This window comes from Oryzias latipes, chromosome 16, assembly GCF_053564925.1.
Source record: "Oryzias latipes strain Hd-rR chromosome 16, Olatipes_Hd-rR_3.1".
Lineage (NCBI taxonomy): Eukaryota > Metazoa > Chordata > Actinopteri > Beloniformes > Adrianichthyidae > Oryzias > Oryzias latipes.
In genome coordinates this window covers 1,043,656-1,187,834 of record NC_136252.1, presented here as the reverse complement: position 1 = coordinate 1,187,834, position 144,179 = coordinate 1,043,656, and the positions used below count along the sequence as shown (strand labels likewise).

The 144,179-nt window shown below is 42.4% G+C and overlaps 4 protein-coding genes across 7 annotated transcripts; 2 read left to right on the top strand and 2 right to left on the bottom strand.

Moving 5' to 3' along the window:
• Window positions 1–28,309: 28,309 nt before the first annotated feature.
• paqr7b (progestin and adipoQ receptor family member VII, b) lies at window positions 28,310–39,927 on the bottom strand. The gene is given in 2 exon segments (NM_001177476.1): window positions 28,310–31,144; window positions 39,806–39,927. A coding segment is annotated over 1 exon segment (1,059 nt). The 5' UTR covers window positions 31,132–31,144; window positions 39,806–39,927; the 3' UTR covers window positions 28,310–30,072.
• Window positions 39,928–47,060: 7,133 nt separating this feature from the next.
• Window positions 47,061–49,252, bottom strand: LOC101174071 (stathmin). Its single transcript, XM_004084233.4, has 5 exons — window positions 49,095–49,252; window positions 48,364–48,408; window positions 47,910–48,082; window positions 47,618–47,809; window positions 47,061–47,518 (listed from the first exon to the last, which is right to left on the bottom strand). Exons 2-5 carry the CDS (start codon window positions 48,377–48,379, stop codon window positions 47,459–47,461), a joined length of 441 nt encoding a protein of 146 aa, XP_004084281.1. The 5' UTR covers window positions 48,380–48,408; window positions 49,095–49,252; the 3' UTR covers window positions 47,061–47,458.
• A 668-nt stretch (window positions 49,253–49,920) lies between these two features.
• Window positions 49,921–57,879, top strand: serinc2l (serine incorporator 2, like). The gene is made up of 10 exons (XM_004084232.5): window positions 49,921–50,077; window positions 51,357–51,518; window positions 51,690–51,880; window positions 51,971–52,050; window positions 52,436–52,573; window positions 52,952–53,121; window positions 54,457–54,547; window positions 54,976–55,126; window positions 55,205–55,414; window positions 55,898–57,879. Exons 1-10 carry the CDS (start codon window positions 50,039–50,041, stop codon window positions 56,034–56,036), a joined length of 1,371 nt encoding a protein of 456 aa, XP_004084280.1. The 5' UTR covers window positions 49,921–50,038; the 3' UTR covers window positions 56,037–57,879.
• A 4,293-nt stretch (window positions 57,880–62,172) lies between these two features.
• On the top strand, window positions 62,173–131,858 carry hivep3b (HIVEP zinc finger 3b). 4 transcript variants are annotated; one of them, XM_078932868.1, is made up of 11 exons: window positions 62,704–62,987; window positions 108,858–108,967; window positions 109,546–109,653; window positions 113,793–116,138; window positions 116,271–116,560; window positions 117,116–119,104; window positions 119,374–119,522; window positions 128,181–128,356; window positions 128,472–128,573; window positions 129,267–129,904; window positions 130,009–131,858. In XM_078932868.1, the coding sequence occupies exons 4-11, from the start codon at window positions 114,152–114,154 to the stop codon at window positions 130,651–130,653; spliced, it is 5,976 nt and encodes a 1,991-aa protein (XP_078788994.1). In that variant the 5' UTR covers window positions 62,704–62,987; window positions 108,858–108,967; window positions 109,546–109,653; window positions 113,793–114,151; the 3' UTR covers window positions 130,654–131,858. The 4 variants fall into 4 exon arrangements, with proteins under 4 accessions (XP_020555305.1, XP_020555303.1, XP_078788994.1 ...); XM_020699645.3 differs by lacking the exon at window positions 109,546–109,653; XM_020699646.3 differs by lacking the exons at window positions 108,858–108,967; window positions 109,546–109,653 and having other exon boundaries at window positions 62,173–62,987; window positions 129,270–129,904.
• Window positions 131,859–144,179: the final 12,321 nt, after the last annotated feature.

Here is a 144,179-nt window from a genome sequence, read left to right as displayed (position 1 = left end):
GGGAGTATTGAATGCCGTCTTCCATTCATCACCCTCCTTGATCCGAATGAGGTGGTATGCGTTGCGAAGGTCAAGTTTTGTGAAAATGGACGCACCCTGAAGTAACTCAAAAGCTGTGTTCATCAGAGGGAGTGGGTAGCGGTTCTTTACGGTTATTTGGTTTAACCCCCTATAATCAATGCATGGCCTTAAGCCCCCATCCTTTTTTTTTACAAAGAAAAAGCCAGCACCAGCAGGTGAGGAGGAGGGACGAATGAGACCAGACTTAAGAGAGGAATCAATGTACTCCTGCATAGATTGTCGCTCAGGACCAGACAGAGAATAGAGATGACCCCTGGGGGGGATAGTACCGGGAAGGAGTTCAATAGAACAGTCAAAAGGACGGTGGGGAGGCAATGAACATGCTTTAACTTTATTGAAGACCTCTTTTAGTTCCAAGTAGTCAGAGGGTACTTTGGATAAATCTGGATACACCTCCTCTACAGCCATGACAGAAGCTTCACGACGCTTCATGGAACCAAGACAGGTTTCAGGACAACCAGCTCCCCAGGTCAAAATCCTGCCAGAAGACCAGTCGATATTAGGATTGTGTTTTCTCAGCCAGGGGAGACCAAAAATGACAGAGGGAGCAGGAAGAGAAATAACATGGAAGCACATGTCCTCGAAGTGATTTTCTATCTGGATAGTCACAGGTTCAGTGATACGGGAACTACGATTAATCAAATGGTTATCAATGGCATGCACACTAAGGGGTTCATTTAAGGGCTGAAAATTGATTTTCAGTGTAGAAGCCAGACTGTGGTCTATGAAGTTGCAGTCAGAACCAGAATCAATTAAAGCAGTTACTTCGACGGGTCCTGATTTAACATGAAAGACAGCAGCAGTAGACGCACCTGACTCTGAGGAGGTTATTTTGTTACGGCTCAAACATGTCCTCCTCACTGATGTTGAGCCCTCTCTTTTACCGGACAGCGCGCCACTGGATGTCCTGGTGCTCCACAGTAAAAACACAAGTTCATCCGGGCTCTGCGCTCTCGCTCCTCTGGTGTGATCCTCGTACGGCCCAGCTGCATGGGTTCAGACGCCCCCAGGTCCTCTCCTCCTCTAACGGCTGAGTTTGCGTCTGCAGTGAAGAAAGGCTGAGGAACGTGAGATGCAGGTGGCCGTCTCATACCTCTCTCTCTGCGCCTCTCCCTCATCCAGCGGTCGATGCGGGCAGCCAGCTCCATCAGGCCATTGAGGGACATAGGTAGGTCTCGAGCTGCCAGCTCATCCTTGATGGAGTCGTTGAGTCCTTGATAAAATACATCATATAGCGACCTCTCGTTCCACTCACAATCAGCAGAGAGCGTATGAAAGTCTATAGCATAATCATCGACTGATCTGTTGCCCTGGAGCAGGCGAGGCAACCGCCGACCAGCCTCATGAGATGGAGTGAGTGGATCAAACACCCGTCTGAGGGCAGCCGCAAATCGAGGGAAGGAGGAACAGACGTGAGATTGTCGCTCCCATTCCGCAGTACCCCATTGTCCAGCTCTCCCAGAGAGCAGCGATACAGCGAAAGCCACCTTGGAAAGCTCAGAACTAAACATGGACGGTTGTAAAGCAAAAAAAATCTCGCACTGGGCAATAAATGTCCGACAGTGTCCAGGGTCACCTGAAAAACGTTGGGGGGGAGGCATGCGGGGTTCTGGTGCGCCCTCCTGGGCTAGCCTGTTAGCTCCGGAAGGCCTGATAGCTTCTGAGGAGATATCATTCAGACGTTGGAGTATATCATTCATACCTGCAGATAGTCCCACAAACCGGTTCTCATAACCGGATAAGACCTCCTCTATGCCTGCTCTCCAATCCTGGGTGCCCTTGGGGTCCATGGGGGCCAGTTCGATCTGTTGTGAGTCAATGAGGACCCAAGTTAAGGCACGCACAGGGTGTAAATAAAGTTTATTTGGAGAGTCCCTTAATCCAACAGAAAAATGTCCAAAGTCCAAAGGAAGGAAACTGCTAGGTCCTGTGGAGCTTGAGACGCAGTGTGACGTCACCGCCGAGGAGGAATTCCGTGCGGGCGAAGACAGCAAGGTCCGTGTAGACAGCAGGCTCCGAGGGAGGAGAGAAGCAGACAGTCTTAAAGAGCGTAGGGAGTTGGGAGGGGCGGCTCCTTACGTGACAGTAGCGGCAGGCTCCGTGTGAGTGTCGAGAAGACCAGATTCACAGCGTGCGGTGCCGAAGGGAAGCGGAGCGTGATGCGTGATCCGTGAAGCGTGATCCGTGATCCGTGAAGCGTGATCCGTGATCCGTGGCCTGAGGTTCATCAGGGTGAAGAATCTCGAACTGGCAATGAGTGAGCAGACACACCCACCTCATATACCCCGCGTCACAGCTGGAGCCATTCAGAAATCAGGAGCCGGTGAGAGGAGAACGGCAGAAATGGCGAGACAGGACCGAAATCCTGACACTTTTAGTTGTTCCTAAGGTGAGGACCAAAACCTATTAGTTTTAGTATAGGCTATTTTATGTATTTAATTTAATTTTATGCATCTTATTCTCAAATTTCTGTTTTTATATACATATTATGTCTTTAATTTTAGTATCTTATCATGATTTTAGACCCAATATTTCTTGTGGGGATCTTTTCCTCCAGGGCTTGCCGGCTTGGTCGGTGGTTGTTGCCCTTGCTGGGGCAGCTGGAGTCTAACTTTGCAGCTTCACGGCTGTGAAGTGGACCCCAGTGTTGTCCCAGTCTGGGTGGGCGCGGTGGCGATGCTCCCATGGCCAGGCTGGCTCCTGGTATGAAGAGATTCCCAAATACTGTTTCCTCACAGCAGAGCTCACTTGTTTGTTTGTTTCTTTCTTTTTTTTATTTATTTCCAGTTATATAGTCATTATTCTTTGTACTTGGGGGTCATGGGTCATATGTTTCAACAGAGGGGAGTGGGAAGGATGAAGGGTGGGTTGGGTTTTTACTGTAATATTGTGTTTTCTGTTTTGAATGGTAAAGCGCTTCGAGCTGCACAAATGCATGAGAAGCGCTTTTTTAAATAAAGTTTGATTTGATCTGATTTGATTCTTTAATCAGTCAACAAGGGATTTCAAGTTAATGTGGGTTAATTTTAAGCCTGCATGTATGAAGTTTATTTTTATTTCTTTCCATTATGTTAGGTTCTATAATTAGTCAATGGAATTTTAATAAGTCTGTAGGTAGTTTTGAAGATGAATATTTAACATTTACTACAACAATGGAATCAAAACCTTATTTAACCAGTCATAACTAAATTGAAAACAGCAACCATGAGCTGATTATTTCTTCTCTGAAGTAGAGATCAATATATTTTATAATATACAGTGTTAGACATCCATTGTATCAAGTTGACACGGACAAACAAAATTCAGTTGTGACTCTAATGGGGGCGGCTGGGGAGAGTCTCGCCTGGGGAGTAATTCAGTGTAGAACCGCCACTTGTGTGAGCATTAATTCTGCTTGTAACACAGAAAATACAGCAGGAGTTAAATTTTCTACATGTGAAGTCTCTTCTAATTAACTGTTTGATTTTGCACTATCCCACTCTGAATAATTACGCTCCTCATGGATGTAAGATTTCTCAAAGCTTTATTTTTTCTTTAAACTTGTCCTGTCCAACAGCTGAGCAAACAGATGAGAGCTGAAGGCCTCTTGTGTTGGACATATTTTATTGTTACAACAGGGGGTTATGAATCTTCTGACACACCATATGTAGATTTGAATAAACCCTTTTTGTAATTTAGACTAAACTAAACTAATTTAGACTAAACTAGGCCGCCGGGGGCCAAATGCGGCCCTCCATGTCTTTTCATGTGGCCCGCGAGAGCATAAAAGCTTTTAAGCAATAACAAAAATTGGTGTTTATTTATTTATATCTAAGGGTAATCAGACTTGAAATATGGGAAAGATACATTGGAACTTAAACACTATCCATATAACCTAACCTGACAGAATCACATGGAAAAGGATTTATGCTAGAGTAACAAGCAAACGTATGTTTTCTATGCAACTGTAATTGTCACTTTAAAAAGTTATAATAAATAGATAAATGAGCAATTTAACATTAAGGAGTAGTTACATTTATTTTCATTACATTTAGTTACATGTATAAGTTATATCCGGCCCTTTGAGGACAGACACTATGTTGATGTGGCCCTCGGTGAAAATGAGTTTGACACCCCTGCTGTAAGGTTTAGATGTAGAACAAATCTAGAAGGGGCGGGGCCTGTCCACATACACACTCTAATGTTACAAACATACCTGTTGGCTCTAATAATGTTCACATACAAACAAGTAAACATGGACATAATACAACTTAAGTTCACACATGCATACTTGTGCATTCAGACTTCCACCTGTGAAGCATTTCATTCCATCACGCAAACTGTGCAACATCGCAGAGCCAACCCAAGTGGACCTCAGTGGCGTCTCCAGAAACTTTTTATTGGGGTGGCCGGTAGGGGGCCACTTTAAATCTTGGGGTGGCACACAAAAAGCATGAGCTATATTTTAAAATTCATTCTACTAAACGTAGTAAAACAGCCTTTAGAAAACTAACAGAAAGTTAAATGCCTACTGATATATTTTGATTTATTGTGTTCATATTTAATGCCTATTTGTGTCTGCTTGGGGTGTTCGGCTCCTCACTGGGAGATATCTATATTGAACAAAAAGTCAAATCAGTTGTTTTGAAAAAATAATAATTATAATACCCTTCCGTGGTAATTATCAATTATATCTGTAGACATTTCCATTCAGGCTAATAAACATGAAACAGTTTCATTATTAGGGCAACATAATTCTAACTTCACCTGTTGGTCCAGGAGAAGGTGGAGCCCCTTTAGCTGAGTTCTGCCTTGTTTCTCTGAGCAATGATGCTGACTGTCCCTCGTCTGATGCCGTCTCATCTTTGTCTTCCTCATTCTCTTCTGTCATTCATGCTGGCTGTGGATCATGCTGCTCTGTCTCATCTTCCTCCTCCTCACTACTCCTCTGTCTCTTCCCTACCATCTCTTTCGCTCCTGCTGTACTTTTTCTTCTTAAAATAAGAATATATGTTGAATGTCTTTTCTTTCTCTGAAAATTGACATACACAAGCATCAACTAATGACTTTGGGTAACTCTGTCCAAACAGGTCAAACACATATCAAAATATTGCAGGAACACGACAACCAGTCCTCAAATAGTGCCATGAAATGCGAGGCCCGTGTGACAGGGACATCTTTTTTCCAGCACTAATAAAATGTCATTGCACATCCAGCACTGCTGGTGATGGAGTGGTGCAATTGTATTTGCGCACAATTCAAATCATGTGTTCTAAATTACAGTAAACAGATTGTTAAAAGACAACACAGAAAATATTTAACAGATTTGAAAAGAAATGTAGGGTTTTGGGATGTGTGTATGCTGAAACCGGTGCTCGCGCTCCATCACGCGATGCAGGAAGGGGGGGGGGGGGGGGGGGGCTGTGAAGGTGTGGAGCGCATAAACGCGCGGTCAGTCGCCGTTTAGGAGTTGAGGAAAAAGTAATAAAGAAAGTTCCTCTTGAAGAGCTGAGACTGGTTCTTTGGTTTAACCCGCTCTGGAGGCTCAAAGGGTTCGTATGCGGAGGTGAACCCCTAAGGAAGATCATTCTTACCGTCTTATTCTGTTCTGCATCCTGCAGGCTCGTCTTGAACTATGGATGTCTGCGCACGCAATGGCAGCAGGGAGGGTAGGGGGTTGTGGGCCGGTTTGGATAATCAGAGCGACTTGCCACCTGCTCGCTGTACATTCGGGATGAAATGCATAACTGATGCTGCCACAGTTTATAGTGGCTAGTGGGGTGGCCAGGTGTTCACGTGATTGAACGGTTTCTAAGGACTGAGCTGCATTTCTGTTTTGAAAAGCTAACACACACACCCAAAGCATGGTTCTGGCACCTCGTAAACCCAGAACAGCGGAACGGAAGCCTCCCCCTCGGAACGCACACGTACCAAAGCACCACCCCCCCTGCCCGCAAACACAAAGCTATCACTCCGGCTGCTCTGCTCAGAGTCACGGTTCACTCGCGCGGAGCAGCCGGTCGATCCTGTTTGAGCTCCAAAGCTTTCTCTGGAGGAAAACACTGTCTATCCATGATGTTAAACCAGAGCAGTAGTGACACACGATCTGAATGAACCATTTACATGCAACGCGATCGGATCAGCAATCAGCATAACCCACCTATCCCGATCGGAAAGAAATTTTGATCCGAACGAGTCTGATCGGGGCAGACTGTTCCGAACTACGTGTTTACATTTTTGTTCCGATCAGGAATTCTTTCCAATTACTTTTGTCCATGTAAACGTGGCTACTGGCGCTCCAACCCCCAGCTGAGGACAAAGGACTTTTAACAAAACCATGTAGGCTAAGTGGACAATACCATCCAGTTTCAGGTCTGACTTCTCCTCCCCAATGAGCGCATATATATCAGCTCTTTTACCAGCTAATTCAGAATTGCCAAAGTCTCTTGGATAAGAGGTGAAACGTCTTCTAACTAGCAGGACCGCCACAGGGACCACCAATGACAGAGCGCAGGGAGGCATAGGGGGACAGATAGTGCAGCTACTGCCCAACAGGGGAGTAGGTCCCTCACCACGCCCGGAGGGCCCAATGCGGGACCCCTCCCCATGAGACCACCCTGAGCCCCAGAGAAGCCCACCACCTCCCAGGAGTTCTGAGCATCCCCCCACCCCAACCCCAGGCACGAATCCAGGGCTGCCCAAGGGAGACCTGCCCGATGCTCCAGGCAGCCACTCACCCAGTCCACGGTTGGTCCAGGAGAGAGACAGGCAGGGGCCGCCCACTCCTGCTCAGAATGAGGACGCCCAAGAGAACACAAGGAGTGTTGTAAATATGGCCCGACCAGACTCACCCACTGTTGGTGTTTTGGAGAAGGCCTGTACTCAAGGGCAAGGACCAGAACCCACACCACAGGGACACGGACACCCCCAGGCTAAGATGTGATCCCTGGTTCTTGGTCTTATCAGAGAACTCAGGGATCCCTCTCCCTGCGTAGAGAGAGGGCCGCCGGGCCCAGGAGGCCAGCACCCAAGGGACACGGACGTTGTTGCTGAGGGCCTGGTTCCCCCTGCCAGGTATGGGGTAGGGGAAAGAAGGTCAGAGGTCCCTCCTACCTTGTGTAATGTATGTGTGTTTGTGAGCATGTTCTCAAAGCTTTTCCTATATGAGAGTGTAGCAAAAAGAACAAGTATTGGAGCCAAAAAAGAAGTCTGTCATGATATCATTAGACTTGGCAGACCCAGATGCTGGAACCCAGAGGAAAACCCAGGAGAGCGTAAGGTAAGTAGGATGATTAAATTTACAGAAAGTAAGTTCAGTGGCAAACTTGAAGGCAGAGTTCATATGGTAAAGGGTAAGATGTGGATCAGGAATCTTTGCTTGGAGGAGAGGCGTGGCTGTAGGGTACGGCAGTGGTGCATCTGGAGGGCTTGACTAGAACTGGATTCGAGGCGAAGACGAGGAGCATGAAATGATGACTGTAACCAGGTGAGCACTCGTGAGGTATCTTTTCCTGTAGATGAGGCGTAAGGAGAAGATTAGCGAGAGGAGACAAAGCATGAACAAGATGCATGAGGCGACCAGACTAGCCACCATAGAGCGACAACGAACTGGCGGTGAATACTGGAACTGGAACTCCTTAAGAGGGCTGCAGGCTGATGAGGTGAGTGGTTACAGCTGGTCACGTCAGAAACAGAGCAGAGAGGGGAGGAGAGCTGCCAGAGGCACCATGACAAAGGCTACGTTCACACTGCAGGGCTTAATGCTCAATTCGGATTTTTTGAAAAAATCCGAATTTTTTGCAAGACCGTTCACATTTCCAAGTAAATCCGAACTTTTGTGGTCCCCAGTGTGACTGTGAGACGACCCAAAACTGACCCGCATGCGCAGAAGAGTACTCAACGGTGAACGACGTCACTCGTTGTTTGCGGAGCCAACGTGAACAATGGATGTCAACAACAGTGTCGTCAACAGTGGAGCTCTTTTGCAAATTGTCTGTACCCACTGTAGTAGAATGAGGATGTGTTCGGGCCACGCGGGCCATACAGAAAGGGGAAGAGCGCGTGCAGCGGTGGAGAATGGGGGGGGCAGTGTGGGCACGTATTCATGGCGTGTTACGGAGGAAGGAGAACGATAATAGAAGAAGGTTTCCCCCAGAATAAATGCTATTGATTCTTTATTAACCCGCTCTGGAGAATCCTGGAGAATCTAAGGGTCAGAACAGGGAGGAGGAGGATCCGCCTTGGGTCCCCCGCGCTTCTGATCACGGTCGGAAAGGGGAGAAAGAAAAAAAAGTATTTGCGGGAAAGGTTCAACATCACGCTCGGCCATTTAGCTGGACATTTTTTCAAAAACAGCTCGGTTGCGATAAGAGCCCTGGAGTTTGGCCTGAATAGAGCGATCACCCCAAATATTAATCCAATCGGGGACATCGCTTCCCTTCCACTGACTGGTCTCAACAGCATCGTCCGCCATGGTTGTTGTTTATGTTCTCGTTCCTGCCTACTTCAACGCAAAATGATGACGTTTGTTGCGGATCGATGACGTATGGTTCGGAATCAAGCCGCCTGGCCGGTCAGACGGTGGTCGCAATTGAAAAGGTCGGATACGTTTGGGAATCAGGACGGCAAACCCAAGGGGCCTGGGTCGCAATTGAAAAGATCGGATCTGTGTCGTTCAGACTGTCATGAAAAGATCGGAATTGGGTTGCATAGGGGCAAAAAAATCGGAATTGAGTCGTTTCAGCCTGCATTGTGAACGTAGCCAAAGACATGGGAAACAGGCAGGCCTGGCTGTCTGTGCCCTGGCAAAAAAATAGAAAGTGATTTATTAGGACTGGACAAAGCCATTGGCTCAAGCGAGACAAACCTTTAACTACAAAACAAGATACAAGAACAAGGCCAGCCAATGCTACCTCCTCAGTAACCTTGATTCAAAGCAAATGAAGCGTTGAGAAAAAGGAATAGAGGAGAGCGACGATTTTGTAAAACTATTCTCAAGCACAAACACCAGAAATGAGGAGAGAAGGTGTGTGAAAGGAGGAGATGGACACTCAATTGCTCGAGAAGCAGGCGTAAGAAAAATTGAAGGAGTCTGGGGAAACAGTTGATAGAGGACAAGAAGCAGGCTGTAAGGCAATTATCACCATCTCTGCCATTTGATTTAGACCCATCTGAGTGTGTAACACTAAATTAATCACATCCAAAGTAGATATAGCAAAAGCCTATTTCAGCCTTAGATTTCAACGATTGCTTTTCATCACCAGGAAATGTTCTGCTGAGATGTTCTAATTAAAGCAGATTATCTAATTCCACTCAGGGGAAAAATGCTGAAGTGAGAGTTACCTTACACAAATGCAAAGGTCACAAATACAAGCAAATGCCATAAAATGAGCCCACACAAGAGTCAATAAATCTGAGAAAACAAGCACTTTTTGAAGTAAATGGAAAAAAATAATGTCAGCAACAAGCATGCGTCAGCCACGTGAACAGAACGTTTGTATTTACCCTGATCTTCATGTGCGTCCCGCCACTTACAGCACACTATTGTTCCAAGATGAGTCTTTGCATTTTGATTATCAGCTGTTGAAAATCCATAAAATAACACAACTACTGTTAATTCATTAATTTGCATTAAAAAGAAGGTGTCATGGCGGGTTAGACGAGACAGACCCAGATGCTGGAACCCGGAAGAAAAACACAGGTGAGTTGGTGGGTGAGTGAAAAAGTTTAATTCTCTTGACGTAGCGAGAGATCAGATATTTGTTCGTGGCGTGACTGGGGGTTTGTTCGTGGCTCGTGGTGTGACTGGAAGTTTCGGCAGAGGCTCGTGGCGAGACTTGAGGCAGGCTGTGGCTTGAAGCGTGACTGGAATGTTCTCTGAGGTCTGGATCCATGAGACGAAGACACAGGTTACCACTCGTGGGAATGATGTCCTGAGGAAGAGGCAGAGAGTGAAACTTAGGCAAGGTCTAGAGTACATGAGCCAGAGAAAATAGTGACCAAACTATGCACCATCAGGGGCAACGAACTGGCGATGAAAGCTGGTCCAGGATCTTCTTTAGTAGACAGGCAGGTGATGAGGTGAGTGGAAACAGCTGTGACGCATCAGGGACCAAGCAGAGGAGGGAGGGGGAGGAGTCTGACAGAGGCACCATGGCAGAAGGAGAACGATCCAGTGCTTTAAACCAGATTTAAACTTTAAACTCAGCGCTCAGAATAGAATTGATCAAAAATATTTTAATGAACCTGTATCTTGATTATTAGGGCGTTCCAGTATGCTACTATTCATTTCTTATAGAAGTCTCTTTTTGGTAATTAAATCAATCTTTTAGATTACCAAGCTTTTTCTTACATCCATTTTAAACTCTGTCGGAGGTCAAAAGAAGCGTGCGCTTGTTTATAATTAACTTACAAACCACATCACAGAAAAAAGTAACAGAAAGGCTTTATTTGGTTAAATTCTTAGTGCCATGAGACCAAGATTCAAGATTCTTTTATTTGTCACATACAAAGTTATATTTAGCAAATACAACCAGTAGTGAAATGTAACCCAGGTCCGCTCCATGGACAGTGCAATAATTAAGGAAAACAGTACAGGAAATGTACATAATATATTTCTGTAAAATATACATAATATACCAGCAAAAATATTTATTAATTAGTGCTGTTCACTAATGTCAGGGTTCTTGTAGTGAGCTGTGTGCTTTCGTATTTATTTATTAGGATTACCTCAAAATGCCTCTTCATTTTCAGCACAGTGTTTGTGTGAATGTTGCATTTGCCACTGCTGTGAAAAAGGTTCTTTTTTTAAGGAGCAAGGCTGCCCTCTAGTGGTTGTAAGATGCTAACGCTGTGAAAAACTGTGCTTTTCTGCAATGTCTGTGTATTTTCTGTGATGGTTAAATTAACAAGCTGTGGTGCTTTAAAGTGATCATCTAACATACTAGGTAGTGTATGAGCTAAAAATAATTTTCCTTCTAGGAATACTAAAGTGATCAAATCTTATCTTTCCAATTGTTATATTATAACAATATGACCCTGAGGATATTTCCTTCATAGTAGGTAAAAGAAAGAACTTTTATATCCTTTTATTAACTCTATTCACAAATAATACACATTTTGGTTAATATATTCTTTTAATTGTTGACGCTATGGCTAACAGTCAGGTACACTCCGGCTTCCTCCCACAGTCCAAAAATAATTTCTGTCTCTAAATTGTCCATGTGTGAGCATGGGAGTGTGTGTAGTGCAGGGGTCTCAAACTCAATTTAAAACCCTGATGCAGGGCCGCATCAGGTTTTCCACAAAAAAAGCTTTGTTTAAAAAATTACAATCTTCTCAAATCTCTTTATTTTTTAACACAAAAGAAATAAACCAATTAATAATTATTGGGGAAATAATTAAGAATCAATAGGAAAATAAATTAATCACTAATAAATAAATAAAATAATTTTCATGAAAATATGTAGATTACTCTTTGCGACTATATGTGTTGTTTTTTTTTCAATCTTTTACAATTGATGAATGCGGCGCCTCCTTTCGCATAGCCGAGCCACATTTGGCTTGATGGAGGAAGCACTTGAGACCCTCAGTATCGCTTGCAGATGATCATCAGTAAGTCTGGACCTGTACTTGCACTTATTAAAGTTTAAGGTGGAAAAAATCTTTTCACACAAATATGTGCTCCCAAAAAGGCACATGGTCCGTTTGAACATTCGGGAAAGCTCAGGGAAACTGGAGGTCAATTCTCTCAAAAATTGCCCAAGCTTGTCTGCTTTTCCACTGGCCTCCCTGAACTTCGCTTTGAGTTCAGAGTTGCTATGCAGGTCAATGAGCTCCATTTGAAGCACAGGAGGGGCATCTTGGACATCAAATGAGAAGGGGTCTGCAAAAATTTGAAATGTGGCTCTGTCCGTTTTGAAGTCTGCAAATCTGTCATCAAATTCCTTCTGTAGCTTCAACATGACGTCAACATACTTCTCACCACTGAATGGTGTGCCTGCATCCGCAAGTGCCTTGATTGCTGGGAAATGGCAAAGGTTTGTCTGAGAGAGCTGGGCTTTTCATAACACTAGCCTTGTGGAGAATGCTCTCACGTGGTCATAGGCAGCACTGACAAGTTGCCCCTGGCCTTGTAACTTCTTGTTGAGTACTTTAAGCTCATGTGTGATATCCACAAGAAAAGCTAATTCCATGAGCCATTTGGGATCACTTAGCACAGGAACAGCCACTCCATCCTTCTCCATGAAGGCGTTCACTTCTGCTCTCAACTCAAAAAATCTTTTCAATACATTTCCCCTGCTAAGCCAACGTACCTCGGTGAAGTAGAGCACATCCCCATATTCTGACTCCATTTCCTCTAAAAATGCACGGAACCTTCGGTGCTGTGAGCCCCTGGATTTTATTTGGTTGATGCATTTCACAACGACAACAAAAATTGGTGTTTATTTATTTATATCTAGGGGTAATCAGACTTGAAATATGGGAAAGATACATTGGAACTTAAACACTATCCATATAACCTAACCTGACAGAATCAAATGGAAAAGGATTTATGCTAGAGTAACAAGCAAACGTATGTTTTCTATGCAACTGTAATTGTCACTTTAAAAAGTTATAATAAATAGATAAATGAGTAATTTAACATTAAGGAGTAGTTACATTTATTTTCATTACATTTAGTTACATGTATAAGTTATATCCGGCCCTTTGAGGACAGACACTATGTTGATGTGGCCCTCGGTGAAAATGAGTTTGACACCCCTGCTGTAAGGTTTAGATGTAGAACAAATCTAGAAGGGGCGGGGCCTGTCCACATACACACTCTAATGTTACAAACATACCTGTTGGCTCTAATAATGTTCACATACAAACAAGTAAACATGGACATAATACAACTTAAGTTCACACATGCATACTTGTGCATTCAGACTTCCACCTGTGAAGCATTTCATTCCATCACGCAAACTGTGCAACATCGCAGAGCCAACCCAAGTGGACCTCAGTGGCGTCTCCAGAAACTTTTTATTGAGGTTATATCTGGCCCTTTGAGGACAGACACTATGTTGATGTGGCCCTCTGTGAAAATTAGTTTGACACCCTGATCTAGAGGGGAATCTCTCAAACAGGGCTTTGACATGGACATCTCTGTGGGCAATGAGGCCTCTCAGTGGCCTACCCGCCAATTTTTACTGCACCCTTTATTACACACCTCCTTCACGCCAGGGGGGTTATGACACGTTTAGTCCCTGCTGCTCAGCTGCACTCCCTCTGGAGGTCGCCCTTCCTCCTCTGTCAGCCCTTTTTCTCCACAGCTGTTTCTCATGTTGCTTTGATTTGGATCCTTCTTAAGGTGTTCTGTTCTTTTCTGTGTTTGTCGCAGCGCTTCGTTTTGGATGATCTTTGTTTGGCTTTCGTCCTTGGCATTAAAAAGCCTTCCTAGTCTTTCAGCCTCCTTGTCTTTCCTGCATCTGGGTTACCTCCCTTGGTTTCACGTAACATTACGCTGCGACCATGTCCAACCCAGCAGGAGATTCGTCTCGACGGGACTTACCTGGATCCTTCGCCGTTGGTGGTTCCGTCACCGGTAAGGAGCGGGCAGACCTGGCTCAGGAGATGCGGGGATACATGTCGGGTAAGCAGCAGCTTCACGAACGCCTCTCCAACCTGGAGCATGCTTCCTCGCCTCCTCCTCGGCAGACCAGACTGGGTCACCCTGAGCCGTTTGGTGGGACTGCTGCAGACTGCCGGGCGTTCCTCACTTCCTGCCGGCTGCATTTTGACTTTAATCCTGGTGATTTCCCCTCTGAGCAGAGCAAGGTGGCGTTTGCTCTGAGCTACCTAACCGGAAGAGCCAAACGATGGGGACTGGCGGAGTGGGAGCGCGGATCGGAGCTGTGCCGCTCCTTTAGAGTCTTCTCCGCCCGGCTTCTCACGGTATTCGATCCCACCACGCCTCATCGTGTTGCTGCTTCAGAGCTCCTTCGTCTTCAGCAGGGATCCCGCTGTGTCTCGGACTACGCGGTGGAGTTCCGGACCTTGGCTGCCGGCACCCGTTGGCCAGATGAAGCGCTGCTTGACGTCTTCCTGCGGGGTCTATCCGACGCTCTCAAGAACGAGCTGGCGGCGAGGGAGCTTCCGGAGGACCTCGAGGAGCTTATCGACCTGGCGGTCCGTCTCGACCGGAGAAAGAGGGAACGGGGCCGCGAACAACGCAGCCTCCAGGGCTTCCGCCCCCCGCTGCCTGTGGAGGCTTCTCTGCCTCTTTCCAACTCCTCCCCGGAACCCATGCAGTTAGGAGCTGGCCGTCTCTCGCCAGCTGAACAGCAGAGCTGCATGCGGGAGGGCCTTTGCCTTTACTGTGGACGGTCGGGACACGTTGTCCGCAACTGTCCGGGAAACGCAAGGGCTCTCCAGCAGTGAGGAAACTGGTGAGCCGCAACTCTTCATTTTCCTCTCCCTCACGCCCTTCTACCAAGGCCTTGGTGGCATATGCTGGAGCCCAGGTGGAGTTTGACACTCTCATTGACTCGGGGTCTGATGGGGATCTAATCTCCCAGGAGGTGGTGGACAGACTTAAAATCCCCACCGAACCTCTGTCTCCAGCATTAGACATTCATACCATTAATGGGTCCTTCATACACGAGGTTTCTTTTCGTACTGTTAATATTTCTGTGTCTATCTCTGGAAACCACTCTGGGACCATGTCGTTTTATGTTATTGAGTCCCTTAACCCTCCTGTTATTTTAGGGTTTCCCTGGTTGAGCAGACACAAACCACACATCGACTGGTCTTCGGGGCAGTTTTTGTCATGGAGCCCCTTTTGTTTGCTTAATTGCCTTTCTTCTGCCTCAGTTCGTACAGCTGTTGAGGTTCGACGGTCTCCAGACCCCCTAGACCTCTGTAATGTCCTGTCTGTTTATCATGATTTGGGTTCTGTGTTTTGTAAGGTACGTGCTAGGTCTCTTCCCCCCCATTGCCCCTATAACTGTGCCATCGACCTCCTGCCGGGGACTCAACCACCGAAGGGTCACATTTACCCCCTTTCGCCGCCTGAACGAGAGGCTATGGACTCGTACCTGCAGGAGAGTTTACAGGCGGGGCTCATTCGACCGTCCTCTTCTCCAGCAGGAGCAGGTTTATTTTTTGTAGGGAAACGAGATGGGGGCCTGCGTCCTTGCATTGATTATAGGGGCTTGAACATTATTACTATCCGTAACACTTACCCCTTGCCACTGCTGCACTCCGCTTTTGACCTGTTAAGCGGGGCCTGTATCTTTAAAAAGTTGGACCTCAGGAATGCTTAACACCTGGTTCGATTGAGAGAAGGTGACGAGTGGAAGACTGCGTTTAACACGCAGAGCGGGCACTTCGAGTATTTGGTGATGCCTTTTGGCCTAACTAATGCAGTGTTTCAGAGACTAATCAATGATGTGCTGAAAGATATGCTTAACAAGTTTGTGTTCGTCTATCTTGATGACATATTGGTTTTCTCTCCTGACCCAGAGTCCCACGTGCAGCACGTCAGAGCCGTACTCCAGCGCCTCCTGGAGAACAACTTTAACTGCAAGGCCGAGAAATGCGAATTCCACTCTACGCAGACTCGGTTCTTGGGTTATGTGGTTTCTCCTGGGAGGATCCAGATGGACGACTCCAAGGTTAAGGCTATGCTGGAGTGGCCGGTTCCCTCTGGTCGGAAGCAACTACAGCGCTTCCTGGGATTCGCCAATTTCTACAGGCGTTTCATCAGAGGTTTCAGTGGCGTTGCTGCACCCCTTCATAAGATCACTTCAGCTAAGGTGCGCTTTGTTTGGGATAAGGAGGCGGAGAGGGCATTTAACGAGCTGAAGAGACGTTTCTCTACAGCCCCTATTCTCACTCAGCCTGATCCCTTCAAACAATTCAACGTGGAGGTGGACGCGTCTGAGTCTGGGGTAGGGGCTGTGTTGTCACAGAGAGTGTCTGATAATAAAGTCCATCCCTGCGCGTATTTTTCCCGCAAGCTCACTCCTGCGGAGAGAAACTAGGATATAGGGAACAGAGAACTGCTGGCGGTGAGGGTGGCTCTGGAGGAGTGGCGCCACTGGTTGGAGGGAGCTGAGCAGGCATTTCTAGTTTGGACGGACCACAAAAACCTTGAGTACATTCGATCAGCCAAGCGCCTCAATCCTCGCCCAGCGAGGTGGACTCTGTTTTTTGACAGGTTTAACTTCTCCCTGTCTTATCGACCAGGGATCAAGAACATTAAACCCGACGCCCTTTCACGCCAATTTCAACAGGAGGAGGCGGAGGACAACCCCACCGAGGCCACGCCCATCATCCCATCCCACATGGTGCTAGGAACCACCCGTTGGTCCCTGGAACGGAAGGTACAGGCTTCTGCTCCTGATCCGGCCTCAATTCCCTCCGGCTGTCCTGAGGGCCGTTTGTTAGTGCCTTTTGCCTTACGCACCATGGTGTTGAAGTGGGGGCACTCCTCCCGGCTAGCCTGCTATCCCGGAGTAACCAGGACTGGGTTTCTCATAGCCCAGCGGTTTTGGTGGCCCTCAATGTCCTCCGACATAAGGGTTTTTGTATCTGCCTGTCCCGTCTGTGCCAGTGTTAAGACCCCCAGGACCCCCCCTGCCGGTCTGCTCCACCTGTGCCGTCCAGACCTTGGTCCCACGTTGCTATGAACTTCATTACTGGACTGCCAAACTCAAGGGGTAAAACGGTAATCCTTACTATCATCGACCGTTTCTCCAAATTAGCCCATGCTATTCCCCAGCAGTAACTCCCTTCGGCCAAGGAACTAGCAGCATTGGTCTTGCAGCATCTGTTTCGCCTTCATGGACTCCCTCTCAATATCGTCTCGGATCAGGGCCCCCAATTCATTGCGGCTTTCTGGAAGGAGTTCTGCAACCGCCTCTGGATCAAGGTCAGTCTGAGTTCTGGATTCCATCCTCAGACTAACGGCTAGGTAGAGAGGTACAATCAGGATCTGGAGATGTCCCTGCGGGCTATGTGCAGCAAGAACCCTAAGACCTGGTCTTCACAACTCCCATGGGTAGAGCACTCCCACAATTCCCTGGTTAACTCTACAGGATACTCACCCTTCCAGGCCGCGTATGGATTTCAGCCTCCCAAGAACACTTAGCCTCCTCTTCAGGCCCGGCGGCTCTCGTGAGGAGGTGTCGTCGTACCTGGAGCAGGTTCCGACAAGAGCTCCTGCGGAACCAGGAACGGCTCTCCGTGGTGGCTAACCGTCGGAGGACCCCCGCCCCGGAGTACAAGGTGGGAGACAGGGTGTGGTTATCTACTACCGATGTTCCCTTGAAGGGTGGTTCCAGGAAGCTGCAGCCCCGGTACATCGGCCCCTTCTCCATCACCCGAATTATCAACCCTGTGGCTGTAAGACTGGAACTGCCTCGCTCTCTGAAGATCCATCCGGTGTTCCACGTTTGCAAGTTGAAGCCTGCTAAAGTCTCTCCTCTACAGCCGGCTCCAGCCCCCCCTCCTGCTCCTTGGATGGTGGACGGCGGACCTGTTTACACCATCCGGGAGCTTCTCGCCTCCAGGAGAGTGTGACGTGGCGTTCAGTACTTAGTGGACTGGGAGGGTTACGGCCCTGCGGATCGACAGTGGGTCTCGGAACGTCACATCTACGACCCCGGGCTGATCACCCGTTTCCATCGCCTCCACCCGGATCAGCCTCGTCGGGGTCGGTCTGGTAGCCGGACATCGGGGAGGGGGTTATGACACGTTCAGTCCCTGCTGCTCAGCTGCACTCCCTCTGGAGGTCGCCCTTCCTCCTCTGTCAGCCCTTTTTCTCCACAGCTGTTTCTCATGTTGCTTTGATTTGGATCCTTCTTAAGGTATTCTGTTCCTGTCTGTGTTTGTCGCAGCGTTTCGTTTTGGATGATCTTTGTTTGGCTTTCGTCCTTGGCATTAAAAAGCCTTCCTAGTCCTTCAGCCTCCTTGTCTTTCCTGCATCTGGGTTACCTCCCTTGGTTTCACGTAACAACAACAATACACACTACAAAATACATCCACCCCCACCTGTATATGTTACACAAGGAAAGTGTATCTTTCACTGATCTTCCGTCCCCTACCCCATCCCCATGGGTGAGCCTGGTCGGGCCATATTTACAATGCTCCCCTTTCTTGGGCGTCCTCCTCCTGTCCGGAGTTGGAGGGGGTGCCCTACCTTGCTCTCTCCTGGAACTCCTGCGGAGCGGACTGGTGGTTGCCCGGAGCGTGAGGTTCGTGCCTGGGGTTGGGGTGGGGGGATGCTCAGAACTCCCATGTGGTGGTGGGCTGCTGTCTGGGGGAGCTCTCCAAGGCTAAGGCCCCGTTCTGGGTCCACTGGCTAGAACGGCTATTCTTCTGGCTGGGCTGGAGCTTGCACTCTCTGTGTTCCTGTGCTCCCCTGCTCTCTGGCATTGGGGGCTGTGAAAGATATTTTTATCATGTTTAAATGTGTTTTCAAATGTTAATCCAAGCTGAATTACAGGATTACCTTTTTACCTTTTCACCAACAGTTCTTCTTTGTTATATCACCTGTTTCCTACTCCAAACTGGGATGGGGGGGTGTTACGACACACTTTCCTTAGCAGATAAGAAAGGATGCTGTTTGAACTGAAAACATTCCCAAAAGGTTCATTACATGACACCCCAATGAACTTTTCAACTCTGTTTGTATGTGTATGTTTTTAACACCCCACTTCTATTCTCAATGAAAGTAACAAGGTGAGAAGCAGTTCTTTGAGATAAAGGGTGATGGCATTTCTCCATTATACTTGTTTCTCCCTTGTGCACAAGAAACTTTGCTGGTTTGTCTGGTCTCTTACTGTGTTTCTCTATACAAGTGGAATTTTGGACACTTTTCAGTCAGGCTACAAAGCATTTTCATAGCATAGAGTCAGCTCTTTTGAAAGTTTTTAATGGTATTTATTTATATACTCCACAGACTCTGGTAATTCCGGCTATTTTAGTGCTTTTAGACCTGACTGCTACCTTTGACACAGTGGATCACACAACTCTTTTAAACCGTCTTAAATATTATGTAGGTGTTAGGGGGATCGCCCGAAACTGGTTAAACTCTTTCCTGTCAGGGCATTCTTTACGGTTAGGCTGTAGCACTCCACCTCGTCCTCTGATACACTACATTCTGGAGCTCCCCAGGGTTCAATTTAAGACCTATGCTTTTTTCTTTATACCTGCTTCCTTAAGCTGAAGTTTTTAAGAAACATGGCTTGCCACATGTACGTGCCCATTGTTAAAAATAATGGAAACAGCTCCCTGACACCCATACTTAACTGTCTGGGGGACGCCAGAGTTTTGATGGCCCAGAATATTTTAAAACTTAACGAGGAAAAAAACAGAGGTCATGATATTTGGAGCTAGGGCCAATCTTGACTTGGAGCCCTTTCAGCATTACGTGAGGCCCACAGTCACCAACCTTGGCGTCATCACGGACTGTGATTTTAAATTTTCTAAACAGATAAATGGCATTTTAAAATTGAGTTTTTATCATTTGTGGCTTTTATCTAAAGTTGAACCCTTTTTTTATCTTTTAATGTTTTGGAGCAGGTCATACATGGTTTTATCGCTTCACAACTGGACTGCTTCTACGCACTTTTTAACCCTTGTGTTATCCTATGACCCCACCCTTACATTGACGTGTTATTCCAAGGGGGCAGTAACTAAAAGCAAGCAGAGGGGTCTGTGCAATGTTCAGATTGTAACCCCTTGTGCTATCCTAGGCACTTTAACATTGGGAGTTGGGTCATCTAGACCCAGTAGACAGTGCTCTGAACATTTTTTCTTCAATGATTTGTGATCTTCACTGGTGTCCATGGATTACATGAAATCTTTCCACCTTCATCCACCTTTGTCATGGTAGGGAGAACAGGTCAATGTAAGGGGGGGTCATGTAAGATAGCACAAGGGTTAATGTTTTAGAAATGTGTTTATCCACATTCTACATTTTGACGGTTGTCCTCCACCCTGTTCTCTTCACTTCGGCATGGTCTGACCTCAACCACAGTCAGTGTCTAGGCTCTGAGGTCTCTTCACTTGGTCTGAGGTCATCCCAAGCATGCAAGTTATCTTCGGGCCCAGAGCGTAGCCGCCATACTCCACTGCCTAGTTCATGCACAAATTCCTGTATTCACTATTAAATCACTATTTCAGGATATCTCCTTATTGAAATACCCTCAAAAAACTGGAATATGATGCCTCTAAAAATAATGGTAATAGGCAGTCCTCACAGTTTTTAAGCTAAACTTAAGAAGTCAATAACTCATAATTACGTCATCAAACTGATTTATCTCTTTGCCTTTTCTGTTTCTTTGAAATTTTTGATTGAATCTTTCAACAGCCTAAGAAAATAAATTGCTACATATTAATTTTCATCTTTACTCAAAATTTTTGTAATGCCGTTTTTAAAAGTGGACCCCATGAAAAAGTGTTTTATATTGGAAAAGACTACTGGGGATCCTGTAATAAACAAAGAAAATATCAGAAGTTCTAAAATTAAGTATTTGGGGCAGCTTTTTTCCATTTTCAAAAGGTTAGGATAAAGTGGGTTTCTTCTTACCCATTCCTGTACTCTTTCATGTTTTTTCCACATATAATTGGTTGTTTTATGTATACATTTATACTAGGGTTGTAATAAGTATCCGATTGATCAATGAATCGATTTTTGTTCGTACCAGATCGATCTCTCTGAGGTACAACTGAATTGACCAATACTATAAAAAATTGTTTCAAAATTAGCTAAATCAATGATTTAAACGAAATTGGAAAATACCATATGGATTGAGACATGGTAAGTTAATTTTGCTCTAACATAAAAACGACCAACTACATCACACGCATGTGAAGGCAGCTAAAACTGAACAGTCTATCATTCCAGTCCAATGCGTGGAAATATTTTGAATTCAGCAAAGACGCGTGACCATCCAGTGCGCTAGAATGTTCTAAGAATGTTCTGTTTGTATTTCTCTATGAAGACTCATTCATCCAGGTTGATTCCATCATAGTAGTAGGTTTAAAGGTTGCCATCTGGACTTAGTTTGAAAGTTAGAAGACGTTTCACCTCTTATCCAAGAGGCCTTGGCAATTCTTTTTTTCCTTTTTGTTTTGTTTTTTAACTTGTCCTGTCCAACAGCTGGGCAAACAGATGAGAGCTGAAGGCCTCTTGTGTTGGACATATTTTACTTTAACAACAGGGGCTTTGGCAATTCTGAATTAGCTGCTATATATGCATTTATGGGGGAGGAGTCAGACCTGAAACTGGATGGTATTGTCAACTTAGCCTACATGGTTTCCGGTCGTTAAGAGTCCTTCGTCTTCAGCTGGGGGTTGGGGACTGGGGACTCATTCCAGGTACTTCTCCAAGCCACTGGTTCAGATATGTGGACGATACTTGGGTCAAGATCAAACTTCAGGAAGTGGAGGCTTTCACGGATCATATCAACGCAGTTGACAAGAACATCAAGTTCACCAGGGAAGACACAAAGGACAACACCCTAGCCTTTCTAGACTGTGCAGTGATCATTGGAGATGACAGACAGCTCCAGGTTGAAGTGTACAGGAAGCCTACTCACACAGATCAGTACCTGTTATTTGATTCAAACCACCATTTACAGCACAAACTAGGCGTTATCAGGACTTTACAACACAGAGCCCAGGAGGTGCCCACAAGCTTTGACGGAAAGAAGAAAGAAGAGCAACATATCTGTCAAGCCCTCCAAACCTGTAGATATCCCAACTGGGCTTTCACCAGATCCCAACATACAAGAAAACAAGACAAGGAACAAGAGCCGAAATGGAACAGTACTTCAATTCCTTATATCTCAGGCCTGTCTGAAAAACTAAAAAGGATTTTCAGACAACATAACATCCCAGTTCATCTCAAACCAGTTAATACTCTCAGGGGGCGCTGTGAAGCGTTGAACATGTGAGCTCCTCAAGAATGTGACTTTATTCATATGTTACATGCATGGAGGTAATGATGGAAAATATGTGGGCGGAATTAGTCAAAGAGTTTGAGCAGATTGTGTCTGGTGCAGTTAAAAAAGAAATTACACCTGCCTTGGGACCGTTGGAAGCTAAAATCATGACGCAAAACGAGACTATCAAGAGCCTTGAGCAAACTGCTAATGACCACGACAGCCAGATAACTAGCCTACAGGCTACAGTAGCATCGCTAACAGACAGAGTCGGCAGTCTGTCACAAAATGCGAAGATTTGGAAGGACGCTCCAGGCGGAATAACATACGGGTGGTCGGCGTGCCTGAAGGATCTGAAGGTTCTCGTGCTACTGACTTTGTCGCCACACTACTTCGAGATGTGCTAAGCTTGGATTGTAAACCAGTTCTGGATTTGGCTCATCGCACTCTCGGCGCCAGACCCCGGGATGGAGATCCTCTTCACCCATTCATCGCACGAGTCAACCTTTTTCAGCAACGCAACGAAATCCTGCGCAAGGAAAAAGGGTGATGATTTTCCCGGATTTCACGGCCACCGTGTCTAAGAAAAGGGCAGCAATTACTAAAGTGAAGAAGGAGCTGCGCTCGTGTCCAGGTGTGAAGTTTGGACTTTTCTATCCTGCTGTGCTGCGCATCACTCTCTCCAGTGGGCAAAACCACAGATTTGAGGACCCAGTGCGTGTTCACGCTGCTTGTTGGTTCCCTTGTTTGCAACTGAAGTTGATGGTTTCAATACATAACTTTGGTTAATATATATATATATATATATATATATATATATATATATATATATATATATATATATATATATATATATATGTAAGAACAGAGGAAAGCCGTTGTGGTGGATGTGGCAGTGCCAAGCGATGGGAACATTAGGAAGAAGGAACATGAGAAACTGGAGAAATACCAGGGACTGAGAGAAGAACTGGAGAAAGCCTGGAAAGTGAAGGTGACAGTGGTGCCTGTGGTAATTGGAGCACTCGGGGCAGTAACCCCCAAGCTGGAGGAGTGGCTACAACAGATACCTGGAGGACCCGAGCTTGGAGGAGAAACCACCCGAGATCCTGAATATATATATATACATATATATATATATATATATATATATATATACATATATATATATATATATATATATATATATATATATATATATATATATATATATATATATATATATATATATATATATATAAATAAAAATGCAATTTGTTCTTTACCACCTTTTCCCTTATTGTTTTTATTTTTGAAGATTATATTTAACAGTTAGTTTTTGTTAAGCTAGAGCTTACTTTTTTTTATAACTATGCTCACATAAGAAATAAGGGGGGGGGGGGTGAGGAAGGAAAAGGTTATTGCTGATGAGTGAAGGATCCTTTGCACTAGTAGTTAAGTGCTGACTTTTTTGTATATATTGTAGATATAAAAAGGTGTGTTTTTCTTCTTCAATAGTCACATTTCAAGTGGAGGGTTTGGTTTTAACACCTCCACTACAGTTTAGAAGTTGGAATATGTGGATGTTGTGTCTCCATCGAGACAAGGATCACGCTGCGTTGCTGCTCAAAAACTTCTTAATTTTTCCCCAACCCCCCAACATCTTTATCTCAACCTTTGCAGTCAAAGAGCTTCAGCTCTTAAAGGCACAGTAACTCACTACTTATTAACGTTGCTTTAACAGCAACCAACATGACATTAATCTGAACACTTTCAGACATAACATTTCTTCCCCCCCTTCACTGGAGTGGAACCTCCAACTCTCCCGCCCCAATATCACCGTCACCCAGTCGCATAGTCTCTGTGCCAGATAGGTGGGCCTCTTATCCTCTGTGGCCGTGCTGGCTGAACTTCTGCTTCAGGCCTGAGTGGCACACCTCCCTGAGCCCGGTTGGTCCCCGGCCTGGACGGCCAAACCAAGGTTGCTGCGGATGACGGAGATGACATAGGTGTTTTCGGGGCTGGGACTTTGTGCAGACGGTTTGAGTGCCACTGTGTCCCGTTTTCTAGTCTGTAGGTGGCCGACCCCAGCTGCTGAGTGACCCGGAAGGGATCTGACCAGTGTGACTGCAATTTATGCTGCTGGTGGGCCCGTTTAATCCAGACCCAATCCCCAACAGCTAGTGAAGGAGTCTGCACTCGATCTGTGGCGTCAAAGTGTCTGTTCATCCAAGCCTGTGAACTTATGACCCGGGCTCTGACTTTCTGCAAACCTTGAGTTCCATGTGGAGGGACAGGCTGTGCCCTCAAACAGTCCAGGGGTTGTTTCAGTTCACGTTCTATCATGAGCAGAGCCGGAGACACCCCAGTGGTGGAGTGCTTTGACGCTCGAATGCTCAATAGAGTTCGGTTGAGGGCCTAGCTGAAAACTTTCCCTTCTTCCAAGCAGGCACGAATCCCATTTTTGAGGATTTTATCAAGCCTTTCCACCCCTCCATTACTCTCCAGATGATACGCTGCTGCTTGATGGAGCGGCCGATGATGGTGTGTGTGGTAACGGAACTCAGCTGAAAAACCTCTGGCCATTTGGAATGCAGGTCATGCACAACCAGGAGGTAACGTGCATGAGCAGGTGCACCATGGAGTTCTCCACAGAGATCAATCTAGATGTGTTCCCAAGGCGATGATGGCCACGGGGCTGGGTTGAGTGGTGCCGTAGCTGGCTGACCAGTCTTCCCACTCAGAAGGCAGCAGGCACTAGGGGTGTGTATTGGCAAGAGTCTGGCGATACGATACGTATCCCGATATTTTACCGAAACATGTTTTCTTTCTGTTTTTTTCAATATGACTTTGAAAAAAATCCAACCTGAATTTTAATGTATTCCACTGTAATAAAATGGTCAAATTCAGTTTAATGATCACAATGTTAAGCACTGCAATTGTATCTCATATCTAAGTTGCGTTTACCAAAGCAAATTCATGGTCTTTTATTTTGGTGAGTTAAGATATAGAAAGGGAACAGTCAACATTGTCTGATTTAAAAAATACATTTGTTTTTCAGTGTAAGAAAAAACAAAGAATGAATGAGCCTTAACCAATAAGTTTCTATTGGGGAAATAAAAAGCTGTTTATTTTCAGCATTTATGTAGCTTCTCTAGTGCTTTTAAACAGTTCAGGAGCCTGAATGGTGCTTTATATAAAGGGTGGGGGACAGACACTGATTCTTTCCAGAAACAATAAAGTGTGATGATGAGGCAGCATGACAGAACGAAGGAAAGATGCTTTAATGTGACAAAAAGGGGCTTTGTTTACATATCTGCTCTGTTGCACCTTTTCAGCCACGCTTCTCACACACGGAAGTAAACTCTTAACGCTGATCACCACAGTCAGCCTTTTTCAGAGCGTTGTACACATCCCTCTGATCCATCAGGTCCCTAAACTAGAATCCATTGCTTTGAGGTTCTGCAGAACTTTAGCCCGCTTTGCTAGCATGTTAGCAGATGCTAAGCGCATTAGCCTATTAGCTGCTGCCGTGCTTCATTGTCTATGTTACTTATCTGAGCCGCTAAAAAGCACAGAAATCCACGTTTTCATATCTTACTGGCAGCAACATGGCTCAGAGTTTCTATTTGGTATCCATTCAAGTAAAAACTAAATAGTTCATGTCTCATAACAACAGAACAAGCTGCCTCTGGCGGCAGCCTACCTGTTGTTTTGTGTGGAGTAGAGCAGCTCTAGAGGCTCCGTGTGCTCTGCTGCCAACTAGCGGTCGGAGGGTGAAGTGGACAACAAGAGTCAGACGCTGAAGGACGCTCAGAAATAATTAAATAAATATCGATCTGGCAGCATTTTGAATCGATACAAGTATTGCCAAATGACGTATTGCGATATATTGCTGAATCGATTTTTTCTTACACCCCTAGCAGGCACAGTTACGTACCAGCTCCTCAACATCTAAATCTATGTGAGGCCACTACACTGTATCGAGGCAACATTGCTTCACTTTGACCACCCCTAAATGGCCTTTGTGCGCCATGTGAAGTACTCTGGATCTAAGGGTCTAGGGGACGACTGCTCGGTGGTGAACCTTGGCTGACCACCCATCCTGGAGGTAAATGCGGAGAGTCGCAAAAGTCTCATCATCAGCAGAGGCCTTTTGCAGCTCAGCCAAGGTAACTACTGAGCTTTTTCCCCGGGGTGGGGGTGGCTGGCCGCAGCCTTGCTCCTCCCTGGCTGCCTGGAGCGCAGAGCGGGTCTCCCTTGGGGGGTCCTGGCTCGTATCTGGGGTTGGGGCAGGGGGATGCCCGGAACTCCTGGGTGGTGATGGGGTGCTCGTCTGGGGCTGTGGGTGCCCTTCTCAAGGGGGGCCCTGCGTTGGGCTCTTCCGGTGCGGCGGGGGGGCTGCTCTCCTGGTTGGGCTGTGGCGCCGCTCTCTTTCCCCCGTGCTTCCCTGCTCTCTGGCTCTGGGGGCCTCGCGGCGGTCCTGCTGGTCCTGGCCTGGGTGGCGGATTTGGTCGCCCGGGGGGCGGTTGTCCCCTGCCTGCTGCCGTGTGGCGTTGGGGGGTTCCGGCTGCCTCTGCTGCTGCGGCGGGGGTCTGGGTGTGAGGGTGGCTGAGCGCTCCTCCTCCTTCTTTTGACATTCCCCCATCCATTTTAGAAGAGCATAAACACTCACCTGAGCACAGGTGTTAGCTCACCTTTGCACTTATAGTTTGCATGATTGAATGAATGAAAGATCTCACACTAGTTGGTTTAAAGGCATAGGTATGCGTGTGTGAACACTATCTGTTTTGTGTACATGTTGACATGTGGACATTTTTACAGCTAGCAGGTGTGTTGATAACATTTCAGTGTGTGTGTGGACAGGCCCCGCCCTTTTTGTACTACATTTGAACCTTGCCGTAATGATAAACAACCAGTAAACTTGTTGCTTTATGCTGCTTCATGGTCTTATCCCCCCCTCTCACTATCACCCCCCCCCCCCCCCTCTGACATCCCTCCCTCTTCTTCCCTTCTTTCCTTTTCCGTCCGGTCCAACACCAAAGATTTTCAAACATGATTGAAATTAATAAAGTTTGGCCTCAATTACAAAAGGGGTTTATTCAGACATACCTCTGGTTTGTCTGAAGATTAATAACCCCTATTGTTAAAGTAAAATATGTCCAACACAAGAGGCCCTCAGCTCTCATCTGCCTGCCCAGCTGTTGGACAGGACAAGTTAAAAAAAAAAAAAAAAAAAAAAAAAAAAAAAAAGGTAACTACTGAGCTGAGGGGCCCGTGCAGAATGTGCACCAAGTCATCATCGTGTTCTGTTCCTTTTTTTGTTGCTTTTTTTTTGTTTTTAGCTCTTTTATTTTATTTTATTTAAAAAAAAGAAGATTGTGCAAAAGTACCTTTATTTCGAACGGTATCTGTGATTTGATGGAGATTTTGTACAATTTCTGCATAAAACCAATAAAGTTTGGGGGAATAAACAGTTAATACTGTTGAAAAAAATGGTTCATCCAAAGGACAAAATTCCTAGCCACAAACAGAGCAACGTTTTGTACTCTATCCACTGCAAAGAGAACCTTTAACCATGTAGGCTAAGTTACCAATACCATCCATTTTCAAGCCTGACTCCTCCCCCATGAGTGCATAGATACCAGCTCTTTTACCAGCTGATTAAGAATTGCCAAAGCCTCTTGGATAAGGGGTGAAACGTCTTCTAACTTTAAAAAACTAAGTCCAGATAACAGAACCCAAAACCTACTATTCTGTTTGTATTTGGATGTGGAAACAGTGGGCTGAACTTCATGAAACTAAAATATGAATGGATTTGACATTAATTCTTGTTTACTTGTTTGTTTGGAAACATATTTCATTTACACTTGATTATCTCAAAGAAATCCAAGATTCTGGAAAACTTCACTGTTCAGTAGGTATTTCTCTCTGGGTCACACTGGTTGAAGTTTTGGTTAAAGATGTCAGGGATCCATTTTAGGTCAGTCATTTGGATCCAATCGGATCGATTTAAAATGAACCAAAATTGAAAGTGAATTCAATCGACAATCACAAATATCAACCAGAATCGAATCATTGTTAAAAAGAATAATTAAATCCCTAATTTATAGACATGAGCGGCGCCTCTCAGGCCCCACTTGTTGGCACGCAGAACCTCTGAAAATCACATTGTATTTTAAAAAAACGCATTTTTCCAGCTGGAGAACTAAAACTAAAAGATAACTATCATAAAATACTGTATGTGAGTACATTTGCAAGACCATTTAAACTTCACTTGACTTTCTGCTTTGGTCTTAAAAGAGTAATAAACCAAATAAAAGAAGAAAAAAAAGTTGTTTAAGTTATAGCAACACTTTATTTTCTTAAATAACAAGGAATATTAGTACAGTCCATTTTTTTTTTTACATTAGAGGCAGAAGTAACACACAAACCCACAAACACACGCATACAGAGTTCTAGGTACGTTCCAGACCAGAACCTCCAGTTCTTCAAAGCCATGTGACGTGATCGATGACTAAGTGTCCATTTTAGCAGTAAAACATGTTGGATTTATTTTGTCTAATGGCCGAGACAACACCTTCTGTTACTGTACAGGTTAAGCTGGTGAGAGTTTTACAGACATCTTTTTTCTGTCTTTAAAACTAAAAAGCAAAACCATTAAACTGTAACTGCATGCACCGAGCAATGTTAAAGAACTAAAAGAGAACATTTCTCTTTACCGCTCATCTGAACAGAATTACAGATTTACTCTGCATCACAATTCAGCAGATCCAAACAAAAATTACATTATCGCTTCAGTGCATTAAACACAGCTAGTGCTGCCAGCCTCCATAAACAGTGTTGATCCAGGCAGTGCATGAGGATGAGTCTGAGATAACTTTGAAGTAGTGCTGCGGTTCACGCACTTGCATTTAGACCAACAACATTCAAATTGACCTGACAGTCTGCATTCACCTCTTAGCTGCACCATCACTGAAGAAACAAAAAACAACAGGTTCATTGGCACATCAATCGTCATAAACAGAGAGTGAGGTAATGGCCAGTTCAGACTATAAGCTAAAATTTAAGCAATATTTTTAAATAATTCAATTTTTCTAAAAAAAAAACAACAACACACACACAACAAAAACTGTGGGGAAAAAAAGAACAAAGAAGCACCTCCTCATAGTAACAGTACCACATAATGAATTCATACCCATTAAAAGTCGTGCCAATTCCTCCAGGACCTGAAAAGCACAAACGGCTAAGAATAAAGCCAGGCGCCAACAAAACAAGATAAATCTTTCTGAGGAAACAGCTTATTTACAGGGTCAGAACAAAGTGCAAGGCTAAGCTTCCGTAGACATTCACACACTTAACATCCACAGTATATACCAAAAGGACATGCGTTGAGGCACATAAATATTCATTATAGAAAAACTGAAAACACTAAAAAGCATAAGACTCAGCTCCTGTGACTCAATTCTTATCCACCATTGACGAAACATGCACTCCGAAGTTCTGAGATCATGGGATGTGAAAAGACAGAAGCTGAAGTTTCAGCCCTTTGTGGAAAAAAGAGCAATCTATGGTACTGTTTTGTTCTTTTACCCGTTATTCTCAACAGAATGGTACCATTGTAAACCTGAAAAAAGCTTTAGTTTCAAAGCTCTTCAAACTTGTCGCTGCAAATCAATTCTGGTAGGTGAAAAATAAAGAGTCTTAAGTGACATAATTTAGAAATAAATGCATGCATAAGCTAAAATGCTACACTGTCAGATTTTTAAACAAAAAGTAGGCGTTTTGAGAAAACGTCTGGATTTCTTTAGGAGAAGATGAAAGTTTTCGGTATATCAGAGGAAAACCTTCCCTCACAACCACAGCAGAGCAACACTGCTGAATAAACTTGAGTAAAGAAAGCATAAACCTACCAATACAGTGCTACAGATTCCCTTTTCCTTGCTGTGAGTCACAAAAACATATCGTCAATCACTTCTTCATCACTGTTGTTTGGCAGATCACGTATTTCAGAAATCACTGTCACACACTGATTATTTTCATCAAGAAAAACACTTCAATATTCTTAAAACCGTCACTATAAGGTCAAATGAATGGATCCTCACTCCTCTTTGTCGTGGAGTGAGGACCGTACACGCTTACGCACATAAAAAGCCGTAAGAGCACAGCAGCAGGTGGTGAAGATGAAGAGCGCCACGGCATCGTGCGCCAAGTCTCCGTGGAGTCGCTCGTACAGAGGCCGGCGCACTGTGAAGTCTGTTCGCAGGGCTTCGATCTGCATCAAGGTGCACACAACCACAAACACGTGAAAGATCTGGTGGCCCTGGCCAATGAAGTCGCACTTCCCAGGGAACAAGCTCTCTGGGTGAGGGCAGCAGAAGAAGTAGGCGCTGATCAAGAAAAAGATCACATGGTACACGTGGTACACCACCATGGGGTCGGAGCAGCCCTCTCTGTAGCAGCTGTAAATGCGGTGCACCACAGGGCTTATGTCCAAACAGTAGGCCAAGGCCGACGGCACTACTTGGAAGAGCTTGTGGGCGAACTTGGGCAGCTCAGGACCGGCATACTTCCCGTAGCAGCAACCAAAGCAGGTAAGCCATGCCAGAAATGCTGCAGAAGGCAAAAAAAAGCCACGCACCATGGTGTGCAACTCTTTTTCTACCACATAATAGTAGTGCGCAAGAGCGCTCCCATACTGGTAGACTGCAACCCCTACATAGTCAAGGAAGTAGAAGGTGTAGTAGGACAGCTCTGATTTGGCAGAGAGGAGATGAGCAAGGGCACTGAAGGAGAGGTAGGTAAAAGCTGCCAGGAGCACAATGAAGAGGGGCTGGGCATGAGGGTCACGCAGAAAGTCCACAGTCTCAGAGATCTCCTGCCACTTCACCAAGATGATGAGGGCTGCCAAAAGGTGCGTCCACACGTTGATGGTCTCGTTGTGCCTCTGGAAGAGGGTGAGGAAGTAGTAGCGCCAGCTCTGGTCTGTCTGCCTGTAGCCAGTGTGGATGTGGCGCTCCTGGAACACTTTGGGGACATCGGACAACTTCACGGTGCAAGGCAGTGTGGGAAAGGCAGACTCCAACAGCTGGGGGATCTGCCTCAGCTGCTGCGCGTTGATGAACAGCCGGCCAATCTGCTCCATCACAACCGTTGCCATGGCAAACTTGCGACTGCATAGTAAGATAGAGAGAGAATAAATTGAACATTTTAATGTTTCACAGAGCACAATAGCAAATAAATCAACAGCACTGGAGGTGCATATATGCTCAAATATTGGCACATAAATAATTCAAATTAGAACCTCTTTTTATTAGGAAATGTTACGGTTGTGGTCATATTTAGTTTAGTTTTCTTTTTATTCTATGTATTGTGTACTTTATGTTATTAGAGTGGGACTTCTGTGTTTTTGTGGATCTGTGTGTATCTGTCCGTCTCTGATCATTTTCAGGTGTGGTGCTGGAAAGGTGTGGCTCCCTCTGCACCAGGGTTGATGAAGGCAGCCTTTAAAGCACTGTGTGGACCTCCAAACCTCGAGAAGCAAGCTCTGCTGTAACCTGTCTCCATTTCAGCTAAGCTCTCTTCTCCGCTTGAGATGTAAAGTTTGTTGAGTAGAATAGTGTCATACTTTTCTAGTGTTCTTTATAGTATTTTGTGTTCAGACTCACTCTGTGTAGTCCTCTGTTTGGTCTTATTTAGATTTGGAAGCTGTAGGGGTGAACTGCCATTTTCTTTCATGTGTTTCTCCTGTTTATGTTAGTCTAAAGTGGTTAGTGTACACAGATCAATTCTAATCCGATCTGTGATCCGTTTAGACATTTGGCGGATCTTCCTTTGGGGTTCACTTCCCCCTTCAGACCCTCAGAGCCTCCAGAGCGGGTTAATAAAAGAAGCAGTTTATGTTCTTTTAGAGCAAAGCGTTTTTATCACTGTTCCACCGAACTGAGCAAAACACCCTTTACGCGCACTTACACACACACTCTTGCGCTGTGCGCTGCCACACTCTGCCCCCCCTCCTTCCTAAACGCACGCGAACCCAGACATCATTGAGTGTCTCGGTGGAAACTCGCGGTTAACATTAGTTCCGCCTTGGTGCAAAGTTAATACATTTGGGGGGAAAGAATAAACAAAAAAAACTGAAAAACCAAAACGGTACAAAAGTGATCCGAACCGAAATTGCCCTACCGAAATGGTTCGGTCCAACTACGTGTACCGATACACCCCTACAATATCATTCTGATATTTGGATGGTTTGATCAGCTTGCAAGCCAGTTTCACGTTTTGTGATTCTGTTATCACACCTTGACTGCTCCAAAACGGTCAAAAAAACAGAATAATCAAGCTTGTAGGTTGTATGATCACAATCAATAAAGCTGTCAAATATCAAAGCCCTGGAACCATCTGTTACCGTTACAAGAATGAAACAGTTAAAAAACAAGACAATGGAATCATAAATTAATTAGGGTGGCTATGCTAGTCTGAAGAGGTGGGTTTTGAGATTTTTAGCAAACTGGGGGAGTGAGTCCATGATCTGTAAATCTGAGGGAAGAGAGTTCCAGAGCTAAGGGGCAGAGCAGCTGCATGTTCTGCCCCCCATAGTGACGAGCCGAGCGGTGGGTGTAGCAAGCTGGAGTGAAGAGGCAGACCTAAGGGAGCGGGTTGGAATGGCAACATGGATAAGGTCAGACAGATATGGGGGGGCGAGGTTATGGAGGGTTTTGTAGGTCAAGATAAGGATTTTATAATTAATCCGGAGAGGCACTGGTAGCCAGTGAAGCTTTTGTAGAACAGGTGTGATGTGCATAGTTGAGGGGGTTTATGTTCTGATCCGGGCAGCAGAGTTTTGGAGCAGTTGTAGTTTGTGTATAGTTTTGTAAGGGAGTCCAGATAAAAGGGAGTTGCAGTAGTCCAGACGAGAGGTGATGAGACTGTGGACTAGAATGGCTGTGGAGCGAGGACTGAGAGAGGGGCGGAGACGGCGGATGTTTCGGAGGTGGAAATAGGCCGTCCGGGTGATGCTATTTATGTGGGCAGTAAAGGAGAGAGTGCTGTCAAGGATGACACCCAGACTCTTAACTTGTGGGGAGGGAAGGATGGAACAGTTATCGAAGGAAATGGAGAAGTTAGGGAGTTTATTTAGGGTGGTCTTTGTTCCTACGATGAGGAGTTCAGTTTTGTTACTATTTAATTTAAGGAAGTTTGCAGTGAACCAGGATTTTATTTCAAGAGGGCATTTGGAGAGGGGGGCAGGTGGGAGAGTGGAGTCAGGCTTGGAGGAGAGGTAGAGCTGGGTATCATCTGCATAGCAGTAAAAGTGAATGTTGTGTTTATGTAAGATATAACCAAGGGGTTATATCGTGCGGTAAATGATGAATAGCAGGGGCAGCAGGACAGAGCCTTGGGTCACACCTGTGGCAATTAGAACTGTAGGAGAGGTGACTGATTTGAATTGGATGGATTGCATACGGCCTGTGAGGTGGAACTGGAACCAGCTGAGGGGTAAGTCAGTGATGCCAATGCTTAAAAGTCTTTCCAGAAGGATGGGGTGTGAGATTGTATCAAAGGCCGCAGTCAGATTGAGTAGGAGGATGGAGGCTAAACCAGAGTCAGTACTGGAGGTAATGCTAACATCATGGAAGGTCTAGTATTACACGAAGAGACAAAAAGATGAGAGAGAGCCTACATCCACAGATCTGTGGTTTGTTCTCCAAGATATTTGGAACAACCCACCAGTCAAGTTCCTTAAAAAAATGTCAGCAAGTGAACATAGAAGAATTGATGTTGTTTAAAGGCAAAGGTTGGTCACAGCAAATATCAATTAGATTTAGATGTCCCTTTTTTATCCACCCTATTTGGTTGGTTGATGGAAAAAAATATTTCTCAAGCATTGTTGACTTACAGCATTTTTTCACACCTGTCTGAAACTTTGGCACAGCGCTATATAAGGGTGTGACGATAACCGCATCACTGCACTTTTTATTTATTTATTTTTTTTGTTGAAAGTTCAACATATGATGGGTGATTGGAACTATAATAAACACATTAAACACATTCATCTTTATTGATAATTTACTTTTTCTGCTAGTCCTTTGTTCAGACTTCAAGGGTTTCTGGGGGAAAACCTTTTATTACTGTTCTCCTCTCACTCCCTCTTAGAGCCGCACACGGCCCCCTCTACTTACACACACGAGCGCGGTTTTAGAAGCACACACACATCCTCATTCAACAACAGAAGTTCCGTCTCGTGAGGAAATAGGAAAAATTTACTGCGTTCTAATTATTCATTTCCATTATAAGCTGCGTGCGTTCTTGAGTGCGCGACACGGCCGCCCGCCAGAGGATTTTGTGTTGGGGGGGCTGGGGGGGTTATTACTGTCCTCCTTCACTCCATAACACCAAACATAAAGATTAGATTTCGATGAATATCACTACATGTTTTGTTTGGGAACTATTTGTTACGTGTCTGTATAAATAAAGGCGGAGCCTCCTGCCCCGTGTTCTTCATGGGTGTCAGGCTTCATGGCTTCCAGAAAGGTGACAAAGTGTCTGCAGTCTGTTTATTACTGGGGGATATATAATATTCTGAGAATATGTCTGTACCAGAGAGCACAGGTGAAACTCACGTGCAGCTGGAGAGCGGTCCACTGCAGAAGAATCAACACGCACCCCCAACACACGTGTGCGCGCTCCTTCCTCCTACACACGCAGCGCGCTGACACACACACACATAGTCAATCTACAACACCTATGTAGTTAGTTTATTAGTTAGATAGGTATTAGTTAGTTGTTACTGTTATTTGTTAATAAAGAATAGTGCGTTGTATTCATTTGTGAAATCCGGGGGATTTTGTGGTTTTGTTTTGGTTTTTTTTGTTTGCTTTTATTTATTTATTTTTTTTTTTGGGGGGGGGGGGGGGGCGACACCGCACGCCCTGTTGGTTCATCACCGCAGTGATCAAAAATCCCACACCGTCACAGCTCTGGTGCTATACAGATTGCAAATGAGCCAGATAACAGCATAATCAAACATTAAATGTGGAAGTGAGTGTTGGGTAACTTGCTCCACACTTGATTTAGAAGACAAACAAAAAAAGGACAGCTGTAGCAGCAAGTGCTTTTATTTTGAAGATGAGTTGATCCTGAGATTTTGGTTGGTTTGCTCTCTCCTTTTCATTAGACTTTTGGGAAATAAAGGCTTTTAAAGCCGGCCTTATAAAGAAGCTCATGATTTTAAATATGTTTTGAAAAAACTAGTTTCCTGTAGAAAGCAAACGTTTCCACACCAGTTTTCTACATCATGTTGAACAGAGTTTCCGGGTAGGATGGTAGTGGCCTCTGACACTCACCCATAATTAATGTCTAACCTGTTTGTTGACAACACCCTTTCTCAGAAAGAGATAGTAGATAAGTACACAAACATGAATGATAGACAGTGTTAAACTTTTTCTAAAGATGTTCTCAGTCTGTGTGTTTGCATGATCAATTGCATTATGCAGTGTCATGCAGTCCTGCTTCCAGTGCATCTAAAAATAGATTCAAACAACAGTGTTGCTAAAATTTCCTTTTTGTTACAGATTAAATCTAGAAATCTGGTTTGTTGCCCCAACAAGTGTGACTGTTTGATTAAGCAGCAGACATCTAATGTATTTTGGTAAATTAGTTTTTCATTTAAAAGCATATCATTAAATAAATTACAGATTGTTTATGCTTTTGCAAATTTGGCAAAGAAAAATTCTCAAATGAACAGTAAAATGTTCAACCGGTTGGACTGTCAGCATGCGATCAATGAACGCCCTATTTGTACGTAGAGCTTGCGACCGGACTTAGAAACTTGCATAGCGACAGGCGATCACAGGTGTTCCTGACGTGGAAGCCCGAAATTCTGATCTACGCCATTGACTGTAGACTGGGGAGGAGCCAGTGCACGCCATAGATGGCTGCAACACTTAAACAGAGAATCCTTAACGTGTTTCTGAGAGGAATGAGACCTCTGTCATTGGATGGAGAGGATGGATTTAGTGACATAATTGGGGTGCTGCGCCCTAGCTAACACCTAAGTCACTTTTGAAAACCAACTATTATAAATAACTATAAACTCATTATAAAAATTGTTGAATATTTTAATGAAGTAAAACCCATAAAAATATTTTTGTTTACTATTTCTATGGGAGGTTTATGCAATGATTTAGTGCAGAGATCAGGAACCCTGTAGCTTGTGAGCCAATTATGACTTTTTGTGCAAGCATATAGATTCAAGTTTCAATTTCTGTAAAGGCACCATACGCCAAGCATTAGCAGTACCATGCATGATGCAAACCTCCACAGACTGAGTACCAGCACTATCACCGTACATCACTTCACGTGAACAATGATTGTTGACTAATCGACTACTGAATTAATCATTAGTGACAGCCCTCAATTTAGTACATCATACATTGATTTTTTGCCACAAGGTACAAAATGAAACTTTTGTTGGTCATCAAAATATAGGCAGCGACTGCTTCCCTCATGGGTGAATTTTCACCAGCTAATTTAGATTGACTAGTAGATTTACTAATATGGCTTTTAACAAACCTGTTTCCTTTCCTCCCTATAGTCTGCATTTTAATTTGATGGTTTCTGCTCATCTTCCTTTGCATCTTAATTTACATTTGAACCTCAATTATTTTTGCTTTGATCTTATACTTCCAGGATGAGATCATGTCAGAAGTGCAATAAGATTTGGCTTAAACAACTCCAAGGCGCCCATGCCCTGTGGCTGCAAAACAGGCCTAACCGCCAACCCTCCCATCACAGTACTTGACCTGGAGATGTGAAATGTTGCAATGACATGTTATGTTGACAAAGAATTTGTTCCATCATTTTTTGTAGAACGTGTAGGACATACAGGGACAATAAAGAAATAAGAAAATAATGCTATTTTAGTTCTTAATTTTCTTTATATATGTCCTCAATCAGCAAAATGCCACAAGAAGATTTTAAAACACCCAAAACATGGGTCTTTAGAACATACCCTAATCCTAATAACCTCTTTAGGTCATCAATTATAAAAGACCATTTGATCAAAGAAACTTGCTCAATATCGATTTTGCAAATTTGTTTAACAGACAAGACATCCTCAAACTGTTCTGTGGTTGAAGTTTCTTCAGAACTCGGTTTTATTGTTTTATATTTTAATATACAGTACAGACCAAAGGTTTGGACACACCTTCCCATTCATTTGAATGAGAAAGTGTGTCCAATCCTTTGGTCTGTACTGTACATGAGGTCAGCCATTTACTTTACTGTACATGACTTCAGCCTCTTCCTCTGTGTGTGTCGCTACTCCATCTGTGACGGCTACCCAATTGGTCCCTGCATGTGCGAAAATGCATTTACTTCAGCTAAAGCATTTTACGGTCAGAGTACGTGTAACGATGAAAAGTTCGTTTCAATGTTGACAAAAAACAGAAAAGAAGAAAGACATGTTAAGAATCAGGTCTGCATGATCCTGCAAAATACAACACAAAGACAACAAATATTTTCTTCTTCCGTTTTCTTAGATGGCAGTTTACTCCCATGTACGAGGATTTTGCCGCTGACCAACACTGGGTTAACACAAACACGTTAATAACAGCAAAAGTGCCTGCAGCAGCCCAGGACTCTGAGTAAAATGTTCTCACTTCTCCTCTTTCCCGTTGCCAAAATCGGAAAAATGAAAACAATCAAACAGAGAGAATGACTCCAAGCCGTGTGGCTGTCATTCCGTCACGCATCGTTGAGATTTTCATTGTCTGTAATAACAATACCCAATTAAACAGTAGCCGTGGTTACATGTGCAAAATATCTTGATCGGATCAAAGATCGGATTAGAATTCAGCCATGTACATGGGCCCAGAAAAACTTTTACTGATTATTACAAACGTTTACATTACATGCGCCACACTTTCAGTCATAATAAATCATTTGGACATGCGCAGTTCTCTCTAAAATAGCGGAAGAGGAAATGAGTTCCACTGTAAACAAGCCGAGCCGCCACTTATGTAATATGTATGTATTAAACGTGCTTTTCTATTCATGTCATGGATATTGTGAAGCGCCTGTTCGCTCATCATTTTATTTTTAACACGTGTGGTCAGTGGGTTTCTTGTGGCAGAACTTAGGCGTGTTAGGACAGGAGTCTGAACCTGAACCTCTCAAAGAACCATTTGGATCAGTTTCCCACTGAGAGGAAAGCACAGGGAGCCGCAACACTAGATGTGTTAGAAAAAATGTTTTTTGTCATGATAGTTCATTTGGCAATACTTGTATTTATTCAACATGCTGTCGGGGTTTTTTTTATTATTTATTTTAATTATTTGTATTCTTTATAAGCTTGATTTTTCCTTTAATCTTTTGTCCATTTTCCACAACCTTGAATAGACTTTTCTGTCTGTCAAACACCCAGAGTTAAGATGATGGAAACAAATTCATTTGATACACTCCTTTCTATTTATTTCTGTTCTCTAAATCCCAAGAAATTATATTCATTTCATGGATTCCAAGTATTCTTTATTCAGAAGCAGCTGTTAGTTTGTTGCGGTCTGGAATCATAAGCGGTGAGTCTAAGCCCCGCCCCCACCTCTCTACCTGTTCATTTTTTCCCGCGTGCAACCCCCCCTCCAGCGTGTTCTACACAGCAACATACAGTCATCGTAGCAGATAGTTGACAGGATAGTGGGGGCGCCCTAACGTAAATGAAATGAAGTGTGCAGGGTTTGGAGGGGTTGAAAAGAAGAACAAATCCAGATGACGTGCCTGTGTCTCACCTACTTCCCCCTTACTTTCCCCTCTGCATAAGTGAAAATATTTTTGCTCTACAGGTTTAGGGGGTGGTCTACGGTCTTGATATTACCTGCAGACAGCCTGTATTCAGTGGTAAGGCTTGTGACTACAGTCTAAAGTGAAGGAAGCAGACGGTGCAGTGTGAATGGACTCTGCAAATGCATTATTTCATCGTTTACTTTAGGAATTCCTCGAAAAGGAACTTGGTGCTGTAAATGTTAGCACATTTATATTTTACAGGTTTTTGTTTAAGCAGAAAAAATCCAACGGCAATTTTGTTGCTTATTATTTGAAAATTGATCAGTTTTATTTGAGCTGATGAAAATAGTTTACGTTATATCTTTTTATTCATTTCTGTTTCCAGTTTCACAAAATAGAGGATGTATAGTCAATAATTAAACCACACGCCATTTTTGCCCTCGCGGCTCTCTCAGCCATTTTAACTTCCTGAAACATGTGAATCTTTGAAACATCCAAATCTTTTCTTGGCGCTCGTTGATGGCATGTCGGTTGTCTTGGGTGGGGGGCAGAGAGCCGAGGCTTCCTCCAGCCTCAGAGGTCAGGCAGCGTGGGATGAACACGTGCGGATGAGGAGAAGCGTGACAGATCAATGACATAACTCCATCCCGTCCCGTCCACGCCCTCGGCTGCCCGACAAGGAAGGAAGCCTTTATTTCTTGATTTTTTGGAAAGGCTCGGCGACTATTAGGAGTCTGGCCGCCTTGGATTCTGCGTGTCCGACCGAACGGGCCCCGCAGTGTCAGAAGCCGATCTGCACCTTCAGCATGACATTTTTGATTGCACTGGCTCGAACTGAATTTGCATTGGGCTTTCTGAAACAGCTAGTCGTCAACAGTTAGTCTGAGAAGAAATGCTGCTTCGCTTAGATAAATCAAAAAGACCCATGATCGGAATTAGCCGATGAGCTTCTTTCTGGACCTTCTTCACGGTGACGGTGTGCCATCTTGGCATAACAGCGATTTGTACACAAAATGCTCATTCAAACCTCTGTGCTAACAAAACGGACTTACCTGTAGATGCTTGAATCAGCCCAATTGTTTGTATTTTGTAGTCAGGGGGTTAGCTGTAGCCGTAGAGAACGTGGATGACATTATTTAACGGTCTACACAGAAGGAGGATAACCGAGACTATAGGAGGCAGCGTCTGGCGGATCTCACGGCGCAGCCGTTGGCAGAGCGTTTGGCGCTTTGATAGGCACGTCCTCTGACCAATGAGCAACGGCGTAGCTTTCCTTCCGCGCTGCTCAATGAATGTTTAGACCAATCAGAACGTTCATTCACCAGAAAAGCCCGCCCATTCTCAACAGAAATTCTTCCACTGGGTTTCTGTCAGATGAGGTTCATTAGGTTGATCAAGTGCGTTTTTGACGGCATTTAGCTGTTTGAAATACTGCTGATGATGTCATAATGACTTTTAGTAGCTACTACTTGAAGTGTAGGTGTTAAATTGGGCCAATTGTGTTGACCGTGTCTTAATCCCCCTGTGCTGAGGGGTTAAATGGATGCTTTACTTGAGCTGACAGGGCCTTCACAGACAAGTTGTGTAACGCTGACCTCTTCACATGTCATCGTTCCTGCTCCCACGTGCATCACACCTGTGTGCATCTCTGCTGGAAGCACACACCATTTAGATAGCTGTCAATTAAAAACGGATGCATAAATAACAACATTGTGCACAAAATAATACTTTGTGCCCAATTTAGAATAAAAATTATGAATACAACATTTAGTTTTATGTTTGACATGTCTGTTTTGAATACGATTCTTGTTTGTCTTGAATACAAAATTTCCCCTCATAACAACCTGTCAAAAATACGTCACGGGGTCAAAGGCATATACATTGAGTCCCTAAAGATTGATTCAACTGAGTCAGCATGCGCTTGAGTCTCATTTATTAAACTATCATAGAGTTTAACAGCCATTCAAGCAGCAGTGTCAACAAGCGCACGCTTCTCGAGCCCTGTAAGTGTGGGCGCCCCCCAGTTAACACAATCAGCTGCTGTCGCCTGGCACCAATAAAATCAGATTCCTGTAATATCTGTTTCATTCCAATTTCAACAGAGCTATAGAAACAGGGTAATTTCCCCATAATGGGATCAATAACATTCTAAAAAGTTCTATTTTATTTTAGATTAATAAATAATCGTCAATACACGTGCGCAAATTTGAACAGTCTATGTTTCGGGTCTCAATGTATAGATAGACCTGTGACCCTATGACACATTTTTGACAGTGGGTTTAAGGGAAATTTCGTATTCAAGACAAAGAAAAGTCGTATTCAAAACAAAAGACAAATGGTATTCACAACAAACATGTTAAACATAAAATTAAATGTTGTATTCATTTTTTAACTTTGTCTTTATGAATATGTTTCTTATTAACAGATTCCTTACCCTATACACCATCTAACTGATGTTACCTCATATTAGGTTCAGCGAATGCACCATCCTGTTCTTTGAAACAGTATTGTGCTTCTGGCCTCCGTGTGGTCAATAAAATGATCAGTTTAAATCCACACTTTTTGGTGCTTTTAACATGTTATTGTAGCATTTTTCTCATGATGGAAGACATATATAAAGAAAATTAAGACTAATGCTGCATTCACATCGGACGTGATTTGCGCATCAAATTTGCGTCTGCCGTCTCTCTGTTGACGCCCGTCAACATTGCTGCTTGTAACTTTAACACCTTGACGACCCGGCTGCTGAGCAACTACAACGTTTGTCTGGACCTAAGTTGCTACATCATGGAAAACATGCATGATGTTGAGCGAGTAGCTTGGGTTGATATGTTTTGGAGAGCTCTACAGAGGCACCAGCAAGCACGTCACCATGTCTGGGTTGACCAGACCCTTCGGAGTCTCTCTCAGTGCACTTCACCCCAGCTGCGGGAGCTGCGCCTGGGTTACAGCAGCTTTAAATCTCACTTCTGTCTGTCTGTGGCCCAGTTTGATCATTAGCCCGAGAGAGGAAATATAAAACCGGGGGTCTTTTTATTTTTGTTTTGACTGCTGGACCCTGAGTAGCGGGGTTCGATCCCCTTCCTCTGCTTGCTCGCTACGCTGAGTTGCTGGAAGATGTCTTGGTTACTGTTGGCCGAAAATGGTACAGGTCGCCAGCCTGTCAAAGAGGCTGGAGCAAGCGAACGCCGCCGCCCGACCGCAGGTGCCAATATAGGGGGGCTCAACCGCTGGTGACCTTTCCAGGGTGTATCTCACCTTCGCCCAATGGTAAATGGGACTGCTGAGTCCCTGATTGGCGCCTCAAACTTGCTGCGCCGCACCCAATGCCCAAATGGTGCTGCAGGACCTCAGATCGTGTCTGCACATTGACTCAATATTGAAACTCAACTCCCCTGATTCATGAATTGCGTCCAGTGTGAATGCACCATTATACTACTGAGTATTTCTTTATTCAAATCATTGAGAATCAGTAGCAGAATACCATTCACAACAGGAGAAAGTGTAAACAACGGGATCGTGGGAAGTCAGGGCAGGCTTACTCTGCACCAACCACAGCTCAGAGGGGATTTCCGATGATCTGTGTCCTAGAAGACGACATCTGTTTTTTGATTTTGCCTAAAACTGTAAAATCATTATCAAAAGACCACTGGGAATGCTTTTACAAAAGATCGAAGAATGATTGAAGTGGGTCTTTAAATCTGTACTAGATGTGTGTTTATTTTAGCAGCCAATATTTCAACGAGTCCAGTCTTTAAAACCCCTCTCAGAGTATCTGGATGGTATTTAGAGACCTAAACGGTAATGTCCCTGCTTGGCCACTGTGGTCAGTATGATGGCCCACACAACACTGCCTTGTTTTGCTTTGGCTAACAGAGTTTCCCTTGTTGGTCTTTGCATTTTTGAAAGGTCTCCATTGTTTGTTGATTCCATCCATCCTGCTCAGCTTTTTTTCCTCACAGAAACAAGTTCAGGTTGTGTCTGTGAAAACAATGCCTCCATGCTCTAAGGTGTTTTCCCATTCTAGAAAGATCTGCTTCCTTAACTGAGAAAGCATCAGTTGTAGTAAAAATGAGACGCCAGTGGCACGTATGACAGTTGAAGCTGTGCCAGGTTTTGTGGCCAGAGAGGCGAGGAAAGCAGCTCTGGGGAACCAAACGAGTCCAGCAGTTTCCTTCTAACACACAATAAAAGAAGTACTGTGCAGCACTTGGAGCCTTTGTGAAGCAACACAACCACAAATTCACTTCTGCAAACTCTTTCAAGACAATGAAATATTGTCAGACCATTGGAAGTTTCCAGCTATGTTTACTATGTATTTGAACTAGCGAATTCCCTCTAACGCAGCTTCTTTTACTCTTTTCAGTAAGCATTTCACATGACAAACAGGTTTTTTTATGCAAATATCATTTTCTTACATCTTCTCAATTTTTTCCAGTGGCTGCAAAATGCAGAACTGTTCATTTGCTATTTAGTTGCTACATTTCTTTAATGTTTTTTCAAAACATCCATACATTCTGTGGTTGCTAATTGTATTTTTGCATGATAAAATAACATGATTCTAAAGTTCTTTTAACCCCCCAAAAAACACATTCTTCCAAAACATTCCATGTCCTCCTGGTTTCAAACCTGGATTCCTGACCAAACCCTTCGTTAACCATTTGTTTCTTTTTTCTCTTTTTCTTTTTCCTCCCACAGACTATTTGCAAATGTTTCCTTTTCTGTGGATTTTTTCTAACTTGTTTTGCTTATATTTCATTTTATAGCATTAACAAAACCATTTTTTGTAAGAGTCTAAGACAAGTATAAGACATTGCAATCTTTTTACTTTGCTTTGTACCCTTGATTCTGAGTGTGAGTTTTTTCCTCAAATGGATGTTTCTATTAATAACTGACACCCAAAATTATTATTTTATATATATATATATATATATATATATATATATATATATATATATATATATATATATATATATATATATATATATATATATATATATAAAATTAGAAAATGCATGGGAGCCGGTTTAGCTCGTGCTGGTTTGCGGCGCCTTTTGTCCGTGAAACCAGGGTTCGAATCCGGGCTGCTCCCTATTCCCTTCTCTACTTCTGTGCAGGTCCCAAGCCCGGATACATTGAGAGGGTTGCGTCAGGAAGGGCATCCGGTGTAAAATGTTGCCAAGTTTACCATGCGACTCATCCTTGAAAGAGAGGTTGTTTTGCTGTGGCGACCCCTGTGGGACACAGCCTGGCTATATAGATAGATAGATATTTGTCAAAGTATTTTAAAGATTGATTTTAAGAAGAGTTCAATTCAATATTTATGTTTGCTGATTCGATTCAATTTCGATTTTGCTTCATTTTAAACAAATCAATTTGATCCAATTCTCTGACCGATAATGGATCCCTGACATCTTCATCCAAACTTCCAGCAGTCAGACTCAGACAGAAATTCCTGCTACTGAACAGTTTTCCAGATTCTTGGATTTCTTCCAGATCATCAAGTGGAAATGAAATCTGTGTCCAAACCAACAAGTAAACTAGAATGAATGTCAAATCCATTCACATGTTAGTTCCCTAAAGTTCACCACTGTTGTTTTTCCACATCCAAAGAATCCAAAGGGAACATTCTTAGGACATTCTAGACACTGGATGGTCACATGACTTTATTCAAAGTCTGTCCACACATTGGACTGCAATGATGGACTGATCCGTGTTTGATGATGTCATCACATGTGTGTTGTTCACTGAGATGCACTTGGTCGTTTTTATGTTTCATTAATAAATCTATTGTGTCTCAAATTCAAAATTGTATTTTCCAAATTACATTTGATTATTAACTTATCTCATTTTGAAACGATTTATAATGGGATTGGTTGATTCGATTTGATTCTGCCTCAGACAGATCATTCTGATACGAAACTCGGAATAGAAATCAATTCATCGATTAATAGTTACTCCACCAAAAATGTTTATGATGTTCTCAATATTTTATTAAAATTTTTGAGGCTTTACTCGTTAAAAATAACAAAAGAAAAAAACTGGGCCAACAAACAAAGGCTACATCTGGAAGAACCAAGAAGTCTTAAATGCAGATCATTTAGGGATGAACATAAATACAGAGTCATATTTTCAAGATTAATAACCAAATGAGATATTTAGACTGTAGCACATGAAATTGTTTGTGGATCTTAATTTTTTGGAGAACTCCTGCCTTGTTTTCTACAGAGCCGTGACCTGACATGGAAAATGTGTTCCCTCAAAATAATTGGGACCTTTTACACACCCCATATTTTACACTGGAAATAAACGTAAATGCTTTCGGTTACATATTTACCGTAAATAACTGTATTTTAAATAAAATATATTTTGCCACTGCAACATTGATGTTTCCGTTTACTGCAGCACGGTAATCTCTGCACTGGGCGGCCCCCGGGCGGCTGGTTGGACGGCTGCTCCTGGAGCAGCAAAGCCAGCTCTGGCAGTGGAGCACACTGAGACGGCTGCTCCGGCGGAGCTCTAAGCTCCTATGACCGGGACGCTTGCTGACCAGCAGACAGAGAGCCGCTGTGGGATGGGGAGGCAGTCACCTCGGGCCTCCAAAATCTTATTTTACTTTTGACAATAAGAAAAAGATCCTGTAGTATGATTCTTGCTTTTTTTCCCCCTCTCGGACTAATGCGGGTCACAGAAACACGGAAGTAGCGATGGAAAGTGACTATGCAGCAGGAGTGGAGCTCACATACTCTGACTGACTCTGACTGATTTCATGAACCCAGACTTGGAGACATGATTACCGATACTAGTGAGCTTTTTAAAATAAATCAATCTGATCTCTAAGCATCATCGGTGTCTTCAGTACATTGTAATGAGACATGCACACACAGAAATCGGAAAGTCTCTGCTGTAAATCCAAGTATTATTTACATCCGTGTTTTTGAATAACATATTGCATGAGTTGGTTCGGGTTTATTCACAAAAAGGATTTAATGGAAACGGTGTAAATACACAAATCTAACAAAGTGGATGAGAAGATTGGCTTCGTTTTTTCACAATATTGTGGCTAGCCAGAAAGGAAACTGCACAACAAGTAACTACTTCTGGTTCATGCAAATAAAGTCAGATTTTAGGATTTTCTTCATTTTAAACGAACGAATACATATTTTGAGGCAATGATTTAATCAATCTGTGGGAATGATGTCATTTTTTTTCCACCCATGTCAGGTCACGGGCTCCGTAGTTTCCTATTCCAAAAGCCTGTCAAAAAAAAAACAAAAAAACGTGTGACTCTACTCCGTTACCATCACTGAGGCAATTTTATCCACATGCCAAATCCATGTGTCAGTCAACTATAACAAAGTCAAAGTATTCACATTAGGATCTGATACATTCACTTGTCAATTAATCCGATTTAACCAGGAATTCAGGTTTCATTTCTTTGTTCTTAGGCCACTAAAGTCTCAGCTCAGGACCCCTGAAATGAAAGTGTTGATTTCAGACTTTCGAAAATGTTTAAAATTAATGACTTTGTTGATAAGCGTTTTTAAACTGTAACGTTAGTTTAACCCTTGTCCTATCCTAGGCACTTTACCATTGGGAGTTGGGTCATCTAGACCCACTAGACAGTGCTCTGAACCTTTTTTCTTCAATGATTTGTGATCTTCACTGGTGTCCATGGATTACATGAAATCTTTCCACCTTTATCCACCTTTGTCATGGTAGGGAGAACACGTCCATGTAAGGGGGGGGGGGGGGGGTCATCTGGACCCCATGGATAGCACAAAGGTTAAAACAGATCAATAGAATGAATGAGGTGACGTTCATGATCAGCTGAGTCTCTGTGGAAGTGCTGACCTTAAATTGAAACCTGATACTCATTTTACACTGGACAGTTTTTTTTCCAGTAAAGTGTTTTTTATTCAAGATAATTTTAAAGCATGCCCAACTTTTGAAATTTAATCTAACCGTCTTTTAATTTTTCCCCCAACAATTACTAACATCAGTTTATTTAGACATTTACCTACTTTCTTAAATAAATGTGGCATTATAAGCCCCTTTTCTTTATAAATGTTTACTATAGTAATAAAACTGCCATTTAAACTGTATTATATTTAAATAAACCTTTCTGGGTTAATTATCCTATTCTGCAGAGCTAAGTGTTTATCTTGAATGTTAAATGTTGTTACAACATTTAAAACAATTATTTTAAAAATCAATTATTAATAGAGCTACAAATGCAGTAATTAGGTTTTCTTCAGTTATTCTGGAAACGTCCACTGAGTCACTGAACAAAACGGCCACTAGGGGTCAGCAGTATCAAAAATATTTATTAACAGACATGCAACAGTAAGAAGTGAAACATGGGGTCAGTTATAACTGACGTTGATCATGAAATAAAAGTAAGATAATTTATTTTTGACTAATACAGATATGTTCAACAGTCCCATAGGAATCCTGAAGATAAAACATTCTTAGTCAGACTTCCAGCCTTATTAACATTTTTACTTCTAGCAAATGTCTCTATCAAAACAATAAGATAAGATACTGTAAAGCCAGCTGCCAAAGAGAAATCGGGAGGATTACAAATGTTTAGCATCCATCCTTAACTGGTATCATTCCATCTACAGTGACAGTTTACGGAGAAGATTTCTGCAAAAACGTAGCTTATCTTTGAACATGTACAGGCTGCTGTTGTGATGAATAGTTTAATTCTCCGGGTCTTTCATTGACTCCTTGTTCTTCCTCACCTCTTGGAGCTTTTTGTCCTGTTCAGAGTTTGGAGAGTGCAGCAATTAATTCATTATAAACCTTTTCCTTCTTCACCATCAGTCTCAGAAGCGTCTGCTGGGGCCTCTGGCGCTTACCTTCTCTTTGAACTTCTCGTTGAGGGCCGCCATCCGAGCGGAGCGGTTCTCTTTGTTTGCCTCCATCTTCTGGTTGAGTTTCTCCTGTGCCAGCTTGCTGAAGTTGGAGCTCTCCTCCATAGCTTTCTGTATGACCTCCTTCTCGTGCTCACGTTTCTCAGCAAGATGTTTCAGCACTTCTGCCTCATGGCTCTATGGAGAAAGAAAAGAGCTCTTTTCACTTCCATGATACTAGAAATTTACATCCAATCTGACCTTTTCTGCAGTTAGTTCATTTCGTTGCTGTAAATACCTTGCGTCTTTCTTCTGCAGCTTCCAGTTTCCTCTTAATCTCATCCAGTGATGTTTCCTTTTTCTTATTGGGGGACAAGGGGAAATCCACCTTGGTGTCTGGAGTTGAGGGGCTCAGGATGACCTCAAAAGCTTGACCTGATGCACGCTTGTTCAGCTCCTTCACTTGAAAGTCTATCAAATGAAACATTTTGAGTCAGCCAACAGTCATTTTGGGCCTTTTATCATATGAACAGATGTTGGATTGATGTCCTTTTGTTCATGATCAAAACTTCTGCTATAGTCTGACCAAATGTTAATGTTTGATGCTATTTATGACTTTCTTTTACATTTTTCTCCCAGCATATTGTTGATTTCACTAAAACATCTACAAGGTAAAAGCACAACACCCTTTCCAAACAGCAGAGTGAACATCTTTGATTGTGCACACATGCTTATTGAAGGTTCCCACTCACCACTGGAGTTTGCCATTTTAGTCAGAAATCCGTTTGATTGTGATGCTTCAAAAAACAAGAGGACAAGAAGAGTCAAGTTAGATGGATTTATAAAGTAGTTCTGAATTATTTTTACTGATGCTGTAAAACATCATTCCTTCCCACAACAGCCTCCTCACGTGGGAAATTATCCATCAACACAATATAATAAAAAGTGGTTTCTAGTGACCACACAGCATGACATAACAACATCTGCAAACCCACAAAAAGCAGGCAGTTCTACCACAATGCCAACATGCGAGTTACCCCTAGGGGTAAAAGTCGATGCAGCTTTGCACAAATGCTGGGGGAGGGGCACGACAACGGTTTAACAGGCAGAAGGCTCCATTTTAAAGCCAGAAACAGCCTCAAAGAGCAGAAAGCTCAAATAAACGGAGGAAACAAAACACTTGACCAAAGAAGCATAATAAGAAAAACTGATTACATTTACTTAATAATATAAACATGGCAAAATTAACCTAATTCTGAGTAAAAAAAAATGTTAAGCCGTTAACCGTTAGTTGATTTTTATTAGCTTCCTGCCAGTTTTAATCTCGTATCTAGCTTTTTTCCACACAGCTACAGTAACTTTGTAGATCCTGAAAACTTCCTTAAAACTTTAACAAGTTCTAAGAATATAGTTCAATAATAACAGGTGTTTTCCAGAGATATAGAAAGCTGGATAACTCTTTGAATTCGAGTATTGTTCTTACCGTCAAAGGCAGTTCAGCTTAAAGAAACAACTTGAACTCTAGCTGCTTCTTGTCTCTGGTCAGACCGCCAACATCTGCACCTTCGCGCACAAAGCACTTCACCTGACGTCACCAGCGTCGCATGCCATGCAGCCGTTGGTTCAGGTCGACCAATCACAGGGAGTGTTAGAACTGCACGCGCCAAACAGAAGTCAAACATGGAGGCTAATGGAAGCTGTGTCTGAGACACAGCAGGAAACATCAAAGCTTGTCTGCAGCTGGTTACCTCTCGGAAACATGGTTTGCTGACAGACATGTAGAGATAAATAAATAAGCAAAACACACTTGCTATACTGTCGTAATTCAGGAGCCATTTTTTCTTTATTAAAATATCAATTTTAATATTTTTCATGTAACTCATGTTGATTTGTTGGCAAACTACTTTCTCTTATTTGTGTAAGAGCATATGCACTACTAGTAAATGAACACATTGTTTCAGTTATCCAAAATTAACAGTGGCCTCTATAAAAAGATGCAGCTTTAACACTGATTTCAGAATGGTTTGTTCATTGTCCATAGATATAAAAATTAAATTAGACATGTATGGGGTCAAACCAATCAGCTTAAAGTAAATGAAAAAACAGTTTTGTACAATTGGAAAATAGACATTGTAAGTAAAAAAAGAAAAATGAAAACAGTTTACCCCATATAAATATCTTTAGGGTGATAAATTTGTAAGAGGAATATATATTTATGTATTCAAGCACACAAATTAAATGGACCTCTGAATAATGACAACGAAGAGCATTCAGCTGAAGAGACCTTTATTTTGAAAATCTGACAGTGATTTCCTGGTCTCAGTCGTTGTGGGCGCGGCCTGGAGCTGTAGTTGTAGCGCTAGCTAGGCTAAAGAAGTAGAAGTACTTAAGCAGAAAAACACAGAGCAGAACACTTTGAATGCCAAAATGGGAGCTTGTCTTGCCTTATGCTCTTTAGCTAGCTGCGTAAGTATGTTTTATTAATCCCGTAGTGATCTTACGTTTCAATTTCAAGGTTGTTTTTTAATGTAGTATGATAAACCGAATGGTCGAACTAAGGCTACTGACGGAACATCGACTATTAGCTAACGTTGGTAAACACAGCTGCTTTTTTGTATTTTAATTTTTCATTACAGCGTAACTTATGTTTTGCTCATATATACAATTTTAAAAAGGCGTCAACAGACTAATTGGTTAGTAAATAACCATTTACTGCCAGGAGCAGGCTGTTTGAACAACCCAACGATAGCTGTAACCCAGGTTAGCATTAGCTGATATACAAATAACAAAAAGACAAATGTGTCGCACTGTGTGCTAAGAACTTTAGAAACAATCATTGTGTAAACTTGATTCCATGCCATCTATCTGTCTTTTATTAACGATCGATTGTCAAATCCAGTCACATTTAACCTACATTTAGTCATTGTCAAATTGAGTAACGACAGTATTATTCCATCATTTTGAACTGGTTAACCCAGCTTTAAGCAGTGAGAAATCCAATGTGCACAATTATCCTAAACCTATCTAGAGAGAGAGCCAAACCGCTTCATGTGTTTGTTTTAGTACACATTGTGCCTCATGTTGCTAATGGAGACTTTTGGTATTATAGTACGGGTCTCAGGTTTGAAAATGTTAATGTGCATATATGCATTTGTTCTGAAAAGTATACATGATCATTTCTGTAAATCTCACAGTTTAGACTTTTCTTCACTATGAAGAAAAGTAATACTTTTGATTCATGTCGCTTGTATATTTTTTAACCTCACAGAGCATTTGTTTAGTCAAACTCGTTTTTAAATGCAATATTGTTACAAGGAATATAGCTTTCACATTTCTGAACACGTTCTCACACAGAAAGGCTTGCATTCTGGTCTGAGATTTGAAGACTTTTTTTCACTTCTTCATCTTAACAGATCCATAAATGTATACTGTGTTTGGTACAAGGTGCTGGTCCCTTTGCGTTCATATATTATTTAGAAGTAAAAGACTCCAAGAGTACAAAGCCTCACGTTCTAAAAGATTAATAAGGATATTACACGCATTACATTTGTGAATTGTACAGTGGGCTTTTAACGTTTGTGTTTTATATCTATATTTGAATACTTGTGAATTTATTTTTTTGTGTTTTTATTACCCTTTATGCTATAGTTGCACACAATAACCTGTACGCTTTAAAAACTACATGCCAGACTTTTGTAACAAACATCCATTGACATTTTCTGCATTTTTCCCTTCCTACCTGCAGGCCTCCTGTCTGTGTGGCTCAGCTCCATGCCTTTTGTGCGGCTGCTGTCCTTCCTCCAACAGCTCCACCATCACGCGGCTGGTTTTTTCTTTCTTTCTGCTTCTGGGAACCTTGGTGTCTGTCATCATGATCCTTCCTGGAATGGAAGCACAGCTCCGTAAAGTGAGTTCGTCATCCTTGTGTTATGTTCAAAATGACAGGAGAGAATTGCATTGCCAGGATTAGTTTGTACATTCTCCTAATCTGCACGGTGTACACATTTTTCTTTTCTGTATGCATATAGAAGAGACATAATTTTATTTAAAATCATGTCCTTTTTTATCTTTGTGATAGATTCCAGGATTTTGCAAGGGAGGATCCTTCTTCATACCTGGTGTTGAAAACCAGGTTAACTGTGATGTGATTGTGGGCTACAAATCTGTGTATTGCATGTGCTTCGCCATGACCTGCTTTTTCTTTCTCTTTTCTGCAATAATGATTGGCGTTCGTAACAGCAAAGACCCGCGTGCAGCTGTTCAGAATGGGTAAGAGCGCTCTTTCTTTTGTTAGTTGATCCAGAAACTGCCAAGCAGTTTGGCCTTTGCCTAACTATTTGTGAATGATCACATTTTCAGGTTCTGGTTCTTTAAATTCCTGATCCTGGTTGGGATTACAGTGGGAGCTTTTTTCATCCCTGATGGAACATTTCACACTGGTACTGACGAGTCTGAGTCAGACGTAGCTGCAGCGGAGCTTGGCAGAGTTACAGTGCTGTCTGAACCGTGGTGTGAGGCTGCAAAGTTACTCATTCTTCCTCTCCATACAAACAGGAGCGCAGATTTGCTTGGATCTTTATTTGTTGCTCATAGTGGAACAGAATCCTACAATCATTAGGTGGACTACAATCCAAACACCAGTCAAATGACATGATTCTTTTGTGTACGCACAGGAGAGCTAATGATGGGAAAGCCACTAATGAAAGACTGCATTGTATCTTGCCAAGCTCGATATGTAATTTTTCTTTTCTTTTTGAACCATTAACAGAATTATTAATGTAACTGCTTCTTACTCCTGTGTCCTGTTGTCTTTGCATTGAACAGTGTGGTTTTACTTTGGAGCTGTTGGGTCCTTCATCTTTATTTTGATTCAGCTCATCCTCCTCATTGACTTTGCTCACTCCTGGAACAAGACTTGGGTAGAAAATGCAGAAGAAACTGACAACAAATGCTGGTTTGCAGGTAACATGTTTTTCCAAACAAAACACTACAATGACTACATATGACTTTTTGGGGGATTTTGAGGCCAAAACAAACTTTTTAAGGCATTGGAAATATATGGCTTTGTACATGTAAGATGCAGAAAAGGTTCCACTGTGTAGCTCTAAATTGGCAGTTATTTGTATTATTTCTACTCAGGTAAAAGCTCTGTAATCAATAGTCAAAAAACCCAAAACTATAGTTAGAACATAGCATATATGAATCCTAGCATTTATGTATGTGTTCATAATGTTTGCTGATGAGATAAACTCGTATTTTTAGTCTCCCTCAGTTTAATGAAGGGAGTATCTGTTCTTCATAAGCCAGATTTATGTAACTGGATGTTCTTGTCAACTTCAGGGCTGCTGTCGTTCACTGGGCTCCACTATGCACTGGCTTTGGTCGCTGTGGTGCTCTTCTACATGCACTACACTCAGCCGGATGGCTGCACGGAGCATAAGGTCTTCATCAGCCTCAACCTAATCTTCTGCGTCATCATCTCTGTTGTCTCTATTTTACCCAAAATTCAGGTAAACGCCTAGATTCAGTTCATGAATATTCTTTGTTCAGTAAAGCATCAGATTGTATGTACTGGATTTTCTGTCCTTTAGGGCACACCGTCAGTAAATGGTCTATTTTTGAATTGATGTCCCTTAGGGCAGGCGAGAATTGCATTAACCGAGACAAAGGAGTCAGTGACCATCAGTCAGACTTTATTAACTGACTTCATTTTAACTCTAGAAGTTGTTTGTAACATGCTATACGTTAGCCACATTAGATTGGATCTCCCAACCTTGTTTGCCACATGGAAAAAAACAGCTGCTAAAACAAACGTTGCAGTGATTACACGACCTCCCATCGTTGTTAGTGACACAGAAAAGGGCTGTTTGACAATGCTGCATGTTAGCAGTGTTTTTCAACCGCTGTGCGTGTGTGAGAGATGACCAGGTGTGCCGAGGTAAATGATTACATTTCAACTGATCTAAAAACATTTATGATATCAGCTCCATGTTCATCAAAAAAGGCTCAGGTTTCACACAGTAGTTTGCCAACGCCTTTGTGGAGATCTTCAAAATAAATGCACCGGATGTCTCAGCATCTGTGTCTTTTCTGAGGGCGAGGAAAAACGTTGGCAGTAGCTCCGCCCACATGTGGCGGGAGCGTCAGGTTTGTACAAAACACACTTTTGTACAAACATCCAGCAGAGACTTTGATGCAGATTTAAAAAAAAAAGCGGAGGAGGTGAATGTGATGGGCAATTAATATATAAAAAAACAAATTACAGTGTAAATAAATGTCATTTTATTCAGTTTAAATGAGGTTTACATGAAACTTCATTTAAAAAAAGCTGGAGGGAAAAACAACTACCTGGGCAAACTTTTAACTAATTTAGTTGAACCATATTGTTGAAAACTTTGAGGAAAAACCGCTGCAACTTCAAATATTTTGTGCCTCAATTATTACAAAAGATGCATGTGAGACCATGGAGAGACTGCAGATCAATACAGAGTTTCTCTGTTTCTCTTTTTTTTTTTTTTTTTTTCGGTTGCTGATGTGCCGCAGGACTTTTGTCCAGAAAAACAAAAAAGGTTGAAAAACACTGGCATGTTTACATTCACACATTTGCAAAAAAAAGGCATTTTAAAAGAGCGCTACACACCTCTCAAAAACACTTTGTCATCAGAAAGCACAACCAGAAATAATCCATAGATTAGGCGCTCCAGATTCTTTTGTTTTTTGAAAGAAGTACGGTTTTTAAGGGGCTTATAGTGAGGGAAATGCCTTGATTCCTGCTTTGAAAAATCCCCCATAATTATGTCAGTTTCCTCCCAAGTGGTCTTATAAATGTTGTTTTTTGGAAACAGGAAGTTCAGCCACACTCAGGTCTGCTCCAGGCTTCACTCATCTCCCTCTACACCATGTATGTCACCTGGTCTGCAATGACCAACAATCCGAGTGAGTCTGCTGATGGCATTTTAGCTCCTCTCTTTACCCTTGGCTGAAGGTTTTCTTTCACTTTTCTCTTTGTTTTGAATGACTTGCAGTTTTATGATCAGAAAGGTAAGCAGATTTAGTTGCGTTGTTTTCAGACCATAAGGTGTACTTAAGATTCTTTTATTTTGTCCAAAATAACGCCTTTCATAATCCAATGTGCCCTATGGTCTAAAAAATATTGTAGGTTGGCCTAAATGCTTCGTCTATGCATCAATCCCCCGATAGATTAAATAGTAAACGGTTTTGAGATTGGTTTGTCATTTTTTAATGAGTATAGTTTCTTTTATATGAGTGAAAAGATACCTGTTCACACCTTTTAAGAAACACCATATCTTAAACTTTGATTTCCCAAAGTATATTTTCATTTTTGTTCACTCTTTCTGTGATAGATCGCAGGTGTAATCCCAGTTTGCTGAGCCTTGTCTCAAATGTCAGCACCAGCAATCAGGCGGGTCAGGAAGGCCCGGGACAGGTGCAGTGGTGGGACGCTCAGGGGATTGTGGGTTTGATCATCTTCCTCTTCTGCACTCTTTATGCCAGGTAGGTTTTTAACATGAAAGATTATCAACAGAATTTGACTTTTATTCTTTTCTTGAACTGCCTGTTTCTGTCTTGTAGCATTCGTTCATCCAGCAACACCCAGGTAAACAAGCTGATGCAGACGGAGGGGGGCACGGGGGCGGCTGTGGAAGATAACGTGGGAGAAGACGGCGTGCGGAGATCAGTCGACAATGAGGAGGAGGGAGTCACTTACAGCTACTCTTTCTTCCACTTCCATCTGTCTCTGGCCTCCTTGTACATCATGATGACTCTCACCAACTGGTACCAGTATGTCCCCTTTAATGTGCTTTGGACAAAGAGGTTCAGAGGTGACAGTTAGGGAAGTCCAGGTCAGGGAGTTTCTGTTTTAAGTTCATTATTAGCCTCTGTGAGTTCTACCTGTTCAGCTGTCTGTCAGGAGCACTCGGTTAATGTGAAGTCCATAGCAGCTCCAGTTAAGTGATAAACAGATGATGGAAATGAAGATACTGTCCACCAGACGCATGCAAATGCAAAGGAACCCTTTCACTAGTTTTGCAACTGTATTATGTAAATTAAAAACAGCATCAAAATAAGATGCAGTTGTTCAACAAACAAGAACAAAATTCTCAGTTTCAAAAATGTAAAAAAAAAAAAGTTTCCGAAATTGTTTTTGCTCAGTCTTCAGTGTGACCACCAGAGGGCGCACTGCTTCACAAAAAGTGAAGTTGTGTTGAACTGCAGCTAGTAGTTTACCTTCACTTTATCCTTTCTTCTGCGCCCTGCCTGCAGACCAGACACAACCACAAACGCCATGCAGAGCAGCATGCCAGCTGTGTGGGTCAAGATGAGCTCCAGCTGGCTGGGCCTGGGTCTCTACCTCTGGACTCTCATCGCTCCCCTCATCTTCCGTGACCGGGACTTTAGCTGAGCGCTCCATGTCTTCCCTCTCTGACTCTCCAACCTTATCCTAGCATTCTCCTTGCCCTTGTTTGTTTCACTACCTGGAGAAAATGCAAAGGGATCTAGACAAGAAAAATCAAGATTTCTCTCTATTAATCACCTTTCTAGTTTATTGTTTGTAGTTATTGAATTAAAATCAATGAGTTTTCTAAAGGGATTGAAGTAAGTTGAATCAATAAGCTGATCATTTTCATTTGTGTGGTAGTGAAGTTTTTTTGAATTCTTTCTCACATCTTCTGTGTTTATGTTCCATGAACTGAATCTGTTTGTGCTGCACTCAAAGTTACTGGACGAAGCAAAAAATGAGTTTCATAATACCTCAGATGTTTAATTCCAGGTTCCACTTTGAGGACCTTTATGATGAGATCACGGATTGGCCAGATCTGACATTTTCCTAACTGGGGGGGGGGGGGGGGGGGGGGTGTTTGGGGGGGAGTCCTGCTCAGAAGCCCCACGGTGAGCTGAGTGTGGAAGTCAGATAAGACCAAGAGGGCACGCCCTGTAGAGCATGAGAGGGCTTCACTGCTGCTGCAAGGACCCATGCAGGATGAAGTCACTGCCCCTCCAGCCAGAGTCTCATCTCAGCTCTTCCTTATTCCTTTTAATTGGAGACTTGATATCCGGTGCTTTGCTTTTGTGAATCTGGCTGCATTTTGGATCAGCTAACCAGAAACGACAGTCTTTACCGTGTTAGTTGCAGCATCAGTTCTTTCAAAAGAATGTAAGAGTTGTGATGGTACGTTTATCAATGCGTCATTGTCTCAAACAAGTGAAGTACACTGTTTAACCCTGAAGTCCTTATATGTTATTATTTTTTCAACAGACATCTCCTAAAAACCAGACATCCCTTTGCTATGGTTACATATGAATGGAGGTTATTGTAAATGTCTTGTAGTAAAGTGCTACACATTTGGTTCTTGTGGGTAGTATTTATGCTGAAAGGATGTTGTTGATGACATTTCATTTGATTAATAAGTGCCTTTTTGAGGGCCTGCATTTCAGAACGATGATTTCACAAATGCTGGCGTGTTTACAGGCTTTTCCTGACATTCTCAGCTGTTTACATGTTGCAATTAATCTATGAAGACTTATTAAAGGAAGAAATGGCGTGTCTGGACGCTTCGTCCCCCGTGGAGGAGCTGTTGGCTGCATCACAGGAGGTTCTGTACTCGGTGCTGCATCATGTGAGCATCAAAAACATTCTGTTTGCTATTTCAAAAGCACATATTATCTTATGCTGCACAACAGTGTTTTGGAATAGATTAACAGAAGGAAAAAGTAAAAGACTGATGGCTAACCAAAGTGGACTGATTGTATTTAGCAGAATGGCAAATTGAACTTTTATGTTAATTTTTTTCTTTGAGTAAACTTGCTTCAGCAGAGGATCCTGTGGTACAAAGGGTGTGACACAGGATCAAAGGTTGTTACAAAGGGTGTTTTATTTTTAACAATGTGTGTGTGTGTGTGTGTCTTTGTTCAAAGCTTCTTTTTAAAAATGTACTTGTGAAAAAAAATAAAAATGTCTCTTTATATTTCAACATTTATTCATGAAAATATATAAATCAGTAGTTCATAATATCCAAATCTTTTTGGTAACCATATTCAGTTGATCAGTTGTTCAGATGGTAACTGATGGTCCACATGGTGGTGGCTGCTGATCTGCCTGGACTTTTACACCATTGACGTCTTCACTGTACATGAAGATGTCCAAAAATACTTTTATTGTTTAATATTTTTTGTCCTTTAAGGGCTTTATGTGTAAACTTCCATATATTAGTTTATGGCTACTAATAAACCATGGTTTTCTCAAATGTGTTTATGGTTATGCTGACATGCAGACATGTGTTTTCATATTGGAGCATTTAACCAATCACATTTCAGCTGTCCCTTGTTGCCAGGCAGGGTCAGAGCTAAAGAAGCCTTCACTATCCGTTCTGCAGGCCCCCTAATGCAAAATCATTGTCGATCATTCATTTCTTTCAACCAATCAGATTTTGAGTTGGTGTCAGCAGGGCCTTCTAGCAGGCTTAGGCAACATCACAGTATTCAGACCTTCTGATTGGACAGAAGTTTCAGAAATCCAGGAAACATTTCCCACATGCAGCCTTGCCCAGTTTTGATCTGTCTCAGTGAATGATTCAGCAGGAAAAGCTCCCACTGATCTCCATGACTTCCTGCATCAGAAAAGTATGAGTGACAGCATGAAGCAGCCGTCCCCGTGTCCACTGCGTCTGTCCAGTGGACATTTTGGGCTCTAAAGCGGATTCAAACCTACATAGAAAGACGACTGGACAGACTCTGCTCTCAGCACTGGCTTTGATGGAGTAGAAAACACTTGATGGAACTGATTCCTGCATTCCTCAAGCTATTGTTCCTCTGTACATTTTTGTCCGCTCGTATCTTGTGCATACTTCACCCGGATTCTGCCATTCAAGTATCAAGATGTTCTGCAAGTTAAGGACATGATTGCTGTCTTCTGCAACTTATGGTTCTTCTGTAATTCAGAGATGAAATTGTACCCCAAAACCTTGTAATTCCTACATCTGTAATAAGTGATGTGAAGATTTGTTTGGATGTAGTTGTGAGATAAGCTGCACCATAGAAATAGATGGGTTTCTTAGCTCAGCAGAAGATAAACTGTTTTCTGACATTTGATTAAATTCACATACAGACTTTAAACTTGACCCAAAGAAATGTATATCAACGGATTCCTCTATTTGTGGGCTTTTCAAAAGTGAAAGAATTGTTTGATGCGACTTAAAGTTTAGACCCAGCGTCAATGTCTTCCAGGTAAGATGTGTCAAGCTGAGATTCTACACTGTCACCAAGGAGAGGACATGTTCCAGTGCTGCTGACCCCTTTGCTTGGACTTTGATCCCGTTACCATGGAGAGAAGCACTCTCTTTCACACACACATGCCTTCTTGTATTTTGTACCTTGTGAGGTCTCGTGACTAGAAGCCTGCCGCTTGGATCTACCTTTTCTACAAGGTTACTACCCGACATGGTTTTAACTGCTAAAATAATGCCATTTTTTTAAGGAGGGTTATCCCTTCAAATACTGAAAACACACACATACACACACATTTTACCATCTTCCAGAAGACATTTGATGCTTTTAATGATATTTGAATATGTTTTCTTCACTGTTTGGTGTACAACCACAGCAGATCCACTTCATTACACGTGTTTGGAATAAATTCAGTTTCTCTGAGAATTTTTAACCAGATTAGCATGAAACCTTTATATTATCATCATGCTAGTTTTTGGTGCTAATTTCAACCATCCTTTACATTTTAATGCTAATATTTTAAGCATACAATTACATTTGGATTATGCCAGCTAAATTAGCTAATTATGAATCTACTGAGGTTTTTTTTTTAAAGATAATTTGGGATTAAATTAAAATCTTACATGGTTACTTAAGAAACAGTCAAATCCCTGAGCAAAGTTTTAGGTACATCCTTGCATTTCCTCTTTCAGGATCCTTTTTCTGCTATTTATGGACAATTTTGTTGTAATTCTGTTGTAATTTTTTCTGCAACTTGCAGTTTTTCTGCAGTAAAGCTAAATATGTAGCATTGCAGTAGCTGCGGCTACATGTGCAAAATTGAACTGTGTACATGGGCCCAGAAAATCTGTATCCACTTATAACAAACATTTACGTACACCACACTTTCAATTGGAAAAAAGTCCTTTGGACATGCGCAGAACTTTCTAAAATACTGGAAATGGCCGTAGAAGAAGAAATGGCGAATTCCGTTGTAAACAAACAGAGCTGCAGCATAGAGCGAGATTCTCTTCTAAACGTGCCTTCATTGTTGTTATGATTACTATTAAGTGCCTATTCGCTCATAATTTTTTAAATCCGTGCGGCCGGTTAGGATTAGGTTAATACTTGCCAACAACATTTAGTACTTAAAAAATCTGTGCGATCGATAATGCAATGTGGATCTTGACTGAATGTAAATATTTGGGAATTACATCAGCCTGTCTGGAAACTGGTAACACAAATTCACGATTGTTTACACCACATGTGTCAAACTCACGCCCGCGGGCCAAATTTGGCCCGCAATGTAATTATAATTGGCCCGCGACATCTCAAATGTGCACATGTTACGATACTTTGCTCCGGTGCCAAAGCACTCTCCCCTGCCTGCAAACATGAAGCTACGAGAGTGCTCTGCTAGTGACCCACAATCGGAATAAACTGTTTACCATGCACTGCGATTGGATGCACAGTCGGCATAACCCACCCGTCTTGATTGGAAGGAAATTTTGATCCGAATGACTCTGATCAGGGTAGAGTATTCTGAACGGCGTGTTAACACGATGCAGTTATATTCTGATCAGGCGTTTTTTCCGATTATTTTTATCCATGTAACCTTGGCTAATTTAAATGCTCTTCTGTGGCTGTAGACGTATGGCTCCAAAAACGTTTCAAACTTTATTTAAACAGCTTCAGCAATTTATGCAACCTTTCTCCTTTCAATAAACTTCAACTTCTCCTGCTAAAAGTTATGCAAAAAAAGTAACCACCTTCAGCAATTACACAATCAAAGGTATTTCCACAGAAAGTGCAACTCTTCTTGTTTTACCTGAGTTTTACCTTCAGTTTACTTGTTTTTAAGAATCTGATCTTGAATTACATGATACTAAAAGCTCATATGTGGAGTTGCTTTTAATTAAAAAAAAAATTCAGAGAAATAAACATAGCCTTAAACTTGAATATTTTGAAGAAAAGCATGAAACCTGAAATGCTGCAGTTTAGTTGCCTTTTTGTAGTGCAAATGCCCTGTATAAACCATCAACAACAATGGGCTTCTCACCACCTGAATGACTTATGCTTTCCCTTCATGAATTCCGGTCACAGACCACGGTGGCTTTTGAGTGATGTGCTATTTTTGTGCCACGCCTCCAGGCATTTTGCTTGAACTCACTGCTGCCAGTGGAGGTCTGATCAAATTCCTTTAGCTCTTTTTTAAACCCTCTGCCACTTCTGTAAAAACAAACATCCTCATTTCCTAAACTATGCCAAAAATTTGCAGTTCAAAAGCAGAGACTGGTGAAGAGTCATCAAGTGTTGTAAATCATACTTTTATTTCTCCAAGGGAAGATGTTCTACCTCTGGTTATTAGCTTCAGTATTATTAATCCCACCTTCATTTATTTTGATGATATCACAAACAAATTGTTGCTGGAATAAGATAACAAAACCACTTAGTGTAGCTTTGCAGCCTTGCATGTGTGACAATCCTGGGATTTGTAATTAGCCCTTACTCAGATCTTTACTTCAGCTTCCAGATTTGCTGGAAAACCAAACTTTCTTCATCTCTTGCAATAGTCCTGCTTTGCTGCGTTTGCTGAAGTGATGCTGGTCTGTGAAAGGACAGTGCATGGCTGACCCCCCTTTAGTGGAATGTCAGAAAGAGCCAGTCTGTGGTGCAATTAGGTTGTAAGAGTTTAATACAGGCCCATTCAAATATATTGAGCATGAAGGGGGAGTCCATTGGGTTTGGGCCCTGCTGCATGCTGCATGTGCAGTGGAAACATTTACCCAACATTAGGGCCCTCTTCTTCTTTTCCTTTCAGTTTTTTCCTTCAGGAGTCGCCACAGCAAATCAGCTTCCTCCATCTAACCCTGTCTTCTGCATTCTTTACTCCATAAGGCTTTTCATGATGGGAAACATATTACTGAATGATGGGAAGTGAAGCTGCCCAACAGATGGACTTAGCAGTGAGCTGATGGGCATTGAAGGCTATTTACACCAACCGATGGGTTTCTGATTTTAGAGCTGTTTGGTCAGGCTGCAGAAAAGCAAACGCTCGCTCCTGTAGGCTGGGAGTGGTAAAGTGTGTGAGCAGTTCCACTGTGCGCATGCTCCCTGTTTGCTCAGAGGAGCCGTTAATGCAGTTATATAACAGGCAGTGCAGCCGGTGCCTGCTGCGAGCCAAATGCCAGGCCAGTCTGGTTACATAAGCCTGTCAGAGTCATATGGTAGCAGCAGCCAGCATTGCAGCATCTCCTGCTCCGTCTATCACTTCCTTCTACTGTTTTTCTTTTGCTCCTCTCTTTTTTTCCAGACTTCACCCCTCCCACTTCTTTTCTTCCCTTTTCCACTGTGCTGCAGCACTGCTCTCTACTGCTGGAACAAAGGGTCCAAAGTAGATGCAGATGCTCAGAGCGGAGACACTGGAGAACTTTGAGCTTCCACATGTGGCTGCCTTCCCCACAGGAATCACACATCTGTCTGTCTTCATGGGAATTTGGAGAGCAGCTTTGTGCTTTTTGTGCATCATGTTGACAGAAGATGATCAAGTCTGATCTAAGGCCAGGCTGCACTGCAGCTATCCGTGAGCTAACTGTAGCGGATCCTGTCATGGTCCAGCAGTGAAGAATGAGGAGGGCACAGATGAACAGGGGAGGGTGAACCCTGAAAATTATCATCGGTGGACTGCTGGCATCAGTTTTCAGGGAAAAGGGCAGAACAGCCCAGCAGACCTACATTTACTGCCCCGCCGCATGAGTTCCCCCACCTAATTACATTTGTAGTACTAAAGCAGGAAACGCGTTCCAGCCAATGGCGGCCCACGCAAGTTCTTGACTGTTCATGAGCGGCTCCAGCCCACTGGCAGAGGCTGACGGGGGGGGCGGCGCCCACCAGAGCTGCCGTGCGGGGCGGCGCGGGGACGCGGAGTGCGCTCGGCGTAGGACGAGATGTTGTTTTGTTGTGGCGATCAGCTGAATGTGGCATCACTGTCGGCTGTGACACCGCAGCGGGACGCACCAGCACCTTCCGCGGGTGCGCCTGCACACCAGCGTAGCCGCCGGCCGCGGCGCTTCTCAGACCAGGAAACGCGGACTTCTGGCCGTTTCGCTACGGGCTAAAATCGCTGCGGCGCGGATACGACAGCAGGCTGGTAAATATTAACTGTCTCTTGCTGCTTGGTTTCGGTTGTCGGGGTGAGGGGACAGTAGAAGTTGTCATGCGTGGCTCCGGCTCCGCGCTGATAAAAATTGTGGATCGGGGAGACTACTTAGGGATGTGGGACACAAACTACAGTGGAGTTGGAGTTGGAGCGGGGGCGCTGCGCAGAGACAGCTGACAACCTCATTATGTACCGTCATTCACCCCGCATGTCCCCGCAACCGGCCGAGGAAAGAGGGGCGCGTGGGTGCGTCAAGGAGACAATTTACGCACCACATTTCAGCAGGATCCAGTCTGGAAAGTTGTTTGGAACGTTGCGCCTCCACTTGCCAGATTTTTTGAGGCATTACATCATGCTTTTGTTTTCTGTTGTGTTGGTAAATGGGTTAAGATGATCAAAATGACTTTTTTGGGCATCGTTTTAACGCTTTCTACGTATGTTTACCGAATGCTTTTAAAAACTACATTATTCTTTATCAAATACAAATTTTCTGCATACATTTTATTTATGATTTGTAAGAAACCGTTGTGGAAAGACACATAAAATAGGCCTCAAAAAAGAAGTAGAACCTAAATATGGAATTATTTGGTGAGGAACCTATAATTACAACAAATATGAAGTAGATGCAGATGTGACTTATAATTGTGAGCTATTAGTTGTTAAAAGTGTCTGAGTTTTTTTAAAATAAATGTTTATCACAGTTTACTTTAGAACTGCAAAACCAAACCAAAAGAGTCTGATTCAATCCCAGGTTGTAATCAAATGGAGGAGTTTTGGACTATTATGTGATTGGGAGACCCATGCCAAATGCTCTGAAATTCATATGTTGTTGGTTTTGCACACCATCAGGAGAAGATCCATGAGCAAACATACATGGTGAACTTGGGAGGAGAAAACCAAATCTTTCCAAATGCAGTTTTCTGAAGTGAAAGGGTTTATCTGAGAGAACCTGTTTCTACACTGAGCGACACATCAGCAGTGCCCGGTGATTACAACATCTTTGGCATTTACTGCTGTAGCTGCAGACTTGTCCAATGGTTTCATTCAGTTAGATTAGCAGTATTTCCCCACAAGTGCCTTGTTTGTTTTGGGCTCTTCTTCACAATCACTGTGAAAACTGCTCCTCATTGGATGCCATGTCGCTGCTTTCAAACTAATCTGCTTTCCTGCTTCTGTCCTGGAGAAACTTGCTGGTTTAATTGAAGACCTTTGAAGTTGGTCCTTTGGTAACCATGGCAACACCAATGTCAAAACTCAACTGCTTGTTTTTTGTTTCATTTTAAAATGAGTGACAGTTTCTCCCATCTATTGATGTTAGAGAAAAGGTTTTTAATTAAAATGTTCAGTAATGTTTCTCATTCTTGACTGTTGGCTTGACGGACCTTACAAAATATTATAGACCCACTTAAATGACAATGGTGCTGTTAACATGTTCTTGGGGCATTTTTCCCATGATGGAGGACACGTCTAAAGAGGGCCATTTTAAAAAGCTTATAGGTGTGACATAGGACCCACATTGGTGGCAAGCGGCATGCTCCCTGCTCTGCTCCATTCTGGTGCATCTGCTGGTGGTTCCTTGTATATCCTTGTTTTCCTTGTCTGGCCTGGCATCTGGACCAAAACTGTACAGCTGGGTAGCTTTGAAATTGCTCACTATTTTTGTTGCACCAGTAATGTTAGGTTGGAGTTATGAGGGGCTGTAAGCTAGTGGGAGTGGGAGAGGGTATAAACTAAAGGGTCATAGGATTAAGCGGCTTACTTCAGTCTTCAGTCAACTCAGAGATGAATTTCTAAGGAATTCCTACTGTTCTGGAAAAAGTATGTTCTAGAAAATGACCATTTTTACTTTGGCTATAAACAGTATAATCATGATTAAAAGACCACTGGGAAAGTTTTTACAGTAGATCAAAAGATGATCGATGTGGGACTTTAAAAGAGGTGCACGCTCAGTTTCTATTGTCTTGTAAAGCAGGTGAGTGAGGTAGGATGCCACTTTTGCTGGAAACACGGACGGGCTGCTGCTGGGCATTGTTCATTTTCCCTGTGCACCATGAAGGGAATGAAGGCCTTAAGGACTGAACCAAGAACAAGACCTTGGATACACACTTGGACAAATTTACGCAGTGCAAAAATTGAGAGTAGGAGTGCTTCCCTGGCAGCCATTGCCCAACTATCCTAATAATTTTACTTGTTCAGTTGCAGTCCTCTGTTATCTGGATATATCTTTAGAAAAAAAATGCTCTTATTCTTTTACATTCACGTTATCTGGGTCACGGCCTGAGCTTGCATGCGTCTGGAAAGGGAATATCTATCATTGTCTGGCCTCTGCTTACCCTCTTACAGTGTGTTGGCTGCCCTACAAACACAGATAAGTTTCCTTATGTGTGTCTGGGTGGCTGCCTGGCCTATCACGTGCATGTTAACTCAGGTTATGTAATGACGGTGATGTACAGTCAGACACGCAACGCCAGTTTTGCAGGAAGAGAGCACACAAAAGAGGGGTTACTCACTCAAACACGCTTATCGAAGCAGATAATTATTATCCACAGCTGCAGAGTGAAGTGTCGTGTGATGGCAGGTTTGTGACATCACCGCAGAGCCAGGTTCCCATCAGGCTATATATGGATTTATGGTTTTTACTGCAATTCTAACAAATGCCCTGTTCGATATCAGAAATGGCGGGCATTTTGTGTGCGTTCACTTTTTATATTGACCAGCATTGTGTAACAGATATTTCTGCTTTAAGACGCTGTGCTTCACACCACAGGTGCACTATATTACCCAAAGTATTGGCTCATCTGCCTGGACTCATATGAACTGAAGTGCCATCACACATTCCTAACCCACAGAGTTCAAAATGATGTGGGTCCACCTTTTGCAGCTCTTACAGCTTCAACTCTTCTGGGAAGGCTGTCTACAAGCTAGAGGAGTGTGTTTCTAGGAATTTTGGACCAAGAGCATTGGTGAGGTCACACACTGTTGTTGGTGGAAAAGGCACACCAGACTCTGTCATCCATGTCTTTATGGACCTTACTTTGTCCACTGGTGCACGGTCATGTTGGAAGAGGAAGGGGCTGCTCCAAACTGTTCCAACAAGGTTGGGAACATGGAAATGTTCAAAATGTTTATGTATTCTGAAGCATTCAGAGTTCCATACACTGGAACTAAGGGGCAAAGCCTGACTGCTTGATTTTATATACAGTGGTGGACAAAATTGTTGGTACCCTTCAGTTAAAGAAAGTCCACAATGCTCACTGAAATGACTTGAAACGTTCAAAAGTAACATTAAATTAGAATTTATTAAAAATTAATTAAAATCAGCCATTACTTTTGAGTTGTTGATTAACAGAATTATTAAAAAAAAAAAACTAATGAAATAGGCCTGGACAAAAATGATGGTACCCATAACTTAATATTTTTTTGCACAGCCATTTGAGGCAATCACTGCAATGAAACGGTTCCTGGATTTGTCAATGAGCCTTCTGCACCTGTCCACAGGTATTTTGGCCCACTCCTCATGAGCAAACTGCTCCAGTTGTCTCAGGTTTGACGGGTGTCTTCTCCAAATGGCATGTTTCAGCTCCTTCCACAGATGTTCAATGGGATTCAGATCAGGGCTCATAGAAGGCCACTTCAAAATAGTCCAACGCTTTTCTCTCAGCCATTCTTGGGGGTTTTTGGCTGAGTGTTTTGGATCGTTGTCCTGTTGGAAGACCCATGACCTGCGACTGAGACCAAGCTTTCTGACACTAGGCAGCACATTTCTATCCAGAATGCCTTGATCATCTGGAGATTTCATTTTACCTTCACAACTTCAAGACACCCTGTGCACCCATGCAGCAAAGCAGCCCCAAAACAGAATCAGTAGGGACAGTGTTCTTTTGGTTGTATGCTTCATTTTTGAGTCTACCAACATAGAGCTGATGTGCCTTACCAAGAAGCTCCAGTTTTGTCTCATCTGTCCAAAGGACATTTTCCCAGAAGCTTTGTGACTTGTCAACATGCATTTTTGCAAATTCCAGTCTGGCTTTTTAATGATTTCCTTTCAACAGTGGTGTCTTCCTTGGTCGTCTCCCATGTAGTCCACTCTGGCTCAAACAACGACGAATGGTGCGATCTGACACTGATGTACCTTGATCTAGGAGTTCACCTTTACTGTCTTTGGAGGTTGTTCTGGGCTCTTTGGATACAGTTCCAACTATCTGTCTCCTCAATTTGTCATCAATTTTCTTCTTCCATCGTCCAGGGAGGTTGGCTACTGTCCCGTAGGTCTTTAACTTCTGAATAATATGTGCCACTGTCGTCACAGGAGCTTCAAAGCTGCTTAGAGATGGTTTTATAGCCTTTACCTTTACCATGTTTGTCTATAATTGTGTTTCTAATGTCCTGGGACAATTCTCTCCTTGGCTTTCTGTTGTCCATGTTCAGTGTCGTTCACATCTTTTCACCAAACAGCACCGTGACTATTTGTCTCCCTTTAAATAGCCAGACTGACTCATTATGGGTTTGAGAACAGCTGTGATGTCAATGAAAGGACATACCTGACTTCATCATGACCCCCTGGACAATTAGTTCTCAGTCTTTTATGGAGGTACCATCATTTTTGTCCAGTCCTATTTCATTTGTTTGTTTTTTTAAATTATTCTCTTAATCAAAAACTCAAAAGTAATGGCTGACTTTGATTATTTAATTGTCAATAAATTTTAATTCATTGTTACTTTTGAACGTTTCAGGTCATTTCAGTGATTATTGTGGACTTTCTCTCTGTAACTGAGGGGTACCAACTATTTTGTCCACCACTGTACTCGTGGAAAGGCAAAGTAATTAGGAAACCTGATTCTGATCATTTGGATGGGTGAGCAAATACATTTGGTAAGATAGTGTATGTCTGAAGAGGGCCGGGTCACCATATCTCTGCTGACATTTCTGTAATGTGGGAAAGGCTGAGGAAAAATATGAACATGCCATAACATATGCATAGGAACAATTGTTTTATTGGCAGAAATTTGGATATAAATATAAGAATCTCACCCTTTGAAGGTCAGCTACTTTTTGTATGAACTGAAAAAAAATTAGCAAGGTTTGCATTGATGAAAACATATCTGTGATTCTTTTTCAGAAGCAGATATCAGTATGTCCTCAAAAATCTCTATTTCCTCACAGCACTCCTCTGACCACACCTTAGGGTGCACAGAGCATCTGTGTGGATCACAGCCTGCAGACGTCTCTTCAACACTGATCTGTGCTCATTAACCAAACACCTGCAGAGATTACTTTTATTTACTTCAGATTCAACTGCTCCAAAATCCTGTTACTGTGTTAGATGGTGTCAGATGATGGTGTGCATTTACAAAGGACACATTTTGGAGGAAGGGGAGTACTTATAAACTTTTTTTCAAACCAACATGTATCCCCTCAAGTATTTTTCTCTTCCAACTCTTAAAATTAAAAAAAAAATTATCGTTTTTTAATTGAATCCTTTGTCTCACTGTGCAAGAAGTGAGGATTAGAAGGGGATTTCTGCTCTGTGGGAGGGCGGGGGATCTTTGGAGCTGCCCTGCTCCTGCTGCAGGGGATTCTCAAGCACACTCCTCTACTTGCTGCTGTCACCGAAACAGAGGCCAAAGAAACGCGCAGACCATCTCCCTACTAAACTGCTGAATTCTTGGAGGCAGCCTTCATTTGAACCCAATATTGTTTTGTCTGCTGTGTTTTACATTCCATCTCTTCTGCAGAGCCTTAATGCTAGGACGTGGTGTGGCATGTGTGGGGGCTTGTCTTTGTGTTTTAATGCTCTAGTTTAAAAAGACTCTATTATAAATTGCACATTTCTTATTTTTTCCCACACAGTCTTTGTAGGTAAATACGTCAGAACAGTGTCAGGTAAGCTCATGCAAAGAACTCCTCTGTTTGTATGCAGCTAGTTATGCAAGAGTGAGGTCGACTGCCATCAATTTGGAAGGTTATTTACTCCTTGCCACATGAAAGGGCTCAAAACTTGACAAATCATTTGGCGTTAACATTGACATGTTCATTTTTGTAGTGGTTTTACTGTGAAGCCGATGCGGCGCTGCCATCCTGCTTGAGATGCGTGCTTTAAACGGTGTTTAACCTTTTGTTTTAGAGAAATTGACGTGGCAAACGCAGGTATCGTTATGCAGAATCTGCATGTGTCTGCGCTCCACAGGTTTTCTGCAGCTGTTAATGTCTGCATTGCTTTTGCTGATGCCTCTATACTGCAGCCTCTCAGCAAGGGAGTCTGTTTCATCTAATTGAAGGTCAATATTTGTATGAGCATTCCTACAGACAACTTTCCTGCAGAAGGCTGGACTCAGGAGAAGACAGGCTGCCAGTGTACTGTAGTAAAATCAGAGTGCATACTGTATTCCTGTCTGACACTGCTACACCTGTCTCTACCGTGTAGTAGAGGAGTCCTTTCACAATTTGAAATTAGTAGTAGTTATTTGATCACGCTGAGAGACTTAGTGTTTTCCTTTGATGCCCTTAGCATATTGAGTGTCCCAGTCTGGGAATGATTCTTAGAAACAAATTAAACAAGATCAATTAAATTGACAGAATGTGTGGAAATGTCCTTGCTTTTTAAAACCCTGCTACTGAGTGAGTTTGCAAACAGAAAAAAACATCTGGAAAAGAATCCAAAACCAGTCAACCATTTAGGTTTGACCAATATGTCACATAGCTGAAAGATTCAGTCAAAAACAAACAAGTGAACATGAATCAAGAGTTTGCTGTAAATGTTCCATTTTAAAAATAGTATGACTACCATCACTTTTTGCATTGATCAGTTTCAGGGTGAAGATAGACTTGATATATGAAAATCCTTGCTGAGAATGTTAGGGTATCATTCACTTTGGTAAGAAGAAACTATTATCAAGGGCTGCCCCAAAAATGTACAATAAAAAAAGATGTAAACAGACAAAATCTGGCAAAAGCAAAGGTGCATTATTTTAAGTAAAACATTATTTTCTAGGCTTGATCGCTGATTTTAACCTTGAAGAAGAAACAATCTTCAGATCCAGGCTTTTAAACTTTTTTGCAGAAAATGGATGCAAGTTTAGGCTTTTTTTAGGCTCTTTTGAAAGATAACGTGAGCATTAATTAAGTCAGTCAGTCAGTCACTAGTAAGTCTTTATTTCTGAAGCTCCTGTCTCAGATAAAAATCTCAAAGGGATTCATAATCTTAAAAAACACATAAAAATAATAAAAAATATTTATGTCAGACGGCTGTTGATAGTTGCCAAATTTAATTCCTATAATATTAACAGAGGTAGGTTTTTTTCCTCAATTTTATTGATCAAAGTGCAAGGAAACAGCAAGATAACAAATGTTATAAAATGACCAGAACAAACATCCAGGAGTTGATTACCTAAATACATGCAAAGATTCACAAATATAAATCTGTTAGAGGAGTGATATTACTTTTAAGTATAAATTTACATCTTTAAGGAATTAATGACATTTTATGATTACATTTACATTTATGACTATAGCATTTTGCAAAAGGAATAAATATTTTTTTTAAAAGGATCATATTATGATTTTTATTGATCTTCGGATTAAACAGTTGTACCTTTTCCCATCTTAGGACATTAAGGTAGATTTGTTTTCAGCATTGATCTGTTATAAAAGAGTTTTTAAATGTTTACAATGGTTGTATTTTGATTTTTTTGATTCAGATTGATCTTTGGAACCTCTTAACATCTTTCCCCCACTTTCCGTAACCATGAGTGCAAAGGATTTTTGTAATTCCAGCTGGAGGTGGATGTCTGTAAAATAAAATGATGACTTATGTCATTATTTAAGGATTTGGAGATGCTGCAAAAGCGGGAGTCTTCAGAAGACTAGAGAGCATATGTCTATGTGGAAAGCTGTAGAAAACTCAGACTGAGGAGTCACAGCGGTTTTCTTTGGTAATCCTGCTGGCCTCACTCAGCAGTCCCAGTGTTTGCATATAGATAGTCGACCACTGCCTCCTTTTTGCGGCTTTGCGCCGTCAGCACAGAATGAGAGAGCAACCCCAGCTCAGTGACTGCATACTTTGATCTGTCATCAACGCTCCACACCCCTAATATGCTTAACGGCAGTGCCTTTGTCTTCTGCGAGCCCCGCTCTTGCTCTGGTGTCAGCTGATTGACAGGCTGTTGGGCTGCAAGGGCGTTGAAGGAGAGAGGAGGACACATGATGTTCATCCCGGCTGAGGCACTTGCACCCACTGGGACACCACAGCACCTAGCTGGTAACATGTTTTCTGCTGAAGCTACCAAAGGTTTCATTGGCCTTCATGGCTCTTCCTCCTCTGCTTCAGGACTCTCCCCGTCTGTCTCCAGAGTCTCCATGTGCTGGTGGTATGTAGGGAGGCTCACTGGAATTCTTTGTGCGTGGCTGGAGCTAAATTCCTGTTTAGTGCCCCTGAGCAGTGTCCTTTACAGTTGGAGTACCCACATTACACAAAGGAGGAGAATAGGAGGAGTCCTGGTGAGAGCTGCCAAGGAAGAGGATAAAGGCCAGAGGGTAGAAAGTAAAGAAATGAACTTATTCTCTCAGCAGAAAACACAGAGCTTTTGGCAGAGGTGTGTGAGTGTCTGATTTCAAAATCAACTAAAGATTTCTTTGTACCAGCCTGGTGTGTGAGTGAGCCGTCTCTGTCAGTCTGTCCCTCATAGGTTACAGTTGTACAGCAGCTTATGCTGTTAACGACTCATAAAACGTCGGTGGTTAGTTATTGTTTGTCTGACCTTTTTTTGTGATCAAACACTGTTGTCTCTTTATGTGAATGCAGACCTCTTAAGCTGCAGTTCCTTTTGCAGAGTTTCCCCGTTTCCTGCCGTTAGTCTGTGTAATGTGAGGTTGATGGCTTTTCAGTGTAGCTTCTGTGTTATCTGTGTCTTTTTTCACTGCGTTCACAGATGTACCTATCTCTCATTTGCTAAATATTTGATATATTATTGGCATGTTTGTTTTCCATTATTTCTCCAGTGATATTGTTAGCAGGTTGGTAACTGCACTGCGGTGCTGCGTGGCACCTGGACTACCGTGTCAACTTCACCTGGGTACATTTCTCCAGAATCAAATAAGTCACAGCAAACAATTCCTCTTTCTCTGACTTCACTCTCAGCCGACACACAGCTGGGAGTGATCGCCTCATTTATTTAGACACACCCATAATCATTAATCCAACGCACCTGGACAAGAAACAAAACAGGAAATAACACAAACCACTTTCAAAATAAAATACACAATAGAAAATTAATGCAGAATATAACAGAAATTGAGATCACATTCAAACACCCCCACTTGATCTCACATTACTGCATCTTAGCTAAACATTACACATGTCCAAACAGAAACTTGTTAAATATTCCCAACTTCAATTTTGTTGCAAATTTGGTAAACAAATCGGCCACCATCTAAACATATCTTCCCACTATTCACAGTTGATCTGATGAAGTAGTACTTTATGTCAACATGTTTGCACCTTTGTCTGCTAACTGCGTTTTTGGCTAAGGCTATGGTAGCTTGGTTGTCTTGGTACATCTTTGGAAGTGCATATGGATGTTTATCCGTTCCCTCTAGCAGTTGTTTTAAGCACAAACATTCCTGATGGTTCTTTATGAAATACACATAGATTGCACTAGAAAAATCTTCTGTAAATGAAACTGCATATCTGTGACCATCTCTGGACTCTGGGTGCAGTGGTCCAACCAGGTCAGTATGAACAAGCTCTAAAGGCATTTTAGCTCTTACATCAGGCTCTCTATTTCTGGTTTGGTAAAGTTTACCCTCATTGCACACTTCACATGTTGGAATTTTGGTAGTTGAACCCTTGATTTTCATACCATTAACGACATTTTGCAACTTCTGAATATCTGCATAATTACAATGTCCCAGAATTTCATGCCACGTCTGCATGTCAAAGTATCCTTTACACGTGTCATCACACTGATTAGCATAAGTTTCATCATTACTTGTGTGTAAATAATATAACTTTTCATGTACATAAATAAGAAATTTTCGTACCGTCTCTGTGAATCAAAACGTCCTTCCTGTTCTTGAAGATCACAGTCGCTCCACCAGCTGTTGCTGCTTTTACCCAGATGATGTCCTGTGGGTAGGATGGGATGCACAAGGCCTGCTTCAACACAGCCTTTACACGTCTGCCTCAGCTGTCAACCAGACAGACCTCCGCGTCACCGCGACGCTCCGCCACCGCTTTACACTTTGTGCCATCAGCCAGCTCCACACTGTGTGATCCAGCCTGGAAGTTCTCATCAAAACGTCTGCCGGTGCTGTCTGCGTCTGCGGGTGCTGTCTGCGTCTGGGGGTGCTGTCTGCGTCTGCTGTCTGCGGGTGCTGTCTGTGTATGCCGGTGCTGTCTGCGTCTGCCGGTGCTGTCTGCGTCTGCTGGTGCTGTCTGCGTCTGCTGGTGCTGTCTGCCGGTGCTGTCTGCGTCTGCAGGTGCTTTCCTGGTGCGTGCTGCCTTTGCACATGCTGCACCACAGTTTGCGCTGGCAGGTTCTGGCCAGGTGTCCCTTCAGGCCGCATCTGAAGCATACGAAGTCCTTTGTCGCCTTCTCTGCTCCTCGCTCACCTGAGCTGGCAGGTCTCCCCCTCTGATGCACGCGGGCGTTCATCACGTTGTCACCTGCTGCGGTCGCACGCATCTTTTCAGTGTCCTCACAGCTCCGTAGCTTTGTTTTAAACTCTGCAAACGACATGGTCTCATCCTGTTGTGTCACATGGATTGCAAATGGTTGGAATGACTCAGGTAGCCCTTTCAGGACCATGGCAACCAGCAGACCATCGCTCAGGGTTTCTCCGGCGTTTCTCAAGCTGTCTCAGAGCCGATTATATATTCTGTCACGCTTTCATTGGCCGGCTTTTTCAGTGAAGTCAGGTCAGTATAAAGACTGATGATACAAGGCTTTCCTTTATTTAGGTAGTAGTCTCTCAGGATCTGTAGCGCCTTGCGGCCGTCATCTGCTGCCTCACGCATCACCAGCGACAGTCTCTTGTCATCCAGAATCTGGATCAGTTCAGCACATGCCTCCGCATTTTTAGCAGGATCCTCGTCGTCATCATCAGGGTCAGACGCATTCAGAATGGCGTCTTTCAATCCTTGTAGTCGAAGATGACCCAAGAATTTGGTTTCCCATAGTTCATAGTTCTTCTTATCTCCGTCGAGCAGAAGCCGGGACCAGCGGCTTGTATCAGCTGTTCGTCTGCTCATGGTGTCAACTTCCTCACAAAAAGTGGAAAACACACTTTATAGTCTCAGGTGTCTCCTGGGACCATAACCTGTTAGCAGGTTGGTAACTGCACTGCGGTGCTGCGTGGCACCTGGACTACCGTGTCAACTTCACCTGGGTACATTTCTCCAGAATCAAATAAGTCACAGCAAACAATTCCTCTTTCTCTGACTTCACTCTCAGCCAACACACAGCTGGGAGTGATCGCCATCATTTATTTAGACACACCCATAATCATTAATCCAACGCACCTGGACAAGAAACAAAACAGGAAATAACACAAACCACTTTCAAAATAAAATACACAATAGAAAATCAATGCAAAATAAAACAGAACTTGAGATCACTTTCCAACCGAAATGTTTACAAGTTTAAGAATATTGTTAAAGCCATAGTTACATTTACCTTTTAAAAATAGCAAGTGGATTCCGTTTTTTTCCCCAAACATTCTGCAATTCTGCAAAAATTCCAGACACTAAAAAAAATAACACTGACTTACTGTAAGAAATTAAAGTAGTCCTTCACACCAAATGTTTTTTCCTTTACTCATTTTAGTGCTCAGCTCATTTTCATTATAGTTACTGCGTAACTAATTAAGCTTAAATTTAAAAGATATTTTGTATTAAATGAGGAAATTGATTAACAGTAAATTGATAACAACAATAAGCGATGTGACAATTAATTGAGTTAATTGATTAATCAATTTATATTCCTATGATCCAACATGACCGATCTGTCTGATGTATGTTGTCAGTCGAATAAACCTATACCATCATAAAATCATTGAATCGAATCAGCGACAACAATTCCGATATGAATCGAATCAACATTAGAATTAATTGTTATACCACTAGTTAGCTTCAGCCTTTTTTTTTTAACTTGTCCTGTCCAACAGCTGGGCAGACAGATGAGAGCTGAGGGCCTCTTGTGTTGGACATATTTTACTCTAACAAGAGGGGTTATTAATCTTCAGACAATACCAAAGGTATGACTGAATAAACCCCTTTTGTAATTGAGGCCAAGAAGGGAAGAAGAGAGAGGGATGTTAGAGAGGGGGGGTGATAGTGAGAGGGGGGGGGGGGGGGGGTCAGCGGGGCCCAGCGCTCAGGGGCAAGGACCAGGACCCATCCTCCAGGGACACGAACACCCCCGGCAAACAGCTAAACAACTAAACACATTTGGTCAAAAACCCACACTTAAACCCAAATCTGTCCAGACAGGCAAAGGGAATGATATCCCACAATCCCTTGCGGTGCCGATCTAATGGCAGCACCAAAGTTACACCTACTTAATTGAATTAATTTGAATGAAAGTAAAATAACTGTCTGATAACTACGTGTTATTTTTAAGCTGACTTAACAAAAAAAAACCATTTATCTTAACTGTAGCAAATAATTAAGTTAGATCAAAGTAAAAAAGTTTATCTTTCCAACATCCATATGTGGTCTTATCAGCCTCTCACGGTGGAAAAAGTATTATCTGAGCTTCTTCATCCACTAAATCATCTTCAAATGGACACGCCATGCTGCTTCACCTCTCTGAAAACAAACTAACCTTCAACTAAACCTGTTCCAGACCATGTTATGTTCAGAGCATGAGTTACTATGGCAACTTGACATACCCTGAAACATACCTCCATTTTTGGAACTGAAAGCTGAGGTTATCAACTTCCTTAGCCTCAAACTTACCGTGGGAGCTAGCATAACCTGCTTCCTGGAATACCCCCCTGGCTTCTAAAGACAGTCAAAATGACTGATAATTCCAAAATGAACATCATAGGGTGACTTCAATCATTTAACCAAGGTTGGGGAGCATTTGAGTTAATCAGGAAGTTAGTTTAGTCTGTGTGCAGCGTAGCAACTTCATGCAGCTGTTTGGTTCTGACTCTTTTTCCAGCTCATTGCTTTCTGCAGATCTTGAGCTCTGTGGGGTTTGTCAGCCACAAGTAGATCTGATAATAACTTGGGTCCCACATCAGAAAGGGATTTATAAACTAGTAGAATTTCTTTAAAATCAATTATCTGTGCAACTGGTCACTAGTGTAAGGACTTAAGGACTGGGGTGATGTGGTCGGTTCTGGTAAAATTTCTATCAGGAGCGTTCAGACTGAGCCGCAGCTTTTTAACAGTCTCTTTTTGAAAGAAGTTACAGTCCCCCAGCTTGCAACAGATGAAGTCATGAATCAGCTTCTCTAAATCTTGTTCAAACTTCAGATCTTTGAGTCTCACTGTTTGATTACGATGGGCCCAGCGGCGCCGGATGGGCTGCCCATCTGCACCTGGGGCTGGGATCGGCCCTTCCCTGGCTCTGGGATGGGACGGGACAACCCTCTCGGGGCCCCCGGTCGCTCTGGGTGTCACCCGCTTCGGCTGCGGGGTCTGGGGTGGGGTGGGGTGGGGGGCTTGTCGGCCCTGTCCTGTGGGGGGGCGTTCTGGGGGGAGGGGGGCCCATTATTGGTACGGGTCGGGGGGGCTAACGGGTCGGGGTCTCCGCTGAGGCAATCGGTGGTTGCCTCGGCCAGTTGGCCTCCTCGGTCCCGTCGAGGCCTGACCAGAGCTCCTCTAGGGCCGGCGTCTGGGGGTGGGGGCCTGGGCTTGCTCCGGGGGGGGCGACGCTTTCTGGCTCCTCTCTCTCTGTGTGGGGTGGGTGGTGCCGGGACTGGGGTGTCGCCGCCTCCGGGGGTGGGGCCCCTGGGCTGGGTGGCCCTGGCCCCTTTGCTGGGGGGGGGGGGCTGGGGGACGGCTGTTTGACCACCAGGGGCCAGTCTACCAGCTGTCCCCAACTTACCCCCTTCCTCATATAACCTCATATTAGGGTGAGGGGGTGGGGGGTCTAGCCTGCGATGCGCCTTGGGGGGGGGCTACTTGGCAGTGGCCCCCCTCCTATGGTTGCTGTATGGAGTGGGCCCCCCCTCTTTCGGTTTTATTTGCACCTTAGACATGTAGGGTCCTTGGTAGGGGGGGTGCTTGGACATCACTGCAAGCAAGCAGCAGATGTCCTCCTGGCACCCTACCCGCCAATTTTAACCGCACCTTAGACATTTAGGGCCCCTTGGTGTGGAGGGTGAGGGGGCATCACTGTGAGTAATCAGGAGATGTCCCCTTAGTGCCCTACTCGCCAATTTTAACTGCACCCCCCTTAGTACACACACCCCTCCCCCTTCAATATATACACTCAAACATAAACACACACACATGCACACAAACACCCTCTCAAACACCCATACACGCACACACATTTTACAAGGAAGGTGGGACCTGGGTCCATCTGTCCCCTACCCCTTCCCTGGTGGGGGGTGTGGGCCCCTTGGCGATGGCGGCCGTGTCCCTTGGGTGCCGGCTCCCTGGGCCCGGCGGTGCTCTCTCCGCACGGTGGGGGGGTTCATATTACACCTGAGCCGGGGGTGTTCGTGTCCCTGGAGGATGGGTCCTGGTCCTTGCCCCTGGGCGCTGGGCTCCGCCAAACTTCCAACATGGCCGAGCCTGGTCGGGCCATATTTATAACACCCCTTGTGGGCCACCCTTTTTTCCCCGGGGTTCCCCCCTCCTGGGCGGGGGCGGCGGGCCCCTGCCTTGCTCCTACCTGGACCAACCGTGGGCCGGGTGGGTGGCTGCCTGGGGTGCGGAGCGGGTCTTTCTTGGGGGGTCCTGGCTCGTACTTGGGGTCGGGGCGGGGGGATGCCCGGAACTCCTGGGTGGTGGTGGGGTGCTCGTCTGGGGCTGTGGGCGTCCCTCTCCGGTGGGGCCCTGCGTTGGGCTCTTCCGGCGCGGCGGGGGGGCTGCTTTCCTGGCAGGGCTGGGGCGGCGCTCTCTTTCCCTCCGTGCCTCCCTGCTCTCTGGCTCTGGGGGCCTCGCGGCGGTCCTGCTGGCCCTGGCCTGGGTGGCGGTCTTGGTCGCCCGGGGGGCGGTTGTTCCCTGCCTGTTCCCGTGTGGCGTTGGGGGAATTCCGGCTGCCGCTGCTGCTGCGGCGGGGGTCTGGGTGTGGGGGTGGCTGGGCGCTCCTCCTCCTTCTTTTAACATTCCACCATCCATTTTAGAAGAACATAAACACTCACTTGAGCACAGGTGTTAGCTCACCTTTGCACTAATAGTTTGCATGATTGAATGAATGAAAGATTTCACACTAGTTGGTTTTAAGGCATAGGTATGCGTTCGTGAACACTATCTGTTTTGTGTACATGTTGACATGTGGACATTTTTGCAGCTAGCAGGTGTGTTGATAATATTTGAGTGTGTGTGAACAGGCCCCGCCCTTTTTGTACTACATTTGAACCGTACCGTAATGATAAACAACCAGTAAACCTGTCTGCTCTATGCTGCTTCATGGTCTTACCCCCCTTCCCCTCCTATTATCACCCTCCTACCCCCCCCCTCTCTCTAACGTCCCTCTCTCTTTTTCCCCTCTTTCCTTTTCCGTCCGGTCCAACACCAAAGATTTTCAAACATGATTGAAATTAATAAAGTTTGGCCTCAATTACAAAAGGGGTTTATTCAGACATACCTTTGGTTTGTCTGAAGATTAATAACCCCTCTTGTTAAAATAAAATATGTCCAACACAAGAGGCCCTCAGCTCTCATCTGTTTGCCTAACTGTTGGACAGGACAAGTTTAAAAAAAAAAAACAAAAAAAAGAAGATTATATTATATGCCCGGGCAGTGTGTTTGGGGTCGTTGTCACATTGATCAGCGGAGGTGTGGTTGTCTCGCTGTGTCCTGAAGTCAAACTACTGCGCGCGTGGAACTTGAAGTCTAAAGGGCTACCTCTAAGCGCAATGCTGGACTTTTTTTAATGTGTGTCACATTATTGTATTGGGTTAAAAAAAAAATTCAATTTTGTACAATGTCCTACAATGTGTGTACTGAAAATGAATATACATACTTGTTTGCCTAAAATAAGAATATGATTTGTGAAGAATCTACTTAAAATTAAAGGTAAATTGTATTTACGTTTCCTAAAATGTAACTGAGTTGTTGGTTCAATATTCTTGGTTAACGAATTGTTTAATATACTCACCTGGTTTACCTTATGTTTAATAAATGTACTTACCTGTTTATTTATTGTTCTGGTTTGATTTTTTTAGAGGTATTTCACCTTCTAATATCTGCTACTACTATCTACTATCTGCTACTATCAACTGGTCAATAAAAACTTGGAAATAGTAAAATCCTGGGTCCCTGTCCCTTTGCAAGTGTGGGAGCATGCAGTTCACATATGCACTTGACAGGCGTTATCATGTTGAAAGACCCAGCCATGTTTCATCTTCAATGCCCTTGCTTATGGAAGAAAGATGTCACTCATAATCTGATTATACATGGCCCCATTCATTCTTTCCTTTACACGGATCAGTTGTCTTGGTTCTTTTGCTGAAAAACAGCCCCAAAGCATGATGTTTCCACCCCCATGCTTTATAGTAGGTATGGTGTTCTTTGGATGCAGCTCAGGATTCTCTGTCCTCCAAACACAATGAGTAGAGTTCTTACCAAAACGGTCTATTTTTGTTTCATCTGACCATACGACATTCTCCCAGTCCTAATCTGGATCATCCAAATGCTGTCTGGCAAACTTTAGATGATCTGCACATGTACTGGCTTTAGCAGGGGGACACATCTGGCACGGCAGGGTTTAAGTCCCTGGCGGTGTAGCGTGTTACTGATGGTAGCCTTTGATACTTTGGTCCCAGCCCTCTGTAGGTCATTCATGTGTGATTCTAGGATTTTTTCTCACCATTTTTTGATCATTTTGACCCCATGGGGTGAGATCTTGCAGGGAGCCCCAGATGGAGGGAGATAATCAGTGGTCTTGTATGTCTTCCATTTCCTAAAATTTGCTCCCACAGTTGATTTCTTCACACCAAGCTTCTTACCTGTTGCAGATTCAGTCTTCCAGCCTGGTGCAGGTCAACAATTTGGTTTCTGGTGTCCTTAGACAGCTATTTGGTCTTGGCCATAGTGGAGTTTGGAGTGTGACTGTTTGAGGTTGTGGACAGGTGTCTTTACATAGATAACCAGTTTAAACAGGTGTTATTAATACAGGTAATGAGTGGAAGACGAAGGATTCTCTACAGAAGAAGTTACAGGTCTGTGAGAGACAGAAATGCTTATTTGTAGATGACCAAATACTTATTTTCCACCATAATTTGCAAATAAATTCTTTAAAAATCATTTCCTGAATTTCTAATGAACTACTGACACTCTGCAGAAACGTTCTAGAAAACAACAGTTTAATATATATATATATATATATATATATATATATATATATATATATATATATATATATATATATATATAAAAAGGCGCCCCTCTCACCCTCCGCGGGTGGTTTCTCCTCCAAGCTCGGGTCTTCTACCAGAGGCCTGGGAGCTTGAGGGTCCTGCGCAGTATCTTGGCTGTTCCTAGCACTGCGCTTCTCTGGACTGAGAGGTCTGAGGTTTTTCCAGGTATCTGTTGTAGCCACTCCTCCAGCTTGGGGGTTACTGCCCCGAGTGCTCCAATTACCACAGGCACCACTGTCACCTTCACTTTCCAGGCTTTCTCCAGTTCTTCTCTGAGTCTCTGGTATTTCTCCAGTTTCTCATGTTCCTTCTTCCTGATGTTCTCATTGCTTGGCACTGCCACATCCACCACAACGGCTTTCCTCTGTTCTTTGTCCACCACTACAATGTCTGGTTGGTTCTCCATTACCATCTTATCAGTCTGGATCTGGAAGTCCCACAGGATCTTTGCCCTCTCATTCTCTACCACCTTCGGAGGTGTTTCCCATTTTGACCTTGGGGTTTCCAGTCCATATTCTGCACACATGTTCCTGTATATTATTCCAGCCACTTGATTGTGGCACTCCATGTATGCTTTCCCTGCCAGCATCTTACACCCTGCAGTTATGTGCTGGATTGTTTAAGGCGCCTCTTTGCACAGCCTACACCATGGGTCTTGTCTGGTGTGGTAGATCTGAGCCTCTATCGCTCTGGTGGGTCTAAGGGCAGGGATGCCAGCTTAGTCAGTTTTTTAGTTCATTTTTAGTATTTTCCTATTGAACTCTTTGTATTCGTGATCCTTTTGAGTTCATGTTTTATTTCGAAGCCCATCGAGACGACTGTTGTTGTGATTTTGGGCTATACAAATAAATTGAATTGAATTGAATTGAATTGGTGCTCAGGGCTTGTTCCTGAGCTGCTAGGATGAGCGCTTCAGTGCTGTCCTGTAGGCCAGCCCTTTCTAGCCATTGGCAAGACTTCTTGATATCAGCCACTTCAGTTATGGTCCAGTGGTACATCCCTTGCAGGGGTTTGTCCTCCCATGAGGATCAGTCCTCCAGCACTGTATCCTCTGCTCTCCATTGCCTGAGACATTCACTGAGCACACTGTCATTTGGGGCCTTGAGCTTGATGTAATCATGCATCTTGGATGTTTCATCCTGGATAGTGGCTTTTACGCTCACTAATCCTCGGCCTCCTTCCTTGCGGCTAGCATACATTCTCAGGGTGCTGGATTTTGGATTGAACTCTCCATGCATAGTGAGGAGCTTTCGTGTTTTAACATCCTTGGTCTGTATCTCTTCCTTTGGCCATCTTATTATTCCAGCAGGGTATCTGACAAGTGGCAGTGCGTAGCTGTTTATTGCTGTTTATTGGTATATCACACATTTGATGGACAGTTGTGCAAGTGGCTTCCCATTGGCTTCAAGGGTGGTTTTCCACAGCTTCATTAAGTTTCCTATGAAGGCTCTTAGAGTCCTGTTGATGTTGTACAGCTCCAAGCATTCAGTGATCCATGTGTATGTCATTGAGTCATAGGCCTTCTTGTAGTCAATCCAGGCTGTGCACAGGTTGGTGTGTCATGACTTACAGTCTTAAGGGACTGTTCTGTCTACCAGGAGTTGGTGTTTGGCGCCTCTGGAGTCTCTACCAATGCCCTTTTGTGTGTTACTCATGTATTGATCCATGTGCCTATTTATCTTGGTTGCAATGATGCCTGACATGAGCTTCCATGTTGTGGAGAGACAGGTTGTTGGCCGGTAGTTGGATGGGACTGCACCCTTTGAGGGATCCTTCTGGATCAGGATCGTTCGCCCTTCCGTTAGCCATTCGGGGTGAGTCCCATCCCTAAGCAGCTGGTTCATTTGTGCTGCCAGGCGCTCATGGAGTGCGGTAAGCTTCTTTAGCCACTTGTCATGTATCATGTCAGGGCCCGGTGCTGTCCAGTTCTTCATACCTGAGACTCTTTTTTGGATGTCTGCCACTGTTATGGTTACTGGATTCTGTTCAGGGAGGTTGCTATGTTCTTTTCTCAGAACGACCAGCCACTGGGCATTACTGTTATGTGCTGTCTCTTTCTCCTATATACTTTTCCAGTACTGTGCAGTTTCCAGCCTTGGTGGGTCTGCTTGGCTGTTTTGACCTTGCCACTGAGCGTACACTTTCGCAGGTTGAGTTGCGAACGGCCTGTTTATTCGTCTGGCTTAATTGTCTCTTGTGTACCTCTTTAGGCGGCTGCTCAAGGCTAAGAGCTTTCGTTTGGCAGTTTCCAGTGCTTCAGGTATGGGCATCTGGCTGTGTCTCTTAGGTACTTGCTTTCTCATTGTACCTCTTTGAACCTCTGTCAGCTTACTCACATCCTTCCAAGTTGGCTTGATGGTGGGTATTGTTTTCTCCCATGGTTACTCTTATAGTCAAGCATCTCAAGGATCACTGCTGCTGAAATTTAAACCAGTTCATTGGTTTCTGTGATGGTTGTGGTGGGAATTGCCCTACATTCACAGTTTCCAGTAGACTTTCAGAAGTAGAATCCTGCATGACAGTCCTGCACCTTACCAACCGAGCTACCCAGCTGGTTTTATATATATATAGATCAGTGACGTGCAGTCAGGAGAGGCAGGTGAGGCTGTGCCTCACCTGTCATTATGGGAAGAAAAGAGAAAAAATAAATTCAATTATTATATTTAATCAGTAATTTGTGCATTGCAGTCATTTTCCATTTAAATGTACCATTTTTGGGTGTTTTTTCTTTTTAAAATAGCTGAATTTCCACATTTGCCATTCAGATACTAAGTGACGTGCGATGAGGCACCAGCCCGCTGAGCCTCACCTTGGATTGCGCAATACCTATGCAGTCAGACGGTACTGCTGTCTCTCTGTATGTCGGTTCAATCACTTGTACTGTATGAGCTGAGTTTATATAATTTAGCAGATGTATATGATGTACAGTGTTTGTTTTTATAAATAACTGTATGTGAGGGACGTGTTTCTTGTGCTGAGCGCTAAACGCCGGCAAAAAAGCCGCTGGGTGAGGCCAGACATTCTCGTGCCTCATGTTAGGGGGCGCCGGTGAGCCCTGAGATTATGACGCTAAAAAATACTAGAAGAAGTGATAGCAAGCGGCAAGTCATTTTCTTCAGAAGGAGCGGCGTATGGACTTTATTTACAAGTAAAGGTAAGAGGATAATAACGTTTGTGCTTTTTTCTATGCTGCAGTTTGTATATGAAAAAAACACGTTGAAATGATATTTTAAACAAAACACGTTAACTGTTGTCAATTAAATGGTGAATAAGTTACTCAGTATGGTTCATATGTTTGTAAATCTGACTGATGACGTCAGTGCCTCACCAGCCATTAACCTCACCGCACGTCACTGATATAGATATATAGATATATATATCTATATATATATAGATATATATATAGATATATGTCTATATATATATATAAAACCAGCTGGGATATATATAGATAGATATTTTTAATAAAAACTTAATTGCACTCTGAACTGATTTTTCAAAAGAAAACTTTCCAGTAAAACATAGGTGGAAAATTTGGCCTTTGATTGAAAAACATTGTTGTCAATATCCAAATAACCCTGTTAATGAATTTATTTAGAAAACTATGACCTCTAGAGTGTTGGCACTAAAGCTTGACATGATTCTGTCTTTTCCAACTTTAACTTTTTGAAAAAGTGCAAAACTACTGTGATCATGAAGAGAGCTGCTCTTGTAGAGGTTTTGATAAATTACACCAAAGAAATTGATCCAAAAGGTCTGCTTTAAGGGGTTTCTTAATGTTTTTTACATCAGGTAAATAATTCAACAGAAGAATAGTTCATGCTGAAGTCTGAGAGAAACTAAGACCAGTTAATCATCCTTTTGCACAGTTTTCCACTGAATGAGACTTGCCAGACCACAATGAGCAGAATGAAAAGTGAGGGCAGAAGAGACTGCTCGCCAAGGGCTGGGATTTTGCTCCTTAAATGACCCTTTGTGTTTCAAATACCTCTGAGTTTGCCTGATCACAAACGTCCTCACCCTGTGCATTGCTTCCTCACCATTTTTACTTTGCCATGTTCCCTGTATTTTCCTGAGCAGTTTGAAAATTTGTGGCAAACATTTTGTGTCAGAAATGAAAGTCATCCCACTTGTGAGCCACCAGATTAGATTTTCCCTATCCACAGATTGGATTTTCACTCTCGGTTTAGCCATTTACTGGAAGGGACATCTTTGAATTTGCTTACATTTTGAGTTCAGGTTTATAAATTCCCGTCCAGCTTTGTGAACTCCAAATAAATTCCTACCCTGCTGGAAAATTCCATTGTTAGTCCATCTGTTGAAAATTAGTCTTGGCCAAAGTAGCTGACCTTGTTTTTCTCTCCTCGATTTAATTTTGCATAGCCAGATGTCTGCAGTGTGTTGTCAGCCATGAAAAATATCTTGCAGGAAAACATCGGCATCCTTTACTTTTTAAATTTCACCTTGGGATTCTGGCACTATGGAATAGATGTGCCCTTGCAAAATGATTCAATCTCTTCCTAAAAGTTGCAGGCAGTGGTGAAGTGTGACCTCTATGAAACTTTATGAAACACACAAGTTCCGTGCTTAATAGTCTTTTCAAATCTTTAATGTTTTAATAAGCTTTTGATCCCCGATTCATATGTTTGCTTCTACAAAAAAGGAAAAAAAAAAAACGAGATAAAACATTGTTTTGGTTCATTTTCTTTATACATTCGTTTGCTCATCTTTCTGCAGTTACCTGAAAAACCTAGCCATATCGGTTGCTGTCATACTTTGTGAGATCAACATTTTGTCTTATCAGAGAGCAACTGCATCTAATGTTAGTGACCACCGAAATCTCAGATCATAAACTTCCTAGTCACCTCTCTAAGAAATGAACGCTGCTTTTATTTTTGCTCTCGTCATTCGTCCGTCGTAATCGATGAGGACCATCTAAGATCATCTGGGTCAGAGAGCGTCGGTGCGCAGATGGCTGGTCAGTCCTATCTGCGCACGAAAGGTTCTGGGACAGTGAGGGCAGGGAATGGAGGCTGTTGTTTGGGGATTAGCCGCACGGACCTTCCTGGCTTGGCGCTGCAGTTGGGCAGCAGCTGTCCTGTTGGCTTCACACCATTCTGCACCTCTTTGGACTTGGGAGCGCCAGCTGCTTTTGTTTGTGGCGTCCTTTTCAAAGGAGGCAGGGTTCAGGTTGAAGGCTTTCACGGAGTATTTAAGAGTGTCCTTGAAGCGTTTCTTGGGACATCCCACAGAGCGTTTCCCTTAAAACATTTCACCATATAGGAGTCTCTTTGCAGCCGGTGGTCTGGCATGCGGACGACGTGGCCTGCCCAACGTATTTGATAATGCATCACAATGGTATGGATGCTGGGCAGGCCGGCACGGGCAAGGACTTCAGTATCAGGGACCTTGTCTTGCCACCTGATGCCCTGGAGGCGTCTGAGGCATGAGGTGTGGAAATGGTTCAGCTTCCTGGCGTAGCGCTGGTACACTGTCCAGGTCTCGCAGGCATACAGTAGCATAATAGCCGGATATGATTATCATCAGGATTCAAATTCTGATCTGCTGACAAATGAAAACATGGTTTTGCTGGCACATGTTGCGTGTCCTCTCCCAAAACTTTGGGTTTGCTTTTATCTGTAATGGACTCTTATTTTTGTGAATAGGTGAAAGGGGAAGATTGATGCTTATCTTATTATCTTGGAACTGCTGAGGTGTGGCAAAGACTACAAAAAGTCTCTGTTCAGATGATCTTAGATTAGTTCAGCATCTTAAAACAATATAAACAAAAACTCCCATAAACAATAAATATATTGTAGAAATAGGGAGCAGTTTTATCATTAGTGGGCACTGAAAGTGCTTGTATCCACTGGACAGGTTTTACACAACGTTGACAGTGAATTACACAGAATCAAACCCAGCTGTAGAAGAGAAGTCAGCAATTCAAAACACCTACTGCTACGCTCTGATGAACTTCCGCAGCAGTGGCTCAGTTAAGCTCAGTTTTTCTGGTTTAATTTGGTAAACCAAGCACTTGATAAATGAGGCAAATGTTGTCTACATTGTTGTTGTAATTGTGGCTCTACACAAAATAAATGTGCCCACTTGCAGCTTTACCTTTGGTTGGCAGCCCTTGGCCTTATCCTCTTTGCAACAAACATTAGATCTTCTACACCAGTTAAACAAAGATTGGCAATGCAGCTTTCAAAACAAAGCCATCATTTCACACAAATCCAAACTCAAAGTCCAGTTTTGACTTCTTTAACACTTTTTCATCTCTTGTAGCTAGAGCTTGTCTTGACCAGCAAAAGACTATCAATCTGTTTCTTTAGGCTGCAGACCATAAAATAAACGAATTCTTCATACGGGAAAACAATTTGGTTTTTGGTAAGATTTCTTTGGTAATTTGGGAAGATTTCCTAAAATAAGTTGTGATGTCCTGCTCTTTTAAAATGAAATAAACTTCTTTTAACATTCCTCCATCCACTTTAGAAGAACAGAAACACTTACCTGAGCACAGGTGTTAGCTCACCTTTGCACTTATAGTTTGTGTGATTGAATGAATGAAATATTTCACACTAGTTGGTTTTAAGGCATAAGTATGCATGTGAACACTATCTGTTTTGTGTACATGTTGACATGTGGACATTTTTACAGCTAGCAGGTGTGTTGATAACATTTGAGTGTGTGTGTGGACAGGCCCCGCCCTTTTTGTACTACATTTGAACCTTACCGTAACGATAAACAACCAGTAAACTTGTTGCTTTATGCTGCTTCATTGTCTTATCCCCCCTCCCCTCCTATTATCACCCTCCTACCCCCCCACCCTCTCTTAACATCCCTCCCTCTTCTTCCCTTCTTTCCTTTTCCGTCCGGTCCAACACCAAAGACTTTCAAACATGATTGAAATTAATAAAGTTTGGCCTCAATTACAAAAGGGGTTTATTCAGTCATACCTTTGGTATTGTCTGAAGATTAATAACCCCTCTTGTTAAAGTAAAAACAAGAAACTGGACAAGAAACTGGACTGGAACGAGAACACCACCCTGCTCAGCAAAAAATGTCAATCCAGGATGTACTTCCTGCGAAGGCTGGCCTCTTTTAACATCTCCACCAAGCTTCTCAGTATGTTTTATCAGACGGTGATTGAAAGTGCTCTGCTGTACGCTGTGGTGTGCTGGTGCGGCACAAGCAAGAGAAACCTGACCCGCCTAAATAAGATCATCAGGAGGGCTAGCTCTGTTGTGGGACTGAAGTTAGTGGAGGAGGTGGCTGAACAACGAACATTGTCCAGACTTCAGGCAATTATGGACAATGTTACACACCCTCTGCATGACGCCTTCAGTGAAAGAAAGAGCAGCTTCAGCAGCAGACTTTTATCACAACGCTGCACCACGGACAGACTTAGAAAGTCCTTTGTCCCACGAGCCATCAGACTGCACAACACTCTGTGTTGAGAGCTTTTATTCTTGCTTCTGGTTTTGATTAAGCTGAATTTCTGGGAAACTTTACATGTTTTTAGGAATTGTTTATACTTGCTTTTATTCTTTTTATCCTTTTATATTTTAATATATTTATTGTGTTTTTATCTGTTTTAGGAATGATTGTGCTTTTAAGAATGGGCAGCTGGCCACTTAAAATTTCCTTCGGGATTATTAAAGTCTATCTATCTATCTATCTATCTATCTATCTATCTATCTATCTATCTATCTATCTATCTATCTATCTATCTATCTATCTATCTATCTATCTATCTATCTATCTATCTATCTATCTATCTATCTATCTATCTATCTATCTATCTATCTATCTATCTATCTATCTATCTATCTATCTATCTATCTATCTATCTATCTATCTATCTATCTATCTATCTATCTATCTATCTATCTATCTATCTATCTATCTATCTATCTATCTATCTATCTATCTATCTATCTATCTATCTATCTATCTATCTATCTATCTTACTATCTTACTATCTATCTATCTATCTAAAATATGTCCAACACAAGAGGCCCTCAGTTCTCATCTGTCTGCCCAGCTGTTGGACAGGACAAGTTTAAAAAAAAAAAAAAAAGTGAAATAAACTCTAGAAATGAGCTTTTTTTCCCCATTTCATTCTTCCAAACCCATTTTTGTCTCTGAGTCACAGGGCTGCAGAGCCTATCCCGGCTACTCATTTGGCTAAGGCAGGGTACACCCTGGACAGGTCGCCAGTCTGTCACAGGGCATACACACTCACATTCACACCTAGTGTAGATTTAAAGTAACCAATCAACCTATGAATCATGTTTTTGGATGGTGGGAGGAAGCTGGAGTCCCCGGAGAAAACCCACGCATGCAGAACATGCAAACTCCTTACAGAAAGGTCTCCGATTGGTGATTCTGTCTCCCCAGCCAGTGGGACCAGGCAAGAGCCCTAACCACTGCAACACTGTGCTATTTATAGCTAGTATATATAGCTAGCTATGTGAGGCAAGAGCGCTAACCACAGGCTGCATGGTGGCGCAGTGGTTAGCGCTCTTGCCTCACAGCAACAAGTCCTCAGATTCAAGTCCCGGCTGGGGGACCAGAACATCAATGGGGGACTTTCTGTGTGGAGTCTGCATGTTCTCCCCGTGCATGTGTGCGTTTTCTCCAGGGACTCTGGTTTCCTTCTGTCTAAAAACATGCTTCATAGGTTAATTGGTTACTCTAAATCAGGGGAGGCGAACAAGTTTGACACCAAGAGCCGAATATTTTCACTGTGAGAGTCAAAGAGCCACACCACACACTGACCTGCCAAGACACACACAAACACGCAATTAAAGCCGTATTATTTTCCATAACACACTGCTCTCCCTACAACACAACAGCAAGTATTGTACTTGTGTTTATTTCAAGGAAAGTGTCCACCCTCAATACAGACATCAAATGCAGCTTAGCCAGAGTTAACACAACGACTACCCTGGAGGTCAGATACCCCCCCCCCCCCCCCACACACACACACACAGGCACCTCTTTCTCATCTCACACACACACACACACACACACACACACACACACACACACACACACACACACTCACACACACACACACACACACACCCACTCTCTCTATCTCACTCTTTTCTCTGCCTCTCTCTGACACACACAACTACTCAGTGACGTGCAGTGAGGTTGATGCTGGTGAGGCACTGACTCCTCTGAAGTCAGATTTATGATTGTAAAAACTGAATATTTTACCATTCATCATTTAACTGTTAATTCTTTGTATCTCAACATTCCTCTTTCAATGACCCTTACACCAACAAATACACAAACATCTGGACAGAGCATCCTTCTGGTGTCTAAGTAATTCATATTCACAGTAAACACATTAAATATATTTTACTTCAGTTGTGTGTGGCATAAATTAATTTCAACCTTCATCAAACAATTTTGCTTTTTTAACTTTTTTTATTTAAGATTTAATGATTGACTTTTTGCATGAAAAGCTGATAATTGATGGAAATTGAAATATTGCAACGACTCAGCTCAGACATAAATGTGGCAGGCAAACAAGCAATGAGCTGTCAATCAACTAACTGGGTCAGAGTGCTACTCGTGCCCATCCTGTCACACAGCCAAACAGCATGGAAGTCAATTCTGCTCACAGCCCCCTGACTCATGGTTTTACATCCAAGAAAACATCCTGTGTTCATTTTTATACTCTGAATTAAGCCATTTTACCATGAGGGTAACAATCTTCACGCACATCAAATCTTTATCTATGTGTTCCGGCATTGGCCGTTACCTGCGCAAATGATTGTTGGTCACTTATGTGTCGGGAGCAGCATCAAAACACACACACACGGCCAAATTACTTTTATTATTTATTTTCAAAACCCTCTGATGGATTTGAGTGTTGTTTAAGAGGGAAAAAACTATAAAATGAGGCTCAGTATATAGAAAATATGATGAAACGCAAAGAGCCGCATATCTATTGGCCCGAGAGCCGAGCCGCGTGTTCGTCACCCCTGCTCTAAATTGTCCCTAGCTGGATGTGAGTGTGTACGGGTGTGTGATTGTGGCCCTGTGACAGACTGGTGACCTGCCCAGGATGTCCCCTGCCTACGCCCACAAGTGGCCGGGATAGGCTCTGGCAGCACCGTGACCCTGAGAGGGAATAAACGGATTAAGATGAATCAATGAATTTCTGTTGTTAGCTAGTTTATCTTTTACCTTTCCTTTCAGCTTTTCCCTTCAGGGGTTGCCATGGCGAATCAGCTTCGTAGGTCTAATTCGCATAATTGGTTTGGCAAAGATTTTAAGTCGGATGCACTTAATTGCGCAACCCTCTGTATTTATCTGGGCTCGGGACCGGCACAATGAGAGCCTTGCCAGGGCCCCCTTGTGGCTACATTGGCTAGCTAGTCAGCTAGCTATATGACTAGTTAGTTTATAAGCAATTATGTTAAGGTACATTAATCTGGTAATTGGAAATAGCATGTCTTTAAGACAGTGTTGCTCAAAACTAGAGTTTTATACACTCAGGCCCAGAAATATTCCTGCTGTTCCAGAGCCACAGTGGTGAATCCTTTGTTTTATTCTCGTGATGATCTCTTTATGGTGGACTTAGAAATTGATACAGCTAGTTCCTCAAGAGTTTTCTTCACTTCAGTGGGTGTTGTGCAGGGATTTTTCTTCACCACTGAAAGGATTCTGCGTTCATCCACCACTGTCGTCTTTCATGGATGTCCAGTCCTTTTTGAGTTCCCAAACTCACCAGTGCAGTCTTTTTTCTCATTATGTGACAAACTGTTGACTTAACCACTCCCGACATTTCTGCTATCTGTTTGATAGATTTTTTCTTCTTTTTCTGCCTCAGGATGGTCTGTTTCACATCCATTGAGAGCATTCTTGACCGCATGTTCTCAGCAATAACCTCTGAATGCAAATGCCACACCTGGTATAAACTCCAGACCTTTAAACTGCTGCTTAATTGAGGACAGGTTAATGAGAGAGGAGCCCATGCAGCCTTTTATTTCTTTTCAACCTTCTGAATCATTTCTTTTAATTAACCTTTAGTCCCTTATAAAGAGGTGGCTACAAATTAAACAGCTGTAAATCCTTAAACCCCTTTCTCCAAAAATGAAAGTGGATACTTTCAAATTACATCTGAGATTGACACTTTAAGTGCATATTGCTTAAAAATGTGTATCCTGAAAATGTCTTTGTACACAGCTAAAATAACAAATCTTGCGTCACTGTCCAAATATCTCTGGGCCTGACTGTATCTTGAACATGGAAATATTTATACACTTTTTCCCTAAATCTATCCTAATTTAAGTGAAACAACGTTCGACCTGTCCCTTTTTCTAGACTATAATCATCTGAAGCTAAGGCTAGAATTGCACATATCAAGATAAAATTGTCATGAAAATTATATGTGAATTATTAATCAAATAAAACTTTTCATTGTCTCTAAATCAAGCAAAACCATTTCTGAAACCCACTCACCATCACAAATAAAACGTCTGCTTAAAGATGTTATCTAAAGGATTTAAAAACTTTTCTTGCTTTCCAGAGATATTACTTAAAATAAGATATTTTCAAGATCAAATGACTCAACAAGATTTCTGGATTTATTATCCTAAAACAGCACAGTACATCTTACAAAAAAGTTATTAGTAAGTTATTTTTGTCAAGTGTAATATTCAAACTATAGTTAAAATATTTCATTCCAACTAAACTTGGTAAACTATGCAAAAACTTGGTCAGATTTTGTGTTTGCAAGTTTGGGTTTGGACTCTGTCACAGCTTCGCTACTTTGCTTTAAACAAAATTCATTTAATTTTTTGTTTTAATATTTATTTTGCAGTTTAAGCTTTGATTTGTGTAAATATTAAGATCAGGTGAGGTTGCATTTTCATTATGAAGAGAGACGAGTCGGCTAGATCTTTAATTAAAGGAAGTTTCAGGTTAAATGCAGTTTGCTGAATTTTGGGTTGTAGCAATTTCCTGATTCCTAAATGACAAACACTGAAAGGAATCCGTGAGGAACTGTTCAAAGTTTAATGTCAGTGCTGCTCAGTTCCGTCTTTTATGGAAGTATGGGAGTAATCTGATTCGCTTCATACAGACTTTAATATGACAGTAGACAGTAATATGTTTAATAAACTTTTGTGTTCAAATATGAATTTAATTTACAGAGAAAAAAGTCATTTGATGGAACTAACTTGATCTTAACTTAATGGTAAATGGTGTCTAGTGCTCTCTACCTTCCTCGAGGCCCCAAAGAGCTTTACTGTCGCAGCATTCACCCATTTACACACACACTGGCACACGGATGGCAGCTGTGCTGCCGAACACTGATGCCAACCTATAACCACCAGAGGGAATTATGGTTTAGTGTCTTGCCCAAAGACGCTTCTGCACATGGACGGGCAAGGCGGGGATCAAACTTGTGATCTTCCAATAAGCGGTCAACTGCACCACTGATGCAATAAAGTTGATATTAATGTAATTTCAATCTTGATCTATATTTTCAGGGTCAGCTAGCTTTTTTCTTTGTTTTAAATTTAAGATTTTATTCTGGAAAATTCTAGCTTGTTACAGTTTAAACTATTGTAAACTTGTGTTTTATGAACTTACAAAATTGGCTTCGACAAATGAATTAATATTTGAGGCAATACATAGTGAACACATTAATGAAAATCTAAACTATTTTCTATTTCGGCAATGATGCAGAGTCCCAGTGATTAATGTTTTTTAGCTGTTTTTGTCTTATCATTAATAAGATTTTCTGAAAACCTATTTGCTCAAATGTTTCCTGTAGGACTCCATGCGGCCTTTTACCACAGGAAGTGTGCTGCTGGAATTTTTTCACGGAGCTGTAAAGGAAAAAAAAGGAAGGAGATCCAACTAAGACATAGAGAAACTTGAAAAAAAATGGAAGCATTTTAAGATCAATGAATTAAAATTGGCAAATTGAGCCTCATTAGGTTTTGAAACACGCAGATGAAGCACCAACAATGGAAAATAATGAATTCAGTGATGTTAATATAGTGGTTTGATTCTTTTGGTTAATTTTACATTGCAAAAACTGATTCTTAAAAAGTTAAGACTTGTTTCTAGAAAAAAAGTCTTGTTTTCTGTCTTGCAAGAAAAATTCTCTTAAGAATATCTTTCAAAAGCAAAATCACCTTAGTTTGAGAAAACTTTAGGCCATTTTTTACCCCATTGGCAGATTTTTTTTCCTGCTTATTAAATAAAATATTGTAACGATCCAGCCAGACCGTCACTTAAGCGGGGTAGCAAAGGCCTAACTGCTAATTAGATGGCTTCGTTGGAGAGCTGACCGTGCCCCATACACCGCACGACCCCGGTCAGTCTCAGGAAGGAATATGCAGGAAGAGAGGCAATAATTCCATTTGAGCAACAAGCCCGTTTATTCCAACACTACAAACAGCCAAACAGCATGGAGGGTGACTTCAGTGCACAACCTTCTGACTCAAGGTTTCACCCCTAAAGCTCCCCACTTCCCATGAGCCTTTGGGCCTGAAGACAGGGCTAACCCCCAGGTCGCTACACTATTTTGAATTTTCACTTTTTTTTTACTTATTTCTAGAGGACCTGTTACTGCATTGTACTTGTTATAGACTACAGAATCATAAGACATTAGAGTACATTACACTAGTGAATCTCTTTTTGTGCATAAAAGTGCATCTACGCATTTTAAAGCCTGTGTTAGAGGAAAAACAGTTTTTGTTAAAGAGAACAAACCTTTTGTTTTCTTATAAAATACTCTTAACATGTTGGCACCCACACAATAAAACAAGTTTCATAAATAAAATAAATAGAAATGAAAGAATATGAAAAATGCAGGATAATTTAGGAAACTTTGTAAAAAAACTATACCGAAAGATTAAAATAGAGTTCTACTTTTGGTGTGGCCTTCAAACTGAAACACATTGTGTTATGTTTATGTTTAGCACTTAATTGAGAAATATTTAGTTTTAAAAATGGAGTGAAAATATTGGATCGCAGTACTTACTTTATTTTTTCACATTTTACACTCTTTGGCTCTTCTTCTGCCTCCAACTTCCTAGTGATGATTCAGAGAATAAATAACTTACATGACTTCCGTTTTATTTATTTGGAATCTGAAGGATGTTTTATTTTGAAAAATTGCCGGATTCTCTGTTTCATCCGTCTATGTCACTCTTGACGCAGGCCAAGGCGCTCTTCTCTGTCATTTGATAGGATACCGCTAAAGTAAAACCCAGGAGCTAGCAAAATGAATAAAAACCAAAAGTCTTTGAAAAGTTTCTTTGCCAAGGGGAAAAGGCCCAGCCAGGAGACAGAAGAGGAGCCTTCCACTTCCAAAAAAGACGACAATAATCATCCACCTACGTCTTAAAGACCAGTCCGTGAAAACTTTGTGTGATGTCATACCGGTCCGTGGCGTTAAAAAAGGTTGGGGACCACTGCTCTACGGGATGACAAATCACTTTTACACAAACGGGCAAGAGCTGGATGGAGTCTTGATTCTTCTGCTTAAAGCTTTTGTTTCCCATTTCCTCTCTCTTTGTTGGTTCTTTTCAGACCTTGTTCTGTTTCAGTAACATGTTTCTCTGCATCTTGTATAAAGGATCAGGATTGCAGGGATGCTAGTGGGATGTCCGTAGAAGACACAGGAGAGGCACCACTGGCTTTGAGGAGTCAGATTTCTCTTGAAGCTGATCATCTGGAGGCAATGACAGCAGGAGCGCTCCCCCAATTTCCTTTACGCAACCGCCGTGACCTTTGGGCTCCAATCTGCTGGGGTGCAGTGTTGATGGTCGACTTGGGTGGTCAGTGGAGAGAAATCTCTGTGATGAGAGTGCTGTGTTTTTAATGCAGTCAAAGCAGAAAGTGTTTGCCGTGATGCGATTATTGTTCCATTCACTGGAATCATTCAGTGTCGTCTTCCCTTTTGGCCAGATTAGACTGAACATTACAGTAACAATGAGAGCAGCCTCTGACACATTTCTGTTAGTCTGCTGATCCAAAGTGGGTCAGTTGGGGCTAAATTTTAGGTTTAGTGCTGGATTGTTGGGGGTTTTCCATACATTTGATGCTTGATTAAAAGCAGGCTGTGCTAAAGAGAATCTTTCATGTACTGTGTTTGGGGAACCAACCAGACATCATGCAGTCATTAGGTTCATGTTGTGGTCATTATTTTCCTGCAGTTTTTACATTTACACTATGATCAATGTTTCTGACATTTGGTCCCGTGGATGGAGGTTTGAAAGACCACACAGAAGAGGAAGTCTTCAGATCAATGCACAGATTCAGCGAGGTTCACCCATGAGGGAGCAAGCCCGTCCTGTGGAGATGTGTATGTCAAGTTATTTTGCCCCACTTGAAGGGGAAAGCATCAAATGGAGGAAATACCAGCAGGACTCCACTCATGACTCAAGAACTCCATGAACATGTCTCTTTTCTTTATTGGTTGAATGCTGTAAAGCATTCAACCCTTTGTTTTCCTGTTTCTCTTTATTTATTCTTCCACCTATCTTCCGCCGTTTTTCGGCACTTAACTCCTTCTACAATTTTTAACCTATTGTAACCATTCAACTTTTAAAATGTTCAGCTCCTTCATCTTATTAATGCTATGACTTTTGGTACTTCTAATCCTTGTACTTTTTAAGATATTCCAGTTTTTCCGGGAATTTTTGCCCTATTAAAATGCATTGGGAAGTTATGGTACATGAGGTTCTGGATTCGACACCCGGTTCGGACCCTTAAATTTTTTTTTACTATTTTACTTTTAAAATGTTGAGCTCTTTCAACTTATTACAGTTATTACTTTTGGTCATTCAAATCATTGAACTTTTTAAGATATTCCATTCTACTTTTACAATGTTCAGCTTTTTCATCATATTTCTGCTTTCATTCAGCAATACAGCATTCAACCCTGCATTTTCTTCTGGAAATGCAGCTCCTTCTAGTTTGTATTTGATTTTAGACAGAGACCTTTTCCAGTTTTAATGAGTAGTTGAAGAAACCAAGCAAGGTGAAAAACTTGTACAGAAATAATACTTATGCAAATATATTCTGTTTTACAATTAAATTACAAATAACTATAAATTAATTTCAAATAACAAAATATCATATTTCAAATGATCAAATTTCACACAATGCACCGTGATCAATTACTCAGACAGACATAGAAAATACATTTCAAACAATTCACGTCTAAAGCGCTACAAAGACACAGATAACGCGATAAACAGCTGATCTCTAAAGGCGCCCCTGAAACAGCTGATCAACCCTCGATCTTACCAGCTGCCTCTCCACTTTTTTAGATGCCTGGGGTGGATTTTTCTTTCGTCTGATGGTTGGCCTGAACGTCTGCTTCCTTCAGCTCGCCTGTCAGATCAGTGATCACCGCTTTTGCACGACACGTAAATCACCATGCGCACACAGCGCTGAGGTGGGTTTAGTAGGAGAATAAACTGTAAGCTTAGGCTGAATAGACTTGTCTTTCACTGTGGTTAGCAATTACTTGGACTAGCCCGGTTTTGAGTAAACTCCCTGATCAGAAAGAGACCCTCCTGCCTGGCGGGGAAGAGACCGTGCTGGTCTGTTCTGTGGCCCAGTCCTCATGTTTGACCACACTCAGCCTAAGCCTCCACCTGTCGACTATGCCCTCCTGTTTGTGTTTGTGCAAGCAGCAGTAAAAGCACTAGCTGCTCCAGCTCAACAGGTCAAATTAACATAGCAGCAGGTTACTGCGATGTGCAGATAAGGCATGGCGCCGGGCCTGCACAGAGGCAATACTAGCCTCTGTGCTTTCATGCAAGGATGCAGTAGCTGCAGCAAAAAGAGGAACTTCATAAAAAAGTGTATAGCTTCAATAAAAACAAAAACACACGCTCCATGGGATGACCTTGCTTCAGGAATCGGACTACAGATTCCACTAATCATGACAGATACCAACACAAATTTAACCTTTCCTGAAATTTGGATTTGGGATTATAATGTAACAAGTTCATTTGCTTGGATAAAGTTTATCAGTGTTTCAATCACACTAGTCCTTTTTCTGCTGTATTAGCTTTAGATTTTTCATAACAGGGTTGCAGAGATCCCCTTTTTCTTTTGTTCAGATGTGAGAGTAAAACAACACCGCTGACTGTAAGCTGCGTGGGAGAATGTGCTGTGATCTTGACATCCATGCATGAGTGAAGCTAGTGGCCACTGGGAGGACGGCTTTTAAAAAAGTCAGTTCCTTTTTCTATTTTTACCTCCCCTCACCAAACCTATGCTTTGTCATTATTTTATTTGAATTTGGGGATCTCTCCTGCAGCTCATGAAAGCCAGAATGAGTCTTATTCTCAATCACTGTGTTTATATTCACACAGATTACTAATATTATGCATCCCGTAGCATCTTCCTTTACATAATCATTCATCTCAGCACTAAAGTTCTCATTTCTAGCTAAACTTTAAAGTTTAGACTTTATTTTTCCTCATTCATACAGTGGTGCTCATTAATGTTTCACTAATAAGTTGGTGGGTACAACGGAGGAGAGAGTGGCACATGGAGGGAATGATGCCTTTCTTATGTATTTGAAAAAATGAGAAGAGGGAACTGAAGAAGCCGCAGAGAACCTGGAAAATGAGGTGGCCAGTACTTCAGTGTTTCACAGGATCAGATGTTCTATTCGTGGGGAGCCTATACAGTGGGGCAAAAAGTATTTAGTCAGCCACCTGTAATTTTATCATAGACGTACCTCAACTATGAGAGACAAAATGAGAAAAACCAAAGAAAATCCCATTTTCTGATTTTTAAATAATTTATTTGTAAATTACGGTGGAAAATAAGTATTTGGTCAATATCAAAAGTTCCACTCAATACTTTGCTACTTACCCTTTGTTGGCAGTGACAGCAGTCAAATGTTTTCTGTAAGTCTTCACAAGGTTTTCACATGCTGTTGCTGGTATTTTTGGCCCAGTCCTCCATGCAGATCTCCTCTAAATCAGTGATGTTTTGGGACTGTCGCTGGGCAAAACAGACTTTCAGCTCCCTCCAAAGATTATCTATGGGGTTCAGATCTAGAGACTGTCTAGGCCACTCCAGAAGCGGTCTAGAAGGAGTGGCTTCTTACGAAATCGTTCCTTTGTTACCCGGTCAGTGTGTTTGGGGTTGTTGTCATGCTAAAAGACCCAGCCATGTTTCATCTTCAATGCCCTTGCTTATGGAAGGAGGCTGTCACTCAGAATCTGATTATACATGGCTCCATTCATTCTTTCCTTTACACGGATCAGTCGTCCTGGTCCTTTTTCTGAAAAACAGCCCCAAAGCATGATGCTTCCACCCCCATGCTTTACAGTAGGTATGGTGTTCTTTGGATGCAGCTCAGCATTCTTTCTCCTCCAAACACGATGAGTAGAGTTCTTACCAAAAAGTTCTATTTTGGTTTCATCTGACCATAGGACATTCTCCCAGTCCTAATCTGGATCATCCAAATGCTTTCTAGCAAACTTTAGACGATGTGCACATGTACTGGCTTTAGCAGGGGGACACGTCTGGCCCTGCAGGGTTTGAGTCCCTGGGGACGTAGTGTGTTACTTTGTTACTTTGGTCCCAGCTCTAAGCAGGTCATTCACTAGGTCCCCTGTGTGGTTCTAGGATTTCTGCTCACAGTTCTTGTGATCATTTTGACCCCACAGGGTGAATCTTGTGGGGAGCCCCAGATGGAGGGAGATTATCAGTGGTCTTGTATGTCTTCCATTCCCTAATAATTGCTCCCACAGTTAATTTCTTCACACCAAGCTGCTTACCTGTTGCAAATTCAGTCTTCCCAGCCTTGATTTTCCTGAGGTTAAAACTGTATGGCTGGATACCTCCGAAATTGTTCAGTTTTTTTTCTAATGTTAAGCTAGCTTGGGGCTGTGAGGATGTGTCAGCTAACAGGAGAGAGTGAAAACAAAGAAATGAGGACTATCAATGTAGGGAACTTCTGCGCCAACAGTTCAGCCCACAGCCCAGAGGTGAATTTCTAATGAGCTCCTGATGCGCTGCAGAAAATGTGGCTTAAAAAATGACACAGGTTGTTTGATATGTGCTAAAATGGGATAATCATAATTAAAAGACCAAACGGAATGGTTTTACAATTGTAAAGGGATGGAGGGAAGGGTGTCTGCTTCCATGTCCTCTTTGCGTGTTGATGAAGAAACGTAGAGCCACTTTCTCTTTTGTGCATAACAGGCACATTTATTCACATGAGAAAGACGTAGTACATGCTCCTCGGATCATGGAGTCTGCCATACACACCTGAACATTGCACATGCGCAGCTCTGCTGCAGAATCACCCGACATCACTGTGAACAGGTTACCGTAAAGCACCTTGTATGAACACACATATAAACACTGGTTCTAACTTTACCATAACACATTGAGTAAGGGCGCACTTTAATCTTTACATCTTAACACCCCGACTTGAACTTAGCTCACTGTGTTAAATTTTGATTCACTTATCTGTTTCACATTAACACATTAAACACCAAACAAATTCTGGGAAAACCTTTGTAATTTCAGCTTTGTTGCTGGCTTAGTCATCACATCGGCTGTCATTTTATCAGTTGGACAGTAGTTTAACAAAACTACTGGAGCGGTTGGAGGAAAGTGTCAGGAGTGTTGTGTGACAGAAGAGTGCCAGCAAGACTCAAAGGAAAGGTGTACAAGACAGTGGTGAGACCAGCACTGCTCTATGGGTTAGAGACGGTAGCAGTGAGACAGAGACAAGAGGCTGAGATGGAGGTAGCGGAGATGAAGATGTTGAGGTTCTCCTTAGGAGTGACCAGGTTAGACAGGATAAGGAACGAGTACATCAGAGGGACGGCTCATGTTGCCTGTGTTAGCGACAAAGTCAGAGAAGCCAGACTGAGATGGTTTGGACATGTTCAGAGGAGGGATAGTGGATATATTGGTAGAAGGATGTTGGAGATGGAGCTGCCTGGCAGGAGGGCAAGAGGACGGCCAAAGAGGAGATACATGGATGTCTTAACAGAGGACATGAAGTTGGCTAATGTTAGGGTAGAAGATGTCCATGATAGAGTGAGGTGGAAAAGGATGATTCGCTGTGGCGACCCCTGATGGGAAAAGCCGAAAGAGAAAGAAGACAGTAGTTTAACAAAACTTTACCACTTGTCACGATCTCTCTGATGAAATGGTATCTGATGTCAATGTGCTTGCACCTCTGTCTGTTAACAGGGTTTTTAGCTAGAGCTATGGTGCCTTGATTGTCTTCAAACACTTCTGTCTTTGCATAGCTGCATCTATCTAGGTCAGTGAGTAACTCTCTCTCTAAGTAAATGACCTCTTGTAAAGCTGCTGCAAGAGACATGTACTCTGCTTCACATGTTGAAAGTGCCACTGTGGGTTGTCTTTTTGTTTTCCAAGAGATGAGTGAGCTTTTCTCACTCAGACTCACACAGTACCCTGAAACACTGCGCCTATCCTTTACATTAGATGCCCAGTCAGCGTCACAGTAAACCCGGAGGCCTAAAATACCTGAAGAATTTTTGTTAAAGCACAACTCCTTTTCCTGAGTACCTTTAAGATACCTGAGAACATGTTTAACACTGTTCCAGTGTTCTTCTGTAGGATCCCCAAAATGTTGAGAGAGTCTGCTCACAATATAACTCAGGTCCGGCCTAGTACTAGTTGACAAGTAGATTAGACTTCCTACTGCTTCCCTGTACTTCCTTACGTCTGTCATTTTCTTTCCGTTGTCAGAATAGATCAGTTTCTGTTCACAAGGTGTCTCCCTTGGTTTGCAGTCTTCCATTCCAAATCTTTCTAAGATCTTATTTATGTATCTTTTCTGCGACATTTTGACTTGGTTTTCGTTTTGATGGAAATCAATACCCAAAAAGTGTTTCAATCTTCCCAAATCCTTCATTTTAAATCTGTCAGTTAACATTTGTTTTACATCACTTAGAGCCAGTTTGCTGCTTCCAGCCAGAATAATATCATCAACCCAAATCACAAGGATCACTTTTTCATCCTCCCTTTTCATAGAATAAAGACAGTGATCTGCAGGATTCTGTTCAAAACCGTTTTCCGTCAAATACTTGTGTAGCAATAAGTTCCAGTTTCGACCTGATTGTTTTAGCCCGTAAAGTGACTTATGTAGCTTACACACAAGTTTTTGACCTGATTTCATTTTCTTCTCAAAACCTTCTGGTTGATCCACAAATATTTCACAGTCTATTGGAGCATGCAAATAGGCTGTCTTTACATCCATTTGGTGTAGGATTAAACCTTCCTGTGCTGCTTTTTGCATCACTATCCTTACACTTGTCATGTCTGCAGTGGGTGAAAAAGTCTCACTGAAATCTGTCCCTTCTTTTTGGTTATAGCCTTTAGCCACAAACCTTGCTTTAAATTTATCACCTCCGTCAACGTCTGTTTTAACTGCGTAGACCCACCTTCCCCCCACTGCTTTCCTGCCTGCAGGTAACTTAGTGAGGGTGAAAGTCTTGTTGTCTATCAGTGACTTCATTTCTTCCTCCATAGCAATCTTCCATTGCTCTGACTCTGCTGATGCTACTGCTTCCTGGTAGGTATTGGGGAGATCACATACTGCTCTGTAACAGAAATCTACACACATTTGGAGATTGTCGTTACATTCAGTGTCATAGTCTTGGAGATAAGCCGGTTTCTTTTTGGTTCGAGTCGGATTCTTTCTTTGAGCTGTCTCCCGGGGTTTCCCCACACAGGATTGCTCTGCCTCTACTGGGAGAGTTTCAGGAACCTCACAGTCAGTGTCAACATTTTTATCCATTTCTTTTTCCATCTCTGTTGGATCATCATCTAATTCATTTTTGTGTGTCTGTTTTTTGCTTTTGTATTCTGTACTGTTAAAAATCACAAGGCTGACTGAATATTCATATAATTTGTTGTTGAAACTGAGCCAGCTGGATACAGTCAATTGTCAATCATTCTTGCCGTTTGGACCAGGCTGACTATGGAAGCGATTCTGTAGCATAATTAAAAATAAAAGTCTTCTGATTATTCTGTCACTTAATTAAAATGATAATGAAAATGGCATTTTCAAAACGTTCTCTGGTAAATGTGTAGCAAAATTCATTTATAAATGTCTAATTTGACAATTAAAATGGATTAACAGAAATGCATCAAAAGACTCAAATTTAAAATGAATAATCAACACTTCAAAATGCTTTTTCATTTTCTATTTAAAAACCGCTTATTTTGTGTCATAATTCAAATGAAAATGCAAAGAGGGGATTGCATTTTCATTTTATCATCCACCCTGTGAACATTGTCACATTATTCAATTCCATTTAGCATTTCCAGAGGGGAGGCGGGTCGATGACGTCAGTGCTATCTCCGTGTGTCCGGCTGCTAACAGACACAGACATGCTAGGAGCACTATAGCTTTGTGTTAGCGGCAGAGGAGAGGACTTTGTGATGGTTGTGAACTTCTGATGATTTTATACAGCTTCTCAGGACGACGTAGCAGCATTTCCGCCTTCTGCGGACGCACCGCGGTTCGTCGAAACTTCCCCCCGGACTAGCTTTGTCTTCAGACCGGCAGCTGCCTTCCTCTAGCTGAGCGCTAAGCCCCGCGATCCGAAGCTCCCGATCGCCGAAGGCGGATGTGCTGCTAGGATCTGAGAAACCATCATATGAATTTGTGTTTCCAGTGGTTTGTGTTTCCAACATAAAGGATGATGTAATTCCCACATGTTTACATCCAAGATGCTCATTGTCCGTTCAGAGTTTTAGGTACCTCCACACGGCTAATGTTTTTAGCACATATTAGCATAATGCTAACCCGTCTTTCGGGTCCTCCTTGCAGCGAAGAAAAAAGCACTGACCATACGGGTTTAAATAAATATGAGCGAGCAGGCCCTTAATAATATTCATAACAGTAATAAAGAACATTTAGAAGATAGTCTCCTGCAGCTTTGCGCTAATTTTGCTGTTGGATGACAGCTGGAGTCCCATCAACAGCTATAGCAGATTTCACCATGCTAAACGTTTGCTGGTTGGACCAACACGCACTCAGCTTTGCGCTGAGTGCGTGTTGGTCCAACCATCTATCTTCTAAATGTGCTTTTATTACTGTTATGATTATTATTAAGGGCATTTTCATTTTAATTTTGAGTCAAAAAATGCAGCTTCATTTTGAAAATGAAAAAGTATTTCTGGTTTTGACTTTTATTTTTAATTATGCTACACAATGGCTTCCATAGCTGACAGCTCAAAACTCTTGCCGTTTGGTCACAACGCATTTTTCTAAAAAACAAAGGCAGAATCAGAATTCTTCCCCTACCCCTCCAGCTTCTCCCTATCCCCCCAATTGTAGGGAAGTTTGGGGGGTAGGGGAGGCTGAAATAGTTTTTTGAAGGGGAAACATTCGTGGCTGAGGACTCTGTCTCCATCCACTGGGAGGGTTGTTACGCATGGCACTGTGCTGCAGAGAAGAAACGCATTTCTTCACGCAGGTGTGCTCTGAAGCACAGACGTTTACGTGTAAATGTGAGTAATGACTTTTTGTTTTAGCATGACGTTTTAAAGCTGTGAAGCTGAAGTTGTTTTGCATTTTCTGAGCCCTGGCAGCTACACGTTAAATCGGATGACCAGCGACTATTGGCATAGTCACAGAGTGGGAGGGACATCCAGATTAGAAGACACTATTTTTCTATAACTCTCCGGGGAGCCGTTTAGCTCGTTCTGTTTGCGGCGCCTTCCGTCCGTGGAACCAGGGTTCAAATCCGGGCTGCTCCTTATTCCCTTCTGTGCCGGTCCCAAGCCCGGATACATTGGGAGGGTTGCGTCAGGAAGGGCATCCAGCGTAAAAACATTGCCAAGTTAACCATGCAACTTGTCCTCGAAGGAGAGGTTGTTTCGCTGTGGCGACCCCTGATGGGAGGAGCCAAAAGAGAAAGAAGATTTTTCTATAACTCTCCCGTTGGAAGGCTACATGTAGGAGTAGGGAGAAGCCATAGGCCACGAGCATAAAAGTTTTTAATTTCTTAAAATAAACATTTTCTTTAGTTGATTACATATTATTTATGTGTAGCTGCTGTTGTAATTATCCAGTGATTGCAGGTTTTATGTGTGTATGCAGACAAATTGTTGTCATCAAACCATCAGTTGGATGCAAGGCTGTGTGCAGCCTATTTATGTCAAATGTTACACATGTCATACATGTTCTTTGCAGCTCAGTTTTGTGTTACTTTTCTTTCTTCACTTGGACGGTTTGATCCTTCATTAATGGAGTTATGTGGGTTTTAATTAGCTGTCAAAATTTTAAAGGATTAATGCTAAAGTAACAAGCAAATATATGTTTTCTGTGTAACTGTAATTGTCACTTTAAAAGGTTATAATAAAGAAATAACGATTTTTTTTTTTTTACATTAAGGAGTAGTTACATTTATTTTTCATTACATTTAGTTACATGTATAGGCTATATCTGGCCCTTTGAGGACAGCCATGCTGATGTGGCCCTCGGTGAAAATGAGTTTGACATCCCTGCCTTAGGGGAAGAATTTGGATTTGGCCATCCATTTGTTTGCAAGTAAACTCTGGTACAGTTTGATAACAGTGGGAATACAAATAGACTATCCAGTGGACCAAAGAGAGTAAATAATGTGAGTGCATATTTTTAGTCAAAAAGAAAAAAACTGTCTATGATTTGTTTTTCAATCAAACTGCAGTGAATCTTTGTTGAACTTAGGCTACACCACTGCTCCAAGATTTCAAGTAATACTGTTAATATTTTGCACAAGTTTTGTTTGTTAGCGTTCACAAGCTGTTGCAAATCAGTTTACAAACACAAAGAGACAAAAATGCGTAGAATCAGGTCATCCAGCAAATGTTACTTCATCTATAATACTGTCATTTTACTTCAGTTCCTTATTTTCAGCTGCATCTTTTGCAGTTTGCGGTTTAATGTGAGCATTAGGTAAATCAAGTTGACATGGGTTTAAAAGCACTTGGTCTGTACTTTAATGCCCTGTTCTGCAGGTGTTTTGATCAGATTTTTGTGTGTGTGTGTTTTTAAAAAACAGTGAAGAGCTAACTTTATCGTCTGGCGTTCGAGACATGCTCGTAATTCCCAAACTTTCCCTATTAGGAAAAAAGATGAAAACAAAATAATGACACAGCTAAAACTTATTTACGTACTTGGGTAATGACCAGATGTGGTTGGACATCCTGTTCCTATTAGAGCAACACAGCCCAGATTTACTTCCAGATGAACACAAACAGTTGGAGGAATATTGGACTCGTGGATTTTGTTTCTATCATTACACACCGGTTGTGTGGGCAGAATATGTCAGTTTACGGAGAAACCACACGTCTGAAATCATCTCCCCTCGGAACAGAGAGAAGTCATTCAGAAAGCCCCAGTATTTTTTACTTTCTATTTTCCTGCCTCTGTCGCCTGTTTGTGGGGTAAAAGTCTAAAACTATGTCATCTGTATGGTTGTCCAACCACTTATTTGGTCTAAACTATAGCTTGTGGTCTTCAAAACGGCGTAGGAAGTTTCTAAAAAGCATGGCAACTGCATTTTAGGTGTTGATGGTCTCGTTACAACATATAGGGTGTGTGAATACACAGGGGAGACATTGTGTTCATTTGCTGTAAACAAGAGCGGGTTTGCATGTACAGTAAGTCTGACTGCACTCTGGGCCAGTGGGTAGCACACTGTTACCAGTGATTTTAGCATCATGAAAGCTGCCTTTGACACTTTTACAATCACTGTACTTCGCAGTCTTCAACATTTTTGACACATCTGTTGTTGAGCCAGCTCTGTTTATGCGCCTTCTGGTCCTCGGCGTGGCCAGTCTGTGCCGAGGACCTTTCCTTTCGATCATGTCCACAATGGGAGTTCTGTTCCCCAACACGCAAACACCTTCCTGACCCAGTGTGAGGAACAGAGGACAAAGCGGACAGGAGAGGATCCCCCCACAGGGCAGTACAGTATGGAAGGTGTGCGCTGAAATGGGCGAAAAATGCGCACATTCAGGCGCACACAATACCTTCCATTGGCTTTAAACACAGCCAATGTATAGCGAGGAAAACGGTAAGGGAGGAGGACGATTGCTGGACAGGTGGAAACTCCAGGGACAACACATGAAGAAAAGGTGATACTTAAAAAAAAATCAGAACAAGGGAAAATCACATTTTGCCTCTGACTCATCCCATCTTCTGGCTTGTTGGTCCCACCACGTGTTGCACAAATCCACTTTCCTTCTGCCTGCCTTCTGATCGGTAGCCCAGCCATCCGTTCATTCTGGGAGCTGGTTCGCCGCTGTGTTTATTTTAGAGAGTGTGACTCATACTTCCTGTGCTGTGCCAGTGAGGCAAGGCTCTATGGAACAGCAGGATGCCCGCTCGTGTTTAATTCTCTCTTTCTGTTTTCCTTTCTCTGCCTCTCTGCTGCGTTGCTTAAAGGCCCAGCCCTCTGTGTAATGCGGGGGCTTGCTTAATTGGATGACACTGGAATTCATTTATGATGTAGGATCGGACTTTCACTGGAAGATTTACGCAAACCTGACATATTCATGTCTGTGAATATTTTGCCATTGAACTTCTCCTTCATATAACACTTTAATGGAGTAGTTGTGCCAAAAAGGAAGTGATGATTGTGAGGATGCACCTCTGGGGCTCTGAGCTGCAGAGGAAAACCCCGTGTAAGACTTGTTTGTAATCTTGTATGTTGGCAACGTGCCCCTGCTGTTAAATGTGCTTCAGTTACAGAAACGGCAGTGGATGACTTTTTTTTAGGATCTGTGGAGATGACTTCAGCTTTAGAGGTGTGGTAAATGTAAAAAAAAACAACATTTGGGTCAATGCTAAGTATCCTAAAGTCCCACTCTGATAATTTTTTAATCTATTTTAAAATCAGTCCCAGTGCATTTTTGTTTATAGTTATACTGTTTTTTGCAACAAAAAACCCCCAGTAGTTTTCTAGAACATAGCTTCTGCAGAGCGGAAGTAGTTCACTTGAAATTTTGCTCTGAGTTGTGGGCGTGACTGTTGGGGTGAAGCAAACCTGCCCCCTTACCATCTGTTGGTACATGCTCTCCCAATAGATTACAGCCCTTCGAAACCTAACCTAACCTTACTGGTGCTACAAAATTGGCGAGCAATATTGGTGCTATCTAGCTGGACAGTTTTGAGCCAGATGCCAGGTCAGATGAGGAAAACACAGATGTACACGGATCTATTTGTCTACAGATGGATGTATCGGAATGAAGCGGAGCAGGGAGCTTGTGGCTTTCCATAGTAGGTTCGACATCACAACTACAAGCTTTTTCAAATGGCATTTTTTTTTCCGTCTGCTCCTGATTCACAACATTTGAATCGGTTATTTAAAAAAGGGGCCAAGTCCACAATTTTTCAAAATAGAGATATTATATGTTTTATGGTCTTCAAGGGAAAAGCTATCTGATTATGTGCAAAAAAATCCCAAGTCTGTTGTAATGTATTGACTATCCTTGACATTTAAAATGCATTAAGTGCAAAATTCCTGGACTTGGGCCTCTCTTGCATTGGTTTAGCTTTATCCCATAGTTGGCAGCACTAGTTATTCAATATGGCAGCACCCCTGATAAATTCAAGAAGGGCCCAAGTCCAGAGACTTTAGTTTGCTAGTCCTCTGAAATGATAAAAGTGAGCTGCTTCATATTATAGCATTTGGAAGCTATGAACTGGTGCTAAATCTGGGTAAAGTAGGAATCATTTGGTGTAGCCTCCCTTTAAGCTATGCAATTAAAATCATTTCCTGGAAAAAAAACCTCTTGGACTTGGGCCCCTTTTGAACCAACTGATTCAATTTGAATAAAGAAATACTCAGAAATGCAATTTTAATCTTGTTTTTTTTTACACATGTCCTCCATCATTAGAAAAAGGCCACAAGAACATGTTAAAAACACCAAACGAGAACGAGGGTTAGGCGGGTTATTGGATGCTCACAGTCTGGACAGGAAAGACAGATGGTGAAAACATCTATCCTCTTAAAAATGTAGCACTGACTTGTGGATTTTTTTAGAAGTTTACCACAGTCGAATGAATCAGCAAAAGTGTCCACACCTTCTAGTCAGAGCACAAGAAGCATCTCATTCAAAAAAAGTGAAACATCTTCTAGAACACATCCTAATTTCTTAGGAAGATTGTTTCCCTCATAGTTATTTTAAAAGACCCTTCTCCCCACCTCATCTTCGTTCTCTGTCTCCTTTCTCCCTGCACATTTTTACAGTGGAAACAGTGTCCCCGTCTCTCACTCTTTCTCCATCACTTCTTTTTTTTCCTTCTCTCTCTCTCAGCAACACACCCACTCAAACAGTCATATCCGCTCTCAGTCTCTGGCTCTCCCTGCTCGTCTCACAGTGCCTGTAAAGAGTCTCTGAGGGGGAAGACCAGACTGCTTGGTCAGGTAATCTAAACTCTGCCTCTCTCTGCTCCCCACTCACTAGCTGGCTGTTTTTCTCTGCTTTTACAAGCTATCCATCTTCCAAATGCAAATACTCCAGGATGACTGAAGGTTTTGTTATTTATTATTCAAATTCAAAAGTTTTTTTTCTGATATTTTAGCAGTCAGAGATGTGTTTTTTAGCTTTTTAATGGTTTATCACTTGTCCTTTGTGGAAATATTGAAGCTCATTTGTTGTTAAATATCGCTAAATCAAAACTTGTTCATCTTTTTTTGAGTTTTCTTTGAGATCGTGTTAAAAATTTTCAGCATTTCTGGTCTGCTTTTTCTGAGGCTGAAGGATAGAAAACCTGCATTTTTTTCCACTTTTCCTGACTGTCCCTGTAGAATGTCATTAAAACCTTGGATCTCACCTGCTGTCACTTTGTCTGCGTCACTATAGTGTGTACCATCCTGTTGGATGTAAAGATTCATGCTGATCTGCATCTGACTTGTTTTTGTTTAATGAAAATGTGATAGCAGTGATCTGTCAGTCTTACCACAGCTTTGTGAAATCCCTCTCCTCCCCGCTCCTGCTTCAGAGGTGCAACGGTGCATCCTCTCACAGAGCTCTGAGAGGGAATGAGGGCTCCAGTATGCACCGTTTTGTCAGGAAGCATCCTGCTTAGCAGCACTGTCCCCGTCTGAGTGTGAGTTTCAGCCTTTGAGTGTTTTTTTGTCCCCTCCTTTTCTTCCAATGCCTCTGCGATCTGTGTGTGTTACTGTGCAAAATTGGGGGTGGTGGGGTGGTGGTGGTATTTGACTAACAGCCCTCAGGGGGACTCTGATTAAGCTTTCAGTGTCTGGGATGCAGCAGAGTCGTGTGGTTCAATGTCAAAGGTCATGCCAGTTTGTCAATGCAAGAAGGGGTAAGCAGTACCACTTCTCACTTCCTGCTGCCACTGAGTGTCTATATCGGAGAGGATGCTGGGAGATAAATTTAGACCTCCAGCTCCCTCTCCATCTGCCGTTGCTCAGAGTAGGATGGTTTCCATGGGAACATGTACCAGGCTATCGCCAGAAAAACAGAAAGGGGAAGAGGGAGATGTGTGTTTGTGTATGTTTATTTCTTTTTTTTGGTTTGGATGGCGAGGGTGGTGATGTGATGGCACTTTTTAAAACACCTAGGGAGGTTCTCTGAGCATATTCTAACCACAATAAGAAAACAAAAGGACTGGTGGCAAAAGTTTGAGTTGTGAACCTGCAACACAGCTGAATGTGTGATGGGATTTATAATTTTAGAAGTGCTGGACTTTCCAGCCAAGGAGAAGAAATGAGACAGCGTGTTGCGGCACGTGCGTGTGAAGGAGGCGGGCAGGGAGCTCTTCGGTGCATCAGGGCTCCCTTGGGTTCCTGCATCAGAACCTATTTGTGCTGAAAGAGACTCCTCTGTGCACGCGTCCCTAACTCATCCTGTCTTCTCGTCTCTATGAGGAGTCATTAATCACATTTTAAGCAGACGCACAAGAAATAAGTTTAACAACAAATCACCTAATGGCAGTTCTGGGAATGATAACAATATGGTTCAGGACATGCAAAGTGTTGACAGCTTGCTGGTTAGGATCTGCCCCCAGCAACGGGGAGAATTTGAAGCTGCGTCAGTGTCTTTCTGCACACACCTCAGCCTAAAAATAGAATAAAGAGCTCCCTTGTCCAACCCACACTGCATTTACATAACTTTGTTTCATCAGAGATCTTATTGTGGGATCTTTTTCACCCTCCAGGATCTGGAGAGGAATCATTGGTGCATCGTAGTGTTATTTTACATGAGAGGCACGTTTGTTAAAATGCCATTCCTAAGGACTGAGGGAGAAAAGCTCCTACGTGAAACCAGGGAAGGTAACTCCAAGGTACTGCAGATGTTCAGACAGTTACCTAATTTGTTAGTGGAGGTTATTGCATGAGTGTGGGCTTTAGCTTTATGGAGGGAGTATGGCACTCCATCCCCTTACCTTCCTGGCACTGACTGTGTGTTTCCTCACTCAGAACTATCAGTCTAGACTGCAATGAATAATGGAAGAGACACTCTTCCCACCTGAAAACCCTACAGTTGCTTTGCTTAAGAACTGCATCAACAAATGTGCTTGAGATCATTAAGCATAAATTCTGACAACCAAATGAAGACTCTTGATGTCATAGTGTGAAGGCAAAACTACTTTTCTTTTGCCCCTCCCAACCCACAAAGATGAGTGGTTTCTCACGAGCTGATGTAGACCAGCCCCTTCTAGGAAGAATCTGTACTGCCAACCCCGCCCCAGACTACCACAAACACCCACTTTCTCCGGAGAGCTAGAGGTGATAGGCAAACATTTTTTCCTTTTCTAAGCACAATATGAACATCCATCTTTGCAAAAGTTTGGATGGTATTTGTTTTCGTGGGCGAAACGCAGACACTCTGTGGAGGCCGCCTCTAGGTCGACGTCATGAAATGGGCGGTCCCTCAGAGATCAAAGCATCTTACTTCCGGGTCATTATCATTTACATGGATATTGTTTACTGTAGAAGGCTTAAGAATAGCATGATATAGGCCCTTTAAAAGCAAACTGGGATTCTCTGCTCTTTTTTATCCTGCAAAATCGAATTATTTTGCCTTCATATTGAATAAATGTAAACTTAAAGGGGGATGCACGGGGGAGCAGTGGTTAGCATTGGTTCAAATCTGTGTGGAGCTTGCATGTTCTCCCTGTGCATCCGTGGGTTTTCTCCAGGCTCTCCAGTTTTAATCCAGCCTAAAAACATGCTTTATAGGTGTCTCCTAATTTCCCTTAAGTGTGCATGTGTTTAAGTAACAGACTGGCAACCTGTCCAGGATGGACCCTGCCTTCACCCAACAGTAGCTGAGTTGGCTCCGGTAACCCAGTGACCGCTGAAAGGGATTCAGTGGGTACTGAAGATGGATGAATGTAATGCAAACTAAAAGTGTGTTCTTCATTTATGCTCTGCCCTTAATCAGTCATTCTCCACATTCTCTTACTGTCCTTTAACATTGCACTGCAAAAACTCATCTGCTTGTCAAATTTCTTGTCAAATTAACTTTTTTTTTACTCGAGACAATGATTTAGCAGGAAAACTTCAATTAGACGATGTATCCTAAATACAGAAAAAAATCTGTCAGCAAAATAGGTTTAAGAAGAGGTTTAAAATAACAATTCTATCTTGTTCAATTTGCAATATTTTGTTTTTTTCAATAAACATTTCTTATTTAGGATATGGGTAAAATAAATTGGTTTGACTAGAAATCAGACAATTAGACGTAGTGATATTTATAGTTTTGTCCACATATATTTGAAGATCTTTCAACTTTATTTTTTGTGGGCACATTCTTGATCAGTGTTGCTGAGAGCTGCAGCTGTACAGGGAACACACATGATGTTGTACTTTAATGAGTATTTGTCTCCAGGGACTGAAAGTTGCAATGGTATTAAGTTCTTGAATGATTCTCTGGGTGGGCATGTGCAGGGACCGTCAGCAGTCAGGAATGGCTGCTCACTGAAAATGTTATGTTGTGATTGGCCCTGTGCTTTTGATTGGATGCAGTACAAGAATCCCATGTCTTGAGCTAAGACTAAGAATGAGCGTTGTAATAGGTGGAAAGTATTGCAGAACATTTTGATAAAGAATGGGCTTTCAGTGTTGCTTCATCTCTATGTCTGTTGTGATTCCTTGGTCTCCATAAGCCCTGCTTTCTAGTAGTAAGTGAGAAATATTGCAGTAAATCTTTCTTCATAAAGGGGCTTATGGGATTCTAATCTGAGAGGATTTGATTTTTGTCTTGGTTTCTCATAAGCTTTGCACCCTAGTGGCGGGAAAGTGTGAAGAGTGTGCACTGAAACACAGTTGATGTAATGCTAGAAAACTGGCCCTGCTGTGTATTCCCCCTCAGCTTCAATCCCAGATCAGATAAGCAGATGCAGTATTTCCAACATTTGTTTTGACTCTGTGCCCTGACACAGGGATCTAATCTGTCGGCGTCTGTGCTGAAGACATCGCCTGCCTGGCCCAAGCAGATTTTCATTCATTCATTCCTACTCTTCCATTTGTCCCTTTCGGGGTCATGGGGCTGCCGGAGCCTATCTCGGCCACTTGTGGGCGAAGGCAGGGGGCACCCTGGAAAGGTCACCAGTCTGCCGCAGAGCAGATTTTTAGACTTGTCTATATCTAAGATAGAAATTGTTCTTATGGTCTGATCCTGCACATTCCTCATTGCAGCACAGTTTTTGCTGGGTAAAATACAAAAAGTTTAGCTCTGGACAAAATGCAACTTCTGCAGCATTTGTTTAAACAGTTTTTTTATCAGCATACTAGTAGTGTGATGATAACAATCTAGTTCTGACTTATGGGGCAGCCGTGGTTCAGAGCTAGACCAGTCAACCTCTGATTGGAAGATCGCAGGTTCAGTCCCCGCCCATGTGCCCAGGTGAACCCCACATTGCTCTTGGTAGTTATAGGTTTGTGTCCGCGTTCAGCAGTAGAGCTGCCATTAGTGTGTGTGTGTTTATGAATGGGTGACTGGAACTGTAATTGTAAAGTGCCTTGGGCCCTCCAAGAAGGTGGAAAAGTGCATTTACCATTTAATGCCAGAAGACAAGATTGTCCTTAAGTATTAATGTCTTTTTTTTGCTTTCTAACGAAGAGGCATTACTAATTTTCTTACTAGGTGAAGTTGTAAAAGGCTGGAGCCCAAGAAAACATTTTTTCAAAACAATTATTTTTCTTATGCTTTGGTTGCAGAGCAATGATGTGTTCCCTTTTTGGTGACTTTTTATTTTTATTTTTTGTGTTTCTTCAGATCCATAGAGAATGTGGAAACTCTGACAATCTTGACAAGTAACAAAGAAGATAAAGAGAAAACCTTGGAAGGACCTGTCAAATGGCTGAAAGAAGAGGAGAAGTAATCAGCTTTGCTCAGCAAGAACATCCATGTTTACCTGCGTTCATGCAGTTCCAGGGCACATTTTAATGATGCCCCATCTGCTCGTCTTAAATAACTCTTTACCTGATGTAAAAAATATCCCACACTTTCTTTTGCAATTTAGTTTGTCAATGGTTTCCTGTCTTTGACCTCCTTGCTGCCAATGACAAAACTGTTGTACCAATGAGGCTCATAGAGCCCTTCACCTTCAGTCTGTGAGGTCTCCTCTCCACTCTATGGAGGCTGAGCCCAGCCGTCGGCCTGATAGGGAGTGCTCTGAAAGGCAGGGGCAACAGCACGAGACAGTTGAATCTTCACTAGAGTCTTGTCCACCTCAGCAGCCCAGGCAGCCTCCTGGCTATCGTCCTGTACCCAGAGGTTTGGGCCGCTCACAAAACCGCCAGTCCAGACGTTCTGACCTTCTTCGGTTACAGCAACGGCAAGCTGCAGAATGGCAGCTTTCAGACTCTCTCGTTCCCTTAGGAAGCAGCTTCTTATCTACAGCATCCCCCGCTGCTTCATCCCTCTCCTCTAAATCCTCTACCCAAGATGAGCACCTTTACGAGGTTCCATCCCACTCCAGTCAAGAAGGCCTCGAAAGTATCTGCTCGCCCAGAAAGGGGGAAAAGAAACCACAAAAACCTGGGAAATATGTGTGCACTTATTGTGGCCGTCCATGTGCCAAACCAAGTGTTCTTCAGAAACATATCCGCTCCCATACAGGAGAAAGACCCTACCCTTGTGTCCCTTGTGGCTTTTCATTTAAGACCAAAAGCAACCTGTACAAACACCGTAAATCCCATGCCCACCGCATTAAAGCCGACCTGGCTTCCTGTCGGGATGAACCAAGTTTAAGTGGTCCAGAAGGTAGCGGTGTTGGGGAGGACCCTGAGGAACACACAGATGGAGAAAGCACAGAGTCTGAAGAAGAGACGGCTCAGCATAGAAAACTCACCTCAAAGGAGATGCTGAGGCAGTTGAGGAGAAGTGATAAGGAGTACCATCGAGGTTTGGAAGAGAGCCAAAGACCTGAAGACTCACAGGCTGTCAAGCAAAGACTAGCACTGAGGCTAAGTGAAAGGAAACGTGGCCCGATGGTCTCTCCGGATGATGCCACTACCTCCCTCTCCAGCTCCTCTTCCTCTCTAGGTCCTGGTAGTAAGGGCAGCACAGAGTCTGGGTATTACTCTGGATCAGGTAGTACAGAACTTTCCCAGGTTAGCCCCCCCAGTTCCAGTGCCAAAACATACGCAGAAATCATTTTAGGGAAGTATGGAAGAATAGGAGGGCAGCAACGCAGTCCCCACCAACAGCAGCCTCATTGTTCACATCCTTTATCCTCAGGAGCTGAGGAGAAGAGCATTTCCTTTGCTGTGCCCAAAACTCAAGTGATAGAACACATAACCAAACTCATTACCATTAATGAAGCAGTGGTGGACACCAGTGAAATCGACAGTGTTAAGCCGCGTCGCTCCTCCCTATCCAGGAAGAACAGCATGGAGTCACCCAAATTTATTGTCCAGAGAGATCCCTACACATTTGATCCCAAAGAGGAGGCAGTGGGCCCAAGTGGTATGAGACACCCCCAAAACCCTGAGGTAGATCCACTTGATACACCAGACTCTTCAGCAGTGCCTTTTTTTCGAAGCCACTCAATGCCCTCACCTACCAGCCAAACTATGCCCTTCACTTCTGGGACTGCATCTCCTAGAGGTCACCGTCTTTGCCAATCATTTGATGAGCAGCAAATAGTAGTTGCAGAGATGAGGGCTACACAGCGCACGCTCAAACGCCAACCCGCAATCGAGGTTCCCATTGGAGCCGAGTTGATGTTGGAAGAAGCAAGTTCAACCTCCATGTCCTCCACCTCCAGAGGCACAGAGTCGGTCAAGCAGCCACAGCAACAACATCAAGAAAAAAAGACTCCCTGTGGGTTTGAATGTGAAGTATGTGGGGCCTATTTTCAAAGCACTGAAGCCGTTGAGCCTCACAGAAGCATCTGTCCAGGAAAAGAACAAGAGGGTGAAGATGCAAGTAAAACATGCAAGGAGGAATGGCCCCTGATGATGCACTATAAGTTTCGAGCACTAGCAATTGCTGTGAGGAAAAGAAGAAAAGAGGAGAGTTTGGAGGAGGATCCTCCCAGCCCTGTACCGGTGTCAGGCAGCACCACAGGCATTGCCTCGATGCCAAGCAGATCTGAGCACAGACAGGAAAATTCAGGTTTGTTCATATTTTCTTGTAGTAGTAGTGGTGGTTATAATAAGGTTGATATATATTATCAGGACTAAGAAGGAAGAAATCTTTGTACTAATGGCCTATGATTAAATCTCTTTTTCTGATATTTTTCTTTAGGTGTTACTTTACAGTCGAAGCCAGAAACACAGCAACAGCAAGAGAGGAAGGGTGTGTCTGTCATCCAGCATACAAGCTCTTTTGAAAAGCAGGAGAGCATTTCAATGGAAAGCCAAGAACCAGACCTCAGAGAGAATAAGCAAACACAACGACCTGAGCCAAAGCCAACACCGTCCACATCGCGCCTCATCCGCCAGCCAAACATACAGGTTCCTGAGATCCTTGTTACAGTGGAGCTTGATCCTGACATACCATCTGTGTCTTCTGCAGTCACAGCATCGTCATCCAAGGTATGTTACTTTTCAAAGACTGGTTTTCACGCTTTTTTATTTTGCTTAAAAGAATTGCTTCTCTTTTACTCTATAATTTTGACCAGGGGAACACTCACTGTTTCTTTGTTTTTATCTAAAGGCTGATTTACACTGGTCCATCTGTGATGCACCTCTGTTGCATTGCGTTGACACAAAAAATCAATCTAAATGTTTACACTGCCTACATCATGTGACGTTCTATTTCCAGTCAGTTGACGCATCAATTTTGTTGCAAACCAGAGGAAAAAGGAAAGAGTTCTGGGATGCAAAATAAAAATGCTAAGTATTTATAGTAACATGCCTATAGGAGGACGCACATTAACACTGCGGATTACACCGTTGTCCATTGCGAAAATAGCTAAAGCTTAGTTTTGGAATTACAAAAACATAATTATGTACAAAACATGCATTTTAAACAGACTCAGTGAGGAAGGAAGCAAACTTCTCATGCAGCGCAAGAGAGATGCACTGCAGAAGGACCAGTGTAAATCCGGCATAGGAACCTAACCTATAAAAACTTTTTTGTCTGATTAGGAGTCAGAAAAAGCTGAGGAGTTTCACTGGCCTCAGCGAAGCCAGACTCTTGCACAGCTCCCTGCAGAGAAGCTGCCACCAAAGAAGAAGAGACTGCGCTTAGCAGAAGCTGCCCAGTCTTCTGGAGGGTCTAGCTTTGGATCTTTGTCAATGCCTCGCAGCCCCAGTCAAAAAAGCAACATTTCAAGCCATTCTGCATCATTTGAGGACACAGTGCAGTCCGAACCCTCTGTTTGGGCCTCTGGAAACCAAAATTCTCAGATGTTAATGGTACCACCTGCTTCTCACCAACAGAGCCACAAAGAAATGAGACGCTCAGCCTCAGAGCAGGCACCAGCTAGCCCACAACAAACAAAAGAGATCTCAGAAACCAGAAGTAAGTCATTTGACTTTGGATCCCTGTCCTTTCAGCAGTCTACATCCTCCTGGAAAGAAAGACAAAAATGTCTACTTAAAAATCCTGTTCCAGATGAACCCGGGCAAACAGTGACCAACATTGTACAGTTGTCCAGGGCAGAAAATCCCAAATCTGGTCTTTCCCACTCTCCGCACCCCTCTGTGTGTAATACTGAGGTAAGCTCTGAGCTACGCCTTGAAGGAACAGGAAAGGCTTTACAGCTGCCATCACCTCAGATCTTCCCGGCCTCCCAGGATCTGCCAATTTTGCAGCATAGAGGTCACTTTGCTTTACCCCCAGTATCCCCGTCACAGCTTCTCCCTGTCACTGCAGCCCTATCTGAAAACCTGTCCTCCCAAGTCATCCACCGAGCCTTCTTACATTCGCAAACAGGCGTTTCACCCCTTCGAATACATTCACCACAGATCCATGTGTTGGACAATATGAGAATACCATTGCATCAGGTTCCTCCTTTAGTTCCCATGCCCTTTCCTTCCAGGAATAGAGCTCTGTACTTTTCTGTCACTCCGAGGCTAGGTGCAAATGTTCATTCACTATCCTCAACAGAGACTAGACCTTCTATATCCTCCATATCTGCTACCCAAACAGAACAGTCTGTTGTGACCTTCTCCTACCATCATCCACAACCAGTCATTGCCACATGCTTGGCACAGCTCGCACCAGTAGTTTCTCTTGTAGTACCAGTGCGCCTCCAGGTTCATATACCTACCTTCGCTAGTGCCATGTATACTACCATATCCCAAATTCTGGCTTCTACTCAATCACAGGAACCGGTTTCTTGCACAGCTATGGTCATCATGGGCCAGGTCAGTCGGGACAAGCTGCAAAGAGATTATCTAAAGATCCCCTCCCAAGACATCAAGAACGTCCTTTCTTCATCTTTGCCAACAGAAATGGCCTCAAGCTTTGGTGAGGGATGTTGTGCACTGGGAGCTGGAGGGAGCAAACGCATGCTTTCTCCAGCCGCTAGTCTAGAGCTCAGCACAGAAGCTCAGCATCACCAGAAAAGGGTGAAAGAGGAAGAAGAGCAATGTCAGGGTGACAATGTGGAGCTTGAGGAAAGACAGGAAGAGAAAGTTAAAGCCTCTACGGAAGAACTGGAAGACGAAGAGAGAAAACCAATTGAAAGAGTTAAAGATGCATTGGTGAAAACAGAAGGCATGCAAGATCAATTACCAAGAAAATACAAAAGAGATGAAAAAAAGGGAGAGAATAAAAGAAATGAGAACACCAGTCCAAATAAGGAAGAGGTACCAATTCTGGAACCAGGGTTTGAAAGCATCCCTTCACACCCCAGCCTCCACACCTCCACCTCAGTCAACTGGTGCTACTTGAAGTATGTCAAACCCAACCCATGTACCCAGAGGGACCCTAGTACCTCAGTTTATTCAACATGGAGCATCAGTGCTCACAATCCCAACTTGCCAGGCCTAAGCACAAAGGTGGCCCTGTCTTTGCTGTGTTCCAAACAGAAGCACTGCTCTGAGACATATACCATGGCAACAGCTACAACAGCAGCCAAACTACAACTGTCCCCTGCAAGCCAAAAGACATCACTCTCTGTGTCTGAGGTAAACAAAATCAAATCTTACAACAAATGCGTAGATTTTACAAATAACCATCAAGTTACACTTTCAGAGTAAGTCTTTAACATGTTTAATTTCTAAATATTATTTTATGTACATAATAAAGTCCAGGTTTCACACAGTATTGTCTCTGTGAGTGTAGCGTGGGGATAACATTATAGGAATGAAATGCTGGATTAAGAAAATGACTTTATTAAATCAACTGTAACCATTAACACTTATTTGAAGTTGTTTTAAATTTTTCTTGAGTGCAGGTAAATGATACTCCACCCAGCACCCTTATCGAAGTAAAGACACAACAAAAGCACAAAAAAGAGGAAAGTAAGACCTCAAAAGAGGAGAAGGCAGCCTCCTTTTCCAAACAGAGTGGATCTTCTTCCCGAGTTCACATCTTTGAAGGAGGGTAAGAATTTGATTTTAAAAAAAATCAAGTTTCTTATTTCATGGGCGCTTCATTATACACATTCTTCTGACTGATGACAGCAAAACAACCACAGCTGAGAAGAGTTCAAAGATAATTGAAATAGCAGATGGGACTTCATTTGTACCTGTAGCCAAGCTTTTTCCATTACTTCTGGCATGAATGTCTGTGTACGCGTTGTGTTAATTTGGACACTTAGCAGCGATTTGCGTGTGCAGAAAAAATAGCTGTCTCCAACTTCTAACCAAAATTCATAAGCATCTCATTTGTATGTTTTTATGCTTCAAAGGCATAGTATGAAATAATTAGCAAACAGTGAGGGCAGAGTTATAGGTTTTGTTTTTTATTGTTTTTTTGTTTTGTTTGGCCTCAAACCTGTTCATTGATTATTTCTTTATGCAATTTTTGAAGGTCACATAGAAACTGAGCTCTTCTCCTGGTTTAATATGCTTAGAAATTAAAATGAACTCAGAAGATAATTTGGGACATTTCTGTTTTTACTTTAAAACTAAAAACAGGCTCAAATGAGAGAAGAATAGTTTTCAACCACACCAAATTAAAAATACAAAACTTAATTCCATCTGTTAACAGAGCTTTCAGGGTCATAGGGCTATAACCCAGCAAAAAGTTGTAGGCAGGGTACACCCTGCCTGTAAGGCTTTACAGGCCTGCAAAGGCAGGGTACACCATAAACAGGTCGCTAGCCTGGTGCGTGGCCACACACTCACACAGACTGACATCTAAAGGACAGTTTAGAGCAGTGGTGCTCATTACGTCAGATGTGACGGTCGATCCGCAGGAATAGCCTCTGCTTTATTTTAGCCCAGGCTGACTTCTCGATTAGAAGTGAGATGGAGACGCTCCGTCAGACCCAGCCGTCCTGTCACGGCAACTGCAGCCGGCTCTGCGGTTCATTACCAAAGGAACTCAGGCAGCAGTTTCATCTAGAAGCATGAACTTCTCGAGCCCTGCCCATCGGATCCATTTTGACCGTGATAAGGGATTTGTTTTCATTCTATAATCCTGGAGCTATTTTTCTACAACTAAGAGTTTAAGCAAGAGAGAAAAGTATAAAAAAGTTCAAAAAGTCCATGTCTGTCTGAGAAAAATGTAGAAAGTGTGTAGTGATGAGTTTTACAGCCTTAAAGCATCTGTGATGCTACTTCAGTGTTTTCACCTATCACAAGCCGCGGTTACATGGGCAAAATATCTTGATCGGATCAATGGTCGGGTTACAATCCAACAGTGTACATGGGCCCAGAAAAACTTTTCCCGATTAGAACAAACATTCACATGGTCACACTTTCGGTCAGAATAAATCATTTGGGCAGGCGCAGTAGTGTTGAAAATACCGTAAGCGGAAATGAGTCCCACAGTAAACAAACTGCTGCCACATTCATTTATGCAGCTGCTCGGTAATATACGAGACGATCTTCCAAACGTGCTTTTATTAATGTTATGAATATTATGAAGCGCCTGTTCGCTCATCATTTTATTTTTAATCCGTGTGGTCAGTGCTTTTGTTGTGGAAGAACGGAGCTGGAAGAAGCCAGGGTTAGGAGAAGGCTAACACGCGCTAACAACATTGGCCTTTTGATGGACACAAAAGCCAGAACCATGAAACGCTGCAATCTGCATCTTGGATGCACGTAAATGTGTGGGAATAACATCAGCCTTTATTTTGTCGGGACACACTGGAAACACAAATCCACGTGATTGTTAGAACAGTTTTTTAGCATTAAAAGGCATTTCTGCTCTAAGCTCACACAGCCGCTGTGTGTGTCTGAGGGATGGATCGCAGTCCATCCAAGTCCCACACATAAACAACAAAACGTACACGTAACAAAGCATCCTCCCCTCCCCTCAAACACACATTAATAAATCCAGCTGCTCTGCTCAGACTCTGAGACACAGTTCACTTGGTCCACCAGCACCCGAACCTGGATGCAGAGCTCGGGTGCTGGGTCACGGGGCACGAAGCGCTCCTCCCCGGCATCCCCCTCGAGGGGTGTAAGAGAGGGGAGATGCGAAGAGCGGGGCGAGAGCGGAGCAGCACTTTTCACGGGGCGTCCCCAGAGCAGCTGGTCCAGCTTCTCTGGAGCAAAACACCATCTATGTGTGACGTAAACCAGAGCAGTAGCGACACACGTTGGGAATGAACCGTTTACATGCACAGCGATCGGATCAACAATCGGTATAACCCACCTATCTCGATCAGAAAGAAATTTAGATCCAAACGAGTCTAATCGGGGCAGAATATTCCGAACGGCGTGTTTACATGACGCATTTTTCTTCCGATCAGGCGTTCTTTCCGATTACTTTTGCCCATGTAAAGGCAGCTACTGACGTGCAGGAAACAGCACAGCTGCTTATTTTTATTCGAAAAAAACGTAGCGCAAACTTTGACATGTGCAAGGAGCTGGCAGCCCGAAAAAGTCTCTGACAGGAGAGGATAGCATATTTTTTTGGTTATAATTTCCAAATTCATTAGTATTAATTTTCCTGACTTTTTTTAAGGTTACAGAGGGAGTTTTTGGGTTATTTTTTATTTCATAAATAGTGTTGTTTATTTGATTAAAATGATTTTTATGTATTCATTTATTTTTCCTATTTAGTTATGTGTGTCTTTCTGGAAAACCATAAATGTTTACATTTAGGCACACTGCGATTGTTACACTTTTTCTGTTAACCTACAAACTTACCCCGGCCCCAGATCAGAGAAGAAAAAAGTTATGTGGCCTCAGACGAAAAAGTTTGTGGGCCCCTGCTCTATATTGTCCATAGGTGGGATTGTGAGTGTGTATGTGATTGCTTACCCGAATGATAATGATGGTTTTTCTTAGCATGTGTGAGAGTCCTGGAATCATATGCAATGGCACCTAATTTTTCCCCCTGTTCTGATAATACACCACCCAGAGTCTTTCATTTGAAGCATTTGTGTGAAGGACAAAAGGTAGGTCAAAGTCTTGGTATGCTAAAGTAGTTGGACTAGTCAACATGTCAACAAAGCTTGTCACAACTGCACTTCGTTCTCGAGGACAGTTAACGGTTGTATTGGAGTGGAGTTGACCAATACTTACTTTTCTGTTTAGACTTTTTAGATTGGTCTTTGATAACCCAATGATCTACATCACCAGGACGTTCAACAAGTTTAAACAGTGGTTTGGCCCAGAAAAACCCTGAATGAATGAAGGCCTAGGAAACCAAGACAAGCTCTTACTTCTCTAACATTCTTTGGCTCTCTCTCCCTAAGCTGGTTAACAGCTTCAAGGTCTTTAGGGTCTATCTTGACACCTTTATTTTATGACCAATGTATCTGATTTCACGTTTAAAGAACTCACATTTACTCTGAGTCGATGGAGGACACGTCTTGACATGGTCATGAAAAACCTTTGAATAGCATAACATAATGTCCAAGTAAGGAAAACAACCATTTTTCCTTCAAACCCTCAAGTACCTCCTCCATGCATCTTTGAAAGGCTGTTGGGGCATTGGTACGACCAAATGGAATGCGAGCCCACTCATATAACCCCCAAGGTATGCGGAAAATCCTTTGTTCCTCCTACAAGTGTGACAAATCTACTGGTGAATGCCATTGTTGAGTTTTTTTTGTCTGTGGGTTATGTCTCAAAGGAGGAGATTCAACAGGTAAAGTGTAGTCGGATGGTTTCGTCAGTTGGGCTAAATGTTTAGTCAGAGAGACTTGGGCCGTCAGTTCTCTAATAGTATCTTGTCCAATCTGTCCCTCCTTGTTAATTTTTCTGTCTTTGCTTGCATCATCACTGTCAACTATTGCAACAGTCATTATCTTGGCTCTGGAGAAAAGTACCTTGTACAAGCTTTTCATCATAGCTGAAACCAGTACCGCTTTGTTGAAATTGAAAACGAACACGCTGCTTGAAAGCCATTATTCTGTACAAAAACTGCTGTGGACTCTCGTTGACTGTTTAGCATTACTTAGCTCCTGAAAATGTTGAGTACTGTTTTTGTCACAAATGTGATAGCGGAGAAACTTCTTAAGCTTCTTAACAGTTAACTCTATTTTGTTAGTCAACATTTTTTAAACGGACCAGGTTTGATCATTTTTAGTACACTTTTGATTATTTCTGACTTGGTAAACCCTTTTTGTAAACCTTCATCAATTTACACAGATCACCAAACGAAACATCTGAACTGGTGTCTGAAATTTGTCTAACCTTGGAGTTTGAACTCGTTGCGCGGAAGCAGACCTGCAACATCACTAAGGGAGTGTGTTTGGCAGCGAAGCCGCCACCAGTGTGTGAATGTGTGAGTGAATGTGTGTGTGACTGGGTGAATGGGTCTGTGACTGTAAAGCGCTTTGTCCTTGTAGGAAGAAAGGCGCTATATAAGTATACGCCATTTACGCCAAGACTCAATAGCTGTTTTCCTGAGCTGAAGGATTAACGAGCCTCACTCAGAGGAGGACGCACATTTTTTGCTGTTTGAAGTGGAGAGGTGAAACTTTGTTGAAGGCATCAATTTCTTTATCCTCTCTGGTGAGAAAACCCTGGGCAACTGTGGATGGGGGTAATTAAGGGAGTGAACCATCCTGCGGCTGGGTAATGAAGGAATGACGATATCTCTGGAGGGGTGACAGTAGGTGGGTGTGGATGGAAGGTGAAATGGAGGTTGGAGCAGGACAGGGGGTTGTCCTTCCATCTGGACGTGGGCTTGTTCCTCAATTCCTGTTGGTGTGAAATCAGTAGGTCTAAGCAGATCGGTGATGATGTCATCAAGGGGGAGCAGGCGTGAGAGGCACTCATTTTCCAGTGACTATAACATGTCACTTCTCAAATTGTCAATGATTGTATCATACAAGTCTGTCTCACTGGCTTCATCCATGAAACCTGTGGCGGTGTCATCATTGATGGAGTGGTAGATAGTTTTAAGCTAACTTGTGTTCAGTTTTGCAAGACGTTGTATTGACAATCAGCGCCCACAGAGGATTGTTAGTGTCCCTGACGTTTTAAAGGTGGTAGAGACTCGTTAGGGGCAGAAACGTAACTACACAAATGCATAAAGTTATCTGTTTCAACTTCTCCATTCTATTGTACTGAGTCCACATCCACTCTCATACAATTTGGGCACATCAAAAAGACTGCATCACTAAATGGGGGTAAAACCGCAGCGGTAGAACACATTTAGAAAAATACGCCTATTACAGATTTAGGAACATTCACTGTTCTTCTACAACAATCATACATTACTTTAAAACTAACCACAACACTCCTAAAGTCACATTTAACACAATAAAACAATATACCTCTAGACGAATCCCAACTTATCTGATCAGGGCATAGTTCATTTAATAACGTAGCTGTGCCTGCACCGTCTTCGTTGATTGTCTACAACGGTATAGTAGCGCCAACAGCACCACCTACAAGTGGCCATGTTTTAACCTACTGCACACACTCATAGCCCTTAGAACCGCTGTCACCACTCTAGTTTGTGTTTGCGGTCTTCAAAAATCTTTTTTGGCTTTTGGTGGTATTTATATTTCTAGAGGAGCATACCACAATCAGAGTCAACAATAAAATGAGATTTAAAAGATTCTATAAGAACTGCCATGACTGAATCCTGATGTTTTCTGTATTACTATATGCACAGAAAACGCTAAAACCAACAGGTTGGTGCTACTGCACCTCACCACTATGAGGTGTTCTTATTATGGCTTACATATAATACAGACTCTGTTTTCACTATTCTGGAACTGTTTTCCTAAATTCATTGCTCTGATAGGAGCATTTGGCTGGACTAATGAAGGTAGAATGTCACTTTGTCACACACCTGACTGTAGGAAGTTTGTTCTGTGGATTGTTTTTCTGAGGGAGGGCTGATATGCAGTCACAGCCACCCTCAGGAACCATTTAGTGGTGCCTCCCCAATACGACCCTTTGTGCCAAGTGTCCAGAAGGGGCGTATTGAATTTTGTTTAGTTAGATTCAAACCCACAATGTTCCAGTTTTATGGCGGAAACTCCTCTTTTAGGCCAGTGAGGCAAACAATAAAATCCCTGTAAGAGTCCTGCAGAAACTTCTTTTTTGTATCTTATATAGGAGTCCACGGCTTTGGAGTAGTATGTTTAGATGGTTAAAAAAAAAATTCTGAGGCAACCATGTGTCTGTCTAAGTACAATCTGTTTGACTTATTTTAGTGTTTGGCATGGTTAGCACTGTTGCCTCACAGTGATAAAAATGGTTTAATTCCTGTTGTTCAGCACTTTCTGAAATGCTTAGACCAGCCAGTCTGGCACCAACATCTATGCCATGTTCAAAGTCACGTCAATCTCTGTTCTTTCCCATTCTGGTAATCGGATTGAACTGCAGCAGATTGTCTTGACTAAATGCATTGATTGAGTTGCTGCCACGTGATTGGCTGAATAGCAGTTTGTGTTGACGAGCAGATGAACAGGTGTGACTATAATAAAGTAATCAGTAAGGGTATGTATATTAAATTACTTTACTAAGCTACAAGCCAAGAATTGATCATTTAGCACAAACTTCCTTTTTCTTTTGACTTCATAAATTTCACACACATCAAAGCTATTTTCACTGCTTGTTACAGATCATCTAGTGTTTTCTGTTGATCTCTCCTCTCTGTCTCATTTCTCCTTTCTCTTGAGTCAAATCTTCTGATCTCTAATGTAGTCAAGGAAACGTTTCTTTTATCATTTATAAGGACTAGGTATAATAAAGGTCTAATTGAATTTAATCGATCTTCACTTTCAAGATGTCATGTCTATTTATCAAATCCATAGTGTAATTCTTTTTATTAAAGTAGTTCTGGTGTTTCAGACTGAAACTGTGATAAGTGTTACAGTTGTCAGATGAAAGATGGGCAGCAGGGCAAAGAAATAAAGGAGAAGCTTATCTGGGTTTAATGTTAAGTTCACAAAAACTAGTGGAAACCGACTAATTTTTTAATTAGATTTTACAGAACAAAGTAAATTACATTTATTACATTTATTAACAAGTATTAATAAATGTAAAAATAAGGCATCTACAGACTACAATGATATTGACATGAAACTGGTCAAAAACATAATAGAGAAAATGTTAAAACCCCTAACATAGATTTTTAATCGATCGTTTCAAACTGGAATTTTCCCTGATGCAATGAAAATTGCTAAAGAAATTTCAGCGTACAAAAGTGGAGCTGAGAACTCTCCTTCACTAATTACAGACCTGTCTCTTTGCTCACTCAGTTTTAAAAACTCAAAGAAAGACTTTTCAATGATAGACTAGAAAAAATTGTAGATAAACTTACATCAGTAAATGACAGCGAGCATAGGTTTCAAAATAATATGTCAACATCAATGACCCTAATAGAGACTGTGGAAGAGATTTCAAATGGTATGGATACTAAGGAATTTGCAGTAGGGTTATTTATTGATCTTCAGAAAGCTTTTGACAAAGTAAATCATTCTGTACTATCTAAAAAGATTAGATAGAATTGTTGTCAGGGGTAACTGGATTACACGTTATTTGACAAACAGACAACAGTTTGTTAAAATTGGTAATTACCAGTCAAGATGTCAGGGTATTGTTTGTGGTGTCCCTCTGGTTTTTGGTTTTAGGGCCTTAATTAATTAATCTCTACGATTAATGACATCTTTAAAGTGTCACAGTTATTAAAAATAGTACTGTTTGCTGATGTTACAAATGTATTGTATTCAGATGAAGAACTTCAATAACCTTACAAAAAAGATAAATTTTGAATTGACAACACTGAAAACATGGATGGATGTAAATATGCCATCTATCAACTTGGGGGGGGGGGGTGTTATGGTAATTATGTTTCGTAATCATAAAGAAAAATTTAAATTAGTATTATACATAAATGGTACAACAGTAGAGAAAGTACCCTACATCAAATTCCTGGGAATACAAATCACTGGCTACATTGTATTGTTCACTAGTAATGCCACATTTAATATATTGTATTCAAATGCGGGGCAACAACTACAAAACGATACTACAGCCCCTCTTCAATCTGCAAAAACGTGCTATACGAAATTTCATAATATTGTGACCACACCAACATATTATTTCTTTCTCTTGAATTACTAAAATACTTTTTTGATTTAGTTAATTTGTATACAGTAAAGTTCCTCTATAAAGCTAACAATAAGGTATTAGCTCGTAATATTCAGAAACTATTTACACAAAGGGGATAGAGATTACTCTCTGAGGGGATATGGCAATTAAACAATCAGCAGTAACTACAATTAAAAAAAGTATGTGTGTGTCAATGTGTGGAATCAAACTGTGGAACAGCCGTGAGAAGCAATGCAAACAATGCCCAAACATTAAACAATTTACTGTACTTTTAAAATTAAAGAGAAACTGTTGTTGAAATGCAAGACGTATTAACAAGTTATGAAATCTCCAAATATTAACTGTGAAATGTTGATTGTGGAAAAAAGAGAAAATACAATTGTGTGGAGTATTTTGGACTAATATTAGAAAGTAGATAGAGGGATAGGCTTAAATAAGCATTTTACAAGCTTTTAAATGTTTGAAATAAGTCCCCCCTTAAAAAAACGAGTGGTTGTAAAATGCTTTGGGCTTCAATAAACGTAGAAAAGAGATTTCAAATTTTCTCCTATGTCCTTATCAGATACAAGTCCAATGAGGAGTACATCTATGTGAGAGGCCGCGGCAGAGGGAAGTACATATGTGGAGAATGTGGCATACGCTGCAAGAAGCCGAGCATGCTGAAAAAGCACATCAGATCGCACACTGATGTGCGCCCGTATATTTGCCAACACTGCAATTTTGCATTCAAAACCAAAGGTGAACTTACAATTGACAAGTGTAACCTTCAGCATGGATTTTACCTGAAAGTTTTATTTTTTATTTTGTCCTTACATTTTTCTTACTATGAAAGGGTTTTTCTATCTATTTCTAGGAAACCTTACAAAACACATGAAGTCAAAGGCTCATGGGAAAAAATGTCAGGCTATGGGGCTCTCTGAGTCATCACTGGACGAGCCAGAAAGCGAGGAAACAGGTACTGGTACTTTGGGGAATGGGGATGCTTCCGACCTATTTTGCTCTCACAGTGTGGAAGTTTGGTGCACAGCTGGATGAACTTCTGCTGCTCAAAACTGACAGCTTATGCAACACCATGTTCTATTCTCATCCCCATGGCCTTGCATAAGAAATATGAAAACATAGGAAATAAATAAATGAAGAATACAGAGCAAAGCTCGTCCTCCTGATGCAGTGAATGGGGCACAACCACTCACTTGCCCTCAATGATGATTCTCTGGGGTAAAACAAAGCACAGATAAATGCCTCCATCTGCCCCAAAATAAATCCTCAAAAGATTCTTGAAGCCAGCGTGTCATCATTTTCTACCTTTGTCTGCCACAATGCCGGCTGTCTTTCTTCCTGACAAGCCACCTTATTCAAGCCAAGGACAGGCCATTTTACCCCATTCACAAAGCTGCAGAGATAGTTTCTGAATAGATGTACGCTGGTTTTCAATTCAGTCCTTTCAGTCTCCGTCTATTTATAACATATATTTGATGGGAGGAAGATTAGGTGTTTAAGGTGTTTTGCCAACTTTTGTCCTTGTACTTGGAGAATGTTCTGGTCTGTTTTTTGTGTTTGTTTTTACGGATGCGACACAACTTTCTGCAAAATTTTAAAGTGTGAATATATGAAGGGAATTAAACTTTATTTTGTGTGTGCACAAAAGCAGGAAGTGAGGGTCATGCCTGTGGCTCAGAGGAGCAGGGGGAGCAACAATTTTCAGATGTGGAGGAGTCTGATTACGAGGAAGAGGAGGAACAAGAAGAGGAGTCTGCCTCCCATGAAGATTTGTTATCCTCCTGTTCGTCGGATACCCACCCATCATCGGGGGGGCACTCCAGCTCCAGTCGGCACTCACAACGGGGTACTCCTGACCCAGAGCCTAGTCCCAGCCTTGATCTGGAACCCCCCCCTCGAGGAGTGTGGCCCAGCAGGAGAGCATCGTCACCAGGCAGCAGGAGAGTACTGTTCTCCCAGCGAAACTGGAAGGTGTCTACAAGAGCCTTCTCTCCCAGCAGTGAAAGCTGCTCTCCCAGCCACAGCCTCTCCCCCCGTCTGGATTTTCCCTCGCCGATCCGCAGCCTTTCCCCAAGGGGTGAGCTCTCCACTCCCATGCGACACATCTCATCCTCCCCTGAGAGGGGGCCATCCCCCATCAGACCCCTGTCTCCTCTTCGTCCCATTTCCCCAAGTTGCTACAAACCATCTCAAGTTCCTACCCTTCCCTCGTTGAGATTACAGCACAGAACCACTGGACTCCTGCCTTGGGAGAGTCCCAGCACAAAAGGAGGCGATGCCAATACGGTCAGTTGTTATTATCACACACAGAATTTAACCACCACCCCTCACTGTCTGTGTCCTCTCAACATCTGTGGACCACAAAACTAAACTGTTTGCTCCTCCTACAGGAGAAAGGTGGTACAGCAGCAGAGGAAACCAGCTTGTTTTCATCTGCTTTTCGGCTTTCAACTGGTGAAACTTATCCTAGCCTCCAAACTGCGGACACCACCTTCAGCCATCTTCCCATGCACTCCCAACAAGCCAAAGTGAACTACCTGATGATACCAATCGGTGGGATCCAAATGGTACAAGCAAGGCCAAGGAGCCACCCCACAATACCTTCATCACCAACATCTCCCCCACTAGAGGAGCATTCGATGGCCCATTTAGAACCATACTGGGGCGGGACCCCCAGGACCCAAGTGCTTAGTACTCTTGCAGACCACTGGTCTGGGCACCAGATAGGAACCAGCCAGCCAGTGCAGCACGATTTTACTACAGCAGAAGCATCTTCTAAACCAGATTTGCAGAGACCAAATTTAAAGCAGAATGGCAGCTTACAAAGCTCCGTCCAGACCCAAAGCTCTTCTACGGAGACCAGCCAAGGCTGCGCCACAGACAGTCCATCCAGAGCGCCTCGACTCAGTTTAGCAGTCCCTGTAGCCTCGTGTGTCACTAGACAGCAGCCAGAGAAAAAGGAGCTACCTTCCTTTGCAGATGGGATAGAGGGAGGAACTGAAGAACATTCAGATGGCAAAGACCAGAGCACTTAACAGTGTGACCACCTTGATGCATCTCGCATCCCACTTTGCTTATTGTTTGCTACACTAGTCTTGTTCTTTATTGTTTTGTTTCTATAAAGTTTTCAATACTACTGTTAAATTTTTTTTTGGCTCTTTAGCAATATTCAGGTTTGTTACATATTGCACTCTTTTTTGTGTGAAGGAAATTTACATATATCTATATCTATACATCTATATCTATAGATATAGATGTATAGATATATACTGTATATATATTAGGGGTGTAATGCTACACGTAGTTGAACCAAACTGTTTCGGTACGGCAGTTTCGCATATATATGTGTGTGTGTCTCTCTCTCTCTCTCTCTCTCTCTCTCTCTCTCTCTCTCTCTACATACATATGTATATGTGTATATATATATATATGTATATACATATATATATATGTATATATATATATATGTGTATATATGTGTGTGCGTGTGTATTTGCAAGTGTATGTATGCATATGTGTATATAAATATATGTGTATATATATATATACATGTGTATATATATATATATCTGTGTGTGTATGTATATATACATCTGTATGTATGTGTATATATATATATATATATATATATATCAGTGTGTGTATATGTGTGCACACACTTGCATACCTTCTGTAACTTTACTGGTAATCTTAATGTCTGACCATTTGTCAAAGGACTAAAACAATATAAATAAATTTATAAATGACCAAAACCTAAAAGAATTCTATTTCTGTTCATTTAATTTAGAATAAAATTGTAGTTTTATTTTGTGTTCTGATGGCTTCCAGTCTTTTTCTAGTTTTTTTTATTTTATTTTATTTTTTCAAGATTAACTGAGACATGCATTATAGGTATACAGAAAGAGTAATGGAAAAATAATCAAAGGAAATGCACTGAAGTTCTATTTTTATTACAAAGAATCTAAATTAGAGTATTTGTCTGTACAGGGAATGTGCTCCTTATTTATTGTTATTGGATGACGATGAGAATCATTTTGAGCTTTTGTTTTTGGGAAAAAAACGTGTCTGTTACATCTTTGTGTCTTTTTTATCATGTCCATGTAACTTGAATTTGTTAAAAAAGAAGAAAAAAACCGGACAAATTGAGCTTTACTGGTATCAAAGAATCAAGTGCCATGCAGATTTCACATAGTGAGATTTTTAGTTATTGAAAGAAAAAAAAATAAAAGCATCAGACACCTTTGTGCTCATACCTTTCTTCTGTTTTTTTGGTTATATTCCATAAAGATGTGTGAAGGGTTTAACCCTTGTGCTATCTTAGATGACCCCCCCTCCCCTTCCATTGACGTGTTCTCCCTACCATGACAAAGGTGGATAAAGGTGGAAAGATTTCATGTAATCCATGGACACCAGTGAAGATCACAAATCATTGAAGAAAAGAGGTTCAGAGCTCTGTCTAGTGGGTCTAGATGACCCAACTCCCAATGGTAAAGTGCCTAGGATAGCACAAGGGTTAAACTGATTCGACTTCTCTGCATCATGCGTGCTCATTGTTATTAAATTAGAACCACAAAAATCTTGTAATCTAGGTTGGATTCTAATGTATGGTAAGCTTGAAACAGTTTAATTCTCTGGATATTGCATATTTAGGAGGGTTACATATCTTTTGGAGACATCACCGTTTTCTCTCACATTTGGTTTAGAAATGTATTCGTTTCCTCCTTAAAGGACAGGTTGGGTCCGTCAACCAACATCAAGCTAATCATCTGCCTTTCTGCAGAAATGTACATGTCTGAATACTGATTAGAAATTTGACAAAGGTGTTTTGTTTTTTTTTTCATTTCTTTTTGCTTCGTGGACAGAATTCAGATTTATACGACATCAGTATTTTTTCAAATGATTAGACTAAAATTATACTAAAATAATAAAAATGCATTTATATTTATGCTTTCAATTAGGGATGCCACAATTTTTGGTTTTAATTTTTTGGTTATTTATTTTATTTACAATTTTTGGTTTTAAACCAAACTTTTTGTTACACCATTGAACCGAATTGTGGGGAAAGTGAATTGTTGCATCCCTATTGCCTACCAGTATATTTTACGTCGAAAGGGAACAAGTGTAAGGAGAATGTATTATTTGTTGTTTAATTTCATGACTGGTTTTTCTTCATTGTTACTTGCTTATTAGCAAATATAAAAAAACATTTTTTATTGAATTTTTAGCTTTTTTACTGTTGTTTTGTAATACACAATTCGTGTATCGAAACAAAACTGTGACCCAAGTGTTGTGTCCTTAGTCTAATAGCTAATGAAAAATTGGTTTGTGGTGTCCTTTTTCTCCGACAAATAGTGGGACACACTTTGTGTTGAAGACGGTTTTAGACGACAGAATACTTGGATTTTTCCTGTGCTGCATTTAGATGGCATTATTCATGGATTGAAATAACAAACAAACTTAGCTAAAAAGAAAAATAAAATAGGCCAATGAGGAACCAAGCATCCTAGATCTTTAAGAATTTGTATTAGTTCTATAGACCTACATTGTGCATGTTGCTGCGACCCCTTGAGGTGGGCATTTAATTAGGACCCGAGCACGTAGTGCAAGGACCCTATTGTATTTATAAGGTTTTTATTTTTCTTCTGTTGTTTTTCTGACAAGAGTCGCCTTTTTGAGGCCTTTAAACCTTGTGCTATCCTAGGCACTTTAACATTGGGAGTTGGGTCATCTAGACCCACTAGACCAGGGGTCGGGAACCTATGGCTCGCGAGCCATATATGGCTCTTTTGATGGTCACATGTGGCTCGCAGACAAATCTTTAATTATACTTTTTTTCATTAGACCAGTCCTTCTCGGGCGCGATGCGATGCCAGAGGCGCGCAGTAGTAGCAGTGCTTGGAGAGAAAACTATCAGTTACTATTATCTATTATTTCACAGAGTTTGTTCCACCCGGAAACCTGGGAATTGCCGAGCCTAAGACTGCGCGCTCCCGTCTCTGAGAAAGAGCGCGCAGTTGCGGGGACGGGATGTGTGAGGAAGAAAGCAGAGGGTGGGGGTGGGGGGGTGGAGTTGTGGGCACAGGCAGCAGGTGAATCGCGCAGGGATTGTAATAACGTAAAACCCGCTGCCCGTCACTCACTGCAGCGTGGGTGTGTGTGTTTGGCACCGCGTCTGCATGTGATCAGTCTTTCTCAAATCTACAGAACATTCAGACCAACCTAAGATCACGTTTAAAGTCTCAACGCCTCATTTATCAGCAACAGCATAACAATATTATTGAAAAGAATCCACAGACTTATTGTACTTTAAAAATGTTGAAATTACATCAAATACAGACATTTGTATATTTAGTTTTAAACATATCGTAGCATACTGACTTTGACTGGGTGGCTGTTGGGTCGCGTTAAAAGTTCTGGAGTTCTTGAACGCATCAGGCAGAGATCTGATTGGCCCTCAGTTCTGTCGCTCAGCCTGTTGTTATGTAGTTTGGACCAATGGGGTTCAGCTATGGGCCGAATAAGGGAAATGGGACGGCTGACGCGGGAGAGGGGGAATATAAAGTTGGGAGAAGCGCTCTCGTCTCAGCGGGAGAGATTCAGGAGTTACTGAATTAATTGCACGGCGTTTGTTGTGGTCTGCAGTAACCAGAATAAAGAACCTTAAAAGAGGTTAAGTATCAGTGCCTCAGTGTGGGAAAGGGACGCTACATTGTTGTATGGCTCTTTTGAAATTACATTTAAAAATATGTGGCGTTTATGGCTCTCTTGGCCAAAAAGGTTTCCGACCCCTGCTCTAGACAGTGCTATGAACCTTTTTTCTTCAATGATTTGTGATCTTCACTGGTGTCCATGGATTACATGAAATCTTTCCACCTTTATCCACCTTTGTCATGGTAGGGAGAACACCTCAATGGAAGGGGGGGGGGGGGGGTCATTTAAGATAGCACAAGGGTTACCATACCTAAAAACTCACCAAATTTTGCAGACGCATCAGAAGTCGTGAAAAATTGTGTATTTAATGGGAGACCAGTATGGGTGCACCATAATAATAATTTTGCTTTAACGTACAAGCTTGATTTTAACAGGGCATGTTCATCAGATAGAAACCTACAAAAAAGTCTCCAAGCTGTCACTCACACAGGAAGTCTGCTATATTGATGTCAATTTGTAATTTTTTGCTGTATTTTCGTCATTTGCAGGCCTCGTACCAGAACAAACTCCTCCTAGAGATTTGTGAATAATGACTCCAAACTTTGGTTTTGTAAACTAAACACATGTCCGATGTTAAATTGTGAGGCTTTTAAGTTTTTATGGATGTTTGTGACCATGGCGGCGCGTCGAACTTCGACGTCGTTTCGAAAACACACCATGGAAAGAAAAATGGCCATTACTCAGCCATGCATAATCCAATCTCATCTAAAATGGATGTATATGATTGTAGTCTGACTCTGAACACATCTGCAGTGGAAGAATCCGGAACAGGTGTAGCGCCACCTGCTGGCAACAGGAAATGACATGTTTTACTGGGAGCATCATTGCTCCAATTGGGATGAGCTGACACACCTCAAAATGCCGTCCACCTGTTGAAAAGCCATTGAAGTTTACTCTGATAAAAAACCAAAACTTTCAACACGGGGTTGTGGTCGTGACAGAGCGGCAAAGTTGGGCATCTTGCCATGCACACAAAAGTTGCTCTCACGTGCACATTCCTTGTCCGATCTCACTGAAATTAAATAGATTTGAGGATCCTTCCATTCTGAACCCATAGATATGACAATCTTGGACGAGCTCCATAGCGCCACCTAGTTATTAAAAATATAGTTTTTCCGATGTGCATGAAATTAAAACTGGAGATACTCAGAAGGGTCTTCTCTCATAATCTGCAGTTTCATGTGTGTATACCTGACGGTGCCTGTGTAACAGAAAGTGGTCGATTATGTGAACCCAAATAATACAAATCATAAAAAATCATCCGTTTGTCTCAGCAAGCTGAGATTTTAGAATTAGATGCCTCATGCAATCTCCACCTTTGATGTGTAAGACTATAGGGTCTACAAGAAACGTGATAACATCTATTTTGCTTATGAAATTTTGGATAGAACAAATATTTTTATCTTAATTTCTGTTAAGGTTATCAGCAGCAAACTTTCCAGAATAATATGCATTTATGTGCTACTAGTTCCTAAATATTTTCAGAATCTTAAAACCTTCACATGAATTTTGAGACATTTTTTCATGCAAAGAGTCAGAAAAAGTCCCTATCTGGAGAAACTCAGAACGCCTATTTTTTTCATAACTTATCATTCAGATATGAACACCAAACTTATAAAAAATGTAGGGATCTGTGTCCTACTGCTTTCCATATTTTTCCAGAATTTTAGGGGAAACAGATGAATTTTAAGACATTTAATTCATCATAAAATCTGTGCGAAATCTGTCTGGACTCCAAACAAATATTTTTTATCACAACTTATCTTTCAACTAGCGACACCAAACTTCACAGATATATAGCTGTATGTGTCCAAATGGTCCTAGAATATCTTCACAATTAACACTTAACAATTATTGAACTGGTCAATTTTACGAATTTTCTTCCTCTTACATGCAACAGCCTCTCACAAGCCAGGCCGGCTGCAGGGGTCACATTTCACGTCTCCTCCCCCTGCATGGTTTCCTCCTCGTGTTAATTAGCCAGCAGTGACAAACAAGGATGAGAAGAGTTAAAATTTGGCCAAAAAAAGCCAGTTCCTCACTGAAAGACTGCTTTTTCATTTTTTGTATGTCTTTTATATATGTTGGTTTAGGCTTCGGTAGTCGCTGACTCTAGGAATGAACAACCTAAGAAGAAAATGGATGATCTCATATCTAAAACTGCAAACAGAAACTTTTTTAGATTAGTCAGCCTATGATAACATATAGATTAATTCACAAAAGTTGTCAAGCTTTTGTGATATTTGGCGATCCTTCCACTCCACAAAAACAACCTATACTTTTATCCCCACAGTCTATCAATCATACTCCAGGCTAGATTATTTCCTGGTCAACAGCTCTTTGTTCAGTAAAACTACAGAAGCACAGATCTTTCCATAACTGTCAGTGATCATGCACCCGTTTCCCTGACTCTAAAAACACAACATAACCATCTTTATTAAGGAGCTGGAGGTCCAATACATCGGTGCTCAGAGATCCTAACTTTATCAACTATTTTGTCAAAGAATGGTCCTTATATTTACCAAACAACAACCACCCAGGAATGTTCCCATGCCTCCAATGGGAAGCTGGGAAAGCGGTCATTAGAGGCAAAATAATTGTCTTCTCATTCTCAATCTCTGTCTTTAAAAACTTTTGCCAATCCCTTTACTCATCCCAAAACGATTCTTCAGACAATTAGTAGATTTCTCAACAGCACTGATTTGCCCAGACCAACGGAGGAACAAATTACAGCCCAAGAGTCCCATCTTACTGAAGAAGAGCTACATAAGGCACTAACCAACATGCCTAGTAAAAAGCCCCAGGACCAGTTTTGACCTACTTTAGCTCCCACTTCTCTCAGAATGTTGTTGTTTCTCTTTCGGCTTTTCCCATCAGGGGTTGCGCCGCGAATGAGTCGCAAGGTAAACTTGGCAATGTTTTACGCCGGATGCCCTTCCTGATGCAACCCTCTCAAAGCAACCAGGCTTGGGACCGGCACAGAAGTAGAGAAGGGAACAGGGAGAAGCCTGGATTCGAACCTTGGTTTCGCGGACGGAAGGCGCCGCAAACCAGCACGAGCTAAACCGGCTCCCTCCACTTCTCTCAGAATGACAACAGAAATTAAGGAAAACAATTATCTATCTCTAAATATGAACTGACAATAGTTTACCTCTGGAACCTGGGAAAGATCCCAGATCACCGTCCAGCTACCGACCCATATCCGTGATTAATGCAGAACTCAAAATAATTGGCAATGCTTTGACAGGAAGGCTAGAGAAGGTAGTGCCTTCCCTTGTACATCCTGACCAAACAGGCTTTATAAACGGTAGACATTCATCCACTAACATGCACCTCATATATCTCACAACTATCAATAACCAAAAAGCAACCATATGTCACTGGATGCAGAAAACGCTTTTGATTTGGTCAACTGGAAATTTCTAATAGCCACCTTTTATAAATTTGGCTTTGGACCATCCTTTATCAACTGGATTAAAATATTATACCCTTCTCCTAATGGTAGTGTCAGAACAAATGATCAATCATCTCCAAGCTTTAACTCACAAATAGGGACCAGACAAGGCTGTCCACTATCACCGTCCCTGTTTGTATTCTTTATTCATCCATCCATCCATTTTCCTCCACTCATTCGGGACCGGGTCGCAAGGGCAGCATTCTAAGCAAAGATGCCCAGACTTCCCTCGCCCTGGCCACTTCCTCCAGCTCCTCTTGGTGGACCCCGAGGCTTTCCAGTCTGTGCATATTGCTTCTCTGAAAGCGGTTGTGGAAGACACAGTTCACTGGGACCCTGACACCTCGCCACGGCCTTCCTCGAGCCCAACACCCAAAATGCTTTGGTCTGAGGAGGTGTGCCGCAGGAAAAGACCCTTGGACCGTGATGGGCTCGTTCTCTCCAACTGCTATGATGTTCTGTCGGGTGCAACATCTGACTACGTTCTGGAAGCTGCTCATCCACTCAGCGGAGAAAACCATCGCCCTGTCGCTGCTTCTCGGCCCGCGAAAGAAAGCCGCCCGGCATCTGGAGATTCATCGTCCGCCAAACGCCAACAGCTACTGAGAGACACAGTGAGTAGACGCCCTGACAGCCGCCGCCGCCGCCCGAATGTAACCCACGTCCTCGTGGGGTCATCAAACAATGCGGGTTTCCATCTGCAGTCGCAACCGGGGCGTCAGGTTCAAAGTCTGCAGTGTCTCCCCTGCGGCAGATGTCGCGGTGACCGCCGCCACCTCTCCTCTTCCTGGCGGCTCGCCCCCCCTCATCGGCCGCTTCACCGGCTCGCGCAACAGGTTTAATGCCAACTCCCGCTTGTCCTCCTGCTGCGCCGGGCCCGTTCACTTCGGAGGCCAGATCTCGCGGTCGTGGGGATCCCTCTGGCTCCTTCGTCGTGGGAACCTCTATGGTCAGGCATGTCCGCGTTAACGGGAGCCGCACCTTCTGTCACCCAGACGCCCTCGTCCGAGACATCACCAACTCTGCCCACCAGCTCTCCCTTCGTAACCCCTCCACACACACAGTAATAGTCCACACAGGAGTGAATGACCTCAAGTTTCAGCAATCTGAGACCCTCAAGAAGGACTTCATCACTCTCATCCACTCCATCAAGCAGTTGGACAAACAGTGCATCATCTCCGGTCCGCTTCCATCTCCCCTCTTTGGAGACATTAAATTCAGCAGTCTGTGACAACTTCACATCTGGCTTAAAGGGCACTGCATTTCTAATAATATTCCATATGTTGATAATATTACTGCCTTCTTCAATAGACCAAATCTCTTTAAACCAGACGGCATCCACCCAAACCAAATAGGATCTCAACTTTTATCCATGAACATTGAACTCACACTCCGCTCTGCTAAACTGCTCACTGACTGACTGGACCACTGGCACCCATCCTCAGTTAAAACCAGAGTTATCACACAACATATCCCAGTTCACATAACAAACAGATCTCACAAACACCCCCAGCTCAGATCCACCAGCTCCACAGTTAGATATCTCCATCACATTCTCATATTACCGGACAAAAAAGATAAACCAATCCATCTGCACACACACATGGTTTTGAACTTTGCTGTTTTAAACATTCACTCTCTTTTAAACAAATCTTTTATTGTGCATGAGCTCATTTTAGACAACAATTTAGATTGCCTTCTTTTAACAGAGACCTGGCTGGGTACTGATGCTCCTGTTGTTCTCACTGAAGCTTCCCCACTAAATTTTTACTTTTTATTTTCTACCAGGGCAGATAAAAAAGGCGGTGGCACTGCATCGATTGCTCGTGGCTCATCTGCAACCAAAATAATCACGCTACAAAGCCATAGCTACTCCTCATTTGAGCATCATGCATTTTCTTTTAACAGCCCGTCTATTTTATGTGTTACTGTTAACCTCCCTCGTGTTATATTCAAGATTTTTCTGAATTTTTCTCATTCATACATTCCAAATACAGTAGAGTTTTAATAACTGGTGATTTTGACCTACAATGTTGATAAAGATAGTGATGCTCATGCAAATGAGTTTCTTAACGTTTTGCACTGGATGGATTTCACACAGCATGTCACACAGCCTACCCGCAGCAGGGGGCGCACTCTAGACTTGGTGATAACCTATGGCCTGTCCTGCAGTGTGTCCTCTGTTGTTGACATGGCTGTGTCAGATCACTATTGTATATTTTTTAATATCACCAGTTTTACTCAACAGGAAGCTCCAGTGAGAACTGTGAGGAAACGATACATAACTCCTGATGTGGCTGCAAATATTATTAATATTTTACATCAAAGTCCTAGATTTTACCTGCATCATGTGATTGTATGGTTGAACATTTTAACAACAAACTACAGTCAGCCATTGATGCTGTAGCTCCACTTAAAACTAAAACGTTGAAAACTAAAGCTACAGCACCCTGGAGGAACGAACCAATCAGAGCCATGAAACGTGAATGCGGGAGAGCGGAGAGGAAGTGGAGGAAAACTAAATTAACTGTACATCGCGAAATTTTTAAAGAACAACAAATGAGGTACAGTCATGCAATAAAAAAAGCTAGAACCCTCCACTTCTCAAACTTGATTTTACAAAACAAAAACAATCCTAAAGTTCTCTTTAAAACAATAGACAGTTTAACTAAAAGAGACTCTCAAATTTCCTCCATAGCAGCCTCAGATGCTGTATGTGAGAGTTTTGCAGACCACTTCAGGAGTAAAATCAATGCTATTAGATCTAGTCTCTTAACTCAAAAAGGTGTCGTTTTGAATGAAACTATAGCATTGCATTTATCAGAGGAAACACTGGAAAGTTTTGTCCTGGTTGATGTTGTGGCACTTGGTCAGGTTTTCTCCTAGTTAAAGCCAACCACCTGCCTTTTAGACCCAATCCCCACATCGTTGTTGAAAACATTTTATGACTTTTTTGAGTTTGAGCTTTTAAATATAGTAAATTACTCTCTTCAGACAGGTGTCTTCCCTGCTGCCTTTAAAACGGCAGTGGTGAGGCCTATTCTGAAGAAGAATAATTTAGATCCAAACAATTATAACAATTATCGTCCAGTATCCAACTTGCCATTTTTAAGTTAAATGATTGAAAAAACTGTTTTAATCCAATTTAATGAGTTTTTAAATAGAAATAACATCTCTGAAAAATATCAATCCGGTTTTAGGACAAACTACAGCACAGAGACGGCCCTTGTTAAAATAGTAAATTATATTAGATGTAGTCTGGACTGTCAGAAACTCTCAGTTGTGGTACTACTGGATCTCAGTGCTGCTTTCGACACTGTAGATCACAGTATTTTACTCAACAGACTGAGAGGTTTGGGCATCTCTGGTACCATACTAAAGTGGTTTTATTCCTATCTCACAGATCTAAGTTTTTACGTAAATATGGAGACATGCTCCTCAAAGGTCTTTGACATCAACTGTGGGGTCCCCCAAGGTTCAATTTTAGGCCCACTACTTTTTAATCTATATATGCTGCCACTGGGGGACGTCATCAGGAGGCATGGCGTTTGTTTCCACAGCTATGCTGATGACACTCAACTCTACATCGCTGTGTCTCCTGATGATGAAGAGTCGGTCAACACACTCTTAAATTCCATTTTAGACATTAAGTCGTGGATGGCAGAGAACTTCCTACAGCTAAACCGCGACAAAACAGAGATTTTAGTGATTGGTTCTGAGGACAAGAGAGAGATAGTTTTATCTAAACTAAAGAATTACAAAATGTCTCAGTGTGTGAGAAACCTGGGTGTCATTTTTTACTCTGGGAGGAATTTCATCCCACAAATTAAAAATGTCACGAAAACAGGATTTTATCATCTAAAAAATATAGCCAGAGTCCGCCCATTTCTCTCTCTTGCCAGCACAGAGGTGCTAATGCATGCTTTTATTACCAGCAGACTAGATTACCGGTACTGTAATGCCCTGCTCTCTGGTCTTCCCAGAACAAGGATAGCAAACCTTCAACTGCTGAAAAATTCAGCAACACACGTATTGACGAGGACCAGGGGGCGGGAACACATTACACCCATTTTAATATCGCTGCATTGGCTCTCTGTGCAATTCAGAATTGATTTTAAAGTTCTTTTAATGGTTTACAAATGTTTTTATGGTCTCGGGCCTTCATATTTATCTGACATGATTTTAAAGTATGAGCCCTCGCGGACCCTGAGGTCCTCTGATACAGGCCTTTTGGTTATCCCAAAAGTTGTAGAATAGCTGTGGAACAGCCTCCCAAAGAGCCTCAGGGCCGCAGAGACTGTTCATGTTTTTAAAGGAAGGTTTAAGACCTACCTTTTTAATTTAGCTTTTAGTTGAATTTTAGGAATTTATTTGATATTTTAATTATTTGTTTTCTCTTTTTACTAGTTTTATATGTGTATGTATATACATTTATTTATTTATTTTTAATTTTTTAGTCACACTTACCATTTCATATGTCTATGAAGGTTTATGTAATTATTTGTTTCTTGTTCATGTTTTAAATATATTTTATTTTTATTTTGATTCCTTTTTACATTTTATTTGTAATCTCAGTGAACGGGGTCGCTGCAATGGGATCTCCCGGGTCTGACTCTTTCGATCGGATCTGGGGGGTTCTGTTGTAGTGTTCTCCGTGAACTTGGGTGCGGGGTCACTGATGTGGACAGGTCCCCAAAATCTCGTTTCCCCACTTCAGGAGGAAGCCAGGTCTCTACATTCCATCATTTTATCACTATTTTATCATGGTGTGCGTATGTGACATTTCTTTAATTTTATCAAAGCAATGAAACACAATTCATTGATATAGTAATGAAGTTGCACAGAACTTGCACAACAGAGCAGCCACGTGACGCGTCGTTCTCCGCAGAATGCACTGCAGGGCAAATAAACATTTAATCGTTAATGCTCATTATGTGTTTGTAGCAACTTAGTCATTTTGATAATAGGCTAATATAGCTAATATAGATACACATTGCATGTGTTGCCTTCATTATGAGGCTTAAATATGACTTTTAATATTTTGCGGCTCCAGACATATTTGTTTTTTGTTTTTTTCGTCCAATTTGGCTCTTTCAACATTTTGGGCTGCCGACCCCTGGTCTAGTGGGTCCAGATGACCCAACTCCCAATGTTAAAGTGCCTAGGACAGCACAAGGGTTACATCCATTTGATTAAGTAACAAGTTCTCTTGAGCTGCTTTTTATAGCAAAACTCTAATCCTTGTCAAGTTAGCAGTTGGTGAAAAGATTTCACCGTAATCTATTCCCTTCTCCTGGCTGTAGCCCTTTGCTACAAATCTGGCTTTGTAGTTGTCATTACCAACACTAGCTGCGTTTAAATGGACAAAAGTAATCGGAAAGAACGCCTGATCTGAAGAAAAATGTGTCATCTAAACAAGCCGTTCAGAAAATACTCTGAACCGATCAGACTCGTTGGGATCAAAATTTCTTTCCGATCGAGACAGGTAGGTTATGCCGATTGTTGATCCGATCGTTGTTCACGGAAACGGTTCATTCCGATCATGTGTCACTACTGCTCTGGTTTACGTCATGCATAGATGGTGGTTCGCTCCAGAGAAGCTCAAACAGGACCGACCCGCTGCTCTGGGAACGCCCGATGAGAAGCGCTGCTCCGCCCTCGCCCCGCTGGCTCTTTGCCTCTCCCCTCTCTTACATCCCTTATGACTGGGGTTGCGGGGGAGGAGCGCTTCGTGCCCCGTGACGTCTGGACCCTGCGTGGTCCGGGCTCGGTGCTGGTGGACCGAGCGAACTGTGTCTCTGAGCAAAGCAATTGGATTAATAACTTTGTGTTTGAGGCGAGGGAGGATGCTTTGTTACGTGTGCGTTTTGTTACTTGTTTTGTTATGTGTGGGAACTGCGTCCCGCCACTCTGGGTTAGCGGCTGCCAGAATCATGTGGATTTGTGTTTCCAGTCGTGTCCCCACAAAATAAACCCTGATGTTATTCTCAAATATTTACGGGCAGCCAGGATGCAGATTACAGCGTTTCCCGCATGGATTTTGTGTTCATCAAACAAGGCTAATGTTGTTAGCCCATGTTAGCCTGTCCTAACCCTTCTTCCAGCTACGTTCTTTAGCAAAAAAAGCGCTGACCACGGATTAAAAATGAAATCATGAGCGAACAGGCGCTTCATATTTTTCATAATATTAATAAAATCATGTTTAGAAGATCGTTTCGTGTATTACTGAGCAGCGTCATAAAATGTATGTGGCAGCTAGGTTTGTTTACTGTGGGACTCATTTCCTCTTCCGGTATTTTCAACACTACAGCGCATGCCCAAATGATTTATTCCTTGTCCACAGGATGTACTATCATTTGTGCCAACCTGGGTCAAACACACATCAAGTCTGTCTGG

What these genes read in the sequence shown, in the direction of transcription:
- LOC101174071 (XM_004084233.4), bottom strand. An exon ending in CTGCAGAAGAAAGACGCAAG is followed by an intron (nt 47,810 to 47,909) that starts GTATTTACAGCA and finishes CTTTCTCCATAG; the next exon opens with AGCCATGAGGCAGAAGTGCT. An exon ending in ACGAGAAGTTCAAAGAGAAG is followed by an intron (nt 47,519 to 47,617) that starts GTAAGCGCCAGA and finishes AACTCTGAACAG; the next exon opens with GACAAAAAGCTCCAAGAGGT.
- serinc2l (XM_004084232.5), top strand. Translation starts at nt 50,039, where the DNA reads ATGGGAGCTTGTCTTGCCTTATGCTCTTTAGCTAGCTGC. An exon ending in TGGAAGCACAGCTCCGTAAA is followed by an intron (nt 51,519 to 51,689) that starts GTGAGTTCGTCA and finishes TCTTTGTGATAG; the next exon opens with ATTCCAGGATTTTGCAAGGG. An exon ending in ACTCTCACCAACTGGTACCA is followed by an intron (nt 55,415 to 55,897) that starts GTATGTCCCCTT and finishes CCCTGCCTGCAG; the next exon opens with ACCAGACACAACCACAAACG.
- hivep3b (XM_020699644.3), top strand. Translation starts at nt 114,152, where the DNA reads ATGGAGGCTGAGCCCAGCCGTCGGCCTGATAGGGAGTGCTCTGAAAGG. An exon ending in CATCACTCTCTGTGTCTGAG is followed by an intron (nt 119,105 to 119,373) that starts GTAAACAAAATC and finishes TCTTGAGTGCAG; the next exon opens with GTAAATGATACTCCACCCAG. An exon ending in TTTTGCATTCAAAACCAAAG is followed by an intron (nt 128,357 to 128,471) that starts GTGAACTTACAA and finishes ATCTATTTCTAG; the next exon opens with GAAACCTTACAAAACACATG.